General features: G+C 40.5%; 5 protein-coding genes across 7 annotated transcripts; 4 read left to right on the forward strand and 1 right to left on the reverse strand.

Annotated features, from left to right (window-relative positions):
* Positions 1-4,012: 4,012 nt before the first annotated feature.
* On the reverse strand, positions 4,013-7,521 carry stpg1 (sperm-tail PG-rich repeat containing 1; the record flags this gene model as incomplete). Its single annotated transcript, XM_081376027.1, has 8 exons — positions 4,013-4,086; positions 4,216-4,406; positions 5,292-5,460; positions 5,858-5,969; positions 6,702-6,881; positions 7,099-7,197; positions 7,295-7,401; positions 7,491-7,521. The coding sequence occupies 8 exons, from the start codon at positions 7,519-7,521 to the stop codon at positions 4,013-4,015; spliced, it is 963 nt and encodes a 320-aa protein (XP_081232153.1).
* Positions 7,522-9,256: 1,735 nt separating this feature from the next.
* meaf6 (MYST/Esa1-associated factor 6) lies at positions 9,257-16,215 on the forward strand. Of its 2 annotated transcripts, none has more exons than XM_081376682.1 (7): positions 9,257-9,789; positions 10,385-10,500; positions 10,590-10,677; positions 10,781-10,826; positions 12,950-13,139; positions 14,318-14,351; positions 15,819-16,215. In XM_081376682.1, the coding sequence occupies exons 1-7, from the start codon at positions 9,700-9,702 to the stop codon at positions 15,831-15,833; spliced, it is 579 nt and encodes a 192-aa protein (XP_081232808.1). In that variant the 5' UTR covers positions 9,257-9,699; the 3' UTR covers positions 15,834-16,215. The 2 variants fall into 2 exon arrangements, 1 of the variants encoding a protein (XP_081232808.1); XR_014030941.1 differs by having other exon boundaries at positions 9,598-9,789; positions 13,559-14,351.
* Positions 16,216-24,102: 7,887 nt separating this feature from the next.
* Positions 24,103-109,122, forward strand: LOC308697118 (E3 ubiquitin-protein ligase TRIM39-like). Its single transcript, XM_081376226.1, has 7 exons — positions 24,103-24,286; positions 38,327-38,898; positions 38,980-39,069; positions 102,316-102,474; positions 102,566-102,704; positions 106,995-107,021; positions 107,207-109,122. Exons 2-7 carry the CDS (start codon positions 38,329-38,331, stop codon positions 107,752-107,754), a joined length of 1,533 nt encoding a protein of 510 aa, XP_081232352.1. The 5' UTR covers positions 24,103-24,286; positions 38,327-38,328; the 3' UTR covers positions 107,755-109,122.
* LOC308697119 (uncharacterized protein) lies at positions 64,185-74,120 on the forward strand. Of its 2 annotated transcripts, XM_081376227.1 has the most exons (7): positions 64,185-64,370; positions 65,121-65,154; positions 67,133-67,185; positions 69,608-69,751; positions 70,351-70,395; positions 70,660-70,719; positions 73,253-74,120. In XM_081376227.1, the coding sequence occupies exons 1-7, from the start codon at positions 64,335-64,337 to the stop codon at positions 73,316-73,318; spliced, it is 438 nt and encodes a 145-aa protein (XP_081232353.1). In that variant the 5' UTR covers positions 64,185-64,334; the 3' UTR covers positions 73,319-74,120. The 2 variants fall into 2 exon arrangements, with proteins under 2 accessions (XP_081232353.1, XP_081232354.1); XM_081376228.1 differs by lacking the exon at positions 69,608-69,751 and having other exon boundaries at positions 64,288-64,370.
* Positions 109,123-124,332: 15,210 nt separating the features above from the next.
* On the forward strand, positions 124,333-135,288 carry LOC308696806 (chromatin modification-related protein MEAF6-like; the record flags this gene model as incomplete). The annotated part of the gene is made up of 6 exons (XM_081375705.1): positions 124,333-124,346; positions 132,205-132,292; positions 132,396-132,441; positions 133,517-133,706; positions 134,882-134,915; positions 135,149-135,288. 6 exons carry the CDS (start codon positions 124,333-124,335, stop codon positions 135,161-135,163), a joined length of 387 nt encoding a protein of 128 aa, XP_081231831.1. The 3' UTR covers positions 135,164-135,288.
* Positions 135,289-139,651: the final 4,363 nt, after the last annotated feature.

The following is a 139,651-nucleotide window of genomic DNA, read 5'->3' on the forward strand; positions in this document are numbered from 1 at the left end:
TTACAAATGTGATTCATCTTAAATCAGGGTTTAATTATGAGAGTAGATACTGATGGGTTTTATATATATGTGCAGTGATTTGTAAAGATTTCACATCAAAATTTTCTTCTAATGTGGTCAGCTAATAAACCTAAAAGAGAGGCAGAACTACAGGTAAAAGAGGTTAGACAAAATCTGAGGTATTTTGTTATCTACTCAACAACTAACATGCACAATAAATGCATCATCCAGGTATTTGAAGTACACTTCTAATTTTTTTGAATTTTCATTGTGAACACACTACTCACACTATTTTAGTCTACAAAATGGCATAGTGTATGTGAATTGGGATGCATCTGGAGTATAATGGAGTTTTTGGATGTGCTTTTGAAGAAGCCTAAGCCTGTTGCCGTCTCCTTTAAAACACCTTCACAGATCTTCAATCTAATGCCTTTTGCATTGTTCTCAGAAGTGGCCGTCTGTCATCTACATGGGCGGATGAAAGTCTACACAGGCCCCTAGGCTCAGGGGGTTCTAGATTCTTCAACATTTTGAAGAATGTTGGTAAACAGACAGTTGACTTATGGAAGTCAATGGCTATCTTCTTTTGTGTTCAACAGAAGAAAGAAATTAATACAGGTTTGGAACAACATGAGGGTTAGTAAATGACGAAAGAATTAAACACTTTGGGTGAACCATCCCTTTAAGATGAAAATCGAGCAGTTAAAAAAATTATTTGCCAAATGCCAAATTTGAACGTACAGAAAAGTGAGTAACGACGTATATCTTGGGCTATTGTTCATACAAAATTAGATCCATCCATCTTCTTCCGCTTACCCGGGGCCGGGTCGCGGGGGCAGCAGTCTAAGCAGAGATGCCCAGATTTCCTTCTCCCTAGACACTTCCTCCAGCTCTTCCGGGGGGACACCGAGGCGTTCCCAGGCCAGCCGGGAGACATAGTCCCTCCAGTGTGTCTTAGGTCTTCCCCGGGGTCTCCTCCCGGTGGGATGTGCCCGCAACACCTTCCCGGGAAGGCGTCCAGGAGGCATCCGGAACAGATGCCCGAGCCACCTCAGCTGACCCCTCTCGATGTGGAGGAGCAGCGGCTCTACTCTGAGCTCCTCCCGAGTGACCGAGCTTCTCACCCTATCTCTAAGGGATCGCCCAGCCACCCTGCGGAGAAAGCTCATTTCGGCCGCCTGTATCCGGGATCTTGTCCTTTCGCTCATGACCCAAAGCTCATGAACATAGGTGAGAGTAGGAACGTAGATTGACCGGCAATCACCACGACAGACCGGTACATCGACCGCATAATTGCAGAAGCTGCACTGATCCGCCTGTCAATCTCCCGTTCCATCCTTCCCTCACTCGTGAACAAAACCCCAAGATACTTAAACTCCTCCACTTGAGGCAGGAACTCTCCACCAACCTCAAGTGGGCAAGCCACCCTTTTCCGACTGAGAACCATGGCCTCGGATTTGGAGGCGCTGATTCTCATCCCAGCCGCTTCACACTCTTCACACGCTGAAGGTCGTGGTCTGATGGGGCCAGCACGACAACATCATCCACAAAGAGCAGAGATGAAATCGTGTGGTCCCCAAACCTGACACCCTCCGGCCCCTGGCTGTGCCTAGAAATTCTGTCCATAAAAATTATGAACAGAACCGGCGACAACGGGCAGCCCTGCCAGAGTCCAACATGCACCGGGAACAAATCTGACTTATTGCCGGCAAAGTTAGATGGACTACTTTAATGGTAATTTTTTGGAAAACTGGTGACATTCCACTTTCATTGTGTGCAATCATCTTTTTATGTTCAACACACAAAAACCTATAGGTTCATCATAAGGATGAGCAGATTATAAGTAGATGTATTTAAATGTGAATTATTGTATTAAGGAAACCTCATTACAGCTGATCCCTCCTCACATGTGATGTAAGACGACCTTTTAGAATATGTTGGTCAATAGCATGCTCATCTCAAAAACATCTCATCACATTATCAGCTAAGATCAGTTTATGAAATCTGTATGATATGCAGATAATAAAGAGAAGCTGTATCGGACAATGGTGAGGTCAGCATTTGAACATATTCACAGCTGCTGACGGGGGTGGTCCGAACAGCTGCGGGGTTTGAGATATCACCAACAGGCGACACACGGGATGGGTGGACAACATTCTGCATTTCTGCACTCTTATTACTCCAAATATTTCAACAGCTAGATCTAGTATGAATGAAGCGAAGTTCTATAAAAGCAAATTCTTATTTAAAGGCTTTCAAATGGGATAATATCTGGGGCCTGTAGCATAAACTGCTAAGACTAGTCTTACAAGTTAGTCATCGCATTTTTTCTAAGACTGCTCATTAAGTCAGTTGCATAAAAACGTAGATTGGTCTAATTTAATACTAAAACGTAAGACTGATTTCCCCTTGACTAACCACTAGTTGGTCATACTAGTCCATAAGACACAGTCTTAACATAATAGCTATGTTTATGCAACTGGCCCGTTACTCATGGTATTGTTAAAGACTGAAAGCATGTAAAACCAGTAACCCTAAGAATTAAAATTCAGTGAGAAACTTGTTCTGCATCTTACATTAAGGGAGGGACTGGAGTCAGACTTGAGGGTGGCTCTACTGAAGAGCATCACACTCAACATCACTCAGGACACATTAGCAACCGCATAGCAATGAACTGGCAACCACCTTTAACAAATATGTACAGGGAAAAACCACACAATTTCAAATTTCAGAAATGAAATATCTAAATACAGCCCTAAATGTGTAACTAAATAAATAATGTAAATTCAACACAGTTAAAAAGACCTCAATACTCTGTAGATCTTATTTTAAAGCTTACAAAATGGAAGATTTATAGTATATGTATTCATAATTATCATTAAAGGAAACATTAGCATATAGACTACCATTAGATTTTTTTTTTTTTTTTTTTAGAAATTAATGCTTTTATTCCGCAAGGACACATTAAAATTGATAAAAGTTACAGTAAAGACATTTATAATGTTACAAAAAAATTCTGTTTCAAATAAATGGTATTCTTTTGAACTTTCTATTCATCAAAGAAAAAATTATCTCGGTTTTCACAAAAATATTAAGCAGCTTTTAACATTGATAAAAATAAGAAATCATCATATTAGAATGATTTCTGAAGGATCATGTGACACTGAAGACTGGAGTAATGATGCTGAAAATTCAGGTTTGATCACAGAAATAAATTACATTTTACAATTTATTAACTTAGAAAACACTTCTTTTAAATTGTAATAATATTTCACAATATTACTGTTTTTACTGTATTTTTTTTTTAAATAATTGCAGCCTTGGTGAGCAGACGAGACCTTTCAAAAACATTGAAGGTCTTAGTGTATATTAGCATGTTGTCAATAATACATAGCAAAATCATAATCAAATAATCTTATAAATTGTGACATCATAATCTAAAAAAGGTATCAAACAGAAAATAAACAGCCCTGATGAATCATTTTATGCATCATGTTGACCTTGCGCAGAGGTCATTCCCTGAAGCGACAGAGGACATTTCCAAGTCATGAGCGTCTGAAATCCCCTCATAGATTTTGGCATTGTTCAGATGAGCACAGACCTCCACACCCTCCTCTAGTCCCACAACAGCTGCTCATTACACCACTGACCCAGGATCAGCTGAAGCACATCCCTCATATTCATGGTCACCGTCCAGCAGGTCCAGGATCAGCTGCTGAGGGATCAAGGGTTTGGAGCTCAGCTGTTCAGACGTGAGTCAGACCGAGAGAGCAGATCTGCGCTTCTGAGAATGCTTTGATTCGTTCAGATCACTCGAGACATGTCTGCTAGAAGTTCAAAAGCTACTAGACACGGTTTTATTAAAGTCATACACATTTAGAAAAGTCCTTAACCTGACATAGTAAAAATTTGATTTGATAATTCACAATAAGATAAAAGAAGAAATAATAATCTTACTGTGGCTGACATTTTATGAAATAAGAGTACATAAATACTTCTTTACTAAGGCTGTTTAAGCAGGAATCCATATTTTTGCAGGATTATACAAGAACGATGGCTTTGAAAGGACTGTGGGTTCATAGAAACCTGGGAGGAGGAAATTTAGGATATTCAGTACACCGTTCCATGATCAAAATTGTAAACTCTTTAGCTAACTCCAGCTAAATGAAGTAAAAGCCTAATTTTTCAATGAAGCAGAGATGATGTAAGTGTTACCTGGACCAGGTATGTCCTGTACTTTGTCCTCCTGTATCCACCTGCTTGTCCCAGACAGGAAGGCGGCGCTGGACACAAGGTGTTTGGCTGGAGGATTGTTGTTCACTATGTCATAGTGTCCCGGGCCGGGGAAGGGTGGGTCTTTGGCGGGTATCAGAGGTGGCGCTGATAATCCTAAGTAGAATCTCCTTCTGCACAGCGATAACACTTTGATCATTTTATGTGACTAACATAAAACGGCTTAATACAGTGTGAAGAATGAGACATCTGAGATATCATGATTATTTTTTTACGGCTTTTGAAAACTAGTTAATGATAAAAGCAGCTGTGTTATGTCTGATATTTTCAAAAGTAGCTGTGTATTCTGATGAAATTCTTTGCAAGCAATATTTAAACGGCCAAAAAGTAATTCTTTTATAGTAGACGTTCCACCAGTGCATTATTGCTCTTAAAGGGATAGTTCACCCAAATATGAAAATTCTCTCATCATTTACTCATACTCAAGTTGTTCCAAACCTGTATGAATTTCTTTCTTCTGTTGAACACAAAAAAAGATATTTTGAAGATTATCAGTCTCTAAACAGTTGATGGACCCCATTGAATTCTGTAGTTTGGGGAAAAAAATACTATGGAAGTCAATGAGGCCCATCAACCATTTGGTTACTGACATCTTTCAACATTTCCGGTAACACTTTATTTTAGGTTTCAATTCTCACTATTAACTAGTTGCTAATTAGCATGTATGATACTAGGATATTGATTGTTTATTAGTATTTATAAAGCACATATTAATGCCTTATTCTGCATGACCTTATTCTACATCCCAATTCCTAAACTTAAACTCTACAAAAACTACCGTACTAACTATTAAGCAGTAAATTAGGAGTTTATTGAGGCAAAAGTCATAGTTAATAGTGGATATGTGTTCCCCATACTAAAGTGTTAGCAAATATCTTGGAACAAATGAGGGTGAGTAAATGATGACAGGATTTACATTTTTAGAGGAACTGTCCCTTTAAGAGCATGAAATAAAATGTATTTGATTGGTTTAAGTCCAGTTGTGACTGAACACGTACGGCAGAACGGTTCTCTTCACGGGTTCTGGTGGTTGATATGGGTTGTAGGTCCCGGGACCGGGGATGTTGTTTCTCACTGGCGGCTGGATCCGGGCGGTGGTGGATTTAAAACAGGAGACAGGAACTAGAGGAGTCTTCTGGACCAAAGCATCACTCACTTTATAGTGGCCTTCAGAACAAGGATAGAGATAGAAAGATTCATAATCTGTCATATCTTTTCTCGTTTGATAGTTTTAAACATGAACATATGAATAAATAGATTAATAGCATTACAATATTTGATTGTGAGCGGGGCATATCTTTTCTTTTCCAATGAATGCTATACCTCATTTGACTTCTGAATTTAAAATACAACCCATAATTCCAACTGTACAGTGGCTGTAATTACATGCAAAAGAACATTCACACCCTTGAAAAGCTGACAACACTCATCAATATTCACATGCTTTCAAATATAATGATGTTTTTAATTACTGTAAATTGATGAAGTGTTGACAATTTTAGCATTTTGGATTGCGCCTCTAACTTAATTATTCTAAAACTGGTCAAATATGTGAGTTACTCACAGGGAGAAGGTCCTTTAAAGTTGTCCATTAAAGTAACACTGCGTCTGGTTTTGGAGCGAAATGCACATTGAGCCGAAACGGTTGAATCTCTGTTCACGACATCATAAGACACCTGACAGAAAATTAAATAAATCATACATTTCAATTCAAAATTTAGAAACAATAATATTTTAAATAATTTCATATTTTTATTTAGCAAGCATTAAATTGATCAAAAGTCACTGCAAAGACATTTAAAAAGTTACAAAAGATTCTATTCCAAATAAATGCAGTTCTTTTGAACTTTCTAGTCATTAAAGAATCCTGAAAAAAAATGCATCATGGTTTCCACAAAAATATGAATCAGCACAACTGTTTTTAACATTGATAATAATAATAATAATAATAATAAATGTTTCCTGAGCAGTAAATCAGCATATTAGAATGATTTCTGAAGGATCATGTGACACCCCATACACAAAAGAAATATATTTGAAATATATTTTCAGGATATATTTTGGAATATATGCAATGATTTGAAATTGACCCAATAAATATATTTCATACTTATATTTCATATATTTTTGTTATATTTCAGATTATATTTCAATGTATTTTTTTCTGTAAGTGTCAAAAATATATGTGGCATATTTTCCAAATACATTGAAATATATTCTGAAATATAACAAAAATATATGAAATATAAGTATGAAATATATTTATTGGGCCAATTTCAAATATTTGCATATATTCCAAAATATATCCTGAAAATATATTTCAAATATATTTATTTTGTGTATGGGACTGAAGACTGGAGTACTTGCTAAAGTCATATTTACTGTAATCAATGATACTACATATGTACATCATATTGATTTGGTGCAGGACTTTCACTCTTTTGCTTTTCCCTCTTTACTGCAAGAGGCAGACGGAACGTTCTGGATTCTCCTCTGTTAAAATCGTGCTTGTAAAGAAGAGACGCCTGGAGGTTATAAGCATCAGGTCCTGGGTGTAACTTCGGAAAGCTACGGGGCACACGACCAGCCTTGAGATGCAAAAACAGTCGTTATATTTATATAATATTTCAGTGAGCTGCAAGGAATGAACCTATTTAACAATATAAAATGCCTAATGTCTAAAAATGAAAGTATGTTTTGAATTTTTAAGATTTAAGACCTTACATAATGATAAAACAGACATCACATGCATTGATTAATGTAAGATAAAGCAGTAATTAAAGTGTCTGATGATCAGGGTCTCACTTTTGACGCAAAGCTGCCCGTTCCTCTTTTAGAGAATGAAGGACTGCATTCCTCAGCACCTGCGTGTGAAACATATGAACCAGGACCTGGGTTCTCATTCTGAAATGATAGACAGACAGACAGACATATAGACAAACTGACAGACAGACTGATTTTTTATTGAATGTGGGCGAGTTGGATTACTTATGAAACTCACCAGGTGATCCTGAAACCTCTTTGTCTGTGAGGAAAAGCCTTTCTTCTCTTCATTACTTATGATGACTGTCTGGTACTTGGTAGGAATTGATGAAGCACATCCCTGACCTACTATAGAAAAAGATACATGACTGTGAATAAGAATAAATACAGTAAAATAAAAACTCTTTAGCAGTCACTAGAGGTAAATCACTCACATTCATTCAGTCCTTTGTGTAGTTTACCCATGCCTTCCTTTCCCTAATCATGCAGTTATCTATGTGTAGAGGGAGAAAGAAAAAGATAAACAGAAGAAAAGTCTTTATTTAATAATGACCAGTCAGTTTAAATATCGAGAGAAAAGCCTGAGCTCGTGTTTTCATGCTGTTGTAGCTGAACTCGCTCAAGAGTTTCGGTCGGATTTACTCTTTGTTGCCATGGCAACATGTAAACGTGACGGGTTCAGGAAAATAGTTTGGCAAACGCATTACAAAAAAAAAATATATATTTTAAATGATTTATAAAATTCTACAATTTTACGACCCATTGAGTTTAAAAGGATATTGAAATTAATTAAATATTTTATTAATAGTTTTCCTTCCTTTCGTTCCATTCATTGTCCTCCCTAAAATCTTACCCCAAACCCAAAGGCATGCTTTTACATTAGTAAACGCAAGGCTAGTTGCTTTTATAACAAATACTCTGGCGCCGCTTGGTGGCTACTGGATACATTTGTGTGTAAAATGACCGGAAAGTAAAAAAAGCGGGAGAAAGCGCGAGATCTTGTTGTGCGGGGCGAGCTCCATGTTATTTAGCTGAAGGCATAGAAATGTCATATTGGCTAGAAAGAAAAAGAACGCAAACGTAAAACATCATGAAGGCGTGGCTTATCCGTTAGTGTCCGTGTTTAATTGGCCAAAGAGCATACGTCACATGGAAACAACTACTTATGTAATCTCAAATCTGATAAATGTTATATTTCTTAAACATTGATTGACACAAATGGGCATGGGCTTCAATTGTATACACCGTCAGAATATTATTATTATATTTCCCTGGCATAAAAACTGATCGTACCCAAACCGAAAGGCCTAAAGAACTTAAATTTAGAGGGATGACAACCGAAAACAAATGTCTTCGAAAACTGCTATTTTTAAAAAAAAAAATAATGAAGAAAATCCTGGAGGATCCCGTTACAGGTGTGGAGCATAGAGGTTTCGAGGAATAAATGCTCATTTTTTGTCTTTTTGAAAACCCAAACAAATCTTTAGAATCTACTATTAACTTTCTTATTCTTGTGGCAAAGTTTTATTTTCACAAACAAAGTTTTCTTAATAAAATTCCTACTTTTAAAGATTTCTTATGTAAAGTAGAATATTTAATCAAATCAATAAGTGACAATAGAAAATGTACTTCTTTTTTGAAGAAATAGCTAAATGAATAAATGTAAATGTAATATCTGTTTGCTGTTTCTTTTTTCTCTCTCTCTTTGTTTCGTTCTTTTAATTTTTTTCCTATGATTGTGCAAGAATGATTTTACTTGTTTAATTTGTACATTGTTGGAAATGTTCTAGATTTATAAGATATTCGTGTTTGCACAGTTGTAATCATAGACAGTAAAAGAAATGGACACAGCGACCCCATTGGAGACAAGTGAAGCCCATTTTTAGCGATTTCTTAGCACTTCCTTTCCTGACGCGCAGACTCAAACCGAGCAAAGCGTTACACGGACCACGTGAGCAACCCGTCTGTCTTCTAGTAGCTGTGCCAAGAGAAATCTGAATCATTCCCTTCCGAAACTTGCAGAGACGGAGAGTGTGAGTAGGAATTGTCCATGAGCTTGGAGCAGATTCAACTTTTGCTAGGTATTCTGATTAATTATATTGTCATTTTGCCTCTACGTCCCCCCGATTGCCCGCGAGCTTCTCATCCTGTCCATACGGTAATCTCTCTAATGTGCGACAAAGAGTCGCTTGGTTATGACGCAATCGTTAGCCTACTTTTACAAAAACTGCTTCTACGGGGCCATAACGTAAGCTACAAGGTAATGGAGCATTTTATACATTGTCGTGTTTCTTTAGAAATAAAAAATGGACAAATGGAGTCTTCAAACGCCTCAGATGTAAAGTTATTCGCTGTCAAAGTGACGCCAAAATGAATGGAAGTCAATGGGATTGCTAACGCAAGTGAAGTTCCGCTCAAGATGGCGGCACCCGGCCGACTTCAACTTCCGGTCGACTTCCTTCCCGCTTGGTTGTAATTTATCTTTCTCGAATAAAAAAATAAAATAAATACTCCATTTTATTCGATTCGAATTCTCCTGTGGAGGGGAGCGAGCGTCCCCTGTCGGACTGGAGGACATGTGAAGTACTGCAGTCGAAGGATCCGCATCAGCTCTTCTCGGTCATTGAGCAGTTCAGTTCCATCATGGCGATGCACGCCAAAGCGACTCCACCGCAGATCCCCGATACCCGCCGCGAGCTTTCCGAGCTGGTCAAGAGAAAGCAAGAGCTTGCGGTAATTATACACGTTTCTAAATATCCAAAAGTCCAAAAACCATCTTGACCCGGCACTAAATAATGCGTATATTGACTGGAATACCCGTATCTGTGATAAGCATGCTAACGCGAGACTGAAATAGACTTGTACATATACATTATTTAAAATTAATGCATGTGTGTTTGTATTTAATAATCGGATAGTCTTATATAATCATATTTGTACTACATATATCAAAATGACTCTTCCAAGAACTGCTGTATATCTTGTATATTTATGTTAACATGCTAACTGTGTTAGCCGCTTTTGTTATGGCGCCTCCTGATGCACAACATACAGCAGATATACAACATTAAAGACATCATGCCACTTATGCATAGCTTGAGGTTTACTTTGAACAGTTTCAAAAATGAGTGAAGATTGTAGAACTGCACAGTGAAATTAATATTATTACGATGTGATCATATGTAGGCCATGTATGATTGACAGCTGCAGCTACAATTATTTTTAACGGGAATTTTGCTTGACTTCGTTTTTAGTTTTATGTTTAAATGAACAGTATGTACAGAGTATATATATACACTTTACATATTTTGCATGTATTTTTCCTCAGGAGACTCTGGTGAATCTGGAAAGACAGATTTATGCATTTGAAGGCAGTTACCTGGAGGACACTCAGATGTACGGGAACATCATTCGAGGATGGGACCGATATCTGACCAATCAAAAGTGAGTGTAAAGTGACATCATGTGGTTTAATGATGTATAATATAAATCTTAAAGTCATCCAGGTCAGCATCAGCTTTCTTCTGCTTTAGGAATTCCAACAGCAAGACTGATCGGAGAAACAGGAAGTTCAAGGAAGCGGAACGTCTTTTCAGCAAGTCCTCTGTCACATCAGTGGCGGTCAGTATTTTAGAAATATATAAGAAGAAATAATAACAAAGATATTAAACAATAATTAAGAAAATTATCTAAATTCATTATTTTTGTGTGAATTGTCTTACAGGCTGTTTGTGCTCTTGGAGGGATTCCTGATCATATGAATGAAAAACGTGAGTAGAATCTCAAACTTCTTGTGTTTGCAAGAAATTTCAGTTAATCATGAATCTTCATTTATTGTTAAATGGATTGTGCTTTAAAACCTAGTGAGCTGCCTGTGTAGAGATTACCCTCCCTAACAGGCTCATCATCTACCTATGCAGCATTTTTGAGTATCGTCAAACGAACATTCAGAATGTGCATGTGAAGTCCAGAAATGCTGTCTAGGTTGGCAGCTCACAAAGTTAAAAGTTGTGTTGGACTTGAAGTGGCACTGTGAAGACTGATCGGTGTCTGGCATCCAAGTATCACAAGAGCAGACGGCTCTGTGGTTTCCAATCGCTCTCGCAGTGCTTTGATGTCATACACTGATCGGTCTTCACAGCGCCACTTCAAGTCCAACACAACTTGTACTTTTTGAACACAAAACTTTTTTCACTCCATTACTCCGACCTGCAGCTATCTCTGTCTCGTTTTATGTCGAACACACCTAAAGGTACACATTGGAACTTTTGGTTAAAAAAAAAAACAAATCTGCATGCGTTTTGCTGAAGAACATTGTTTTGGTTGTGCTTCGGCTCTGTGTGACTGTGCGGATGAATATGGATATTCTACTGCTCATAAAACATTCACTACTAGTCTTAAAGGAGATCTCCGGTCAATTTTAACATTAAGCTAATTTTTTTGTAAATTTGGAGTGCTGTCAGTACAGAGAACAACGACAAAAATCGGTGTTGCCTACACCGAGTTATTCTATTTTTAAAATTTGCACCCTGTTGACTTCAATGGGGCAAGTACTAAACCTGCTTTTAGCCTCTTAACATCCTTGATGTGTCGATTAGTCGATTGCCGAGTTCACGCGCGTGATTATAGGTAACTAAACCTATGCGCGTGAACTCGGCAATCGACTACTTTGGACTTCAACCGAAAACAGGATGTAAAAACAGGTATTTGCGCTGGCTTAAATAACATCATTTTTATACATATCTTTCACATCTACTGCAGTCAGATGTACACGCGTTCACTCCGAAGGAATCACTCACATGACCTGTGCACTTGTAATGACACATCAAGGATGTTAAGAGGCTAAAAGCAGGTTTAGTACTTGCCCCATTGAAGTCAACAGGGTGCAAATTTTAAAAAGAGGATAACACGGTGTAGGCAACACCGATTTTTGTCGTTGTTCTCTGTACTGACAGCACTCCAAATGTACAAAAAAATGAGCTCAATGTTAAAATTGACCGGAGTTCTCCTTTAAGAGATATAACCAGTTTAGAAGGAAAGGATCTCAAGCTGACGAGCTGAAGACGTTACTGTATCTTTACCCATTAATAGACACGGTACTTCCTTGAAAATAAATTCTAGCACAGCGCTACAACAACCATAATGAAATGACCTTTCACAATAGATAATGCTTTACAATCAACTCTGTTAGAGAACTGCATATGACAATTTATCTGTTCAATAAAATACCTCACTCACCTGTTGCGTAAGTAAAACACCATCTCCATCGCCTTTACAACATTTTAAATCAGTTCTCGCCATCTCCGAAAAGCCAAGCCGATGTTGATTCTTGTTATTACGAGATCTGTCATGTTCTCTTTTTGCCAGCAGATTCTCAGATGTTTGAGATTTAGCTGCTTCATGTCAACCTTTCTCGCTCGTTGTGATGTGTCTAAGAAAGCAATAAACTGTACTACAGCACAAGTCTGGTGTTCAGAGAAGAGAAGAGAAGAGAAGAGGAAAATAGAGGCCTTAGAGATTTTCTAAACAAATATTTAAAAAAATGTGGTGATGGTGAAGCCGAAGCAACTTTTTTCTATTTACGGATATGACGAGACACGCAATTTGCCCACGCTAAAAAAAACATCCCTTCAGGTCTAAAATATAAACACTTACAACATGCGTAGGGTAGGACAGAAACACTTTTTGGAAGAAGGATTGATGATGAAGGATGATGTATTGAGAAAAACAAGTTACATAGTGTACCTTTAAGAGAAACCAATTTTTAAGAGAAACCCTATGCCAATTTGACGATTGTTTTGCAAGTTACTTTGATTGTGTACAAGGGTACTTAGTGGCCTGATGTGTTAATCACTTTATGTTTATAAACTTTCCTTTTCCTCTGCTCCTATAGGCGAGCCAGGCAGCGGGACAGAGAGCGACACTTCCCCGGACCTCCAGAACCAGGAAAACGAACCCAGCCAGGAAGACACAGAGGAGGCAGACGGAGCCCTACAGGACCTGAAACCCCAGAAAGCCGCTTCGTCTTCCTCTGGAAGCCACCACAACAGCCACAAGAAACGCAAGAACAAGAACAGACACAGGTACCCGATCTCCAGCATGCCCTTGGGGTCCAGGATATAAGATGGTTATTTATTTATGACCTCATTCCAGCTGATCCAGTGCTAATTCAGAACAGGCTGTGAAATATTTGATGTAATGTCCTGTGGACTCCTCTGAGTGGATGGGGGATCAGTCATAAATTGACGTATTCATAGATGATTATGATTGCCATGCCTCTTTTCCAAACGGGAGGAGTTACTTCAGTTTCATTTTTGTTCTTTCCTTTCTGTTCTTTTATTTTTGTTCTTTACTCTCTTATGGATTTGGCCTAAAGACTCTTACTCTGTCCTAATGTTTTTCTAATGCTGTTTTGTCCAGTTCAGACCTACTGTATAAGAGGATGGTTTGATTAAAGAATGAAACACTCTAATGAAACCGTTTGAATCTGTGTTTGTATTAGATGGACAGAAGGAAGATTGGGAAGCTAGTTTTCAACATCTCACTGAGATATTTTATGGAAATTTACTATGGATTGGAGGGTTTGATATTAACTGGGGTCTAATATATTAACTATTTTCAGACCCTTTCAAATTTGTCTTTATTGTTGTACAAAATCCATTTGCTGATATAATCCTATCATTAAGCCACAAAAATGATCGTGAATCTTGATTTTGTTAAGTGTGGTTTGCTTTGGAGCAGATGAAGTTTGCATCCAGGATCGTTTCCCATTAAATAAGATGAGCACTAGTTAGGGTCTGATATTCACTGATGCCCTATAGAGGATGCTTTAGTGTCTACATATAAACCCAAGTTTTGACACCCTATCTAGTCCACTGTGGGATTGATGTGCTGGTCGTGTAGTGCACTAACCTCTGATGCTCTCTTCCTTCCTAACGCTGCCCCCTTCAGCCCCTCTGGCATGTTTGATTATGACTTTGAGTAAGTCTCAATTTTACTTCCTGTTTCTCAGTCGCGTGTCTTCTGTCCGTTAGCTGCGTAGGGCCGTCCACGTCGCGTGGATGAATGCTGTGATGCTTGCTTCTGTCTCATCATTCGCAGATGTTGCTGCAGTTTTGTTTTGGTTTTGCATTTATTTTTCAGCTGCATGCTTGTGGAGTTCATAGACATGTTGGGGTTTTTAGTTAGTTGCATGCAGGGTTTTAAACGGGTTCAATGGTTTATCTGACCATGATGGAGTTCATTTGTTTTCCCTTTACAGATTTGACATGAAGATGAACAAGAAACCCAGAGCGGTAAGTTCAAATGTACTTCTCTCGTACACATGTAAATAACTTAAAGGTGCCGTAGAATGGATTATTTTATTATTTTATAATGTTTCCTGGGGTGCCCTTATAATGTTAGTATGTTTATTAGATCAAAATTTGTTATAATTTAGAAATAAAAGGCATATTTCCTAGCCTGATTTCATACCCTGATCTGGACACTCTGTTTGAAGGGGCGTGTCTGCTGTGAGACTTCAGTGTAAACGCCCACTGCTGTGATTGGCTGACATGCTTGCATATGAAATATCTGGCATTACATGTAGAGCTATCTGGAAAACATTTACTATTACAGCGATTATACGTTTTTACTATTACAGCTATCGGGATTAACGAATCATAAGTTTTTTAAGTATTTAGATCTATTCCAGCATTGAGCAGATGACAGCCTGTCGATCGCGTGAATGAAGATCTTATCACTGCAACGCGATTTACTGATGCATAAACAGTGTTGAACGACTTTGAGAGAAAGATTATCTGTCTGGACTTGAACAATTACACATCAGAAATTCACATAACCCACTGGTTCTCCAGAGGCTCGGATGAAGGAGCTAAAAAAATATTTTTGTGTTCATTTGTAGTTACATCCAAACACTGAGCAACTGCCATGCTTCGTTCGCTCGTCTGCAAGCCAAGATGTCTCTCGAGGAAAAAACAATATCGCGCTGGATCTAGATAACAGTGTAAATTATCGTTAATAAAATCACTACTTACCGCTTGCGGGAATATAACGTTAGTTGAAATTGCCCCCTTCGTCCGTTTGAGACGCCGAGAGATATTGATATTGTTCCAGGTTAGAAAAACAGTCCGCGGTGAAATGGGCAGAGCAACTAACAACTTCGAATTAAACTGTAGCGGTATCCGATTATAGATTGTAGATAGATCTGCCATTTTCTCTATGATCCTCGCTTGTTTCTTCACCTGCAGAACTTCCGATGATTCGGCTGTGCAGTTTCGCCTGGCACTGAGCATGGGCTGGCTTATGCAAATTTTTAGAGGCGTACATATTAATGATCCCAACTGTTGCGTCACAGTTGGTGTTATGTGGAGATTCGCCTGTTTTTCAGGGGTGTTTTTCAAAAACGAGATTTAAATAAGAAAGAGAAAACTATGGTGTTTGAGACTCACTGTATGTCATGTCCATGTACTGAACTCTTGTTATTTAACTATGCCAAGATAAATTCAATTTCACATTCTAGGGCACCTTTAAAATATTTTGCTGTTAAATATAATGTTATATAAACTAAAGTTTGAATGTGCCAGATCTACAGACCAATCAGTGATGACAGTATTTGCATATTCTGATATTTTCCCACTGCTTAATATATTGAGAAATCTTTTGTTAATAAAATAATGTAAATTTGAATTGTAGGAGCTTTCACACATATTAGCTCATCTTTTTCTCCAGAGTGTAATAGTGTGATTTGTGTGATTCTGCAGGATTACTCGGCCTAACGGATCCCCTCAGTCTCACACACAGACATTCACACAAACCTCTTCAGTCAATCCTGATTCTCTCCGGACCAGAGCGTCTGGATCTTCTCCTGCTTTTCTCCACTTGTGTTTGCTTCTTCCCTGACCGTAGTGAAGCTCTCATGTGATTTGTAGTCTGTTATTGCATGATATATATTGCAAACCTGAGGTTCCAGAACTGCTCATAATGCTGGAATTTTTTTATTTATTACGTTACATAGATGATGCATCAGTGGATCCAGACCGTTGCCTCTTGCTTTTGGATATCCATCAAACTTGTGTAGCTACTGTAAAAAATTGGTTCTGTCATTATTTTTTGTTTTTGTTTTTTTACCATCTTGTTTTGAATAAAACTGAGACAGTGTGTTGTTTGGTGGCCAGTTCTTGAATTTAAAACTGGACTGTGTAAGCATCTTGATAAATGTTATTAAAACCATTTATACTAGTTGTTCAAACACTGAGATAAATCGTTATGTTGAGAAACTCGTTTACTGCTGCTTTCTTTTGTTTGAGACATTATAAACCTTTTAATTTGGATTTTGTAAAATCATAGCAGTGTTTCTCACAGCAGATCGCCTAAACCCTGCCTCTACGAGAGCGACAGACCGTCCCATAAAATATCAGATGTAAGAGCAACACGTGAGACACGGCGTGTAAACATGGAGACTGACTTGAGTTAAGTTTTATTTAAGAAAGGTTTCATTTTTCGTTTTATTAATAAATGAATTGGCATATCCGACTTTAATTTCAGACTTTTGAAAGTTTATTATTTTTTACCTTATTTAATTATTTAAGCCACAAGGAAACAGCACGTCGAAAACGCGTGCAAAACAACAAATCTGCGGCAACATTTACGTTGAGCAGTAGGCTATTTGTCCTGGAAACTCTTCAGATATCACCAAACAATCAAGCTTTTGTAAGTCTGCTATTTTTCTTCTTCATGACCTGACAGAAACATCAGTCTCAATTCAAGGGTGATTCTAAGACTATGTGCACTTTTTATGTAGGCTACTTTGGTCATATTTTTAAAAATACATATAATTTTGGACAAAATCCTCTTTCTTTTTTAAAGGGGTCATATAATGGTACATGCCTTTTTACAAGTTGATTGTACTGAAATGTGTGTTGGCAGTGCCTGCACACAACCATCATAAAATAGTAAAAATCCATCCAGTGTTTTTTTTTTTTAATCTCATTATATGTTTGGGTTTGACCCTATCTGAAATCAAGCCGTTCGATTTTGTGACGTCACAAAATCGACGCCCCTCCCACGATTGTGATTGACAGCACTGCGTTTCAACACATACCCGCCCTTGCTCGTGAGCGAGCTGTCTGTCATCATAGTGCATTGATATGCTGGTGAAGAATGGCATCTGTCTAAGCGATTGTGGCGCTCTGTTCTTGGGTGTAATAAGGAACACAGTCATTTTGATGGAATATTCCCAAAGCATTGACCCGGGGGTTCCCTCGCGGGGATTCCCCACGATCAACGTCCATGCTTTCATGTTTGCTCGAATCATTTCACACCAGACAGCTTTACAAACGAGGGCCAGTAAAGCTGGTTCTCTTACGAGAGGTCTCTCGTACTGCGTAAGATATCTTACGCTAGGCGAAAATCCTTTTTCCGTGAGATATTGAAGCCAAAAATTATCCTTAATTTTTCAATAATGCAAAACGCGTTGCGGCAGCATACAGACATAGGCGAGGCAGCTCGCGCGCCTATTGGCTGTTCTGCGGCAACTGCAGCAGCCTATCAAGCGATGCCTGGCATGACGCTAGACCCAATGAGGGTGCTTCGCGCCCGCTGCGTCACATCCCGCCGAAACGGGAGTGGTCTAGGCCTATAAATACCGCTCGCAGGCAGCTATTATGTGATTTTTCATCCTTCAAGCGAAGTACACGCATCGCTGGAGCTGGAGAGAAGCCGTGCCGTTGAGAGAGAGCACCTTCAGCGGGACGAGTCACTGAAGTTGCTGGCCGCGCCACCTTCATTGCCATCCTGCTGCGCTTTCCGGCGCCTATATCCTTTTCGATCTCTGTATTGTGTGTGTGTGTTGCTGCCGCGACACACATCCTAAAAGAGCAGCGTCTTTTTAAAGATCCCTTCCTGCAGCTCGTGCAGAGCCACACTCAGCGACGGGGACCGCCATGTGATATGCGTTTCCTGCCTGGGTGAGGAACATGCAGCTCTCGCGCTCGCTGACGGTGGCTGCCCTCACTGCGAGCTACTGCCCATGGCGACTCTGAGGACTCGCCTGGCCTTCTTCGCCGCGACTGCTCCCCCGCCCACCGCGGTGTCGCGCCGTAAAAAGCGCCGTGCCAAGCGGGTCCCGGAGCCTTCCCCCAGCCGCCAAAGCTCGCCGGTTCGCCTGCCTGCTTCACCGGTTTCGTCAGCCTCTCTTCCTGACGGACAGCGGCCGCTGTCTGCTGCCGCTTCCGTCGACATTGCTGACGAGGAAGCCCTGCTGGGAGAAGAGGATTCCTGCTCTATCCTGGCGTCAGGCAGTGAGGATTGGGCGAGCTCTGAGGATCTCACGCCCCCTGCCCACACTTCGTCAGGCAAGAGAGCGTCCATTGAGACGGAGCTCATGCGAGTGCTCGCACAGGCTGCGGTGAGCCTTGGCCTCGAGTGGTCTTCGCCCCAGCAGCCCACTCACAACCGGCTGGATGGCTTTTTCCTGCCTGGGGAGCGCGCTTCGCCTGCTTCCAAACCAGCGCCCTTTCTTCCTGAGCTGCACAAAGAAGTCGCTACGTCCTGCTTTCCCGCTTTCTCCCGCCAGCCTCTTCGGATCCTCCGTGAAGGACTTTGCGGAGAGATTCGCCGAGGTACAGAAAGCGTCACAGGCTATGAAGCACTTCCTCCCGAAGCGCTCCAGCTCTGCAGCAGGCCGTGCGAAACCGTCTGCACAGAGCTCACAGCCCCAGCCACCGCCCACTGCCGCCTCTTCGCAGCGCTGCCAGGCCCGAGGCGCGAGACCGCGCTCCCGCTCATCCACCAAACTTCCACCAAAGCTATTCGCTTCTCCAGTTCCAGCAAGTGTGACTGGTCCAGTGTTTTCTGCAGCCAACAAGCCGGTTCTGTCGCCCGCTTGCCTGCACACAAAAGCTGTTTTTATGGCTACCCAGATAAATCCCCAAGGGAGTGTATTTTCTGGTGTCCCGTCTTACAGCCTGTCACACAGGGCTCGCGCACATAAAATCGACTCAGATCGATTGCGCATCAAACGTGGTAAATGTGCCCACTACCCAGTGCCCACACACACTACGTTATGCATGTCTCACGGTTTCTGTAAAAACGAAACCAACAGGCATTCGCTTCACTCAAGCGAAAAATGCTTTCGGTGTGATAAATGTGCCCGCTATCCCGCGCCCACATCCACACACAGACATGACAGTTCCTACGGGACTCGCCCAGCCCTCCCCCTCTCAGTTGACCGCCGCAGAGTCGTCGAGCGCGGGCAATCTGCCCGCCGTTATCAGCGCGCCCCCTGCCTCAAATGTCACGAGCGCGACGCTTGTGTTACAGCACACCGAAGCCTCTCCATCACTGAGCGAACGGAGCACACTTCGTATTCAACCCCTAGCTATTCATGCAGATGCATGGGCAAAGCTGCCCAGGGTTTCGAAGTGGGTTCTGAAGTGGGTTCGAAGTGGGTTCAGTACTTCCTGGTACTGAAAAAAGACGGGGGTCTCAGACCCATACTAGATCTAAGGCAACTGAACAAAGTGCTTGTGAAGCGACAGTTCAGGATTCTCACGACCAGAAAAATCCTCGCTCAGATTCGCCGAGGAGACTGGTTCGTGTCAATAGATCTGAAGGACGCGTATTTTCAAATACAAATAGCGTCACGTCACAGGCGATTTTTGAGATTCGCCTTCGAGGGCCAGGCATATCAGTACACAGTCCTGCCGTTCGGTTTATCCCTGGCACCCCGTACATTTACGAAGTGCATGGACGCGGCACTCGCACCCCTCAGAATGAAGGGCGTGCGAGTACTGGACTATTTGGACGATTGGCTAATTCTAGCGCAATCTCGCTCAGTGCTCATAGAGCACACGACCATTTTACTCGAACACTTTGAGAATTTAGGTCTCAGAGTCAATTGGGCGAAGAGCTCTCTGTCCCCCAGTCGGACGATATCTTTCCTGGGCACAGAGTTGAACTCGCTGTCTATGATAGCGCAACTATCACCACAGCGCGCGGTGGACATTCAGCGCGCAGCGAACTCTTCCCGCTGCGGCGCATCTGTCCCGCTCAAGAAATTTCAGAAGATGCTGGGTCTCATGGCCTCAGCATCCTCAGTGCTCCAGCTGGGCCTGCTCCGCATGCGCCCACTGCAGTTCTGGCTGAAAGCGCGAGTCCCACGCTGAGTGTGGACATCCGGTTTGCTTCGTCTCAAGGTCAATCAGAAGTGCGTTGCAGCTCTGAAACTTTGGAAAGCGGACGACTGGTACCGATCAGGTGTAAGCCTGGGGACTTCCTCGAGGGTGAGGGTGGTGTCAATGGACGCATCCACCTCGGGATGGGGAGCGCTGCTCGAGGGCAGACCGTTCTTCGGCCAGTGGTCAGAACGGGAGAAGCTCCTGCACATAAACTGCCTCGAAATGCTGGCAGTAGACAACGCGCTGACGCGTTTTTGTTCCCAAATAAAAGGACGCCACGTCCTGGTCCGCTCGGACAACATGTCTGTGGTGTCCTACATAAATCGCCAGGGCGGCCTCAGGTCCAAGAACCTGCACAGGCTAGCGGAACGCCTCCTGGTGTGGGCTCAGTGCAACCTGCGCTCGCTGAGAGCAGTGCACATGCCAGGACTCCTAAACATAGGACTAGACAGAATGTCCAGGAACAATATTCAGGCAGGCGAATGGTCTCGACACCCACAGACAGTCCAACTGCTGTGGAGGAAATTTGGCAGAGCGGAAGTAGACCTGTTCGCGTCTCAAGAAAACGCTCACTGCCCGGAGTTTTTCTCCAAGAGCAGGGACGCGCTGGCTCATGTATGGCCCCGCCGCCCGCTCTATGCTTTTCCCCCCGTCTCTCTCCTGCCTCAGGTGATAGAGCGGATCAAGGAAGAAGGATGCTTGGTACTGCTCATGGCGCCGCTCTGGAAGAACCAACCTTGGTTCCCAGCTGTGATGCAGCTAGCGAGCACTGTCCCATGGCCAGTGCCAGTGAGGAGAGACCTCCTCTCTCAGGCTACGGCTCGATCTGGCATCCTCACCTGGAATTGTGGTCCCTTCATGTCTGGGCCATCAACGGGTACATGTTGAGCTCCCTAAGGGAGTGATAAACACGATCACGCAGGCTAGAGCTCCGTCTACGAGACGTCTCTACTCCTCGAAATGGTCAGTGTTTTCGGGCTGGTGCACAGCCCGTGGCGTGTCACCCACAGACTGTGGAGTGACGGAGGTGCCTTCCTTCCAACAAGAGCTGTTAGATAAGGGTAGAACCCCTTCCACGCTCAAAGTTTATGTGGCGGCTATAGCAGCGTTCTCAAGAACAACGCTTGGTCAGTCGATAGGAAGGAACGATTTAGTCATCCGCTTCCTTAGAGGGGCTAAGAGACTGAATCCTCCCAGACCTCCCTCAGTCCCTGTATGGGACCTTTCTACGGTACTGGAAACCATGAAAGGTGGCCCATTCGAGCCTTTGCAGACGATTGATCTGAAACATCTGTCTTTCAAGACCGTGTTTCTGCTGGCTCTCGCTTCAGTGGAGCACATAGGGGACTTACACGCGCACTCAGTGAGCGCGACATGCATGGAATTTGGGCCGAATTACTCAAGGGTTATACTCAAACCTAAGCACGGTTATGTTCCAAAATCCCTCAACACATCGTTTAGAGCGCAGGTCATTTCCCTGTCAGCCCTACCGGTTCCTGATGAGGAAAGAGACGCGAGCCTCCTTTGCCCAGTCAGGGCGTTGCGAGCTTATGTGTCTCGCTCGTCTGCTTTCAGGCAGACAGAGCAGCTCTTTGTTTCGTTCAGTGGGTGCTCTAAAGGACTCGCCGCGTCAAAACAGAGCCTATCCAGATGGATAGTTGATGCTATTGCGCTAGCATACGCTTCTAAGGGCATGCAGTGCCCGTTGGGTGTCAGAGCGCACTCCACGAGAGGCATGGCCTCTTTGTGGGCCTGGTCGAGTGGGATTGCCTTGCAAGATATTTGTATGGCGGTGGGCTGGGCCTCCCCGTCTACATTTATAAGGTTTAAATGTAGAGGTTCCCGTCCTGCAGGCCAGGCTGCTGTCGTTCTAGTTAACCAGTATTGTCTGTCCTGATGCTATCAGCTCAGAATGCTGTGTCTGCTGAGCGCAGCTCAATGATCGACAGTGTAAAATAATAGCACAAGATGTGTTTGGGCAAACTGTGTAAGACCCACACTTCTCCATCAGTTCAGGCCGTACCCCGCCCTGTCTGTATGATGTAATTAGCGTCTAAGCGACGCTGCTATGTGTGGAAGAGTGCGGTTTCGCCCCTCCCTCTTCCCGGACTCCCTGTGAGTTTCCTGGGTGATTGTGCACTATATGAGCACCGGGCTTTCGCCCTTGGGTCTATGGTGTCAGATCCCTGCATGCACGATGTCTTGCATTGGGTCCCCTAGCGTAAGATATCTTACGCAGTACGAGAGACCTCTCCTATGGGAACGTACTCGGTTACTAACGTAACCTCGGTTCTCTCTAGAAGAGGGAACGAGTACTGCGTATCTTGCCGTGCATGCACACGCTCTGGTTGCTTCTGTGATGAAAAACCAGATAATAGCTGCCTGCGAGCGGTATTCATAGGCCTAGACCACGCCTGTTTCGGCGGGATGTGACGCAGCGGGCGCGAAGCACCCTCATTGGGTCTGGCGTCATGCCAGGCCTCGCTCGATAGGCTGCTGCAGTTGCCGCAGAACAGCCAATAGGCGCGCGAGCTGCCTCGCCTATGTCTGTATGCTGCCGCAACGCGTTTTGCATTATTGAAAAATTAAGGATAATTTTTGGCTTCAATATCTCGCGGAAAAAGGATTTTGCCCTAGCGTAAGATATCGTACGCAGTACTCGTTCCCTCTTCTAGAGAGAACCGAGGTTACGTTAGTAACCGAGTACGTTTTGCTAAGAAGCTATTCCTGAAAAAAGGATCGGTACCAACTATTCGTGTTCCTGCTGCACCTCCAGAAGAACTGAAGTGAGTGTAACGTTTTATTAACCTTTATATTCATATTTATATTAATCTTTGCATATCGCTTGCTGCACGTTTCACGATGAATGCGGCTGTTTACACTCAAGGGTACATTACGGCATGTTTTCTATGTACGACGTTCTCATTATAATTCATAATCCCACGTTTATAATGAACAATGCGTTATGGTTATTGTGGTGTTAGAAACAGTGTACGCACAGAACAGAGGGGCGGGGTGAGCAAAGCTCATTATCATTTAAAGAGACATCATTTTTGGCCAGGTAAAATGAGTGTTTTCTTACAATACTAATGAGAATTTTTGATTAAAGTATATTACAAACATTTAATTTAGACCCTAAAGAATCATATTAGCTTGTACAAAAATGGCATTATATGACCCCTTTAAACTAACAATAAAACCTCCTTAAAAAATTTTCACTACCTTTCTATTATGATTCTTTCATAGGTTAGATTTTTGCGAATTTTTTGAAGGAAAGATCAAAAGTATAAACAATGCAGATTTATTTTTTACAGCCATTTTTTATCATATTTATCAGTGGTGCCATCAATTTTGACCACCACTGTATGTATCCACAATTTACGAGATCATGCTTTACTTAATATAAAAATTCAAGTTATTTATTTTCTAATAAGCTCTTGCTCAAACCAAAATTAAATTTCAGAGTGTGACAGGTGTACAGTTCACCATTTGGTCCTTAGGGCAGTTAATTTATCTCATTGACAAAATGTATAATTATTGTACATTGTGGAAAAACTGATAAAACTAGTTACAAAAATTATCTTAGACAATTCTTGATTGGCATAAGTTATTCTGTTTAAATAACAGCTGTATATAGAGATGTGGTGGAAATGACATTTGTTCATTGCAGGTCGGAAAAAATTTAAAATTTCTCTTGTAATCTAAGTTTGTCCTCTTACAGACCTTAAAACTAGACAAATTATTTAAACTTATGAGACTGTGTTACGTGACTTTTGAACAAGTTTTTTTTATTCAATTTCACAAGCCTAAAAGTGCCCCTAGTTGAAGAAACGCCCATAAATACATGAACCAAACACACCGAATACAGGGACAAATGTAAGTGTGAGAATACACTCAGAGCTCTGACATCACTGTAGTTCAGAGAGATTCAGAGAAAGTGGAACTAACTTTATCAACAACAATATGGACTCCTGAAACGATCAACTTCTTTAAACAACAGAATATTTATTGATCCGTTCAAAGAGTCTTGTGGACACATCTGATCCTCACAGGTAAGAGATAGAAATATAAGAGAGATTGTGCTGAACAGGTTTCTAATGGAAGTGAACTAGTTTATTAGGTTTATGTCAAACAAAAGGACCAGGGTCCGTCTGCATGAACTGTTAATCAAAAGTTTTTTTTAAGACAGTTCAAAACTTTAAGTCAGTTACATGAAAAAGTAGATTGGCCTAATTTGATTCCGAAAAGTAAGACCGGTAACCCCTAAATAACTGCGATTATTTAGTTCTTCAGACAGTCTTAACATAATAGTTGTTTATGCAACTTCCCTGAGGGTTTAATTGTCAAATACTCACTCAACTACTTTAGTTGTTCACTGCACTGATATGGTAGCTATCAGAATTGTATTTAAATATGTCATTTGATTGGTTGTGACGCAAAGTTTGGGCTTTCTTTAATTTTGTCACACGACATAAAGACTTAAGAAACAGGAAGCATATGAAGAGTTCAGATGCAAAAGCCATTAAGTGCCATCTGAAATTTTCTTCTAGAACGATAATTTTTATCAAGCTCGTATATTTAAGTTCAATAATTTCACTTAAATGGCAATGCAAAGTACCTATTAATTGTCATTTAAGTGAAATTCCTTAACTTAAATATACAAGCTTTATAAAAATGATCATTCTAGAAGAAAATTTCAGATGGCACTTAAAGGCTTTTGCATCTGAACTCTTCATATATTACCCTTACACAGACACTATCAGAAAACCTGCTGAACCAGAAAAAAAGCTACAAAGTTTTGTGCACAAATGTGTCAAGCCTTCTGAAGAGTGAAGAAAGTATGACTGAATGCAGACACACTTGACAAGATGAAATAATACTTACATCAGTTTATTTTGTGGGAAGACATTTTGTCGGAAAATATTTTTAGAAGAAGTTTATGTTAATATTGTTTCTATTTAATATAAACAGCAGATGTTCAGTTTTTTATGAATACACTAACTGTTTTGAAAGGAACTTTTCTCCTACAAAAATGTTTACTGGTATCAAAATTGTATTAAAACTATTTAAATTTTAAAACTATTTAATTATTTGAAATACACTGCAGCTGAAATAGCACATTTACTTAAATTAAAATTAAATGTCTCTTGGCCATACAAAATACAGACCCTTTCCAAAAAATTAGAATATCATGGAAAAGTTTATTTCCATAATTCCATTCAAAACGTTAAACTTCCATAGATTAGATTCAGGACCCACAACTTAAACGATTTCAAGCATTTAGTTGTTTATTTGTACATAATTTGGGCTACCAGCTCATAAAACCCACGAAAACAGGATTTAAATAAATTAGAATATTACATGAAATCACACAGTAATTACACAGTGATACCATGGTCATTGAACCAGGTTTTGGTTCTTTTGGCAGTGTGGGCAGGTGCAAATCCTGCTGGAAAATGAAGTCAGAATCTCCATAAAGCTTGTCTGCTGAAGGAAGCATGAAGTGCTCTGAAAATGTCCTGGTAGACGGCTGCGTTGACTCTTGTTGTGGAAATAATTCTATTCGAAAAGTTAGGAGGAAGGAGACAAGTGGAAACCTTTGAAAAGTCAAAGTATCAAAAAGTTTATTTCTTGCAAGAAATTTGGCATTCACATACAGAGAGCATCTGATATGAGAAGGCAAAGGGTCAGTTCCCTTGCCAAGGTTATATACCCTTAACACACCCTGAATAGGCTGCATCTGTCTCAAAAGATCGCCTTGTTTACCTTAAAAGGAAAACGTCTTTGTTCAAGATCTCTTGTCTAACATAAATTCTATCTAGACAGAACAAAACCATGCCTGCTACAGGTTCCTGTTTTTAGCTGCTGCTCAAATTCACACATTTTGCCTATCTTTAGTTCGATCAAAGCTGCGCAGTGCGCACATATTTTTTCACACTTGAAGTACACAAAAAGTCACTTGGAGTACACATTGTCTCTTTGTTACTTAGTCTTCTATAACCCAGAACATTTTGTTCCTGCAAGCTTATCTTAACTTATGCATTTCTAAAAGCTTGGTTACATATCTTTAATAATGTGCTTTAGCTTATATGATTATATTTCTTTAAATGCTTATGAGTAAAAAATAAATGTTCAATCGTTAATACAAGTTGTACACACCTAAAAGTAAAAGAACACATCTAAAAGTAAAAGAACACATCTAAAAGTAAAAGAACACATCTAAATGTAAAATTTCCATTACATTCCACCCCATGTTCATTCAAAGAACATACACACAATTTGACATTTACTTCTCCATAATCAGAGTAATTTACAACAGGTAAATTTTTCCCATGGTTATTTCATTTCATTTCATTTCTCGTTCTCGTATTCCTCATCCTCAGGCACTGTAACCTCAACTTCATCCTCTGGTGCCCTACGTATCATTGTTATGTATTCCCCTGCAGTCATTCTAACCATCGTGGTAGACACTGCCTTAGCAGTGATTGTAGAAATACAATTCATAAAACATGGAATCATCTAAATCAAAATCAAACATGCTATTGGCATAACTGTACTTATCACCCATTTCGTCCACCCCTGCAGGCCTGAAAACCACTCATCTAGTGAAGATGACATTTCTCCTGGAGTGGCTACGGCCACTTTCATGTGTTCTATTATGTCTGTTACATTTTGATAGATGTCAGGCAAATTGAAACAACAAGAAGTCCCTAGCATTTTGCACACGCCCCCTCGTTTTGACGTAATAATGTCTAAGAGGAGACGGTTTTGTATAACAGCTTCTCTAATTCCTTTAAGTTCAGTGTTCAGTTTCCCTAACGCATCTTCAGTCTCATTTGCTAAGCATAATACCTGCCAGGCTAAGCCATTTATTTTTAGCAAGCTAGCAGCAGTGCCTCCCCCGATAAGGAAAGACCACCCTGTCATGGATATCCTGCTCGTCCAAGGGTCCCAAAGTTTGGTACCTTGAAACATCAGAGGTATTTTTTCATCAGCTAAACTTCTTTTTGGTCTCATAGACGTTTGCTTATGTTGTTCATTTTCTTTATTGAAATAAACTTCCGTTCCTACATCTAAAAGTCCTGGATAACAGCACCCCATCCATTTCTTAGGAAGGGTGTGGAAAGCGATTTGCCCGCAGACCCATACTGTTCCAGCCGTTGTTTCTCTGAGATCATCGTCGTCACCTGGACACGTAATAAATGTACCATCCGATGTTATACATTTGTTATTAGTCATGGTTATCGTAGTTTTACAGTGGGATGTACCAGTCTTTATTGCCCCTCGTTGGATCTCTAATTTACATAAACACACGTCGCCTAATTGTGGTTTTACTGCCCATTCATTGTCAAAAACTCAAGTATTGTGTTCTGATGGGTTCTTACACGTGACCCCCTTTGGAGACGTTGATTTGATTTCTTCAGAGTTTTTTTTCATTCAGTAATTTCCACATAGCACAAGGAATTAATCCTAATAATTCTCCTAAATTAGCCGATCTCAATGGATGGACCCTCCAGGTCCTGTCCATTCGCAGACACCACCAACATGATTGGTTAATAGCCAAAGCTTGTCGTTGAAGTAAACTTAACATGCATGCTCTGTTGCCCTCACATTGTATTCTGCTATGCGTAATAGTTGTGTCTTCATGATGCAAATTAAACTGTTTTTCTAATTCAGCGTCCTCTTCTTCAGGTATGCTAGTATGAGTTATTAGTTCAGACAGACTATGGGTTTTCGGTGGCGGATCTACCATTGTAATTTCTATTGGAACATAAGTGTCAGTACCTGTGGTCCACCAAGCACAGAAAAATTTTCCTCCCCACTGAGTTGTGCCATCATCTCCTGTTGACAAAGTGACTTTCAGTTTGGTTTTAAAATTTTCAGTGATTTCTTCAAATTTCATAAGATCTGACATCATCCTATTGTTATGACCATCAGGTGAGGTGTACCCCGCCTTGGTTAATAGACCCTCACTGATTACATCCTGATTACCTCCATACACATCTTGCCATCTACATGGATCCTTACAAAAATACATGGCTTTACCCCATTGTTCAAACGGTCTGGATTATACCCAGGTCCTGCTGCTGAAATAGGATCACATATTATAATTATCTTACTCCCTTTTCTCTTTGTCATTTTCACCTCTATGCTACCATCCTGTGCTAGGCCTATGGCCAGGTTAGTTAAGAGGATAAGACTTAGTAACATATTGCCACACAGTGCAACCTCGCCAGGCAAGAAAATGTTCTTGTGAAAATGATATAAGTCCTGTTTCTCTATGTATTGTTGGTCTCAGGGCAGGTCTGGTAGATATTATTAGACAGTTCACTGCAATGCCCATGCTGTCAAAACACCACAAAGTTCTTGACACAGTACAGATTACTTCTAGAATTGCTGAATCGTCCTCTACTATTGATTCATCCTCTCTCCAATGATGATGGTTTTCGAATTGGTAACCTACAGGATGACACGCGGCTCTGGTTAATCTGACCCCTGTTTGGTACTCGTTAGCTGTGTATGGGATTCTTCTTCCGTTGCAGCTACCGCAGGAGCTGGCACTTTTCAACAGTGTGTCCCATGGATCCACGGAGCCCTCTCCTCGACTTTCACCGCAGTGTGAGTTGTCAGCAAAACCTGAAATGGCCCCTGCCACCTCTTTGCTCTCCAGTGTTTCCACCTCAGATCCTTTATCAGCACGAAATCTCCTTGCCTGATGCTGTGCAGGGCTGTCTCAGCTGGCTCTGGAGCTGCTGCCTGGACCTGTTTTGAGATATCACAGAACACCTTATCCAGTTCAACACAATATTGCCACATGTCATGTTCACAAAGCATGGTGTCAGGCAGTGGTCTAGGATTTTGTGGTTCCCAGCCCATGTGAGGTGGACGAGCAAACAGAATCTCGAATGGTGAGAGTTGTGCTCGCCCCCTCTTCCTCATTCTCATATAAATCAATGCAATGGGCAGGGCCTTTGGCCATGAAAGCCCTGTTTCATCACAAATTTTACCAGTTTGTTTTTCAGAACTTGGTACTGTCTCTCTACCGCTCCTGCTGATTCCGGATGATAGGAGCAAAAGTGCTTCCAGGGAGTACCCAGGAATGCTTCAACTGCTGAAATTGCACTGTTTACAAAATGTGAGCCATTGTCACTTGATAATTTTACTAATTCCCCATCGTGGGACAATTTCTTGTAGGAGTAATTTTGCCACCCCTTGTGCATCTGCTTTTGCCGTTGGCATGGCTTCAACCCATCCTGAAAAAATATCTACAGCAACTATGCAGTATTTCTTTTTGTCTGATTGTGTCAATTCAATATAATCAAGCATTACATGTGAGAATGGTCTTGGCGGCCTGGGATGCCCCGCCTGTCTCATTGCCTGACCCCTGCCAACATTGTTAGTTCCGCAAATTAGACATCTGCTGCAAAAATCTGCTGCCACTGTGTAAAAACCTTTGGTAAACCAGTTATTTTGCATAATAGTAAACATTGTCTCGTTTTGGAAGTGTGATCCATTCCATGCGTCAGTTTTACACACACCCTGCCTCTCTCCAGTTTTGCTTGTCATCAGCAGAGGCATGCTGCTGCATCGCTTCTATGTCACCTAGTTCCTCATTCAGCCGTGCTGCTGTGGTTATCTGAACAGGAAGCAGAGCCACAGCCTTTGCAGCTAAATCTGCTGATCTGTTTCCTTTGGAAACGTTATCACTACCTGAAGTATGAGCCTGGCACTTGCAAACTGCCACTTCCTTTGGCAAAGCATCCAACAATTGACTCACAACTAGGTGATGCAATATCGGCTTGCCATCTGCTTTCAGAAACTTTCGATGTCTCCATAACGTCTTGAGTCAGTGTAAATTGTAACACGTTGGCCACTTGCCAATTTGCATGCTGCAGTCAGAGCAACCAATTCAGCAGCTTGTGCAGAAAAATGTGACGGCAGTGGTTGTTGTTCCAGAACCTCAGTTAATGAAACTACTGCATATCCAGCACTGTTTTTGCCAAGGTCATCCCTGCTGGAAGACCCATCCACATAAAGAATCATGTAACTGTTATGTAAGGCCTCGTCTGTCAAGTCTGGTCTTGGACTACATATCTGTTCCAAGTCTGAAACACAACAGTGGGATTTAAAACATTACAACGTTTAACAGTAACGTTAGGCATTTCTAACAGCACAAAGTTATATCTCAGCCACCGGGCTGTAGGTAAATGAGAAGTCTTTTGTTTTAATAAAATCATTTACACAGCATGTGGAACGAGCAGTGTTAGATCACTGAAACCTACGAAATCTCTAGAGGCTACCACAGCTTTTTCAGCTGCGGCCACAGCTCTTAGACAAGCAGGAAGTCCTCTCGATACCAGTGTTGATCAAGTTTCTTGGAAAAAGTAATTAGTTACTGATTACTGATTACTTCTCCAAGAAAGTAATCCAGTTACTTTACTAGTTACTTTTCAAAAACATGATGTACGAAATGAATACGCTATAAAGCAATAGACCTTTCTGCTTAATTCTATTCTTTCTGCATATTCCATCATCTAAAATTGAATCAAATGAAACATTCTTTTTTAAAACTTGTTTTATTAGTTTCAGTATTTTAACTTTATGCACATTGCATCAATGACTCACTCATTAAGATGGTCGCCTGCCGCCTCCTACTGGCAGTTTATAAATATTATTTATATGCACAAATAATATTTCTTATTTGTATATTCAAAAAATATTTAAAATAATCTCATTACATTATTTAATGCAGTTTATTTGATTGGTAACAGCCCTTTAGCATCTTATTATTCTATTGTAATTTATTGATCAAATTTAAGAATTATAAATGAAAGATGAAGCAAACGATTAGGGAAAAATGCCCTTTAAAAGGTTAAAATATCATAAATATGTCGATTTATATATGTTAAAGCTGACTGAACTGATGAGAATACTGATTCGTAATAAATTATATTTACAACACACACACACAAAAATCAATTTTTTTTCCTGTTCTAACAAATGTTTTTACTCGGACAAGTGAATGACCGACCGAAGGATAAATGAAAAGGCTTAAATGTTGAGCCCTGGTATATATTTTTTTATTATTATTCATTTATTTACCCAGAAACCTGTCTTTAGGAAGCCATAAGTGGCAAGAATAACTTTGTGAAACCTTTGGGGATGGTGGACAGGGTTTACATTAAGACAGGAGTTTGCCTTAATCTAGTTGATCATGCATTTCTTTTCTTTTATTCCACAGCTGATGTGTGCAGTTTTTTATTGCTTGCATTAAAATAATTTTCTCTTGTTTTGTTTTTTAAATGCAGTCTTTTTCTTATGCCATTCATGCTTATCAGCTCCATGCAATCTTAAGCTTTTCTTGGTTCAGCTGCACACAGTCTGAAAAGGTTTTTTTGGCAGTTTCCTCAAATAAAAGACCCATTCTAAGAGCTGTTGACTTTTCTACCTTGGGAAAGAACGTTAAACGATCAACTTAAAAAGGCATGACAAATCATGACATAAAGACATGACATAATCACTCACAACGTACCAATGCATTATCCCTCATGAACAAATAACGTCTGATGTTTGCACGTTCATACAGTTTACCATTACAACATCGTTCATGAATAAACATTACGTCTGAACACGGACAAACGGTGCGTGTTGACGCGTCAAAATTCGCGCGTTTCGTTTAAAGACTTTTGAACGCGATCGCTTGCCATAGTGTTTACCACTGACTTCGCGTCGCTCATGTCATTGTCGCTCACGAGTCACGGCTCATGTCGCGAGACAGTCTCGCAGTATAACGCAGTAACGCACCCTGCTTACGGGGAAGTAACAGTAATCTAATTACTGTTTTTGCAATTGTAATCCCTTACTTTACTCGTTACTTGAAAAAAGTAATCGGATTACAGTAACGCGTTACTTCTAACGCGTTACTGCCCATCAGTGCTCGCTACTGCGTCTAACTTTGTTGAAAAATATGCCACTGGTCTCAATCTGCCCCCATATTCCTGTAACAGGACAGAAGACATGTAACCATCTTTCTCAGCTACTGTCTGTGTAAAAGACTTATCCAGATTTGGTATGCCAAGCGTAGGCGAACTCAGCAATGCCTGTTTCATTTCACCAAAAGCACTCTCTGCCTCTGTGGTCAATGTCAGTTTGTCAGAGGCTGCCATTTCCTGACCATAAATTAATGCTAACAGAGGCCCTTCCTTTTCGCTGTAGCTAGGAATGAAGGTTCTGCAATACGAGGTCATTCCTAAAAATGACATTGCATTTGCTTTTTTGTGATCGGTTTAGGAATGTTTTGTATGGCAGTGACTCTTTTGTCAGATAATGACTTCCCATTTGCTGTTAACACGTGAACTAAAAAGGTAACTTTGGTTTGATTTATGGCTACCTTACTCGGGTTGACCTTGTGGTCTCGCTCTGCCAAGTAAGTTAACAATGTGATGGTAGCCTGCTTACAGATCTTTTCGTTTGGACAGCAAAGTAACAAGTCATCAACATACTGTAACAGAGCCACGCCAGGCAGAAGTACCAAATATTCTAAACTGCGTTTCAAAGCTTTGTTAAATATTGTTGGACTCTCACAGTACCCCTGGCATAAACGTGTGAAGGTGTACGCTTTACCATTGAAATTAAATCAAACCAAAATTGTGAGTCAGGGTGTGCTGGAACGCTGAAGAACGCATTTGAAATGTCAACAAGCGTGTAACACTTGGTGTCAGCTGGAATCTGCGTTAGAATCGTATAAGGATTCGGAACGTTTGGAGTTCTCGCTTGAACTGCGTCATTAACTGCTTTCAAGTCCTGAACAAATCTATATTCAGTGGCTTGATTCGCGTCCCTTATTTTCTTTACCGGAAAAATAGGTGTATGGACAGGTGAGTCCGGACATTCAACAATGACCCCTTTTTCCAACAAAGAATTAAACACTGGAGTAATGCCATCAATCGCTTTCTTTTTCAATGGATACTGCATTTTCTTTGGTCTATAGTCAGATTTACACTGTAAAAAAATTTGCTGTAGTTTTGCAGATGTTTGCCAGTAACTTACTGTAGATTTAAATTTATGTTATTTACTGGCAACAGTTTGTTCAAAGTTAAATGAACATTAAACATTAACAAGTCTTTGTCTTTAAAGAATAAAATTATAAAATAACAATCTAATGCAAAGCATTCTGGGACCCAGAAATCTTCATCAACCTTTTTCTGTTTTTTTCCTTCAGATTTTGGTTCCCAGAATGCTTTGCATCAGGATGTTATATTAGTTTTATTCTGTAAAGATAAAGACTTGTTAATGTTTAATGTTCATTTAATTTTGAACAAATTGTTGCCAGTAAATAACATCAATTTAAATCTACAGTAAGTTACTGGCAAGTAGCTGCCAGTAATACTGTAATTTCTACAGATTATTCTAACAGTGTAGGCTTAATTCGAATCGGCTCACAATCTGCAATCAGACCAATATCATATTTATCTTTAGCCCATAGACAACTCGGAACTCCCTCCAGCCCTTCTGGGATGACTGGGAGGTGCGATAAGGTCAGACTGCCAAAATTAATTTCCCCTTCCAACACTGTGACTGCTCTCAAACCTCTCAATGTTTTATGACACGGTTGTTTGAACCATCCGGTACTTTCACTTTGGCAGATCAGTCTTTTTTGATCTATTATGACCCAGTTGGTCAGTTCATGGCACTTGGCCATGAAGGGACCTGCATCACGCCATTCAGCCTTCACTGGTTTGGCCAGTGATATATGAGGCTGTGCATTTTCCACGTCATAAAACATTGCCTGTTTGTCAGTCAATTTCAAATTCAAAACACACCAGTGGTTTGTCCAATAAAGAAAATCTGTCTTTACATTTTCCACATCAACATTAAACCAACGCTGCGCATATTCATCATCAGGATCCGTGCTGACATGTGAAGTACAGTGCAAATCTGTGTCATTCATAAATTCAGAGGATGGCAACACTCTGTCATGAGCCTTTGTGGTCAGACATGTGTTAGAAACTTGCCATTCATATACAAACAAAGGGGTTTCCCCTGTAGCTGCATGCAGCATCCTCATGTCAGCAAAAAGCCCTTGAGTAGTACAGTGAACAGAAACACCCAGCTTACAAAGTAAATCTCTACCCATCAGATTAACTGGACATGTCTGAGTAATCAAAAAACAATGCTCAAATTTTTTCTCATCAATTGAACACTCAAGCGGCGTTGAGAATGGTTCTATGACCACATGACCAGTTGCACTTCTGGAAAAAGTTGTCTTTCCAGAAAGTGAAATGGGTTTTGTCAATTATGTTTCTTTAATTATGGAGTTAGTAGCTCCAGTATCCAGCAAAAATAGTAATGTCTTGTCAAGAACGTTTACCTCTATCAAAGGTAAAGAATTATGAGCCTTATAGAAAACATTAGCAAGCACTTCTTCATTGCAGAGAGCAGAGTCAGAAACGAAAGGAAAATGATACTTATCTGATGGAGAGACAGGAAACCCGTTGCTTGCACCCCCCTCCTCTCAATCTGCCTGTTCTGTTTTGTAGGCTGCTTGTGGGCAAGTGTCACGCCAATGTCCTTTCTGTCCACATATGAAACAAGTGTCTCGATCTGGACGTTGTTGATTTTGTGAAAAATGTCGACCTCTTCCACGACCACGTCCCCTGCCTCTTCCTCCACCACCTCTTTGGTTTTGTTGGTAGTGGTTTGGTTTGGGGTTGTTATTTTCGCTCATGTGCAGCGCTATCAGAGCTAGAGAAAGATCTTTGTCTTGCTTGGTGGTTTTGGCTGTTTTTTGCGTCTTGACGATTCCCTCATAATGTCTCGCATGTCGTCTGATTTCTGCTGTGGAGGCCAGTTGCCATCCGACACAGCTCCTTTCAATTGCTTTAGAAATTTCTTTGTCCAGTCCATCCATGAACAAAGAAATAGTCGTCATAAGAATCAGACCCCATAGGTTCCGCATTCTGATCCACTGGCAGTTGTCTCTTATCCATACCACCATGTCGATCAAAGCACTCTTTCAGGCGTAGGAAATACGCTTCCGTAGTTTCATCTTTTCCTTGAGTACACTGACGAACTTTGTGAATGTCCATCGTGCGTGGAAATGTCGTCTTCAAAGCTGTGATTATATCGGCGACTTTCTTTGTGTAGACGTTGTTGGTCTGATCGTCGTAGTTGGCGTGTTTCAGACGGGAATCTTCTGGCCAGTGGTCTGACAGTTTAGCCATTTGCACTGGTCCATATTTCAACACCATTAGTCTCCACAGTTCACTAAGAGTCGGTCTGAATTCTCTGCAGAAAACATCCAAATCAGCACCCAGTTTTGCCCCACCTGTTTCGGTGTTTGGCAGGTGTTCAGAAGCTGGTTTCAGGTCCTCTTGGGTCCATGGCCGCATTACCAGAACTGCTCCCTCTGGTCCGGCTACTTCGAACATCGGTGCCTGCAAATTTTGGAGACTTTCGTCGTCATCATCGCTTTCTCTCTTTATCTCTGTTTCTGAATCATCAGTCTGGTAGCGTTGGTTTCACAGGGTCGGTCGCCGCCCCTTTTGTCGTCCGCCCGTAACCCTGGTCGAATCTTGGTTAAGTTTTCTTTTCGCATGTCCTCGTGAGTGCAAAGTTAAGTTTTCCATGTTTGTGCTTAGCAGTTCTTCTAGGTCTTTGCTGCATCTCTGCCTCCTCCCTTCTTTATATGGTGCCCCAGAGCGTGTTGACGATGCGTCCTCCACCGTCATTTTCACGTATTGACCGGAAAAGGGAGAAGAACAGTCAGCAATGTCAGAACAGTGACAGTTCTGACTGTTGTGACATTCAGACTGTTCTGACTGTTCTGACTGTTGTGACATTCAGACTGTTCTGACTGTTGTGACATTCAGACTGTTCTGACTGTTGTGACACAAAATGACTGTTCTGACATTGCTGACTGTTCTTCTCCCATTTTCGGTCAATACGTGAAAATGATGGTAGAGGACGGGGCATCCTCCACCGTCATTTTCACATATTGACCGAAAAAGGGAGAAGAACAGTCAGCAATGTCAGAACAGTCATTTTTAAGATTCTGTAATGCTTTCTTTGATGCATCCTGTCTTTCTTTATCAGAGTATAATGGTGCGATTGCCCGACAGACTTTGTTGTCTGCGTGTTGCCTCTTCTAACCATTTTACTATGATTTCACCACATTTATTGTAATGTTCTTGTAATGTCTTTTTTCTTGACAATATGAGTCACCCAATTCACTTTGGTTTGAGTCAAATGTGACACACTTAAACACCCGTTAAACCCATATTGGCTTATTAAAAACGGCACAAAAGCAGGATGCCAAGTTCCCATTATTCTATCCATGGCTCTATACGAGCCCTTAGAGAAATCAACCTCTTCCTCGTCTCTTTTTGAATTTTCGTTACCCTTTGATTTTACTCAACAGTATTTATATTTGCGTATTTAATTTCTTTCCCCCGCGTGGTCACCACGCACTATATTCACTGTGTTAATTCTTCCCCCAGCGTGGCCACCACGCAACTGCCTATATTCGTCATTATAGGACTTTCAAAATGCCTGCATCCGTCGATGTAGGTCTTTTCCAAACAAGTGCCTCTGTAATTTTTGAAAATTACTATCAGGCTTATTTCAAACAAGCTCCTCGTCTGGTGTTTGGGAAATTACTATCAGGCTTATTCTCAAACTCTGTTTGGAAATTACTTTCAGGCTTATTCCAAATAATCCTGACCCTTTTAGGAAAAATATTTAATACGCAAATAATTTTCTTATTTACTACGTAAATAATTTTCTCTCACCGTCTTTTGATGACCTTGTGAGTTCAATTCTAGGAGTGCGTTCACCTCGGTCGTCGTGATGAATAGAACAATTCTCTCTCCTTAAGATTGAGGATATTGAGCCGCAGAGTATGGTCTCTCGGGATGATCAGTCAATTGTTCCCCTCAGTCACGCCGATCGTCGGTTTACTGCATCCCATCCTCGTCGCCATTTGTTGTGGAAATAATTCTATTCGAAAAGTTAGGAGGAAGGAGACAAGTGGAAACCTTTGAAAAGTCAAAGTATCAAAAAGTTTATTTCTTGCAAGAAATTTGGCATTCACATACAGAGAGCATCTGATATGAAAAGGCAAAGGGTCAGTTCCCTTGCCAAGGTTATATACCCTTAACACACCCTGAATAGGCTGCATCTGTCTCAAAAGATCGCCTTGTTTACCTTAAAAGGAAAACGTCTTTGTTCAAGATCTCTTGTCTAACATAAATTCTATCTAGACAGAACAAAACCATGCCTGCTACAGGTTCCTGTTTTTAGCTGCTGTTCAAATTCACACATTTTGCCTATCTTTAGTTCGATCAAAGCTGCGCAGTGCGCACATATTTTTCACACTTGAAGTACACAAAAAGTCACTTGGAGTACACATTGTCTCTTTGTTACTTAGTGTTCTATAACCCAGAACATTTTGTTCCTGCAAGCTTATCTTAACTTATGCATTTCTAAAAGCTTGGTTACATATCTTTAATAATGTGCTTTAGCTTATATGATTATATTTCTTTAAATGCTTATGAGTAAAAAATAAATGTTCAATCGTTAATACAAGTTGTACACACCTAGTAAAAGAACACATCTAAAAGTAAAAGAACACATTTAATAAAGCACAGTGGACCAACACCAGCCGATGACATGGCTCCCCAAACCAACACAGACTGTGGAAACTTCACACTGAACTTCAAGCATCTTGGATTGTGTGCCTCTCCATTCTTCCTCCAGACTCTGGGACCTTGGTTTCCAAATGAGATGCAACATTTGCTCTCATCAGAAAAGAGAACTTTGTTCCACTGTGCTTTATTAAATCCAGAGTCAACGCAGCCATCTACCAGGACATTTTCAGAGAATGGCAGAATCTTTCCCACCATCAACAAAAAAACAAGAAAGGAAAGGGAGTCTACATCAGTCAATAACCCACTCAAATCTATCTTATATTTTATCTTGAAAATAGCCTCGCATTGGTTAGAATTAAACTCTGTGGATTCTGGACATTCTCTCAACAATATTTTGACTTTACACTTGTGCAGGTGATTTATCTTCTTCATTTCTCTCTCCAGTGATGTCTTCCTTCAGCAGTTCACTGACTGAGGAGCTTCAGTGCTCTTTATGTCTGGATGTGTTCACTGATCCAGTCAGCACTCCATGTGGACACAACTTCTGCAAGACCTGTCTGAATAAGTGCTGGGACAACAGTCAGACCTGCAACTGTCCATACTGTAAAGAAACATTCAAGCACAGACCTGATCTCAAGATTAACACCACACTCCAAAAGACAGTAGATCACTATAAAAAGAAAAGTCCAGAGAAAAAAGCTGAAGTTCTGAAAAAAGCTGAAGTTCTGAAAAAAGCTGAAGTTCTGTGTGACGTCTGTGAGGAAAGAAAGCTGAAAGCCCTGAAGTCGTGTCTGGTGTGTCAGATCTCTTACTGTGAAACTCACCTGGATCGTCATTTGAGAGTGGCAGGTTTAAAGAAACACAAACTGATCAATCCTGTGAGTAATCTGGAGGACTATATATGTCAGAAACATGAGAGACCTCTGGAGCTGTTCTGTAGAGATGATCAGACTATCGTGTGTGTGTCCTGCACTGACGGAGATCACAAGAACCACAACACTGTTTCTTTAGAAGAAGTGAGTATGACGTACTTAAAATTGTCATTATTACTCACCCTCATCATGTCATTCCATCAATCCAATTTTCTCTGTTCATAGACTCAGTTGATAATTCAAGACACACAGCAGATGATCCAGGACAGATTCAAGAAGATTCAAGACATCAAACACTCAGCAGAAGTCAGAAAAGTGAGTGATTGTGGTTGCTTGCTTGCTGGACACATGAATTTAGACATAATTGTAAGCCCGTCTATTGGTCCAATGGGGGTTTCCAATAATACAGGGAAGGTTTCTCTGCGCATTTTTTTTTTTTTCCTTTTCGCAACACAACAAGATTAAATGCAATATATTTTCTCACATGTAATAACTCATTTCTTCTGACTCCATAAATGAAAAAGATTTTAATTATACCTGTGCATAATTAAAGTGAACGAATATTTGATTAAACTTCTTTTAAACTCTGATTATATTTTACCCGCTTAGATCAGGAAACTATACCGCTTGGAGTTCCTTACCAGGTCTCCGGCACAATTTGGTCAGTCCCGATGATCAAAAACAGAGGTAATTGGCTAAATATCTGGGATTTACCATATTCCAAGGCGCACAATCGAGGATATATTCATCTAGCCCCCTTGGATGCCTCTCAGGAACTTAATTCAATCGTTTACTTTAGTTGATTTTTTTTACCACCATTTGTCACGTTAACTAAAGAAAACTAAGGGAGAGGACTCAAGTGCAGAAAGAATGATTTATTAAATAAAAGAAACAAAATGAAACAAAAACCCACAAGGGGGAAAACATGATATCAAACTGTAATATAAATCCCTTCGTGTATGTGTGAGAAGGAAGGAGACCGAGGTCGGCTGGCTGAGACTCGTGGGTATTTTATTTAACTCAATTCGAACATAACAATTGCGCCACATGCGCTTTCAAAAACTCAACACACTTTCCAGGATCAAACAGCTCTGTAATCTCTGTCCACGATCAGCTCACTGCTCTGTCCGGTTCCCACAAGTCCTCAGCCCTCTCTCCTCGATGACTGTGAGAGCCTTCCTTATATGCGGTCTCCCCACGCCAATTACTGCGATGAGACACAGGTGTAAGTCATTTTGCACTTGACCCACTTACCGCCGCTCCTCTCCCCGCTCTCTCTCTCGTCTTAGACCTTGCTGAACCACGCCCCCTTGCCACATACCCCCACCGCCCGACTCAGGCCGGGGAGCCATCCGGCCTGCAGCCTTCCTCCCCCTCCTCCTGGAGAGGAAGTCGGCCACAGCCATCCGTACACCCGGCCTGTGGATCACCTGGAACTTAAAAGGCTGTAAAGCGAGATACCAACGAGTGATCCGCGCGTTGGTATCCTTCATGCGGTGGAGCCACTGCAGGGGAGCGTGGTCCGAACAGAGGGTGAATTCCCGTCCCAGGAGGTAGTAGCGAAGGGTGAGAACCGCCCACCTGATGGCCAAACATTCTTTCTCGATGGTGCTGTACTTAGTCTCTCTCTTCGAGAGCTTACGACTAATGTACAGCACCGGGCGATCCTCCCCCTCCACCTCCTGGGATAGTACAGCACCCAGCCCCCGGTCCGACGCGTCAGTCTGCAACAAAAAAGGGAGAGAAAAGTTAGGAGAGTGTAAGAGCGGCCCGCCACACAGAGCAGCCTTAACCTTGGTAAAAACCTGTTGGCACTGCACTGTCCACTGGACCGTATCTGGCACTTCCTTTTTAGTGAGGTCAGTCAGCGGGCTGGTGAGGTCCGAATAACCAGGAATAAACCTTCTATAATATCCCGCCAGCCCCAGGAACTGCCTCACCTCCTTTTTGGTCTTAGGCCTCGGACAGGTTGCAATTGCTGCGGTCTTATCAATTTGAGGACGCACCTGCCCATGACCTAAGTGGAAACCCAGATACTTTACTTCCAACCGCCCAACTGCACACTTCTTCGGGTTGGCCGTTAGCCCCGCCCGTCTCAGCGCCCCAAGAACGGCCCTCACATGCTCCATATGCCGCTGCCAATCATTACTGTAGATGATAATATCATCCAAGTAAGCAGCGGCATATGCAGTGTGGGGCCGCAGAACCTTATCCATAAGGTGCTGAAACGTGGCCGGTGCCCCAACAGCCCGAAAGGAAGCGTCACAAATTGGTGTAATCCAAACGGCGTGGTGAAAGCCGTCTTTTCTTTGGACATGGGAGATAAGGGGATCTGCCAATATCCTTTCGTTAAGTCCAATGTCGAGTAAAAACGAGCCGAGCCTAACCGATCAAGCAACTCGTCAATCCGCGGCATTGGATATGCGTCGAATTTCGACACTGCGTTCACCCTGCGATAGTCTACACAAAACCGCACGGAGCCGTCCGTTTTAGGAACTAAGACTATCGGGCTCGCCCAATCACTGTAAGACTCCTCGATTACTCCCAACTCCAGCATTGCCTCTAATTCGGTCTGAACCACTTTTTTTTTGTGTTCAGGCAACCTGTATGGCCAGCCGTGAATTACCACCCCCGGCTCTGTCTCAATGTGGTGCTGAATCAGATTAGTACGACTGGGCAGGGGCGAAAACACATCTGCAAACTCAGATTGTAACTTCGTAATGTCAGTGAGCTGCGAGGGCGAGAGGTGATCCCCTCCCGGGGCCAGAGCGAGAGATTTCCCTTTGATGATCGCCTCTGGCCCGAGATCTTCCTCTCCACTCACTGCCGTCGCAAGCAACACTGACTCCTCCTCACTCCATTTTTTAAGGAGATTGAGGTGATAGATTTGTCGTGAATCGCCTCTGTCCGTTCATATTACCTCATAATTTGAGATCCCCTATTCGCTGTGTGACCTCAAAGGGTCCTTGCCACTTCGCTAATAATTTAGAGCTAGAAGTTGGTAGTAACACGAGCACTTTATCTCCCTGTGTAAATTCTCGAAGCTTAGTTCCCCTGTTATACAGCCGGCTTTGTCTGTCTTGAGCCTGGAGCAAATTCTCCATAGAGAGCTGCCCCAGTGTATGGAGTTTTGCTCTCAGGTCCACGACATACTGAATTTCATTTTTGCTATCCGAGCGTCCGTCCTCCCAAGTTTCTTTCAGGACGTCTAAAACCCCACGAGGCTGACGTCCGTAAAGAAGCTCAAATGGGGAAAACCCCGTGGAGGCTTGCGGGACCTCGCGCACAGCAAATAAGAGGGGTTCTAGCCATTTCTCCCAATTTTTCGCGTCCTCTTGTACGAATTTACGAATCATTTTCTTCAACGTGCGATTAAACCGTTCGACCAGCCCGACCGTTTGTGGGTGATAGACACTGGTTCGTACAGATTTAATGCCCAATAATTCGTACAATTCGCTTAACGTTCGAGACATAAACGCGGTGCCCTGATCCGTGAGAATCTCTTTCGGGATTCCCACGTGGGAGATTAACCGAAACCACTGCTTCGGGATATCGCGTTGCGTAGTCAACTATGACCAACGCAAAGCGATGTCCCCGTGCGGATCGTTCTAATGGCCCGATGAGGTCCATACCAATTCTCTCGAAGGGGACCTGCATAAGAGGTAAAGGGCGCAAAGGTGCTTTTGGGGCGGCCGGTGGGTTCACCAACTGACATTCACGACACGACGCGCACCATCTGCGTACGTTCTCGTGAATGCCCGGCCAAAAGAATCGGGTCATTAGACGATTTAATGTGGAAGTCATCCCCAAATGCCCAGCCATCGGATTACAATGCGCCGTCTGGAAAAGCATTTCCCGACGGCTCCGTGGTACTAACAATTGGGTTGTATCGTCCTTTGTCTGAGTGTCTTGGGTCACTCGATACAACCTGTCCTTAATTATGGCAAAATAAGGATAGGAGAGCACGCGATCAGGTTGGAGGGGCTGCCCATCGATGGAACGGACCTGTTCAAACGCATGTTTGAGCGTCTCATCTTGCGACTGTTCCAGAGGAAAGTCATCGCGGTTGGAGAGATTTACCCTCACCATCCCGCTTGAATCCTCTGAAACAGACCCGCTAGGTCCAGGCACAGCCTCTCCCACCTGAGTGCTTGCTCCCCTTCCCCACCCTCTCTTTTTCCCAGAGACATCCGCTGTCAAAGACCCCAATAATTGTTCAAAAGCTGGCCAATTTGTCCCCAAAATTAACGGATGCCGGAGGCGCGGACTAACTGCCACCTCCACACAATGATTTTGTCCCCTAAATTTAATAGTGATGGCTCTTAACGGGTATTCCACTATATCCCCGTGCACACACCTCACCTTAACCATGCGGCCCGTATCCAATGCCCCGGATTGTATCAGGCTTTGATGGATAGAGGTCTGGTTACAACCAGAATCCACCAATGCCTGATAGGTACCCCCCTTAATACTCACAGGTATCTGGTACAACCCGGCTTGATCAGGGGCGGTCTGTCTGACCGGCCCAGGTTTTCCCGCCGCCCTAGTGGCAGAAAGTGGGTCCAGTGATTGGCGTGGGGAGAGTGCAGCAGCCCCATCGAGTCCCTCCTGGGACCCCGGCCCTCTGACAGGGCCTCGCGGCCCGGCTGGACCCTTGGCTCCAGCCCTCCATCGCGGGGATGCCCTTGGTGGCCCACTGAAACGGGTCCTGGGGAAAGGAACAGGTTTAGGGGAAGGGGTAGAGAGAGGAACAGGGGGAGAGAGAGAGAGAGAGATAGATGGCAGGGGTTCGCCGACCCCGGAGCACGCCGCCATCTGGTCCTCCGCCAGTTGGATGGCCAGATCCAGCGACGCCGGTCGGTGGCACTGGACCCACTGGGCAGTTCTCTTCGGCAGACGGGAAATAAACTGCTCCAGCACCACCTTGTTGATGATGTCGTCGGCGTCGCTTCCTCCGGCCAACAGCCATTTGCGGCACGAGTCCCGGAGCTGCTGCGCCAGGACAAAGGGTCGGCCGGCTTCCGCCAGTTCCAGTGAACGGAAGCGCTGTCGGTGTTGTTCAGGGTTGAGGCCGACCCTTTGGAGAATAGCTCGTCGTAAATCGGCATACACCAGGAGGTTCTGGACGGGCAGTTGTTGAGCAGCCTTCTGGGCTTCCCCCGACAGTAGTGGAATTAGGCGCACCGGCCAGCTGGTCTGTGGCCACTCACATGTCTCGGCCGTTCGTTCAAATAAATCCATGAAGGCCTCGGGATCATCAGCCAGTCCCATCTTGTTCAGAGGCATGTGAGCTGCTGCGGTGGCCGCGTTCCCGATGTCACTGGCGGAGATTGCATTTCGGCGGCGGCGTTCTCCTTCCTCCCGGGTTTCGGCACCAGTGTAATATAAATCCCTTCGTGTATGTGTGAGAAGGAAGGAGACCGAGGTCGGCTGGCTGAGACTCGTGGGTATTTTATTTAACTCAATTCGAACATAACAATCGCGCCACATGCGCTTTCAAAAACTCAACACACTTTCCAGGATCAAACAGCTCTGTAATCTCTGTCCACGATCAGCTCACTGCTCTGTCCGGTTCCCACGAGTCCTCAGCCCTCTCTCCTCGATGACTGTGAGAGCCTTCCTTATATGCGGTCTCCCCACGCCAATTACTGCAACGAGACACAGGTGTAAGTCATTTTGCACTTGACCCACTTACCGCCGCTCCTCTCCCAACTCTCTCTCTCGTCGCAGACCTCGCTGAACCACGCCCTCCTTGCCACACAAACAAAACAACAACTTCAAAAACAACACATACCGGGGTTTCACAGGAAAGCGGGAGACGTAAACAAGACAACGATCCGACACAGACTGCAAACACAACGGAACTTATAAAAGGGACAAATCAGGCAGGTAATGAGGGAACAAAAGGAGGGGCAAATGAAACCAATAATTGGATAACAAGGAGGGTTGGGATATAGACAGAGACAGGAACACAAAACACCACATGTGCTACACAAGACAGGACAGGCATGTGACACCATTTAAAGACGTTAGTCGATCAACTTTACCTTTCTTAACCCTCAGAGGTCGGCAATCACGCCGGCGTGATCTGCTCGCTTTTTTCCTTATGAGTTGAATTGAGACCTGAAATACTCTTTTGACTTTGATTTTACAAAACAAGTTTCATACATCAACCGATTCTGTTAAATGTGTATTATTTTTGTGTATACTCACAATAAAAACAAAGTGTTGTGCTTTTTGCCAAATAAAGAAAAATAAACACGAGGCGAGTTCTGCCTTCTCTCTGCCAATGTAGTCCATTCTGAAACACGTCCGAAAATGAAAAATTACTCAGCGAATACTCAGTCAATCAGGCATACAGACACACAGGCATGAAGCTTGAATTCTCTTCTTTTAAATGAAGTAATTTATATAAAAAACAAATATTCTCATCTTTTGAAATCTGTATTAAAAGAGAGCGATTTCAGTCGAGCTAATTACAGCTGATTCAGATCTAATGTGACTCCGCCCACGGAGAGCGCGCGTCATTCAAACGCAAATGGCTGAGGCAATCCGCGCAATCCTGTGAACGCCCCCATATAAGTTTATTCAGATCATTACTTGTTTACACCGTCTTGCAGCGCTGTGAGGAATAATAATAAATATAGCTGCTAGCAGCGATTACGGGCCCAAGCCGATGGCACCGCAACCCCGGTGCCTTTACCTAAATATATACACATGGCTATAATGAACAGGCTGCGATGTCAAGATTGCAATGCTGGAATGTGTGTGTGTGTGTGTGTGTGTGTGTGTGTGTGTGTGTGTGTGTGTGTGTGTGTGTGCATGTGTGTTCATGTTTTTCTATCCCGGTGGGGACTTCAGCCTGAATGCACACAGACTCATGGGGACTCGTGTCACAGTGGGGACCTAAATAGAGGTCCCCATGGGTAAACAAGCTTAGAAATCATACACAATGAGTCTTTTTGGAAATGTAAAAATGCAGAAAGTTTTCTGTAATGGGTAGGTTTAGGGGTAGGGTTAGTGTGAGAAGATAGAATATACAGTTTGTAAAGTATAAAAACCATTAAGTCTATGGAGAGTCCCCACAAAGATAGTAAACCCTGTGTGTGTGTGTGTGTGGACATGTTTTTCTACACCAGTGGGGACTTAAACCTGAATGCACACAGACTCATGGGGACTCGTGTCACTGTGGGGACCTAAATTGAGGTCCCCATGGGTACAAAAGCTTATAAATCATACAGAATTAGTTTTTTTGAAAATGTAAAAATGCAGAATGTCTCCTGTGATGGGTAGGTTTAGGGATAGGGTTAGTGTAAGGGGATAGAATATACAGTTTGTACAGTATAAAAACCATTACGTCTATGGAGAGTCCTCACAAAGATAGTGCACCAGACATGTGTGTGTGTGTGTGTGTGTGTGTGTGTGTGTGTGTGTGTGTGTGTGTGTGTGTGTGGCGTGGGCGCGATGGAACAGTGGACACATAAAAACATACGTCATTATACAGGACCACATTCAAACTGCAAAGTGTTAACTTATATTTGTGTACTGTCGCAATAAGACACAACCTTGTGCTTTTGTAAAATAATTTCAAGCAATCCACCCCCCGAAAGGCGCTAATTTTAAAATTAAACTAAAATGCTCATGGCTGCACGGGCATTCATGGTGCGCATCCACAACAAGGAACGAGCAGAACAAAGTGGACGTTTTTCAGTTTATTCCTACTTCCATAGGAATTCATTTGAAACACCCGCTCAACCGCTCACCCTGTGGTCTGTGTGAGTCCTAATGCCCCAGTGTAGTGACGGGGACACTATACTGCCAAAAGAGCACCGTCCTTCGGATTAGACGTTAAACCGAGGTCCTGACTCTCTGTGGTCATTAAAAATTCCAGAATGTCCTTCGAAAAAGAGTAGGGGTGTAACCCCGGCATCCTGGCCAAATTTGCCCCTTGGCCTCTATCCATCATGGCCTCCTAATCATCCCCATGTACTGATATACTGATTGGCTTCATCACTGTCTCCTCTCCACCAGTAAGCTGGTGTGTGGTGGGCGTTCTGGCGCAATATGGCTGCCGTCGCATCATCCAAGTGGATGCTGCACATTGGTGGTGGTTGAGGAGATTCCCCCCATCTATGTAAAGCGCTTTGAGGTCTCAGAAAAAGCGCTATATAAATGTAACAAATTATTATTATTATTATCAACCACTATCAATGTCAGTGCGGACGAAAATATTTTACTTTCGTTTTTAAGTTTGCGATTCAAAAGCCCCCAGCGGTGTCACACGTCGATTAACCGGTGGTAAAATATTCTCACCGTCACATACCTAGTATATTTTTATGTAAATACAATAGGCCTACCTGATTTTGAACACAAGATGGCAGTATAGCCCTATGAATGACTTGACTTTTATGAGACTAAATAGTACAATTACTATTTTTAAACTTATAAATAATTATTAAATAAAAAAAAAAAGAATAAAATGAGTTTGGTTGTGATATTTGTATACTTTTATAGAAATAAATGGTGTATAATTACATTTTTAGAAGATGAGGCTTTTAGTGTTTAATTTTTGTACATTACTTCAGTCCCTCACTATAGCAAAACCATTTGAGATGTTTAATATCCGTTCACAATTTAGCATCTTTAATGTATTTTCATCATTTTGAAAAAGTTTGGTGTGAAAAAAATAAGCCAGTTTGGAAGAGTAGCTAAAAACTCAGAGTCTGAAATATCCCAAAAATCCACATTCAAACCAAAATATCTGACTTTCTTTTGCTCTGAGCTAATGACTGTTAATTAGAAAGTTGTCCGGCTCGGTGAGACCAATATATCTACTCATGTTTGTAACTGTTGGTAAAACTAACCCCCCCACTTTTGTCAAAAGCATGTTGAAAGTGACACACTTCCTGCTGCCAGTTGGTGGCGCTATAACTTTGACTCACAATAGTTACATCCATCTGATCGGCCTCTTATCACAAACACACTGCTGAAGTTTCATCAAGATCAATTAATGTATGCAGAAGTTATAACACTTTGTGTCTCTCTTTTCTCGCCATAAATTCATTTCCTCGCCACGGCCAAACCGTTCAAGATATCAAAGATCCGTCCGCAATTTAGCATCCTCAATGCCTTGACTTCACGCTGACCGAGTTTGGAGGCGAATCGATGTATTTCCTAGGAGGAGTACATTAAATTCCACAGCAATCGTTTCCAAACAACCCTAAATAGCCGACTTCCTGTTGGGCTGGCGTAAAACTTAGAGCACGAAAGTTGTTCGGCCCGATGAGATCTATATGTGTACCGAGTTTCATATTAATTCATGCAAGCGTGTTTGATATATGGACCAAGTTTTAGAACCCCGTTCAAGGGGGCGCTGTTTAGCCCCCCAGCCATGCCCGGGTACCAGCTTCAGCCCGGCCCTGATGGCCGTGGGTTCTGACCTGTGTGCAAAGTTTCAAGAGTTTTTGAGCATGTTAAGGACCCCAAAAGCCCCTGAAACCTTGATTAACAATATAAAAGCAATAGTCAAATCCCCCCCTCCCCTCACACACACACAGACACAGAGAGAGGGAGAGAAAATTCTTCAGAAAATCCACATTCAAACCAAAATATCTCTCTTCCTGTTGGTCGGAGATGGTTCATGTAAATTAGAAAGTTGTCCGTCTTGATGAGAACAATACACCTACCAAGTTTTGTGATTCTAGGAAAAACTAAGCCCCCATTTTTGACTAAAGGTGGCGCTACTGAGCCATTCCACCACGCCCGTTTCTGAAACTTTGCACATGTCTACGGGCAAATAAATGTGATGTGTCTGTCGAGTTTCATCCAATTTCAAGTATGTTAAGAGTCTCAAAAGCATCAAAAAATAATATTAAAGTTTGATGCGTTGCCACGGCAACAGTATCTAAGATATCAATAATCCTTTCACAGGTTTACATCTGCCGTGTGTCTACATTGTACACATAAAGTTTGAAGCAAATCGGGTAAAAATAAGACACTGATTTCAAAGCATTTTGAAAGTGATGTACTTCCTGCTGCCTGTTGGTGGCGCTATAACTTTGACTCACAATAGTCACATCCATGTGACCGGCCTCTTACAACGAACACACTGCTGAAGTTTAATCAAGATCAGTTAATGTATGCAGAAGTTATAACACACTTCCTGTTTCATTTTTTCGCCATAAATTTGTTTCCTCGCCACGGCCAAACCATTCGAGATATCAAAAATCCGTCCGCAATTTAGCATCCTCAATGTCTTGACTTCATGCACACCGAGTTTGGAGGCGAATCGATGAATTCCCTAGGAGGAGTACATTAAATTCCACAGCATGCGTTTCCAAACAACGCTAAATAGCCAACTTCCTGTTTGGCTGGCGTAAAACTTAGAGCACGAAAGTTGTTCGGCCCGATGAGATCTATATGTGTACCGAGTTTCATATTATTACATGCAAGCGTGTTTGATTTATGGACACGTGTTTGGATCCCGTTCCAGGGGGCGCTGTCGAGCCCCCCTGCCACACCCGGGTACCAGCTTCAGTCCGGCCCTGATGGCCGCGGGTTCTGACGTGTGTGCAAAATTTCAAGAGTTTTCGAGCATGTTAAGGGCCCCAAAAGTGCCCGAAAGGTTGACAAAATAATAATAATAATAATAAATATAGCTGCGAGCAGCGATTACGGGCCCAAGCCGGTGGCACCGCAACCCCGGTGCCTTTAGTTACCTATATATATATATATATATATATATATACATATACATACATAAACACACATACATATATATATATATATATATTATTGTTCAAAAGTTTGGGGTCAGTAAGATTTTTAATGTTTTTAGGAGAAGTCTCTTCTGCTCACCAAGGCTGCATTTATTGATTAAAAATACAAACAAAAACAGTAATATTGTGAAATATTATTCCAATTTAAAACAGCTGTTTTCAATTTTTAAATATTTTACATAGTAATTCATTTCTGTGATCAAAGTTGAGTTTTCAGCATCATTACTCCAGTCTTCAGTGTCACATGATCCTTCAGAAATCATACTAATATGATGATTGATGCTCAATAAATATTCATTATTATTTTCAATGTTGAAAACAGTTGTGTACAGATTTTTTTTTTCAAAATGCTTTGATGAATGTTAGTTCAAAAGAACAGCATATATTTCAAATATATAAATTTTTAACATTATAAATGTCTTTACTGTAACTGTTGATCAGTTTAACTCATCCTTCATAAATAAAAGTACTGATTTATTTTATTTATTTACCCCAAAAATAAAATTTTAATTATTACTAACCCAAAACTTTTGAGCGGTAGTGTTTAACGTTACAAAAGCTTTAGATTTCAGATAAATGCTGTTCTTTTGAACTTTCTATTCATCAAAGACTGTACACAACTGTTTTCGACATTTAAAATAATAATGAATGTTTCTTGAGTATCAATCATCATGTTAGAATAATTTCTGAAGGATCATGTGACAGTGACGACTGGAGTAATGATGCTGAAAACTCAGCTTTGATCACAGGAATAAATAACAGTTTAAAATATATTAAAATAGAAAGCAGCTGTTTTAAATTGGAATAATATTTTACAATATTACTGTTTTTGTTTGTATTTTTAATCAAATATATGCAGCCTTGGTGAGCAGAAGAAACTTCTCTGTTATGTGCGCGCCACAGACTGCACGCACGTCCGCTTAGAGTTCCGCCTTTTGCCTTCCGTCAATATTACGTTATTAGAAAAATATTTTTTTAGAGAATCGATTTTTTGACATTTGTGAATCGATTCAGAATCGTCCACGTCCGCATCGCGATGCATCTAAGAATAATTTTTTTCTCCCACCCCTAGATTTCATACAAATAAACAGTTACAATTAAGTCACTTACATTTTAGATGCAATGTTGACTGTTTTTGTTCTGTTTCAGCAGCGAAAATAGTTAAACAAAGATCACGGCAGAACCATCACTTATCACGTGTTTTCTCATAACTGAACGATTCAGCATTTTTAACGAATCGGTTGACTCAAAGATTGAATGATCAATCCATAAACATCTGTCTTAATCATGATCGACTCATTCGAACGAATCGTTTGAACGAATGAATCAATGACTCGCTTATTAAGATGGATGCCTGGCGACACCTAATGGCGGTTTAGTGTTGTTTATTCTTTTCCCACATGTGTGTGATTTGTGTGTGCAACATTATCATTATTTTTCTTTCACTATTATATTAGCGATTTAAAAGCACCCACTCGTGTCACACGTCGATTAACCGGTGGGAAAATATCCTCAGACACATACCTAATAAATGTATATTTAAATACAATATTGGCCTACCTGGTAAAAAGTTTTATATACTATTTTGATGTCCTTTTGGACACAAGAGGGCAGTATAGCCCTATGTTTGCTTTTTTGTTGAACCAAATAGCACTAAATAGCCTGTTTTAACTTTTTCATTCTTCTTGAATTGCAAAAACAGAATAAAATGGGTTTAGTTCGATATTTGTATACTTTTATATAGAAATAAATGGTATATAATTACATTTTTAGAAGATTTTTAGTGTTTCCTTTTTGGACATTACTTTAATACCTCGCCATAGCAAAACCGTTTAAGATATTTATTATCCATTCACAATTTAGCATATTTAATGTAGTTTCATCATGTTGAAAAAGTTTGGTACGAATAAAATAAATAGTTTAAGAGGAGTGGCTAAAAATTCAGAGGCTGATTTAGCAAAAAAAATCACATTCAGACCAAAATAGCTGACTTCCTGATGGCCAGAGCTATTGAATGTAAATTAGAAAGTTGTCCGGCTTGATGAGAACAATATACAAACTGTTTTTTCTTTACTGTAGTTAAAACTAACCCCCCCACTTTTGTCAAAAGCATGTTGAAAGTGACACACTTCCTGCTGCCAGTTGGTGGCGCTATAACTTTGACTCACAATAGCTACATCCATCTGATCGGCCTCTTACCACGAACACACTGCTGAAGTTTCATCAAGATCAGTTAATGTATGCAGAAGTTATTCCACTTCGTGTTTCTCTTTTCTCGCCATAAATTCGATTCCTCGCCACAGCCAAACCGTTCGAGATATCAAAAATCCGTTCGCAATTTAGCATCCTCAATGTCTTGACTTCATGCTGACTGAGTTTGGAGGTGATTGAATGAATTCTCTAGGAGGAGTACATCACATTCCACAGCAAGCGTTTTCCAAACAACCCATAATAGCCGACTTCCTGTTGGGCTGGCGTGAAACTTGACAGAGGGAAAGTTGTTCGACCCCATGAAATCTATATGTGTACCGAGTTTCATATTAATTCATGCAAGCGTGTTTGATATATGGACCAAGTTTTCAGACCCTGTTCAAGAGGGCGCTGTTGAGCCCCCCTGCCACGCCCGTTTCTGAAACTTTTCACATGTCTACTGGCTAATAAGTGTTATGTGTCTGTCGAGTTTCATCCAATTTCAAGCATGTTAAGAGTCTCAAACGCATCCGAAAAGAATATTAAAATTTGATGCGTTGCCACGGCAACAGTATCTAAGATATCAATAATCCTTTCACAGGTCTACATCTGCCGTGTGTTTACATTATACACATAAAGTTTGAAGCAAATCGTGTAAAATTAAGAGGGTGACTTCAAAGCATTTTGAAAGTGACACACTTCCTGCTGCCAGTTGGTGGCGCTATAACTTTGACTCACAGTAGTCACATCCTTGTGATCGGCCTCTTACAACAAACACACTGCGAAAGTTTCATCAAGATCAGTTAATGTATGCAGAAGTTATAACACACTTCCTGTGTCCCATTAATCGCCATAAATTCGTTTCCTCGCCACGGCCAAACCGTTCGAGATATCAAAAATCCGTTCGCAATTTAGCATCCTCAATGTCTTGACTTCATGCACACCTAGTTTGGTGGCGATCGGATGAATTCCCTAGGAGGAGTATTTCACATTCCATTGTATGCGTTTTCCAAACAACGTATAATAACCGACTTCCTGTTGGGCTGGTGTAAAACTTAGAGCACGAAAGTTGTTCGGCCCGATGAGATCTATATGTGTACTGAGTTTCATATTATTACATGCAAGCGTGTCTGATTTATGGACCAAGTTTTCGGACCCCGTTCAAGGGGGCGCTGTTGAGCCCCCTTGCCACGCCCGGGTACCAGCTTCAGCCCGGCCCTGATGGCCGCGGGTTCTGACCTGTGTGCAAAATTTCAAGAGTTTTCGAGCATGTTAAGGCCCCCAAAAGTGCCCGAGAAGTAGAAAAAAAATAATAATAAATATAGCTGCGAGCAGCGATTACGGGCCCAAGCCGGTGGCACCGCAACCCCGGTGCCTTTAGTTACCTAAAGGCACCGGGGTGGCGGTACCGCCGGCTTTGGCCCTTCATCACTGCTCGCAGCTATATTTATATATATATATATAAAAGACCAAAAATATTACTTGACTTACCTTATTCTGATTTTATGATACACTCAAAATATTCCACAACAAATCCTTTAAATTTAATGTAAAAATAAAAATGAAAGAAAGCAGTGTTGGGCTCACGTAACCCTCTTGTTTCAACATTTGCGATGTATTTGGATGCTAAACTATTCTTTATTATAGGCTTTGTTCTTCACTCATGTTCCAATATCGATGGAAAAAATCATCCTCTTCACAAGCGCAAAAATGTGCTTGGAAACATCACAGTGGAGCGGTGCTTACTGTGAATGTATGAATTGTACTACTGACTATTTAGAGCAGTGTAATTTTTATATGTTAGGTTGACTATTTTATTATTATATTTTATGAAGGCTATAATGAACAGGCTGCGATGTCAAGATTACAATGCTGTAATGTGTGTGTGTGTGTGTGTGTGTGTGTGTGTGTGTGTGTGTGTGTGTGTGTGTGTGTGTGTGTGTGTGTGTGTGTGTTCATGTTTTTCTATCCCGGTGGGGACTTCAACCTGAATGCACACCGACTCATGGGGACTCGTGTCACAGTAGGGACCTAAATAGAGGTCCCCATGGGGAAACAAGCTTATAAATCATACAGAATGAGTTTTTTTGGAAATGTAAAAATGCAGAAAGTTTTCTGGGATAGGTAGGTTTAGGGCTAGGGTTAGTGTGAGGAGATAGAATATACAGTTTGTACAGTATAAAACCATTAAGTCTATGGAGAGTCCCAACAAAGATAGTAAACCGTGTGTGTGTGTGTGTGTGGCGTGGGTGCGATTGAAAAAAAAAAACATACTCCGTCATTATACAGGACGACATTCAAACTGCAAAGTGTTAACTTATATTTGTGTACAGTTGCAATAAAACACAACATTGTGCTTTTGTAAAATAATTTCAAGCAATCCTCCCCCCAAAAGGTGCTAATTTTAAAATTAAACTAAAATGCTCATATTAGCTATTTAAAACGGTGCACATCCACGGTGAGGAACGAGCAGAACAGAGTGAACGTTTTTCAGTTAATTCCTACTTCTATAGGAATTCATTTGAAACGCTCGCTCAACCACTATCAATGTCAGTGCGGACGAACATATTTTACTTTCGTTTTTAAGTTTGCGATTCAAAAGCCCCCAGCGGTGTCACACGTCAATTAACCGGTGGTAAAATATTCTCACCGTCACATACCTAGTATATTTTTATGTAGATACAATAGGCCTACCTGATTTTGAACACAAGAGGGCAGTATAGCCCTATGTATGACTTGACTTTTATGGGACTAAATAGTACAATTACTATTTTTAAACTTATAATTATTAAATTGAAAAAAAAAAACAGAATAAAATGGGTTTAGTTGTGATATTTGTATACTTTTATATAGAAATAAATGGTATATAATTACATTTTTAGAAAATTTGAGGCTTTTAGTTTTTCCTTTTTGGACATTACTTCAATCCCTCGCCATAGCAAAACCGTTTGAGATATTTATTATCCGTTCTCAATTTAGCATATTTAATGTATTTTCATCATGTTGAAAAAGTTTGGTGGGAATAAAATAAATAGTTTAAGAGGAGTGGCTAAAAATTCAGAGGCTGATTTTGCAAAAAAAAAAATCCACATTCAGACCAAAATATCTGACTTCCTTTTGCTCTGAGCTAATGAATGTAAATTAGAAAGTTGTCCGGCTTGATGAGAACAATATAAAACCTTTTTTTTTTTTTACTGTATTTAAAACTAACCCCCCCACTTTTGTCAAAAGCATGTTGAAAGTGACACACTTCCTGCTGCCAGTTGGTGGCGCTATAACTTTGACTCACAATAGTTACATCCATCTGATCGGCCTCTTACCATGAACAAACTGCTGAAGTTTCATCAAGATCAGTTAATGTATGCAGAAGTTATTTCACTTCGTGTTTCTCTTTTCTCGCCATAAATTTCGATTCCTCGCCACGGCCAAACCGTTCAAGATATCAAAAATCCGTCCGCAATTTAGCATCCTCAATGTCTTTACTTCATGCTGACTGAGTTTGGAGGTGATTGAATGAATTCTCTAGGAGGAGTACATCACATTCCACAGCAAGCGTTTTCCAAACAACCCATAATAGCCGACTTCCTGTTGGGCTGGCGTGAAACTTGACAGAGGGAAAGTTGTTCGGCCCCATGAAATCTATATGTGTACCGAGTTTCATATTAATTCATGCAAGCGTGTTTGATATATGGACCAAGTTTTCAGACCCTGTTCAAGAGGGCGCTGTTGAGCCCCCCTGCCACGCCCGTTTCTGAAACTTTTCACATGTCTACTGGCTAATAAGTGTTATGTGTCTGTCGAGTTTCATCCAATTTCAAGCATGTTAAGAGTCTCAAACGCATCCGAAAAGAATATTAAAATTTGATGCGTTGCCACGGCAACAGTATCTAAGATGTCAATAATCCTTTCACAGGTCTACATCTGCCGTGTGTTTACATTATACACATAAAGTTTGAAGCAAATCGGGTAAAATTAAGAGGGTGACTTCAAAGCATTTTGAAAGTGACACACTTCCTGCTGCCAGTTGGTGGCGCTATAACTTTGACTCACAATAGTCACATCCTTGTGATCGGCCTCTTACAACAAACACACTGCGAAAGTTTCATCAAGATCAGTTAATGTATGCAGAAGTTATAACACACTTCCTGTGTCCCATTATTCGCCATAAATTCGTTTCCTCGCCACAGCCAAACCGTTCGAGATATCAAAAATCCGTCCGCAATTTAGCATCCTCAATGTCTTGACTTCATGCACACCGAGTTTGGTTGTGATTGGACGAATATTCTAGGAGGAGTATTTCAAATTCCAGAGGATGCGTTTTTCAAACAACCCATAATAGTTGACTTCCTGTTGGGCTGGTGTAAAACTTAGAGCACGAAAGTTGTTCGGCCCGATGAGATCTATATGTGTACTGAGTTTCATATTATTATATGCAAGCGTGTTTGATTTATAGACCAAGTTTTCGGACACCATTCCAGGGGGCGCTGCCGAGCCCCCGTGCCACGCCCGGGTACCAGCTTCAGTCCGGCCCTGATGGCCGCAGGTTCTGATGTGTGTGCAAAATTTCAAGAGTTTTTGAGCATGTTAAGGGCCTCAAAAGTGCCCGAAAGGTTGACAAAATAATAATAATAAATATAGCTGCGAGCAGCGATTACGGGCCCAAGCCGGTGGCACCGCAACCCCGGTGCCTTTAGTTACCTAAAGGCACCGGGGTGGCGGTACCGCCGGCTTTGGCCCTCCATCGCTGCTCGCAGCTATATTTATATATATATATATATATATATATATATATATATACATACATACATACACACACATACATATATATATATATATATATATATATATATATATATACATATATATATATATATATATATATATATATATATATATATATATATATATATATTATTGTTCAAAAGTTTGGGGTCAGTAAGATTTTTAATGTTTTTAGGAGAAGTCTCTTCTGCTCACCAAGGCTGCATTTATTGATTAAAAATACAAACAAAAACAGTAATATTGTGAAATATTATTCCAATTTAAAACAGCTGTTTTCAATTTTAAAATATTTTACATAGTAATTCATTTCTGTGATCAAAGTTGAGTTTTCAGCATCATTACTCCAGTCTTCAGTGTCACATGATGATCCTTCAGAAATCATACTAATATGATGATTGATGCTCAATAAATATTCATTATTATTTTCAATGTTGAAAACAGTTGATACAGATTTTTTTTTTAAAATGCTTTGATGAATGTAAAGTTCAAAAGAACAGCATATATTTCAAATATATATATTTTTAACATTATAAATGTCTTTACTGTAACTGTTGATCAGTTTAACTCATCCTTCATAAATAAAAGTACTGATTTATTTTATTTCTTTCCCCCAAAAATAAAATTTTAATTATTACTAACCACAAACTTTTGAGCGGTAGTGTTTAACGTTACAAAAGCTTTAGATTTCAGATAAATGCTGTTCTTTTGAACTTTCTATTCATCAAAGACTGTACACAACTGTTTTCGACATTTAAAATAATAATGAATGTTTCTTGAGTATCAATCATCATATTAGAATAATTTCTGAAGGATCATGTGACAGTGACGACTGGAGTAATGATGCTGAAAACTCAGCTTTGATCACAGGAATAAATAACAGTTTAAAATATATTAAAATAGAAAGCAGCTGTTTTAAATTGGAATACTATTTTACAATATTACTGTTTTTGTTTGTATTTTTAATCAAATAAATGCAGCCTTGGTGAGCAGAAGAAACTTCTCTGTTATGTGCGCGCCACAGACTGCACGCACGTCCGCTTAGAGTTCCGCCTTTTGCCTTCCGTCAATATTACGTTATTAGAAAAATATTTTTTTAGGGAATCGATTTTTTGACATTTGTGAATCGATTCAGAATCGTCCACGTCCGCATCGCGATGCATCTAAGAATACATTTTTTCTCCCACCCCTAGATTTCATACAACAGGTTAATAAACAGTTACAATTAAGTCACTTACATTTTAGATGCAATGTTGACTGTTTTTGTTCTGTTTCAGCAGCGAAAATAGTTAAACAAAGATCACGGCAGAACCATCACGCATCACGTGTTTTCTCATAACTGAACGATTCAGCATTTTTAACGAATCGGTTGACTCAAAGATTGAATGATCAATCCATAAACATCTGTCTTAATCATGATCGACTCATTCGAACGAATCGTTTGAACGAATGAATCAATGACTCGCTTATTAAGATGGATGCCTGGCGACACCTAATGGCGGTTTAGTGTTGTTTAAAAGCATCATTCTTTCCTACATGTGTGTGATTTGTGTGTGCAACATTATCATTATTTTTCTTTCACTATTATATTAGCGATTTAAAAGCACCCACTCGTGTCACACGTCGATTAACCGGTGGGAAAATATCCTCAGACACATACCTAATAAATGTATATTTAAATACAATATTGGCCTAGCTGGTAAAAAGTTTTATATACTATTTTGATGTCCTTTTGGACACAAGAGGGCAGTATAGCCCTATGTTTGCTTTTTTGTTGAACCAAATAGCACTAAATAGCCTGTTTTTAACTTTTTCATTCTTCTTGAATTGCAAAAACAGAATAAAATGGGTTTAGTTGTGATATTTGTATACTTTTATATAGAAATAAATGGTATATAATTACATTTTTAGAAGATTTTTACTTTAATCCCTCGCCATAGCAAAACCGTTTGAGATATTTATTATCCATTCACAATTTAGCATATTTAATGTAGTTTCATCATGTTGAAAAAGTTTGGTAGGCTACGAATAAAATAAATAGTTTAAGAGGAGTGGCTAAAAATTCAGAGGCTGATTTTGCAAAAAAATTCACATTCAGACCAAAATATCTGACTTCCTGATGGCCAGAGCTATTGAATGTAAATTAGAAAGTTGTCCGGCTTGATGAGAACAATATAGAAACTATTTTTTCTTTACTGTAGTTAAAAGTAACCCCCCCACTTTTGTCAAAAGCATGTTGAAAGTGACACACTTCCTGCTGCCAGTTGGTGGCGCTATTACTTTGACTCACAATAGCTACATCCATCTGATCGGCCTCTTACCACGAACACACTGCTGAAGTTTCATCAAGATCAGTTAATGTATGCAGAAGTTATTCCACTTCCGTGTTTCTCTTTTCTCGCCATAAATTCGATTCCTCGCCACAGCCAAACCGTTCGAGATATCAAAAATCCGTCCGCAATTTAGCATCCTCAAAGTCTTGACTACATGCACACCGAGTTTGAAGGGGACACAGTGAATTTTCTAGGAGGAGTATTTCACATTCCACAGCAAGCGTTTTCCAAACAACCCATAATAGCCGACTTCCTGTTGGGCTGGCGTAAAACTTGACCGGGGTAAAGTTGTTCGGCCCGATGAGATCTATATGTGTACCGAGTTTCATATTAATTCATGCGAGCGTGTTTGATATATGGATCAAGTTTTAGAACCCCGTTCAAGGGGGCGCTGTTGAGCCCCCCAGCCACGCCCGGGTACCAGCTTCAGCCCGGCCCTGATGTCCGTGGGTTCTGACCTGTGTGCAAAGTTTCAAGAGTTTTTGAGCACATTAAGGACCCCAAAAGCCCCAGAAACCTTGAAAAACAATTGAAAAAGTAAAATCTCACTCAACTGACAAATCACCCCCACCCCTCACACACTCAGAGACAGAGAGAGAGAGAAAATTCTCCAAAAAAATCACATTCAAACCAAAATATCTGACTTTCTGTTGCTTTGAGCTATTAAGTGTAAATTAGAAAGTTGTCCGGCTCGATGAGAACAATATACATACCGATTTTGGTGATTCTAGGCAAAACTAAGGCCCCATTTTTGACTAAAGGTGGCGCTACTGAGCCATTCCACCACGCCCGTTTTTGAAACTTTGCACATGTCTACAGGCTAATAAGTGTGATGTGTCTGTTGAGTTTCATGCAATTTCAAGTATGTTAAGAGTCTCAAAAGCATCAAAAAAGAATAATAAAGTTTGATGCGTTGCCATGGCAACAGTATCTAAGATATCAATAATCCTTTCACAGGTCTACATCTGCCGTGTGTCTACATTATACACATAAAGTTTGAAGCAAATCGGGTAAAAATAAGAGAGTGATTTCAAAGCATTTTGAAAGTGACACACTTCCTGCTGCCAGTTGGTGGCGCTATAACTTTGACTCACAATAGTCACATCCTTGTGATCGGCCTCTTACAACGAACACACTGCTGAAGTTTCATCAAGATCAGTTAATGTATGCAGAAGTTATAACACACTTCCTGTGTCCCATTATTCGCCATAAATTCGTTTCCTCGCCACGGCCAAACCGTTCGAGATATCAAAAATCCGTTCGCAATTTAGCATCCTCAATGTCTTGACTTCATTCACACCTAGTTTGGTGGCGATCGGATGAATTCCCTAGGAGGAGTATTTCACATTCCATTGTATGCATTTTCCAAACAACGTATAATAACCGACTTCCTGTTGGGCTGGTGTAAAACTTAGAGCACGAAAGTTGTTCGGCCCGATGAGATCTATATGTGTACTGAGTTTCATATTATTACATACAAGCGTGTTTGATTTATGGACCAATTTTTCTGACATAATTCCAGGGGGCGCTGTCGAGCCCCCGTGCCACGCCCGGGTACCAGCTTCAGTCCGGCCCTGATGGCCGCAGGTTCTGACGTGTGTGCAAAATTTCAAGAGTTTTTGAGCATGTTAAGGGCCCCAAAAGTGCCCGAGAAGTAGAAAAAAAAAATAATAATAATAATAAATATAGCTGCGAGCAGCGATTACGGGCCCAAGCCGATGGCACCGCAACCCCGGTGCCTTTACCTAAAGGCACCGGGGTGGCGGTACCGCCGGCTTTGGCCCTTCATCGCTGCTCGCAGCTATATTTATATATATGGTAAAATGGTAAATGGTAAATGGACTGCATTTATATAGCGCTTTCACAGACCCAATGGCCACCAAAGCGCTTTACAATATTGCCTCACATTCACCCATTCACTCACTCATTCATACACCGACGGCGGTGTCAGCCATGCAAGGCGATCCAGCTCGTCGGGAGCAGCTGGGGTTAGGTGTCTTGCTCAAGGACACCTCGACACTTGGTCAGGTAGAACCGGGGATTGAACCACCAACCTTCCGGTTTGTAGACAATCTACATGAACCACTGAGCCACTGCCGCCCATATATATATATATATACATACACATGGCTATAATGAACAGGCTGCGATGTCAAGATTGCAATGCTGGAATGTGTGTGTGTGTGTGTGTGTGTGTGTGTGTGTGTGTGTGTGTGTGTGTGTTCTTGTTCTTCTATCCCGGTGGGGACTTCAACCTGAATGCACACAGACTCGTGGGGACTCGTGTCACCGTGGGGACCTAAATTGAGGTCCCCACCGGCAAAGCCCCCTAGGCACCTCCCAGACAGTGTCTAGACCCGCCCCATGCAGTTTTTTCTGAAGTCCTCATGAGGACCGTTTTCAAGACAAAAATCTGTGTGAGTGTGTATCTATGCGCCCCTGGTGGTCACACAGAGTATTGCTGTCCCCACGAGTCACATTGTTCTTGAAAAGTGTGTCACTCTCTAGCGCCCTATTGGGGGTATTGGTCAATAATGAAATTAAAGTATTTAATAATAGTAATAGTAAGATATGAGTTAATAGGGTATATATATATATATTTATACTGGATATTAGTATACTATTTAGTTATTTATATTACTTTATAAAATAAACATAATTAAATAAATTTACTGTTGATACACTAGAATGAAGATTCTGGATAGACTGAGCCACAAACTAAATATTATTTTTTTAATTTAGCAAATTCTTCAAATGATTAGAATACAACAGATCTCTTAAAAATGCCATTCATGTAATTAATCAGGGATCTACAGTATCTATATTCATATACTCATTATTGATGACAATAGGAAAGAAATCAAATGAGGTTTGCCAACTCCAGGGTTTCAGTCTCGCCTCTCCGTGGACTGTTGTATTGGGGGGGGGGGGGGATTATATACTAAATCTAAATCAATTAATTAAATTAATTAATAATTAATTAATTAATTAATTAATTAATTAATTAATTAATTAATTAATTAGTTAAAAACACTCCAAAGTGATTTTGTTAATGTAATTATAATACATTATTATATCATTACTATAATATGTAATTATCATTTAATTCTAAACTAATTAAATCATGATCAGTAAATGATAATAGTTTTTCCACTCTGGGATACCCTTCTGACAGAGCCTTTCTGCATACATTACACAGAATCAAAGAGGAGCATATATATATTAATAAATGAACAGGCCCTGACAATATACAATCTTTGTTTCTAAAATTGGCAGCTGCTGTTATTTCTAATCTTCTGGCTTTTTTAATTAAGTATATCACAAATGGGATTCAACATATTTTGGTCTGTTTTTGTAATTCCTTTGCACAAATGGTGTGATATTTGATACACACATTCTCTGTGCTCTCTCAAAAGCCTTAAAAGTGAACTACTAACACACTATTTATAAAAATGTTTCATGCCTTTATTATCTGGTAAATGCTAGCCGCTAGGCTAACAGAGCAGCACATGACACCCTTATCATACCTCATATCTCACAGTATATCAGTAGTCTTCAACACCCTGTGCCTTACCTCTCCCTAACCCTAACCCTAGCAGCACATTACACCCTCATCATACCTCATATCTCACAGTTTATATAGTCTTCAACCCCGTGTGCCTTACTAGATGCTGTGAGCTAGCAGAGAGAGACTGACACTGCTTTAGCAGAACTCTCAGCAGAAGAGTGCTCAGTGTGAGAGAACGGGCCAGACACAGCTCTTCTCATGAAGCTAACGGAAGTGAACAGCACAGCGTGAGAGATAAACAGATGTAGAAATAATCTACTGATCCAGCATCCAGATGTGCTGCTGTAAAGCAGAAGAGGGGCAATGATGGCTAGCTAAGAACATGGCTAATGCCCCTGTGCTGCTGAGGTAAGCATGTGCCAGCGTCTGCGCTCCCGTTCCCAGTGTCACAGCAGGAGCAGCCACAGGCCACAGTGGAGGACTGACCATCACCAGTCCTGTTAGCAGAGCAGATAATAGAGCCAGCAGGGCATGAAGCAGAGGTGCTGTCAGCATCTGGATGTGGTGGACCAGTACCCTGACCCTAACCTGACCCGACCCCACCCTAACCCTAATGCTGTCAGCATCTGGATGTGGTGGACCAGTACCTCTCCCTGACCTTAACCCTAACCCTAACCCTAGCTGCACATTGACCTCTGGGTCCAGATGTTGGTGAGAGCAGGTGCTAAATCATTATGGCTAATCTGACCAGGTGAACTCAGATCCTGGACATGATGAGCACTGTGTCATAATCACTAGTCTAACACACACCAGTGTATGGATGTATGCAGTACACATGCAAACGTAAATGTCTACAACACACTCTTATTTCTGTTTAAGTTAGGTGTTACTCTAAGTAGTTTCATGTCATTGTGGGAGAATCTGCTCCAGTGCTGAGCCGGAAGGGTTCCCAGTGTGGAGAAACTGCTTCAGCGTTTGTTGAATTATTTTTACTATGTGTTATTCTTACCATAAATGAAATCACGTGATAGTGTTTTTAACTTGAATTGACAGTTAATTTATGTAGTTTGCAAATAAAGTCTTTCTCCATTCTCCTCTACCTGGCGAACTGCTGTTTAGGTGAGCGCATTTACATGTACATTTATTAATTTAGCAGACGCTTTTATCCAGAGCGACTAATGAGGAATACAACAAGCAGTGTGTCTGGAGAGAAAGCAGTAGCAGGAGAAGTGCTAGCAATACATGGTGTCAGTCATTATCTTGAACAGCAAGGAGAGCACTTTCTGTGAAGATGTTTGTTGTTATTTTAACAGTAGTGAGGAGGAGAATGCAGTTAAAGAGTTTCAGAATCAGTATACACAGTTTCTAAAGGACGTTATCGTGTGCGGAGGCCTCGTATCCATAATAAGCCTCACTGCTTTCAAACCTATTTTATTTATTTGATCTCCTCTCAGAGGGTAAAAATAATATCTGTTCTGGTGAGTACAAGGTCTACTAATATTTTTTTTATTTTTTTTTATTTTTATGAATGTCAATCTTTTTGTGAGTTGTTTTAAAAGTTCCAAATTGGTTCCATTCATTAATGTGTTTTTTTTAAATATCACATTTAATATGTATTTTAACATCTACATTCTGAAATTTTATTTGTACTTAAAAAAAAACATATCTGAATTTGAGCAGAAAATGTATTTCTTTTATAACATAATATATCCTATACACTATATTATCAGAGCATATGTGCATACATCATTTTTTAAAATAATACAAAAACTGCACAAGAATTTTTTTTTTCGCGGGTAATAAACATAGCTATATATATAGTGCGCCGAGTGAATGTCAGTAATGGCGGACCCAGATCACACAGAACCTGAGGTTCGAGTCCCCACCGCGACCGTCCCCTCCCCCACTCTCCCGGGTCTCCCCCCCCCCCCCGCGTCTCACACCTGCGACACTCAGATGCTCGAGAGGCAGGGATGAGACGGACACGGCGAGATGGAGACGAGAGGAGACGAGACATCCGACGAAAAAGTAAGTTTTTGACTTTTTGTACAAGGTTCTCAAAATAATATGGTGCTGTTTATTTAACTTATTGTTTGCACATATATCGTAACGTAAATGTCACGTCATTTTATTTTCCATAGCGCTTTTCACATTAATCATAATCTCAAAGCAGCTTTGCATAAAGTATAGATTAATCTACCAAAATGAAAATAATGATAGTCTAACAATAATATATTAATTAGGGCTTTAGATTCCTAAGAGTCTTAAGCTCATGTTTTAAGGCCACAGTTAGGATTGCATAGGTGACTGCATTTTTAGCGGTAATCCGCTTTTAAACTTCGCCTAATTTAATATGTTGTTGTCTTTGTTACTTCTGAAAGACATATTTTGCGTCCCTGTTACTTCACCTAGATGTTTAGCTCACTTTTGGTAACATTAATCTAAGATGGCCAGGAGTTGCATCTTTTGCGGCCTACACGTGCAGCCATGAGGAGTCTGAGGCCAGGCCTGAGATTCATGCGTTTTATCACTATAAACACTAATAATGGGTTTCAAAAAAGCAAGAGGGAAGTTAAATTCAGAACAATTTTTTCTACTTCTGTAATGCAGTTTTCAAGATCAGACAATAAATGGCATTTATTTTCAGTATTGTATTGGCTTATGTTACAGTGTCAATTACTTTAATACATTGCCAAATTTTATCATTGCAGTTTTAAATACAGTGTAATGTGATGTTTGACCATGATGTCTGACTGTCTATGACACATGTGCTTGCAGACTAACGTTACGAATGGCAGCTCTGGATGCACAGGTGAGATAATGCAACGCATTCTCACTCTAGGGCGTCAGTTGCTTTTGACGTCGCGTCTACATCGAACGCACATGGCATCCTAGGGCGTCATATACTGACGCGCCTTCTGGCCCATATATATCTGCGTCTCATATTGACGCTAAAGGGTGCCATGTGCGTTCGATATAGAGGCGATGTCAAAAGCGTCAGTATATGACGCCTTGGGCATTCTCATCCTAGGGCGTCATATACTGACGCGCCTTCTGGCCCATATCTATCTGCGTCTCATACTGACGCTAAAGGGTGCCATGTGCGTTCGATATAGAGGCGATGTCAAAAGCGTCAGTATATGACGCCTTGGGCATTCTCATCCTAGGGCGTCATATACTGACGCGCCTTCTGGCCCATATCTATCTGCGTCTCATATTGACGCTAAAGGGTGCCATGTGCGTTCGATATAGAGGCGATGTCAAAAGCGTCAGTATATGACGCCTTGGGCATTCTAATCCTAGGGCGTCATATACTGACGCTTTTGACATCGCCTCTATATCGAACGCACATAGTAGGTTACAAAACACATTTTACTCATTTGTGGTACGCTATGTCAAATTGTAGTGCGTCATTTATTACTTAAAATAGCCTAATTCTTAAAGCTTATATATGTAGCTTAATGAGCCAGAGTAACCAAGGTTTTTAAAAGCACAATCTTGGAGAAAAAGAAATATCCAACATAGCCCCCCATGCGCCCTCCTTTCATTCTCTTGCAACACCATGCCAAGTTCATGGATGTGCATGAAATTCAATTTTTTAATCTGCTATCTTTTGTTTAGGTAAATAATGTTTTAATTAATAACCGGTCAGTTTAAATAGAAGTTTAGAGGCCACTACATTATCACAAAGTAATTAAGGGATGATTGTAGTAATTAATATAATCTAAGGTTGATTTTTGTAAACTTACATTTTTTTTTGTTATAACTTGATCTGTACATTTTCTTTACGGTTTGATAAAAAAATAAAACAGATCATCTGTTAGAAATTAAAGTCAAGTAGGTGATTATATCTGCTTATTTTAGTGAAAAAGTTCATTTAAAAAAACATTTCAGTATTTTTACTTTTTTGTTAAACATTTGAGACGCTTTCAAAGGACAGAAGATTTGGTATTGTGGCATTAAACGAGATAAATATGTCTAGCCATATGATCATGTTATTGTGAAACCAAGTGTACTTTTCTTCATGTTCAATATAAAGATAAAAAAATACCTCGCTGATATCTAAAAAATGTATTTTACATGCATTCATCGTTGGTGAAAATGAATTTCTAATGGCTAAATAAATTTGGCCAATTATCCCTAAACTTGACATGTTAGTAATGTCCAGTTACTGAACCACTGATATAATTAACTTCGTGCTGAGGAAATACAACATGTTGTCCTGTGTACTGTCAATTTCAGCCGATACGATAGTTAAGTTTTTGTTGTAATTTTTTATCATTGTATGAAATTAAAAGTCACAGTTCACATTAAATTTGTGGTAAATACAGGTTTTGCTAAATTGGTGTCATTGATATCAGCCTTATTTTGATATACTTATTTTAAATGTATTAGTTTGTTATTCGATACTGATGATTCTCTTGTTTAAGCCTAATCCTATAGACCTTATGTAGCTCGTTGTCTTTTGTCTTCCGGTCTGTATTTTCACAGCGATCTTGTCTATTTATGAATGAACGGCTCGTTTTAAAATCTTCCCGTTCTACTGACATTTGTTAAGACATCTTCGTTAACTTTACATTAAGAAAATCCACTTCAAAAGCTAATTACTCCTGGAGAGCGAATGCCAGAGAGATATACAGAGCGTCCGCAAAAACGGAAGTTCAAAGACAATATTCTAAAGATGCAGCGCGCTTGTTTCTCTGGTGCATAAGGGCTATAGTAGGAGGAAGTAAAATGGAAAAATATTTTAAATAACAATACTTTTTTTGTCTTTGTGATTTACATTGCAGTGAATGATGTGACAGATGATGTGACAGATGATGTGACAGAAGAGAAAACAAAGGTAGGCTATATCCACAGATAAACATATATATATCTGCCATCTGAAATTTTCTTATAGAATGATCATTTTTATCAAGCTTGTATATTTAAGTTCTGTAATTTCACTTAAATTACAATTAATAGGTAATCTTCATTGTCATTTAAGTGAAATTATTGAATTTAAATATACAAGCTTGATAAAAATGATCATTCTAGAAGAATCTGCCATCTGCCATCAGGGTTATATAAATAAAACTGTTGGTTGAGGTAAGGGACAAAACAGTTTTAGAAGTTAGTTTTTAGTTTTTATTATTTAATACTACATTATTATAAATTGATATATTTCTAGATTAAGGTCTCAGCTAATGACCCATATAAGGGAACAGGTTTTTCTGAAAATGAAATAACTTCGTTAGACGCATTAAAAAGCATGCTATTTTAATTTGATTCATCCAACAGCAGTGTAAAGTATGTTATAATGTAATTATTGTGTTCAGTAAAGGAGCTGACTGACTAACTGATTGACAAGACAACAAATTTATCAACTAACTAACTATATAGTTGGCAACCAACTGAACCTATACCGGACAAACACAATTGTGACGCTGGATCACAAAACCAGTCTTAAGTTGCACGGGTATATTTGTGGCAATAGCCAACAATACACTGTATGGGTCAAAATTATCGATTTTTCTTATGCGAAAAATCATTAGGATATTAAGTAAAGATTATGATCCATGAAGATATTTTGTAAATTTCCTACCTCAAATATATGGTTAATGAGGATAGGAGCAGGCTTCACTCAATTTTTGATAATACACTTTTTAGAGTGCTGGCCTAAAAATATAATACATAAGAATAGGACAGAGGCCGCACTATGCATAAACGTTGTGCAACGAATAAAAAACGTTTATGCATAGTGCGGCCTCTGTCCTATTCTTATCTACCTCAAATATATAAAACATTTATTTTTGTGAGTGGATGCAGCACAATCGCCAATAGAAATGGACAACTTTAAAGGCGATTTTCTCAATATTCAGATTTTTCTGGACCCTCAGATTCCAGATTTTCAAATAGTTGTATCTCAGCCAAATATTGTCCTGTCCTGGCAAACCATACATCAATGGAAAGATTATGTATTCAGATTTTTGTGGTTTTGTGGTCCAGGGTCACAATTGTGTTACAGGACACTGTATCCATAACTAAGACATTTCTAATTTGAGAAATTCTATTTTAATTCTATTTTATCCTTTTATTTTGCTGCTCTTTATGAGTTGTTCCGTGGAATATAGGGGATCCCCTGTGGCTCACATGGTAGAGTGTTTGCTGTCAACTAGGGCTGTCAATCTTCCTCTATAATGCTATTCGAATTCCATTCCTTATTTTATTCAATATTCGAATAATATTCGAATATTAAATGCTCAAATGTATCCTATTATTAATATTTACGACATTACACAGTCTTATGGATCGCCAATGCGTGATGTTGATCGGTCTCATATCTTCACAGATAAACCGTGTCAGTTTGTCTGTTATTGCCTTTTATTACATGGCTTGGTTGAATTCTAATGTAGAATGCTGTCAAAGAGTATAGAAGTACTTCTATACTCTTTGATGCGGTCTGTTATTTCTTGATAACAGACCGCTGCGAGTGCGAAGTATAACACGCATTGCCATGAAAAACAGCGTTGCTATGGACGCGGAACGGTCTATGTTCTTTAGCGGAAGCAGTACAATCGTTTTTAAATCAATAAACTCCTTTTTAAATCAATATTTTGTGTCAAATTGTTTATTTATTTTGTATAGCCATGTAATAAGTTCAGCCTGTCGGGGTTGTTATTCGCTATAACAACCGCCTCGCTATAATCCCTTAACGTGCGGACAGCTCGTAACCGTGATGAGGAGAGAGGTAGAAAAGAATAATTCTTGCCTGTTTTAGCGGCGGTTCCTCGGACAGATCGCCTAGCTTGTCAGGGTGTAACGTTGTCAGTTTTTCCATTAAGGGTTTGAAATCCAAACACCTTCAACACATCGCTTCTCAAATTGTCAGGAGTGGTGATCTCCGTTTTCGTGCATACATTGCTCTCCGCGATTTTTGACAGTATTGTTATGATACTGCGTGCGTGGATAACGTGCACAATTGTGTTACGATTCAAAAACGTTATTGTTCATCTGACGAAACAAAAGCATTTCATTTTCACATGCGCACAAGAAAGGCAAGATTGCATTTTTTTTTTTAATGTACAAAAGCAATATTCGAATAGGAACTTCAGCATTCGAATAGTATTGATTTTTTAAATATTCGAATTATATTCGAATTTCGGAATTCGTTCCAACAGCCCTACTGTCAACAATAAATCCTTATTTGAAGGTTCAGTTCTGGAGGTAGCATAAATGGCAAAAGAAAAGCTTCCAAAAACCTTTTTTGTTTGTTTGTTTTGTAGGTTCAAAGCTGTCACTTGGGTCACCTCCAGAAACTTAGAGCACATCACAATGCTTGTGAATACCGATACATGAAGGCGCACACAAAAACTGTAAATGATGAACGGGAGAAGACCATGTTTTTATATCAGAGCATGAAAACAAAGGTTAGTTGTATTAAATGCTTTCGTTTATATACCTTCGGTTGCTAGGTCATTCTTATGTTCGTAAAACAAGTGAACGTTGGGGCATTTTTCAACATCATAACATTGAGCTTGCCGTTTTCAGTCAGCAGGCCCTTCTAGTCAGCAGTTGGCCCACACATTGGTAATTTGTTGGCATGCAGTAGAGGGCCTGGGTTAGATTTGAGCCCAGGTCACAGTGCTCAGTCTGTACCCTAGACAGTGAGCCACAGGGTTCCCCAAAATAAAGCCACAGATCCGCCCATTGCAAGGCCTCTTCAGAAGCCTCATGAATGTTCTTGATAGCTCTTCTTCCCTTTAAAACCGAGAAGTTTTAGAGTCTGCTGAACTAATTTCCCAGCAAAGCTCTGACATCCAACTTCAACTGGCTCGCACAGAGATCTCCCGCCATTGCTCCAACACATTGAGACGAGCTCTTCATATTTTGCTGTATTATCCTGTCAATCCTGTCTTTAGAGCACAGTTAGTTAGAATATTACTGGAAGAACAGTTTGAGTGTGCTTACTGATATTTAGGATTGCTTGTTTAATATTCTTTTACTAAGAGAGCTATTATTTGTCCAGACAAATCAGTGGAGTCCACTAATGAAGTTGAACAACCATCCAAAGGTAATACGATTTAAATTAAACAGGAGGATTATGAAGACTTCTGATATTGTTTTCCTTTTAAAGAACCAGTACTTTATGATTTGCATGGTTTCACTTGCTTTTATTTTTTTTCATATCATTTCATATCAAAATAAACCCCAATATATTTGGTAAATTAGATGTATGGCACAATTACTGGTATCCATTTAGTCAGCATTTTGTGCCATTACTGTATATTATCTGTATTTAAAGTCTCCTCTGTTGTACTCATATGTTTTATAACAGGCAAGGATAAAGAACTGCAGCCAATTGGCAAGCACTTGGACAAACCACACACAACAAAGGGTAAGCTGTTTTTCAAATGTCTTATGAAATGTCACACTTTCCATTTTTTTGTGAAAGTCAGAATTAAGTCATTTTAATTGGAATCTACAAAGAGACCCATTTATATTGACAACAGGGTTCCCTTAAAGGGTTAGTTCACCTAAAAATGAAAGAATTCTGTCATTAATTACTCCCCATAATGTTGTTCCAAACCCGTAAGACATTTGTTCATCTTTGAAACACAAATGAAGTTATTTTTGACGCAATCTAAGAGGATTCTGATCCATTCATATGCAACAATGCCATTGCAACTTTCAAGGCCCAGAAAGTTAATAAAGACATTATTAAAATATGTGCACAAAAGGTTTTCTCATCGCTTCATAACTTGGACTATTTAACAATGTCTTTACTTCCTTTCTGGGCCTTGAAAGTTGTAGTGACGTTGCTGCCTATGTAAGGACCGAATCCTCTCGTATTTCATCAAAAATATCTTCATTTGTGTTTTGCAGATAAACTAGGGTCTAACAGGTTTGGAACGACATGAGGGAGAGTAATTAATGACAGAAGTTTCATTTTTGGGTGAACTAACCCTTTAAATTTAATGTGGAGGTCAAATTTGGTGAAAAGTGGAAAACGTCTTTGTTTCAGTGATCTGTGCTGATGGAGCTTTGTAACAGCAGCATGGCAGATCCAAAGTGGAGGAAGTGCTTATTTTACTGGCTACTTCTCTCCATACAGCGACTGTGTACGGACCATTTCTTAATCTACAAGTGTTGTATTGGACAGAACTGTCTGAGAATTCAGGCTCGCGACTAGATACCCTTACGGAATGAAAATATATTTCCAATATTTATGATCAATATATTATGATAAGTATATGGTGTAAATATACTTATTGGAGAAATGTATTCACAATATATTTACACTGTAAAATGTCATTAGTTGAGTGTACTTCGAAAACGTGGAAAACATTTATGGATTTGCTTAAATTTCAAGGGCGTTTTAATCAAATTTGAAAGTTTCTAATAGAATGACATACAAAAGAGTGTCGGGACAATGACTGTGAATTTATTTGTATTTATTCACTGAACTTTACTGAATAAATACAAAAAAACATCAACTTAACATAGAAGTTAATAGAAATCACTTCAATAGATTTCTACATTTTAAATAAAGCAACATGCAGCATATTCTCAATGTTTCTTGTTCTTCTGCTGATGTTATAATGTTATAAAGTCGAGAGCCCAACTAAAATCAAACACTGATCACAATCTGGTGACTAATATTATGTTATTTTCAATAAATCATCAACATCTAAATCTCAATCTAAATCTAAATGTTAATTCTCAGTAAGAACTTGTGTAGACGTCTGACAGAAATAAAGTCAGTCTGGTTAGTAATAAGTGAAGTTGGTAATGCTGTTTGTGGAGCTGTTTAACCCTCCTCTGCTGAGATCTTCACAGACCTGTTAGTGTTTAATGTTCTGTTGGGGTTTAAAGGGTTTGTGCTGAAGAACAGAGCCTGTGCTTCAGTCCAGCAGAAGATCAAGAAACATTGAGAATATGCTACATGTTGCTTTATCTAAATTGTATTGGAGTTATTCTTTTTTAAATGCATATATTCAGTGAAGTTTCAGACATGCACAAAGTATTTACAGTTTAATAAATAGAAATAAATACAAAGTCTATCATTGTCCCAACACCCTTAAGTCTTTGTACTAGTAACTTACAACTTTGATTAAAACACCCCCTTAAGAAATGTAAGGAAATCTTGTTCCTCGTGTTTTTGAAGTACACTCAATTAATGACATTTTACAGTGTAAATATATTTTAAATATATATTTTTCATAAATGAAAAGTGGCAATTCCTTGTGTATTATTCAATATATTGTATTTCATATATTTTTCAGTATATTTACACCATATAATAAATTGATCATAAATATGTAATTATATTTTCATTTCCAAGCAAAATCCTTATAATTGTGTTTTTTTTAGATCTGTTGCCGTTGGTCACCGTGGGCCAATATAATTTAAGCTTGGGTAAACCCCTCCCATTATGTGCAGCTTTAATTAGGTCCTATATCGTAAATGTTTCATTTCTAAAGGCTTAAACATGTAAAGAAAAGAAAAGGGAAAGGTCCTACAAATTTACTTCTTCAATTTCCCAAGCAGTCATTTATGGTTATGACCAATAAAACCTAAATATTTTGTCATGTTTGGCTTGGTCCATTTTCAGCCCAGATCCAATACACATCTTAGATAGTGACTAAATTACCAGCGATATTTTTGTCAAAATAGTCCTTATTAATACAGTATCACTGTTTATATTGTTACTAGGTATCATGCTTGCAAACATGTGCCAGAATTTACAGATTTTCAACCATGCGAACTAGATTTTAGCAAAAAAGTATGTATAAAACTGTGAGACAATGAGAGAAAAACTGAATACCATGTATTTATTTGATGTTATTCACGTTCATGTCGTGTGGGTTAACAATTACTTTTATCCCAATCACAATTACTAATAGCCTATTTATTTTTCTTTTATTCAGTATCTACACAAAACCCACGGAGAAAGTGGTCTAAAGAAGAGATCCAGGCTGTGGAAAAAACTCTGATGGACTACATCCACTCTGGGAAGGTTCCTGGTAAAGCCCAGTGCATGGACTGCATTGAAAGGTCACCAGCGGCACTTCGGGGGAGAAGTTGGGAGGGGGTGAAATTTTATGTTAAGAATCGTATTGATGCCTTAAAGCGAAAAATGTAGAAGAAAAGGAAGATGTTTGTTGAAGGCAACAAGATGTTCAAAATGTGTTTCAAAACACAAGTTAAATAAATGTTCAAGAGCATTAAGAAATTGTAGATTCTTATTTTTGTTGTAATTACCCAAATTTCCAAACTTTTCTTGGGGAGGTTTATGGGGGGTTGTACATCAAATGTCTTCTACTCAAAAGAATTCAGTGTGGTCCAAAACTGTGGCACGTTTGCATACATTTTTTTAAAAAAAAACTAAATATTGCGAATTATTCCACAACGCATTAATACACATCGCACTCATTGGGTTTCATAGGTTTCTGTGCGTGAAATATTTTTAGGATGACGAATAAGAAAAAACACAAATAGCAAATAGCAATATATCTTGCAACCCTGTTGAATGCCAGCATGTGCTCTTGTTTTAATTCAGAGTTGATTCCAGTATGCACAAATAATTATTCAGCAAACACAATGATACCCGTGAACATTTCCTGCTTGCCATACAACATGACTGTCTTATTTATCCAAATGTAAACCTTTTCAGATTCTCAGTTGAAGAATAATAGATTCCTGTTAAACAGGAAGTGAGGTGAGGCTGTTGTCACTGTTTACATCCATACAAATGCTCTATTCAAATACAAGAGTTTATGGGAATTTGTAAATTGTAAAATAAAGTAAAAATCCATAAAAATATAAATATAGACAATTCTCCCTTTTAAACAACTCTTTAATGATGATGTAAACTTAATATTTATTGTTTATCTGGTACAAGTTTAAATTTGTATTAAAATTAGATAACCAAAAGCTAACTCATAATAGCGCCCCTCGTTGGTGGTTTGGGGTAAGACACAATAGGCAGGTCCCCACCGGAATAGAAAAACCAGACAAATATTCACCTTTTTAAAATTAAGAATTTCTGAAAAAAAAGTTGATTTTTGGGATTCAAAAATTCCCCCAGACACTTCTGACTAAAAATTATGGCTTTATTGTATTTAGAAATTGGTGTCCCCACGTGTCACCTTCTAGTCAGGAGTCCCCACGACGTAGCAAAAACAAGTATGTGTGTGTGTGTGTGTGTGTGTGTGTGTGTTTTTCTATCCCGGTGGGGACTTCAACCTGAATGCACACAGACTCATGGGGACTCGTGTCACAGTGGGGACCTAAATAGAGGTCCCCATGGGTAAACAAGCTTAGAAATCATACACAATGAGTCTTTTTGGAAATGTAAAAATGCAGAAGGTTTTCTGTAATGGGTAGGTTTAGGGGTAGGGTTAGTGTGAGGAGATAGAATATACAGTTTGTAAAGTATAAAAACCATTAAGTCTATGGAGAGTCCCCACAAAGATAGTAAACCGTGTGTGTGTGTGTGTGTGTGGCGTGGGCGCGATGGAACAGTGGACACATAAAAACATACGTCATTATACAGGAGCACATTCAAACTGCAAAGTGTTAACTTATATTTGTGTACTGTCGCAATAAGACACAACATTGTGCTTTTGTAAAATAATTTCAAGCAATCCACCCCCCGAAAGGCGCTAATTTTAAAATTAAACTAAAATGCTCATGGCTGCACGGGCATTCATGGTGCGCATCCACGACAAGGAACGAGCAGAACAAAGTGGACGTTTTTCAGTTTATTCCTACTTCCATAGGAATTCATTTGAAACGCCCGCTCAACCGCTCACCCTGTGGTCTGTGTGAGTCCTAATGCCCCAGTGTAGTGCCGGGGACACTATACTGCCAAAAGAGCACCGTCCTTCGGATTAGACGTTAAACCGAGGTCCTGACTCTCTGTGGTCATTAAAAATTCCAGGATGTCCTTCGAAAAAGAGTTGGGGTGTAACCCCGGCATCCTGGCCAAATTTGCCCCTTGGCCTCTATCCATCATGGCCTCCTAATCATCCCCATGTACTGATATACTGATTGGCTTCATCACTGTCTCCTCTCCACCAGTAAGCTGGTGTGTGGTGGGCGTTCTGGCACAATATGGCTGCCGTCGCATCATCCAAGTGGATGCTGCACATTGGTGGTGGTTGAGGAGATTCCCCCCATCTATGTAAAGCGCTTTGAGGTCTCAGAAAAAGCGCTATATAAATGTAACAAATTATTATTATTATTATCAACCACTATCAATGTCAGTGCGGACGAAAATATTGTACTTTCGTTTTTAAGTTTGCGATTCAAAAGCCCCCAGCGGTGTCACACGTCGATTAACCGGTGGTAAAATATTCTCACCGTCACATACCTAGTATATTTTTATGTAAATACAATAGGCCTACCTGATTTTGAACACAAGAGGGCAGTATAGCCCTATGAATGACTTGACTTTTATGAGACTAAATGGTACAATTACTATTTTTAAACTTATAAATAATTATTAAATTAAAAAAAAGAATAAAATGAGTTTGGTTGTGATATTTGTATACTTTTATAGAAATAAATGGTGTATAATTACATTTTTAGAAGATGAGGCTTTTAGTGTTTATTTTTTGTACATTACTTCAGTCCCTCACTATAGCAAAACCATTTGAGATGTTTAATATCCGTTCACAATTTAGCATCTTTAATGTATTTTCATTATTTTGAAAAAGTTTGGTGTGAAAAAAATAAGCCAGTTTGGAAGAGTAGCTAAAAACTCAGAGTCTGAAATATCCCAAAAATCCACATTCAAACCAAAAATATCTGACTTTCTTTTGCTCTGAGCTAATGACTGTTAATTAGAAAGTTGTCCGGCTCGGTGAGACCAATATATATACTCATGTTTGTAACTGTTGGTAAAACTAACCCCCCCACTTTTGTCAAAAGCATGTTGAAAGTGACACACTTCCTGCTGCCAGTTGGTGGCGCTATAACTTTGACTCACAATAGTTACATCCATCTGATCGGCCTCTTATCACAAACACACTGCTGAAGTTTCATCAAGATCAGTTAATGTATGCAGAAGTTATAACACTTCGTGTCTCTCTTTTCTCGCCATAAATTCATTTCCTCGCCACGGCCAAACCGTTCAAGATATCAAAAATCCGTCCGCAATTTAGCATCCTCAATGCCTTGACTTCACGCTGACCGAGTTTGGAGGCGAATCGATGTATTTCCTAGGAGGAGTACATTAAATTCCACAGCAAGCGTTTCCAAACAACCCTAAATAGCCGACTTCCTGTTGGGCTGGCGTAAAACTTAGAGCACGAAAGTTGTTCGGCCCAATGAGATCTATATGTGTACCGAGTTTCAAATTAATTCATGCAAGTGTGTTTGATATATGGACCAAGTTTTAGAACCCCGTTCAAGGGGGCGCTGTCGAGCCCCCCTGCCACGCCCGGCTACCAGATTCAGCCCCGCCCTGATGGCCGCGGGTTCTGACCTGTGTGCAAAGTTTCAAGAGTTTTCAAGCACGTTTAGGGACCCAAAAGCCCCAGAAACCTTGAAAAACAAATGAAAAAGTAAAATCTCACTCAACTGACAAATCACCCCCACCCCTCACACACTCAGAGACAGAGAGAGAGAGAAAATGCTCCAAAAAAATCACATTCAAACCAAAATATCTGACTTTCTGTTGCTTTGAGCTATTAAGTGTAAATTAGAAATTTGTCCGGCTCGATGAGAACAATATATATACCGATTTTGGTGATTCTAGGTAAAACTAAGGCCCCATTTTTGACTAAAGGTGGCGCTACTGAGCCATTCCACCACGCCCGTTTTTGAAACTTTGCACATGTCTACAGGCTAATAAGTGTGATGTGTCTGTTGAGTTTCATGCAATTTCAAGTATGTTAAGAGTCTCAAAAGCATCAAAAAAGAATAATAAAGTTTGATGCGTTGCCATGGCAACAGTATCTAAGATATCAATAATCCTTTCACAGGTCTACATCTGCCGTGTGTCTACATTATACACATAAAGTTTGAAGCAAATCGGGTAAAAATAAGAGAGTGATTTCAAAGCATTTTGAAAGTGACACACTTCCTGCTGCCAGTTGGTGGCGCTATAACTTTGACTCACAATAGTCACATCCTTGTGTTCGGCCTCTTACAACGAACACACTGCTGAAGTTTCATCAAGATCAGTTAATGTATGCAGAAGTTATAACACACTTCCTGTGTCCCATTATTCGCCATAAATTCGTTTCCTCGCCACGGCCAAACCGTTCGAGATATCAAAAATCCGTCCGCAATTTATCATCCTCAATGTCTTGACTTCATGCACACCGAGTTTGGAGGCGAATGGATGAATTTCCTAGGAGGAGTATTTCACATTCCATTGTATGCATTTTCCAAACAACGTATAATAACCGACTTCCTGTTGGGCTGGTGTAAAACTTAGAGCACGAAAGTTGTTCGGCCCGATGAGATCTATATGTGTACTGAGTTTCATATTATTACATGCAAGCGTGTTTGATTTATGGACCAATTTTTCCGACATAATTCCAGGGGGCGCTGTCGAGCCCCCGTGCCACGCCCGGGTACCAGCTTCAGTCCGGCCCTGATGGCCGCGGGTTCTGACCCGTGTGCAAAGTTCCAAGAGTTTTTGAGCATGTTAAGGGCCCCAAAAGTGCCCGAGAAGTAGAAAAAAATAATAATAATAATAATAACAAATAATCCTACCGAAAACAATAGGGCCTTCGCCCTTTCAGGGCTTGGGCCCTAATAATAAACAATAATCCTACCGAAAACAATAGGGCCTTCGCCCTTTCAGGGCTTGGGCCCTAATAATAATAATAATAAATAATCCTACCGGAAACAATAGGGCTCTTCGCCCTTTCAGGGCTTGGGCCCTAATAATAAAAATAATCCTACCGGAAACAATAGGGCTCTTCGCCCTTTCAGGGCTTGGGCCCTAAATATAGCTGCGAGCAGCGATTACGGGCCCAAGCCGGTGGCACCGCAACCCCGGTGCCTTTAGTTACCTAAAGGCACCGGGGTGGCGGTACCGCCGGCTTTGGCCCTCCATCGCTGCTCGCAGCTATATTTATATATATATATATATATATATATATATATATATATATATATACATACATACATACATACACACACATACAAATATATATATATATATATATATACATATATATATATATATATATATATATATATATATATATATATATATATATATATTATTGTTCAAAAGTTTGGGGTCAGTAAGATTTTTAATGTTTTTAGGAGAAGTCTCTTCTGCTCACCAAGGCTGCATTTATTGATTAAAAATACAAACAAAAACAGTAATATTGTGAAATATTATTCCAATTTAAAACAGCTGTTTTCAATTTTTAAATATTTTACATAGTAATTCATTTCTGTGATCAAAGTTGAGTTTTCAGCATCATTACTCCAGTCTTCAGTGTCACATGATCCTTCAGAAATCATACTAATATGATGATTGATGCTCAATAAATATTCATTATTATTTTCAATGTTGAAAACAGTTGTGTACAGATTTTTTTTTTTTCAAAATGCTTTGATGAATGTAAAATTCAAAAGAACAGCATATATTTCAAATATATATATTTTTAACATTATAAATGTCTTTACTGTAACTGTTGATCAGTTTAACTCATCCTTCATAAATAAAAGTACTGATTTATTTTATTTATTTCCCCAAAAAATAAAATTTTAATTATTACAAACCCAAAACTTTTGAGCGGTAGTGTTTAACGTTACAAAAGCTTTAGATTTCAGATAAATGCTGTTCTTTTGAACTTTCTATTCATCAAAGACTGTACACAACTGTTTTCGACATTTAAAATAATAATGAATGTTTCTTGAGTATCAATCATCATATTAGAATAATTTCTGAAGGATCATGTGACAGTGACGACTGGAGTAATGATGCTGAAAACTCAGCTTTGATCACAGGAATAAATAATAGTTTAAAATATATTAAAATAGAAAGCAGCTGTTTTAAATTGGAATAATATTTTAAAATATTACTGTTTTTGTTTGTATTTTTAATCAAATAAATGCAGCCTTGGTGAGCAGAAGAAACTTCTCTGTTATGTGCGCGCCACAGACTGCACGCACGTCCGCTTAGAGTTCCGCCTTTTGCCTTCCGTCAATATTACGTTATTAGAAAAATATTTTTTTAGAGAATCGATTTTTTGACATTTGTGAATCGATTCAGAATCGTCCACGTTCGCATCGCGATGCATCTAAGAATAAATTTTTTCTCCCACCCCTAGATTTCATACAACAGGTTAATAAACAGTTACAATTAAGTCACTTACATTTTAGATGCAATGTTGACTGTTTTTGTTCTGTTTCAGCAGCGAAAATAGTTAAACAAAGATCACGGCAGAACCATCACGCATCACGTGTTTTCTCATAACTGAACGATTCAGCATTTTTAACGAATCGGTTGACTCAAAGATTGAATGATCAATCCATAAACATCTGTCTTAATCTTGATCGACTCATTCGAACAAATCATTTGAACGAATGAATCAATGACTCGCTTATTAAGATGGATGCCTGACGACACCTAATGGCGGTTTAGTGTTGTTTAAAAGCATCATTCTTTCCCACATGTGTGTGATTTGTGTGTGCAACATTATCATTATTTTTCTTACACTATTATATTAGCGATTTAAAAGCACCCACTCGTGTCACACGTCGATTAACCGGTGGGAAAATATCCTCAGACACATACGTAATAAATGTATATTTAAATACAATATTGGCCTACCTGGTAAAAAGTTTTATATACTATTTTGATGTCCTTTTGGACACAAGAGGGCAGTATAGCCCTATGTTTGCTTTTTTGTTGAACCAAATAGCACTAAATAGCCTGTTTTAACTTTTTCATTCTTCTTGAATTGCAAAAACAGAATAAAATTGGTTTAGTTGTGATATTTGTATTCTTTTATATAGAAATAAATGGTATATAATTACATTTTTAGAAGATTTTTAGTGTTTCCTTTTTGGACATTACTTTAATCCCTCGCCATAGCAAAACCGTTTGAGATATTTATTATCCATTCACAATTTAGCATATTTAATGTAGTTTCATCATGTTGAAAAAGTTTGGTACGAATAAAATAAATAGTTTAAGAGGAGTGGCTAAAAATTCAGAGGCTGATTTTGCAAAAAAATTCACATTCAGACCAAAATATCTGACTTCCTGATGGCCAGAGCTATTGAATGTAAATTAGAAAGTTGTCCGGCTTGATGAGAACAATATACAAACTGTTTTTTCTTTACTGTAGTTAAAACTAACCCCCCCACTTTTGTCAAAAGCATGTTGAAAGTGACACACTTCCTGCTGCCAGTTGGTGGCGCTATAACTTTGACTCACAATAGCTACATCCATCTGATCGGCCTCTTACCACGAACACACTGCTGAAGTTTCATCAAGATCAGTTAATGTATGCAGAAGTTATTCCACTTCCGTGTTTCTCTTTTCTCGCCATAAATTCGATTCCTCGCCACAGCCAAACCGTTCGAGATATCAAAAATCCGTCCGCAATTTAGCATCCTCAAAGTCTTGACTACATGCACACCGAGTTTGAAGGGGACACGGTGAATTTTCTAGGAGGAGTATTTCACATTCCACAGCAAGCGTTTTCCAAACAACCCATAATAGCCGACTTCCTGTTGGGCTGGCGTAAAACTTGACCGGGGTAAAGTTGTTCGGCCCGATGAGATCTATATGTGTACCGAGTTTCATATTAATTCATGCGAGCGTGTTTGATATATGGATCAAGTTTTAGAACCCCGTTTAAGGGGGCGCTGTTGAGCCCCCCAGCCACGCCCGGGTACCAGCTTCAGCCCGGCCCTGATGGCCGTGGGTTCTGACCTGTGTGCAAAGTTTCAAGAGTTTTTGAGCACGTTAAGGACCCCAAAAGCCCCTGAAACCTTGATTAACAATATAAAAGCAATAGTCAAATCCCCCCTCCCCTCACACACACACAGACACAGAGAGAGGGAGAGAAAATTCTTCAGAAAATCCACATTCAAACCAAAATATCTCTCTTCCTGTTGGTCGGAGATGGTTCATGTAAATTAGAAAGTTGTCCGTCTTGATGAGAACAATACACATACCAAGTTTTGTGATTCTAGGAAAAACTAAGCCCCCATTTTTGACTAAAGGTGGCGCTACTGAGCCATTCCACCACGCCCGTTTCTGAAACTTTGCACATGTCTACGGGCTAATAAATGTGATGTGTCTGTTGAGTTTCATGCAATTTCAAGTATGTTAAGAGTCTCAAAAGCATCAAAAAATAATATTAAAGTTTGATGCGTTGCCACGGCAACAGTATCTAAGATATCAATAATCCTTTCACAGGTTTACATCTGCCGTGTGTCTACATTGTACACATAAAGTTTGAAGCAAATCGGGTAAAAATAAGACACTGATTTCAAAGCATTTTGAAAGTGATGTACTTCCTGCTGCCTGTTGGTGGCGCTATAACTTTGACTCACAATAGTCACATCCATGTGATCGGCCTCTTACAACGAACACACTGCTGAAGTTTCATCAAGATCAGTTAATGTATGCAGAAGTTATAACACACTTCCTGTTTCATTTTTTCGCCATAAATTTGTTTCCTCGCCACGGCCAAACCGTTCGAGATATCAGAAATCCGTCCGCAATTTAGCATCCTCAATGTCTTGACTTCATGCACACCGAGTTTGGAGGCGAATCGATGAATTCCCTAGGAGGAGTACATTAAATTCCGCAGCATGCGTTTCCAAACAACGCTAAATAGCCAACTTCCTGTTTGGCTGGCGTAAAACTTAGAGCACGAAAGTTGTTCGGCCCAATGAGATCTATATGTGTTCTGAGTTTCATATTATTACATGCAAGCGTGTTTGATTTATGGACACGTGTTTGGATCCCGTTCCAGGGGGCGCTGTCGAGCCCCCCTGCCACGCCCGGGTACCAGATTCAGTCCGGCCCTGATGGCCGCGGGTTCTGACGTGTGTGCAAAATTTCAAGAGTTTTCGAGCATGTTAAGGGCCCCAAAAGTGCCCGAAAGGTTGACAAAATAATAATAATAATAATAATAATAATAATAATAATAATAAATATAGCTGCGAGCAGCGATTGCGGGCCCAAGCCGGTGGCACCGCCACCCTGGTGCCTTTAGTTACACTAAAGCCACCGGGGTGGCGGTGTCACCGGCTTGAGCCCTCCATCGCTGCTCGCAGCTATATTTATATATATATATATATATATATATATATATATATATATATATATATATATATATATATATATATATATATATATAATAAATAAATGTAACAAAAAAATATATATATACATTATATATCTGTAACAATAAATAAATAAATATATATACATATATATGTATATATATATATATATATATATATATATATATATATATATATATATATATATGGCGAGGCGAGGAACGGGCAGAGAAGAGCGAACGTTTTTGGACATTCATCATATTGCATTGGTTTTCATTTCTTGTCCTCAAACCGAGCACTAATCTGTTTATTTTTAAGTCACACATTCTTCATTGATTAAAAAAGACAATCAAATGTATTTTTTAATGGTAGTATTATTTTATACAGAAATAAATTATTTATAATTCAGATAAGAATAAAGTTAGTGTTAATTAAAATTGTAAGGAAAACAAATATATTGATCTAAAATCTACTATCATTTGCTGCAAATATGTTGACTATTTATAATTATTATTATATTTTATTACGGCTGTAATGAACCGGCTGCGATGTCAAGATTGCAATGCTGGAATGCACTGTGTGTGTGTGTGTGTGTGTGTGTGTGTGTGTGTGTGTGTGTGTGTGTGTGTGTGTGTGTGTGTGAGGCGTGGGCACGATCGAACAGTGGAAACATAAAAACATAGGCTACTCCGTCGGTTTGTTCATACAGGACATCATTTAAACTGCAATGTGTTTACTTATATTTATGTACACTCGCAATAAAACACAACATTGTGCTTTTGTAAAAAAAACATTCAAGCAATCCCACCCCCGAAATGGCGCTATTTTTTAAATGAAACTAAAATGCTCACGGCTGCACGGGCAATAACGCACCTACGGCGAGGAACGAGCAGAACAGAGTGAATGTTTTTTAGTTCATTCCTACTGGACGTCCGTATTTCACTTTCGCTTTTAAAGGGATACTCCACTTTAAAATGAAAATTTTGTCATCATATACTCACCCTCATGTTGTTTTAATCCTTTATGAATTTCTTTCTTCTGCTGAACAGAAACGAAGATATTTAGAAGAATGTCAGTAACCAGACAGTTTCTGATCCCATTGACTTCCATAGTAGGAAAAAAATGTATACTATGGAAGTCAATGAGACCAGAAACTGTCTGGTTACTGACATTCTTCTAAATATCTTCCTTTCTGTTCAGCAGAAGAAAGAAATTAATAAAGGATTGAAACAACATGAGGGTGAGTATATGATGACAGAATTTTCCATTTAAAGTGGAGTATCCCTTTAAGTTAGCGATTTAAAAGCCCCCGCCGCGGTGTCACACATCAATTAACCAGTGGGAAAAAATTCTCAGTCACATCGCTATTATATTTATATATAAATACAATATACAATGGGCCTACCTGATTTTGAACACAAGAGGGCAGTATAGCCCTATGTATGACGTTTTTTTTTTTACTAAATAGCGCATTCTGGCTGATTTTAAACTTGTACATAATTCTTGAATTGAAAAAACTGAATAAACCCAAAACTAGTTCTGTTTCGGTTTAGTTCTGATATTTGTATAATTTTATATAAAAATAAATGGTGTATAATTAAATATTTTAAAGATATGAGATGTTTTCTGATTCCTTTTATGACATTATTTTAATCCCTCGCCATATCAAAACCGTTTGAGATATTCAATATCCGTTCACAATTTAGCATCTTTAATGTATTTTCATCATGTTGAAAAAGTTTGGTGTGAATAAAATAAACCACTTAGCAGGAGTGGGTAAAAATGCAGAGGCTGAATTTGCAAATAAATCCACATTCAAACCAAAATATCTGACTTCCTGTTGGTCAGAGCTAATAACTGTAAATTAGAAAGTTGTCCGGCTCGATGAGACCAATATATGTACTGATTTTTGTAATTGTGGGTAAAACTAACCCCCCCACTTTTGTCAAAAACATTTTGAAAATGACACACTTCCTGCTGCCAGTTGGTGGCGCTATAACTTTGACTCACAATAGTCACATCCATCTGATCGGCCTCTTACCACGAACACACTGCTGAAGTTTCATCAAGATCAGTTAATGTGTGCAGAAGTTATAACACTTTGTGTTTCTCTTTTCTCGCCATAAATTCATGTCCTCGCCACGGCCAAACCGTTTGAGATATCAAAAATCCGTCCGCAATTTAGCATCCTCAATGTCTTGACTTCATGCACACCGAATTTGGTGGCGATTTAATTAATTCTCTAGGAGAAGTGTTTCAAATTCCACAGCAAGCGTTCTCCAAACAACCCATAATTGCCGACTTCCTGTTGGGCTGGCGTAAAACTTAGAGCACGAAAGTTGTTCGGCCCGATGAGATCTATATGTGTACCGAGTTTCATATCATTACATGCAAGTGTGTTTGATTTATGGACAAGTGTTCGGATCCCGTTCCAGGGGGCGCTGTTGAGCCCCCCTGCCACGCCCGGGTACCAGCTTCAGCCCGGCCCTGATGGCCGCGGTTTCTGACCTGTGTGCAAAGTTTCAAGAGTTTTCGAGCACGTTAAAGGCCCCAAAAGCCCCTGAAACCTTGAAAAACAGGAATTTTAAACAAATCTCACTCAAAAGACAAATCCCCCCACCCCTCACACACACAGAGACGCAGAGGCAGAGAGAGAGAGGGAGAGAATTCTTCAAAAAATCACATTCAAACCAAAATATCTCACTTCCTGTTGTTCACAGCTTATGACTATAAATTAGAAAGTTGTCCGGCTTGATGAGAACAATATACATAACGATTTTTGTGACTCTACTTAAAACTAAGCCCCCATTTTTGACTAAAGGTGGCGCTACTGAGCCCCTCACCACGCCCGTTTCTGAAACTTTGCACATGTCTACTGGCTAATAAATGTGATGTGTCTGTCGAGTTTCATCCAATTTCAAGTATGTTAAGAGTCTCAAAAGCATCTGAAAAGAATATTAAAGTTTGATGCGTTGCCACGGCAACAGTATTTAAGATATCAATAAACCTTTCACAGGTCTACATCTGCTGTGTGTCTACATTATACACATAAAGTTTGAAGCAAATCGGGTAAAAATAAGAGGGTGATTTCAAAGCATTTTGAAAGTGACACACTTTCTGCTGCCAGTTGGTGGCGCTATAACTTTCACTCACAATAGTCACATCCATGTGATCGGCATCTTACATCGAACACACTGCGGAAGTTTCATCAAGATCAGTCAATGTATGCAGAAGTTATAACACACTTCCTGTTTCTCTTTTCTCGCCATAAATTTGTTTCCTCGCCACGGCCAAACCGTTCGAGATATCAAAAATCCCCTGGCAATTTTTCATCCTCAATGTCTTGACTTCATGCACACCGAGTTTGGTGGTTATCGGGTGAATTCTCTAGGAGGAGTATTTCAAATTCCAGAGGATGCATTTTTCAAACAACCCATAATAGCTGACTTCCTGTTGGGCGGAGCTAATAACATAGAGTGTGGAAGTTGTTCGGCCCGATGAGATCTATATGTGTACCGAGTTTCATATTATTTCATATAAGCGTGTTTGATATATGGACCAAGTTTTCGGACCCCGTTCCAGGGGGCGCTGTTGAGCCCCCCTGCCACGCCCGGGTACCAGCTTCAGCCCGGCTCTGATGGCCGCGGATTCTGACCCGTGTGCAAAGTTTCAAGAGTTTTTGAGCATGTTAAGGGCCCCAAAAGTGCCCGAGAAGTAGGAAAAAATAATAATAATAAATATAGCTGCGAGCAGCGATTACGGGCCCAAGCCGGTGGCACCGCAACCCCGATGCCTTTAGTTACCTAAAGGCACCGGGGTGGCGGTGCCGCCGGCTTTGGCCCTTCATCGCTGCTCGCAGCTATATTTATATATATATATATATATATATATATATATAATCTTGAATGTATTTTTTATCATGTTGAAAAAGTTTGGTGTGAATAAAATAAACCACTTAGGAGGAGTAACTAAAAACTCAGAGTCTGACATATCCAAAAAATCCACATTCAAACCAAAATATCTGACTTCCTGTTGCTCGGAGCTAATGACTGTAAATTAGAAAGTTGTCCGGCTCGATGAGACCAATATGCGTACTGATTTTTGTAACTGTGGGTAAAAGTAACCCCCCCACTTTTGATAAAAGCATTTTGAAAGTGACACACTTCCTGCTACCAGTTGGTGGCGCTATAACTTTGACTCACAATAGTTACATCCATCTGACCGGCCTCTTACCATGAACACACTGCTGAAGTTTCATCAAGATCAGTTAATGTATGCAGAAGTTATAACACTTCGTGTTTCTCTTTTCTCGCCATAAATTTGTTTCCTTGCCACGGCCAAACCGTTCGAGATATCAAAAATCCGTCCGCAATTTAGCATCCTCAATGTCTTGACTTCATGCACACCGAGTTTGGTGGCGATTGGATGAATTCTCTAGGAGGAGTAGTTCACATTCCACAGCAAGCGTTTTCCAAACAACCCATAATAGCTGACTTCCTGTTGGGCGGAGCTAATAACTTAGACTGCGGAAGTTGTTCGGCCCGATGAGATCTATATGTGTACCGAGTTTCATATTAATTCATGCAAGTGTGTTTGACATATGGACCAAGTTTTCAGACCGTGTTCAAGGGGGCGCTGTTGAGCCCCCTGCCACGCCCGGGTACCAGCTTCAGCCCGGCACTGATGGCCGTGGGTTCTGACCTGTGTGTAAAGTTTCAAGAGTTTTTGAGCACGTTAAGGACCCCAAAAGCCCCTGAAACCTTGATTAACAATATAAAAGCAATAGTCAAATCCCCCCCTCCCCTCACACACACAGAGACACAGAGAGAGGGAGAGAAAATTCTTCAGAAAATCCACATTCAAACCAAAATATCTCTTTTCCTGTTGGTCAGAGATCGTTAATGTAAATTAGAAAGTTGTCCGTCTTGATGAGAACAATACACATACCAAGTTTTGTTGCTGTTGATAAAACTAACCCCCCCCATTTATGACTAAAGGTGGCGCTACTGAGCCCCTCACCACGCCCGTTTCTGAAACTTTGCACAAGTCTACGGGCTAATAAGTGTGATGTGTCTGTCGAGTTTCATTCAATTTCAAGTATGTTAAGAGTCTCAAAAGCATCAAAAAACAATATTAAAGTTTGATGCGTTGCCACGACAACAGTATTAAAGATATCAAAAATCCTTTCACAGGTCTACATCTGCCGTGTGTTTACATTATACACATAAAGTTTGAAGCAAATCGGGTAAAAATAAGAGGGTGATTTCAAAGCATTTTGAAAGTGACACACTTCCTGCTGCCAGTTGGTGGCGCTATAACTTTGACTCACAATAGTCACATCCTTGTGTTCGGCCTCTTACAACGAACACACTGCTGAAGTTTCATCAAGATCAGATAATGTATGCTGAAGTTATAACACACTTCCTGTGTCCCTTATTCGCCATAAATTCGTTTCCTTGCCACGGCCAAACCGTTTGAGATATCAAAAATCCGTCCGCAATTTAGCATCCTCAATGTCTTGACTTCATGCACACCGAGTTTGGTGGGGATGGGATGAATTTTCTAGGAGGAGTAGTTCACATTCCACAGCAAGCGTTTTCCAAACAACCCATAATAGCCGACTTCCTGTTGGGCTGGCGTGAAACTTGACAGAGGGAAAGTTGTTCGGCCCGATGAGATCTATATGTGTACCGAGTTTCATATTAATTCATGCAAGCGTGTTTGATATATGGACCAAGTTTTCAGACCCCGTTCAAGGGGGCGCTGTTGAGCCCCCCTGCCACGCCCGTTTCTGAAACTTTTCACATGTCTACTGGCTAATAAATGTGATGTATCTGTCGAGTTTCATCCAATTTCAAGCATGCTAAGAGTCTCAAACGCATCCGAAAAGAATATTAAAGTTTGATGCGTTGCCACGGCAACAGTATCTAAGATATCAATAATTCTTTCACAGGTCTACATCTGCTGTGTGTCTACATTATACACATAAAGTTTGAAGCAAATCGGGTAAAATTAAGAGGGTGAATTCAAAGAATTTTGAAAGTGACACACTTCCTGCTGCCAGTTGGTGGCGCTATAACTTTGACTCACAATAGTCACATCCATGTGATCGGCCTCTTACAACAAACACACTGCTGAAGTTTCATCAAGATCAGTTAATGTATGCAGAAGTTATAACACACTTCCTGTGTCCCATTATTCGCCATAAATTTGTTTCCTCGCCACGGCCAAACCGTTTGAGATATCAAAAATCCGTTCGCAAGAATTCATCCTCAATGTCTTGACTTTATTCTCACCGAGTTTGGTGGCGATCGGATGAAATCCCTAGGAGGAGTATTTCACATTCCATTGTATGCGTTTTCCAAACAACGTATAATAACCGACTTCCTGTTGGGCTTTTGTAAAACTTAGAGCACGAAAGTTGTTCGGCCCGATGAGATCTATATGTGTACTGAGTTTCATATTATTACATGCAAGCGTGTTTGATTTATGGACCAAGTTTTCGGACCCCATTCCAGGGGGCGCTGTCGAGCCCCCCTGCCACGCCCCGGTACCAGCTTCAGCCCGGCCCTGATGGCCGCGGGTTCTGACGTGTGTGCAAAATTTCAAGAGTTTTTGAGCATGTTAAGGGCCCCAAAAGTGGCAAAAAGGCAAAAAAAAAAATAATGAAGAAAAAAAAAAAAAATATATATATATATATATAAATATAGCTGCGAGCAGCGATTACGGGCCCAAGCCGGTGGCACCGCAACCCCGATGCCTTTAGTTACCTAAAGGCACCGGGGTGGCGGTGCCGCCGGCTTTGGCCCTTCATCGCTGCTCGCAGCTATATTTATATATATATATATATATATATATATAATCTTGAATGTATTTTTTATCATGTTGAAAAAGTTTGGTGTGAATAAAATAAACCACTTAGGAGGAGTAACTAAAAACTCAGAGTCTGACATATCCAAAAAATCCACATTCAAACCAAAATATCTGACTTCCTGTTGCTCGGAGCTAATGACTGTAAATTAGAAAGTTGTCCGGCTCGATGAGACCAATATGCGTACTGATTTTTGTAACTGTGGGTAAAAGTAACCCCCCCACTTTTGATAAAAGCATTTTGAAAGTGACACACTTCCTGCTACCAGTTGGTGGCGCTATAACTTTGACTCACAATAGTTACATCCATCTGACCGGCCTCTTACCATGAACACACTGCTGAAGTTTCATCAAGATCAGTTAATGTATGCAGAAGTTATAACACTTCGTGTTTCTCTTTTCTCGCCATAAATTTGTTTCCTCGCCACGGCCAAACCGTTCGAGATATCAAAAATCCGTCCGCAATTTAGCATCCTCAATGTCTTGACTTCATGCACACCGAGTTTGGTGGCGATTGGATGAATTCTCTAGGAGGAGTAGTTCACATTCCACAGCAAGCGTTTTCCAAACAACCCATAATAGCTGACTTCCTGTTGGGCGGAGCTAATAACTTAGACTGCGGAAGTTGTTCGGCCCGATGAGATCTATATGTGTACCGAGTTTCATATTAATTCATGCAAGTGTGTTTGACATATGGACCAAGTTTTCAGACCGTGTTCAAGGGGGCGCTGTTGAGCCCCCTGCCACGCCCGGGTACCAGCTTCAGCCCGGCACTGATGGCCGTGGGTTCTGACCTGTGTGTAAAGTTTCAAGAGTTTTTGAGCACGTTAAGGACCCCAAAAGCCCCTGAAACCTTGATTAACAATATAAAAGCAATAGTCAAATCCCCCCCTCCCCTCACACACACAGAGACACAGAGAGAGGGAGAGAAAATTCTTCAGAAAATCCACATTCAAACCAAAATATCTCTTTTCCTGTTGGTCAGAGATCGTTAATGTAAATTAGAAAGTTGTCCGTCTTGATGAGAACAATACACATACCAAGTTTTGTTGCTGTTGATAAAACTAACCCCCCCCCATTTATGACTAAAGGTGGCGCTACTGAGCCCCTCACCACGCCCGTTTCTGAAACTTTGCACAAGTCTACGGGCTAATAAGTGTGATGTGTCTGTCGAGTTTCATTCAATTTCAAGTATGTTAAGAGTCTCAAAAGCATCAAAAAACAATATTAAAGTTTGATGCGTTGCCACGACAACAGTATTAAAGATATCAAAAATCCTTTCACAGGTCTACATCTGCCGTGTGTTTACATTATACACATAAAGTTTGAAGCAAATCGGGTAAAAATAAGAGGGTGATTTCAAAGCATTTTGAAAGTGACACACTTCCTGCTGCCAGTTGGTGGCGCTATAACTTTGACTCACAATAGTCACATCCTTGTGTTCGGCCTCTTACAACGAACACACTGCTGAAGTTTCATCAAGATCAGATAATGTATGCTGAAGTTATAACACACTTCCTGTGTCCCTTATTCGCCATAAATTCGTTTCCTTGCCACGGCCAAACCGTTTGAGATATCAAAAATCCGTCCGCAATTTAGCATCCTCAATGTCTTGACTTCATGCACACCGAGTTTGGTGGGGATGGGATGAATTTTCTAGGAGGAGTAGTTCACATTCCACAGCAAGCGTTTTCCAAACAACCCATAATAGCCGACTTCCTGTTGGGCTGGCGTGAAACTTGACAGAGGGAAAGTTGTTCGGCCCGATGAGATCTATATGTGTACCGAGTTTCATATTAATTCATGCAAGCGTGTTTGATATATGGACCAAGTTTTCAGACCCCGTTCAAGGGGGCGCTGTTGAGCCCCCCTGCCACGCCCGTTTCTGAAACTTTTCACATGTCTACTGGCTAATAAATGTGATGTATCTGTCGAGTTTCATCCAATTTCAAGCATGCTAAGAGTCTCAAACGCATCCGAAAAGAATATTAAAGTTTGATGCGTTGCCACGGCAACAGTATCTAAGATATCAATAATTCTTTCACAGGTCTACATCTGCCGTGTGTCTACATTATACACATAAAGTTTGAAGCAAATCGGGTAAAATTAAGAGGGTGAATTCAAAGAATTTTGAAAGTGACACACTTCCTGCTGCAAGTTGGTGGCGCTATAACTTTGACTCACAATAGTCAAATCCATGTGATCGGCCTCTTACAACAAACACACTGCTGAAGTTTCATCAAGATCAGTTAATGTATGCAGAAGTTATAACACACTTCCTGTGTCCCATTATTCGCCATAAATTTGTTTCCTCGCCACGGCCAAACCGTTTGAGATATCAAAAATCCGTTCGCAAGAATTCATCCTCAATGTCTTGACTTTATTCTCACCGAGTTTGGTGGCGATCGGATGAAATCCCTAGGAGGAGTATTTCACATTCCATTGTATGCGTTTTCCAAACAACGTATAATAACCGACTTCCTGTTGGGCTTTTGTAAAACTTAGAGCACGAAAGTTGTTCGGCCCGATGAGATCTATATGTGTACTGAGTTTCATATTATTACATGCAAGCGTGTTTGATTTATGGACCAAGTTTTCGGACCCCATTCCAGGGGGCGCTGTCGAGCCCCCCTGCCACGCCCCGGTACCAGCTTCAGCCCGGCCCTGATGGCCGCGGGTTCTGACGTGTGTGCAAAATTTCAAGAGTTTTTGAGCATGTTAAGGGCCCCAAAAGTGGCAAAAAGGCAAAAAAAAAAATAATGAAGAAAAAAAAAAAATAATCCTTACGAAAACAATAGGGCCTCCGCCCTTTCAGGGCTTGGGCCCTAATAATCCTTACGAAAACAATAGGGCCTCCGCCCTTTCAGGGCTTGGGCCCTAATAATAACAAATAATCCTACCGAAAACAATAGGGCCTTCGCCCTTTCAGGGCTTGGGCCCTAATAATAATAATCCTACCGAAAACAATAGGGCCTTCGCCCTTTCAGGGCTTGGGCCCTAATAATGGAAAATGTCCCTCAGAAGTGCGGGTATATCGAGGAGCGAGCTGAGAAATACTAGTAAGTTTTTTCCTTCTCACGTGAATTTCTTCACGTGGGTTTCTGTTTATGAATGAATGAACGGCAGAGATGCGCGCTGTTTACCACAGCTGGCAAAGACAGTTTAAATTTAAATCGCTTGTGTGAATGAATGATGATGTTTCAGCAAACTGTATTGCTGAGATGAGTAAAAATCGACTGAAATATGCTGAAATAAAATGTAGGCTATTTGTATAAGCAACGTATTAAACTGCAAATTAACAATATGCCCTAATATTTCATGAAAACAACGTTACAGTCAGGCGAAATATGAAAGTAATGAATACATAGATAAAATGTAGGCCTATAATAATTTTTTTTTTACAAAGAAATATTTTTACACTTAAAATATTGTTGAAATTGTAATTATTGTTGTAATTGTAACCTTTTTAATAAAATAGCAAAACATATTTACAAGATAGATGTAAGCAAAATCTTAAATGGTCAATATAAGTCTTCTTCTAAATATATATTTTGTCCTTGCATTGTGGCTTAGTCAGTGTCACACCTGAATGAATGGCTAATTATGCAGAGTCATTATGCAGAGTGGGTGGGACATTGTATTCTAAGGTGTAAACCACTCCTTGTTCACGCCCCCCTCACATATTGGCTTTCCAAGCAAAACCTGTTTTACATCAATTTAAATCAATGTATGGTTTTATGTGAACGATAAAGCAAGACTATTTTCACATAATTTTGAAGAAAAAACTCTAGGCGAGGACATCCATTAGTCAAAAGTCTTATTGACACATATTTACTATGTGTTTTGTGGCCTTATTTCAGAAATTTTAGTTTTTAGTTTTTTCAATAACCATGCATAAACATTATTCTCTCAAAAATGAAAACATGTACATACACGTGGCTCACATATTATGGTAGCCCTGTTTTTGCTTTATAGAGTGAATTTACACATTTGCCATTAATATGTTTATAAGCAACTAAAAAAAGCACAAATGTCAGGGCATGTCAGAAAATCTCAAGGGCCCCAAAAACAGCCCAGACCCCAGAGGGTTAAAAATGGCTTTGTTTGGCCAAGCTCGTGGCTTGTCCCACGTACACTTATCTAAAGTAACATTAAATTAGAACAGAGGTCATCAGACGCATCCAGATCTAGATTGATCAACCACCACCTGCTGATTCTAGACGGAAAAACTCGTCTCCTCCATCCAAGCACACTTGTTCTCTGATATCAGTTATTAGTCGTTACTAATCTCTGATGCAACCTTGTGGAAATATACGAATCCGTTAATCTATTTGGGAAAAACAAGTCTCAGAGTCGTTCAGAATAAAATCAAACGCTTACAATTTATTGACCAGGTAATGAAGCAATAATTCAAAATCCAATTCATAAGAATAAAATCATCAGTTAAGCATAACAATTCCGAAATAGAGGAATTTGTAGAAATTATTATACCTGGCAACAAAAATTACACAGCGGTTGTGTGGGAAGTCAACCTACAGACTCCCCGAACTTTTCTGCAGCTTTTTCTTATATACCCAGATAATTCAATATTCTTACCAAATGGTGGTGTCTGTCATTATAATTAGATTTTTCACAGATCAGAATTTGTACTTGAATGGGTTCTTGTTTTACATACAGGAGGTATAGTCTGAATGGAGGATCTGGGGTAGGGACACACCTTTTAGAGACATATCACTTTTCTCATATTATTTTATAACTTCTTTTAGCTTTTCATTATGGTTGGGAGAATGAGACCATTTTACCAGGCGCACTGAGACACTTTAAATGATATCAAACATGCATAGTTACTTCTTGTACATACTTAACATTGCATAGATTTTCAGTGTATTTTGGTGAGGAGGAGGAGGGGGATGAAGGGGAGATACTGTGTGTGAAGTGTGAACTGCACTGTGTGCTGCATCTTGGAAGTTTCTGTTACATATGCAGGAAATAGTTCAAGTGTTAATTCTCAGGAGGGCCTTTTGTTTCATCGAGGGGTCGATCAGACATACTGGCACCAGCCTTACATAATTAATGTCTGTACTCTGTAATATGAACTGTGCATCATGCCCACAATACAGCTAATAATGTGTTGATTGTCCTGGTTGATCAGAGAAACACAGAGAAGGAGAAAGCCGTTCGTGTGGAGCTCTTCACTGATCTCATCCGCTCCATTGAGAGATGTCTTACAGAAAAAACACATGAATTTCACATGTTATCACATGTTTTCCACATGTGATTACATGTGACCTCATGTGATCACATGTGTTCTCATGTGAACAACATGTCACCACATGTGAACAACGTTTCACCACATGTGAACAACATGTCACCACATGTGAACAACGTTTCACCACATGAGAACAACGTGTCACCACATGTGAACATAATGGAGCATGTGGCACATGTGGAAAACACATGTTCATTTTTAAAATGTGAATCATCCCAGCTAACAATGACCTGGCGGTCCACCAGCGTTTTTTGGGCGGCACAAAGTCAGCGGTTTGACACGGTCGGACCTCCGGCGGCACACCATCGGCAACCCGACCAATCTGAAAATCCCGTCGGTCTGCCAGCGTTTTTTGGGTGGCACGCCACCAGCGGTTTTCCGCGGCTGGGCACCCGTCGGCACACCAGTGGCAAGCCGATAGTCGGTCCATGTGTTTCTGAGCGCTTACAGGACATCTTTAATTTATAAATGTAGGATATATTTGTTTTAATTTATTTTTAGCGCAATTTTCCACCGGACAAAATTGCGATTGTTAACTCATGATTTCTGTTCTGTCTGTGCGCACCAATCTTGCACTTCTATCTACTCCTCAACCAGACCACCTAGAGACTTCGGGTTTTCGGCATTATGTTAAGGAAGGTCTAATCTCGGGAACGCACAAAAAAAATCCAGGAAAAGATTTTGGATTTCCTGGAAATTCCAGAAAAAAATCATTTTTTTGCAAATTTCTCGGCAACCATAATAGCTATCGAGTTGAAACAAATTGCAATCGATAGCTTCTAAAATTTAAAATAATATTAGAAAAAAAGAATTGATCAAAAATCTTTCCTTTATGCTTCAAAAATTAATTCAAACTTTATATGAAGGGAAATAAGAAAAATATTGCCTTTTCACCTATAAAACTATTGTTGTATATTTGGAGAAATATCAGACATCCCAAGTCTCCCGGAAGTTCCGGGAGTCTCCCGCATATTGATAGCGGCTCCCTGATACCCGCAAATGAGTTAAAATCTCCCGGAATCTAGAGCGAGCGAGCCAGAGCGCGCGTGCACAGCAGAGAGGGAGAGGGAGCGAGAGACCTTGCGTGTGTGCGTGTGTGCGCACGTAAGATAGAGAGCATCTGATTGGCCTGTTTCGGTAAATCAACCAATCAATTGTCAGTGTGGGCGGGTTTTATCGCTTCTCCCGAACCGAATTTATCAGTTCAGTGTATCTAGAAACAGGAGCGCCATGGCAACGGGAGAGTGCCACAAAAAAACATGCAAAAACGAAAGTATAAGATACATTTTACGGCAGACTACATGAAAGTGTACCCCTGTCTTATAAGAGTAAAACATAATGATAGTCTTGCACGCTGTAAAGTTTGTAACAGTGACTTCAGCATTGCCCATGGTGGGTTAAATGATTGTAAAAGACATGTTGAGGTGAGTTCAACAAGTTTCATTAAATTCATGTGCATATTAGCCTATTCCTTAGACCTGTTTAAAGCTGCAATGGAATATAAATAAAAGCAGTTTACATGAATAGTATAAGCAGCTTATAAATAGTAAAAGTAATCTACAAATTGTAACATTATGAACAAATAAATGCATAGGCCTATAGCCTATAGAAATTTTGTATTATGCTTTAATATATTTTTTTTTGGGGGGGGGGGGGGGGGGGGTACCTCCCTGAAATGAACTTTTGCAGGTTGGGATGTCTGAAATATTGATTAATTATCATATATTACTAAAATATTTCGCCAATACAGAATACAATTCCTATTCATTTTCCACTGAATTATACCATCTGAATAGCTCAAACAGCGCACTCTCCCCTACCTGATTTGCTTCAGATCTGACCTCTGAGAAATATGATTCGGCTGCACGGCTGTCAATCATCACACGTGATTCAACGTACACTTCCTGATTCTGGACAGCCTTGATAAACAAAGCGAAAGTGACATTTCTTCACCGAAACTAGTTCTAATAAATGCACGATTTAATTATGTGTGTTTTGGGTGTTATTTTCGTGCGATTTGGTGTATTTTTATATTTTCTCTTTCATTTACTATCTCTTAGTTTTTGTGATCCCATGACGTGAGAAAATTGCGCTAAAACACTTACTGAGTTTTTATTACTTGTTTACATTTAAAAAGAATCCGAAAGCACAGAATAAAAAAAAAATGGTGAAACTGACCTAATAGCTGTAGCAATATCAAAAGCAAAGTGTTGGTGGTATAAAAAATACTGCCTATGAGCATTTTTAGCACGCGTTCAAATGAAATATGGGGCTTGAGTGTTCGTAAAAACAACAATAAAAAAATGTGGAATTATAAAAAAGCCACAATTGTCCCACTAATACTATCACGTGCAGTAGTGGTAATTTGCACCTATGAATGGGTCATAGAACTTCAAAATGAGTTTTAAATTCATGATTGAATAATGAGATTTTTATTCAAGTAAGGTTCTTATTCTAGATGTTTATGTTTGTAAATGCTGTGTGACTTTGACGCGTTTTAATGTGCGTGCGCGTGAACACTCGAGCCGCCTTCAAGTTCAAACACTGGAGCGGAGATGAGTTGCCATGGAAACGGCACGGGACCGCACTAACGTTACTGCAACTGTCAGCAAAACTCCGTCTCTCGCTGTTGTTTTCACTGCTTTCAGGTGAGTTTAGCCTCTAAAATCACACACATAATACACACAACTGTTCTTGACACTTATCTTACTTGTAATTGACACGCTTCTGTTGAATATTTACTTTATAGAAATGGTTTAGTGTCTTCGAAAAAATCCGTTAGCATCTCAACCGTTTTCAGAAGAGGTAAGTTAAGCTAACAGTTAACTTTATAGCTTGAGCTTTTGAGCGTTTATGAAAGTTTGGGCCTTTAATCACATATTATGTGTAGATGAGAGGTTTTGATAGTTTTGTAAAGATTTTGCTTGGACGTGAGCTAATTTATTTAACGTAAACGTACTGTTAATCGGTGACGTCATTTACATGGAGTGCTTAAAAATTGCTGAAACAAATAGGCCTATTGATAAAAATTGTTCTGTGATTTCAGCAGCAACACAAATAATCCCTCTACAACAGAGGAAAGCTCCAAAATGTCAACATTTCTGAAGAAAGCTGCTGCCAGAGAAGTGGGAAACACAGGTGAGGTGAGAAAGCTCATTAAATAACAGAAGGAAAATTGGTTGCAACTCCGGTTTCATCACAAATTTAAGGAAACAGGCCTAACTAATATAGTTATGTTAAATTATTTTATAAGCGTCAAATTATTATTATTATTTTGTGATCAATTGTACTTTTATTTTTTGTGATCAATTGTACTTTTATTTCTCCATCAGGGTGTGGCCAAAGTGATGCTCTGTCGTCATTGCAAGTTTTCTGACAAAAAGCCAGTCAATTCTCCTACACTACAGCAATATCTACTAAAACACTGGCACGTGACCAGAACACTTCACTGCATTTACATACATTCAAAACCAAAGGTGCGTTAAAGACTCATCTGGCAAGATTTCACTCTGAAAAAAAAAAAAGCAAGAGAGTTTTCTACATTCAGTTGTTCAGTTTGTGAGTTCAGTGACATCTGTGAGGAAAAGACATAGTTTAGCCATCTAAAGCAACATGAGACTGTAACATGCCCTTTTGCAAACTGTACATTTGAAACAAATATATTATCAACTTTTAAAACGCACAAAAATCGCAAACATAGTAGACAAACTCCACAGGATTTAAAAGGATCTGTTTTAATGCATTGCGAACAATTTGTAACTGAAGAGGGGAGTATTTGGCAAAAGTGTATTTTTCATACATATGTCACCAAATAGGCAGTACATGGTGAGAGAAAACAAAATTCACAATTCATTAGTTGTCTCTATCTGAGCAACAGATAACAGATATATTTTCATAATTACAAGATTCTAGAAAGTTCTTCAGCACTTCAAGTAGCTTTATCTATTTTCTTTCTCTTGTATACCTCTCCTCTTTCTACACTGATAGAGAGACTACAAAAATGATGTAAAGGAGCTTGTGGAGAGGCTGAAAAACCAAGGAAAAGGAGATAAGGCGTTTGCGAAAATTAAACTTTCAAATGCAAGAGGGCAAGCATTTCAGTTTTACAGTTCCACCTGTACTGCATTTTGCAAAAAAAAAAAAAATTCTCCTTGTGAGTTTTGTGATCAAAATTAATAAGAAGGGTAATTTCAAGAAATGTGCACCCAAAAATTCACCCTCAAGTTGTTACAAACCTGTATGAGTTTCTTTCTTCTGTTAAACAAAAAAGAGGTTTGGAAAAGCTTGAGGGTGAGTAAGTGATGACAAAATTTTGATGTTTGGGTGAACAATTTTAATTTGATCATTCATACATGTATCGCCTTTTGCTTTGTTTCACACTGACCACTCACTGACATAAACATCTTTATCCTCATGGAAATAATATACAACTTTAATTAAAGGTACACTATGGCTGCGTTTACACTCGTGTCTCACCTCCCTCAGTGCTACCGCGACAAAGCACGTACGCGACAAATGACGTCAGAAAAGTGTCAGTACATTATAATCGGTTATGTCTATTACTATACCGATACCGAATCGCCCTCGTTTGCATCGCGATGCATCGTTGAAACGATTCATTTCGACACCCCTAATGTCACGTTGTCACTTCACTGTACAATCGTTGACGCTTTAAATGCCGTTTCAGTATTTTATATTTTGTTCCTGGAGTTCATAAAGTTTGTGAGGTGTTTTGCGCTAAAAATGTCCAATGTTTGTAAATGTGATCATTTTCTAATCTCACCTCTTAAATGTGTAAATATCAAGAATATTTTGATTATCCATTTCATGACTCCTTTAGCACACAAAAATGTTCTTTTTCACGTCTCCAATTTAAAAAGTCTCCAATTTTTCATTACTCTAATGAAAATAATACTTTTGCACTTTTTGATGAATCATTGACATCTTTTTTACACAGTATAGATTATTGGATTATTTAGGCCCTCTTTGGCATTTCAAACTTTTTTTTTAAATTTCAATGTTATCAATCTCATTTCTTACAGACCATGTCAAAAAGACACATCGGAGGCACTGAGATCAAGGTCTGCATGGCACAAAAGTTAAAAGATCTGAGGAGACGAGCAGAAAGGTAATCTTCAGATGATCCAACATCAGTCTATTCCTCAGTCTATTTTGTGATCTATTCACAAATTGTCAATAGTGCTTTTTATAAAAAAGACCCATCACTCTTATACAGTTGTTTAAGCCAAGATGAAAACGATATTGCTGTTCGCCAGCATTTTTTGTTTCCATAGCATATTCACAAAACATTTAATGACTGACTAATAACAATACAATTACAAATTATTAATAATAATAATAATAATAATAATAATAATAATAATAACATCACTAAAAATAAATAGGCTTAATAGCTAACGGTCTTTAGATCCGAACACAGCAAACAAGTCATCTGTGAAAATCAAAAGCAGCTTCAAAAACCACCTTAAAAGAAAATGTATATCATGAAATCAAAATGGACCCTATTTACTTTGTTAGCGCACATTACTTTGTCTTGAGGTGAACAATTAATCCGTTTAAGTTAATACACAGAAAACAAATTGTTTGTCGTGGTAATCATTAATCAAAATCTGAAAATTTGCTTTCGCCCTGGAATGGCGTCCCTTCTCTGATGACGTCTGTTTGACGAGTTGGGTTTGAACATCCTTAACCCTCCCTTCCAACTGTTAGCCTGCTATGAGCAGAGATGGAGAGGAGGAGCGCTAAAGCAAAAACCCTGCCCTCTGTTCAATATTCTGTTTCATTTGGAAATGCGTCACAACACTGAAATAAAGTCGGTTGCAACTTCCGATTCACGCAGACTTTTATGAAGAGACAGATGCCAAAAGTTAGGACCATTTTGCTTTCACTTTTAGGGAATAAGAGCACGTTTACATCCATGTTCTTAATGCGATTATGAACTCATTATGAACTTATTGAACCAACTCATTAAGATCTTCAGAAATGCTTGATAATTGGGCACAGGATTGGGTATTGCTAAGATACCGATGACACTAACTCCATTTTAATGTTTTTATCCAAAGGAAACTTTAAAGACCTTATATACGTTGTTTTTTTTTTTATTGCTCTTTTATAGCATTTCAACTTACATGCCAAGGAACCTTGGCTGGCATGCCGTTAAAACACCAACCAACCTACAAAGATACTAATAAATGTGTAATCCTTAGAACCTTCTAGAGGGCATGCTGTAGGATCTGCTTGTTTATATATTTGGCTACAGCCAATATACATAGACCAGTCATCACTTGGCATTAGCAGATACAATCCTGAAATCCAGAAAGAAAAGAAAGAAAATTTTAGTTTATCAGGATAGACTGATAGTGTTTGCACTGCCCTAATCTTTGATTGTTTTTCTATCCCAAAACAGGATGCCTGCTGAAGGAGACAGAGGACTGAGACAACACACATTCACAAACACACAACACACACACGCCCTTATACATCATCGTTTTAGAGGCTTTTTTTTATGTATAATTTTAATTTGGTTTTGCTTTGTTTTAAACATTAAATTTGTATTGCATATTTTGAAATGAAATAAAAGCTCAATTTGAATTATTTGTTTTAATGTTCGGAAACATGGCTATAGGCCCTACAAAAGAACATGGTAGGCCTACTGTTTTCTGTGGTATATTGCTTAATGATTTTACATGGGTTTCACATGAAGTTGCAGGTTTACAAGGGGTGTAGGTTTAACATAGATTGTTGATGGGTTTCAAATGTTATTCCACGGGTCTCGCATGGGAATTTTACGTTTCACATGTGATTATAGGTTTCACATGTGATCTCATAGGTTTCACATGTGATCTCATGGATTTCACATGTGATTATAGGTTTCACATGTGATCTCATAGGTTTCACATGTGATCTCATGGGTTTCACATGTGATTATAGGTTTCACATGTGATCTCATGGGTTTCACATGTGATTATAGGTTTCACATGTGATCTCATGGGTTTCACATGTGATCTCATGGGTTTCACATGTGATCTCATGGGTTTCACATGTGATTATAGGTTTCACATGTGATCTCATGGGTTTCACATGTGATCTCATGGGTTTCACATGTGATCTCATGGGTTTCACATGTGATCTCATGGGTTTCACATGTGATTATAGGTTTCACATGTGATTATAGGTTTCACATGGAAATTTTACGTTTCACATGTGATCACATGGGTTTCACATGGGTTTCACATGTGATCACATGGGTTTCACATGTGTTTCACATGTAATCACATGTGTAAATGTTCCAAAAGCACACATTTCCCATGTGCAAAACACATGTTTCACATGTGATCCACATATTTCACATGTGCAAATCACGTTTTTACATGTTAAATTTCACATGTGCAAAATCACATGTGCAAAACACATGTGATCCACATATTTCACATGTGCAAATCACGTTTTACATGTTAAATTTCACATGTGCAAAATCACACGTGCATGTGGTCACATGTGACCACATGAGTTTTTGCACATGTGAAGTTCATGTGTTTTTTATGTCAGACTGAACTGCTGGAGATGATGGAGGAGCAGCAGAAAGCAGCAGAGAAACAGGAGGAAGAGCTCATTGAAGAGCTGGAGCAGGAGATCACTGAGCTAAAGATGAGAAACACTGAGCTGGAGCAGCTCTCACACACTGAAGATCACCTCCACCTCCTACAGGTCAGTCAACATCTCTCTGATCAATGATAATGCAGTATATGACACCATAACACTCCCCATGCTGAAGGATTTCTCCTCTCTCCTGCTGTAGATTTACTCATCCCCGTGCAGCTCTAGAAACACCAGGAACTGGTCTGAGATCAGTGTGAAGACTGATGAGAGTCTGGAGACTCTGTGGAGAGCTCTGACTAAACTGCAGGACTCTCTACAGGAGAAACTCGCGCTAACTGGTACAGCAATATCAAATACACCGTACAGATACATATATTTATCATCTTTTAATATCAGTAATGAAGAATGAGTCTGTTAAAGCTGAAATAAGAGAAGTGTGTGATCATGTGTTTGTGTCTCATTATCATCACAGTCAGGGCTTGACATTAACACCTGCCAAATGCGGGTGGATTTTGCTCGTGGCGGGTAACACAGTCACTCCAACTAGCCACTTAGGCGGGTTGAATAGTAGTCTTTTCAAAAGGCATCTGAAATAAGCCATATTGCAGTGTGACATTGTTGCCTTGCGCGCTAGTGACCGACAACACAGAAATGAAGAGACAGCTAGCTGCACTGAGTTACGTTGTGTCAGTGTTGCCAACTTAGCGACTTATCAGACCCCTTTAGCGACATTTTTTAAAAAAAGCGACTAGCGTCAAATCTAGCGACTTTTGGGACAAACCTCAGTAACCTTCAAATGTTGCCAATATACTGTCCTGCGAGCGCGAAGTCTTGCTTTCTCCCCGCCGTCACTCTCTTTAGCTGCGTCTACCTTGTTCAGTGAATGAGAGGAGCAGCAGCACGTTCATCTGTTGAGCGCACGGCTGCTGACAGACATGACTGAGTAGGCTAGTGTTTTTCCACGGACTTATCACTTATCTGCTTTTCTTTTGTTTTATATTTAAAGAATTTGGTTTAATTCTTGTGCTTATTACTTGTAATACGCACTATCACAGAGCTTTAGTTCATCCGGTTCCCGAACTCTCTCAATTCAGATCATTTTCCCCAGGCCTATAAAATATTTTGTCATTCACTATATAATAGCTACTCATTCTTGTCAGACAAAAAAAAGATAGGAGATGAGAACAGCTTTATTTGACATTCGGCTATTATATTAAATACAGTATGTGGAACATTAATTTAGAGAGAAAACACATTAGGCAGGCACAGTGGGTTTACATTTAAAAGGGTTGTAAATCTAGTTCATGTAAGCAAGCCATAGTCAACTTTTATCAGGTAATTTCACAACAACAAAAATGTGGCTAGTAAAAATGCTGTGTGGCTAGTAACTTTGGAAAACCACTAGCCACATTGGCTAGTGAGCAAAAAAGTTAATGTCAAGCCCTGATCACAGTAGAGAGCAGGTCATATTCATCTCAAATTTCAGGAAACATGCAGTTAATTCATCTTGTACTAGAAGCTTCATCACTGTAACCAGAACCTTGAGGCTTTAGTAAATCTGTGAAAACTTTTAGATGAGAAACAACAGAAAGAAACATTCATTTTCTGCCATTTTCTTTTGGTCTTTTCAGCTGTTTCATCTAAATGTTTTGATTATGTGTCTAAAATCATGAATTTAAGATGCAAATTTGTTCTTTTTTATTGGAATATTTCTGACCTGTAGTTCAAACAGCTTTACAGTGCTGGGCTTTCATTTTAATTTTCTTAAAGATTATTTTTTATAGTTTTGTCTTTGCTGAATAACCACAACACTAATACACTCCAAAACTGAGATGGATAACATTTATGGAAGTAAAATAATCTCAAATGTTTTTGAAACAAAAAGCCTGTTGAATTGCACTACTTGAAAAATAATAGGCATTGCATTAACCATGCTTGCATTTTAATGCATTGTATTTTTAGGGCTTGCATTTTTATGGGCTGAAATTCAACATGGTTGAATATTTAAGCTGTGAATATTTCAATTAAAAACATTTCAAACACATTTTCATTATTAAAAATTCCATAATCCATATTCACCTTTCATATTTCACTTCCAAAATATTCAAACTGTTTAAAAATACAACCAATAATATTCAACAGGCAATTTTCGGTCCATTTTATTTCGCTTCCACAAATTCGCTTCCACAAATTCAGTGGTTCAAATTCGACAGTAAATTCAACGGAACTGCAGGAAAAGCAATAGATTATCGAGCATACTATCCATCTGCTGTTAGTCAATCCCACCAGCAGGTGGTGCAAAAGCGCGTGTTGTTGACGAAGACCAGCAACAGTTAGAGCAAGCCATTCATTCATAAAATGAAAATGATTACCCGTATCAGTATATATATGCGGAAAAGATGATAAAGACACAAAAGCTGTGTTTATGTTTCATTCAATAACTTCATTGTTACATTTTGTAGCCTACATATAGTTTCCCTCAATACCTCACACTCAAGGATTCCCCTTCCGTCGGGGCAAAACGCTATGGACTAATACAGTGATATGAAAGACCAAACTCACACCTTTATGGGGATGTAGGCTGTAGGCTACTATGGACTAAGAATATGAACGTAACGCGCAAAGTTTCATGCAGAGCGTTTCGTGATATACTGGCATAAAATCAACACTTGATCATTAACACTTTCTTTTCTCTTCTCTCTCTCTCTCCACACACACACACACACACACACACACACATATGTGTGTGTGTGTGTGTGTGTGTGTGTGTGTGTGTGTGTGTGTGTGTGTGTGGAGAGAGAGAGAGAGAGAGAGAGAGAGTAGTACGTTGCATTAGCTTAAACTGGGAAGAGTCATAGTACTTGCATATTGTTGTCCTCCTATTGTTAATTTAACTGTAAATCGCTTTGGATAAAAGCGTCTGCTAAATAAATGACTAAATGTAGCCTAAATGTAAAATTGGCTTGACATTTGGACATTCGCACATTTAGGGACCGTCTCAAAAGTTGCATACAACATTGGCATGTACGTTTCTAACTTCAATAGCAAACTTTAATTTATTTGAATAAATATCAAAAATCCAAAGGGTGCGCATTATGGCTGGCACCACATGAACACTTTACAGTTGGTTTTATGACTGTAAGTCGTTCTATTCAAATGCTATTGAAGTTAGAAACGTGTAAGTCGTTCTATTCAAATGCTATTGAAGTTAGAAACGTGTATACCAAAGTAGTATACACTTTAGAGACGGTCCCTAAATGTGCGAATGTCCAACGTCAAGCCAACTTTATGCCAGTCTATCACTGGGAAATGCTCAGCCTGGGCCGGCTCTAGCCCTTTGGTTGCCCTAGGCAAGATTGAGTTTTTTAAGAAAATAAGAAATAAAAAAATTGATAAGTGTCAAGCCTTTATTTGTTATAATTTTGATGATTATGGCTTACAGCTTATGAAAACCCCAAATTCAAAATCACAGAAAATTAGAATTGATATGAATTGATATGTCATAAGCTGTAAGCCATAAGCATTAAACTTTGTGCGTTATTCTGAGTCCATCTGCTTGCCTGCGAGTTTGGTATTTTATATCACAATTAGTCCATTAAGCTACGTTAAGCGTTGTATATGTCCAGCTGGGGAATCCTGACGTTTTGAGGGAAACCCTAATAGCTTGCATGCAGCACATCGCCACAATATAAAGTTAAGGCAACTAAACAACCAAGAGAAATATACGTCAACCTCAAAAATGTAACATTGGATCTGCGTATCCGCATCGGGGAATAACATTATAATCTTGTTCACGGTAGAGAAAGATGATTGTAGGCTACACAGGGAAAGTAACCGTGAAGACACTGAATTTAACATACAACCGCCGTCATAATAATCACAAATACACTTACATTGCTGTTAAATGAGTTTAATGAATGAATGGCTTGCTCTAACAGTTGCTGGTCTTCGTCAACAACACGCGCTTTTGCACCACCTGCTGGTGGGATTGACTAACAGCAGATGGATTGTATGCTCGATAATCTATTGCTTTTCCTGCAGTTCCGTTGAATTTACTGTCGAATTTGAACCACTGAATTTGTGGAAGCGAATTTGTGGAAGCGAAATAAAATGGACCGAAAATTGCCTGTTGAATATTATAGGTTGTATTTTTAAACAGTTTGAATATTTTGGAAGTGAAATATGAAAGGTGAATATGGATTATTGAATTTTTAATAATGAAAATGTGTTTGAAATGTTTTTAATTGAAATATTCACAGCTTAAATATTCAACCATGTTGAATTTCAGCCCATAAAAATGCAAGCCCTAAAAATACAATGCATTAAAATGCAAGCATGGTTAATGCAATGCCTATTATTTTTCAAGTAGTGCAATTCAACAGGCTTTTTGTTTCAAAAACATTTGAGATTATTTTACTTCCATAAACATTAGGCATAACAATATCTAAAATAATAATTTCATGAAATGTTTCACAAAACATCCCCAAAGATGTTCTAAAAAGGAGGAATATTTCGAGCTCAAACACAATAGGAGTTCAGGGATTCTCTAAATATCAGCAGAGAAACATTGATCAGATAAAACATGATGTTGTACACAATTCGTTCAATTTTTTCATGTGTCTCTACAGAACTGAAGTGTATACAGCAGTATGCAGGTACAGTGTGCTGTCTGCACTACACTAGATTACATTCAGATACTCACAGCTTCATCACTGACCGACAGTATGATTAAACACTGATTAGCCTACATATTATAAATGTTATTATCATCGTCACAAAGTGTCAGTAATCACTAATATCTGTATTTAATTGTTGTGATTTATATTGTCTGTTTTCTCAGTGGATGTGACTCTGGATCCTGATACAGCTAATCCATATCTCATCCTGTCTGATGATGGAAAACAAGTGAGACAAGGAGACATTATACAGAAACTCCCAGACAACCCACAGAGATTTGATAGAAGTTTAAATGTCCTGGGAAAGGAGGGATTCTCCTCAGGGAGATTTTATTTTGAGGTGCAGGTGAAGGGAAAGACTAAATGGGATTTAGGAGTGGTCAGAGAATCCATTAACAGGAAGGGACAGATCACAGTGACTCCCAATAATGGACACTGGATTGTGTATCTGAGGAATGAGAATGAATATAAAGCCTGTGGTGATTCTCGTGTCTCTCTGTGTGTGAGAGTGAAGCCGCAGCGGGTCGGTGTGTTTGTGGATTATGAGGGGGGTCTGGTCTCCTTTTATGATGTGGAGTCCAGCTCTCATATCTACTCTTTCACTGATCAGTATTTCTTTGGGAAACTCTATCCATTGTTTGGCCCGGGCCTTAATGATGGAGGTATAAACTCAACTCCACTGATCATCACACCTGTCAAACACAATAAATGAATTTACAACCCTAATAATAAATACTCAATGAAACTTACGGATATAATTAAAAATCTAAACATGCTTTTCTATTTTTTCATCATTAATTTTTCCTTGTTAAAATCAATAATTTCTAGCTATAATTGCAAATAAAGCAATTACAGACCAATGTAAACACACATCAGATAGATTCATTTAAATGTTTTTTTTTTTTACTGATACAGTTGAGTACATTTTTAAATGAAATATAGGACCTTTAAAATATCTGATGGCGCTGATATGAAGCAGAGATACAAATATAAAACCTTATAAAAGAGTATCTTATAAAATGAAACCTTATAAAAATATTTTCCTTCTCTTCATACATACTTATACTATCTATCTATCTATCTATCTATCTATCTATCTATCTATCTATCTATCTATAGAGATAGATATAGCTATTTATGTTTCATGTATTTTGATCTGTATGCAAATTGAGCACAGCTTATGTTTTACAGTAGATAGTGAAAATATAAAATTATAGAAAGCTAGTCACATATTCTGTCCTGAGAGAAAGAGTTGAAAACTTTATCTCTTTAAAGTAAACCAGTCACAGTAAAGAAACTTGGTTTCTTTTGGAAAAAAGGTTTGGAGCGAGTAAATCATGAATCTTCATTTTTTGTTTGAACTATCCCTTTAAGATTCTCTGTGCTACAGCATTACTGTAGATAATGTTCACTAGGTGGCGCTATATAGTTTCAAATCATAAAATACAGATAATATAATGAGGTTCACACAGTCATGGAAAACCTGGAAATATCATGTTATTTAAAAAAAAATCATTTCAATTTAATTTGTTTAGTGTTTAGTTGTTTAGTTTGTGAGTGCTATGTCTGGTAAAAAGATTTTGATTGTGTATCTTTAGTACTGATTATGATTAATAATGATGCCTGCATACTCAATAATAGATGATATTGGATCCACATTTTAATGCACTGTTTGTGTATTGAGTGTGTGTTGCAGTATTTAACACATGATGGATCGAGTGATTGTTTAGTTCTGATGGTTTTAACAGAGACGGCAGGACAAATGTTCTGTCCACTGAGGTTTAGGACACAAGATGAAACCAAAGACCCCAGAGAACGGCTTTAATGGACCCGGAGTCTCTCCTGGGACAAAGACACAATTTTCATATTTCCATAAACAGAGTCGACTGCATCTAATGGAAGAGTCATGAGAATTTCTGAAACCAATGGTTACAGGTTATATTTATAAAGGGGTTTGAAAAGATTTTTTCTGCTTTGTGATGTTTTTATTCCTCTTATTTTTGTTTCTGGAACTTTTTATGTAAAGTAGGTCTATTTGTACTTACAATGTATCTGATAATCATTAATAAAATGTCAAACCAAGCTGCATTATCAGCATTAAACCTCATTATCACAGAGACACATACCTTAACTTTTAAATAACTCAGTGTCTCCATCAGTCCATCTTTTCCACTGGATGTGTGTGGAAAGTCTGCAGTGAGAAACCTGTAATTCTTAAAACAAGCAACATTATCTGCCAATGCGGTATGAAAAATAATCTTGTTTCTGTCTGAATTCAGATTATTTTTCTTACTCCACTGGTAGATAATGTTGCTTTTTTTTTAAACAACAAAACAATTAATTTTGATTTATATCCCCAGAAAACAAGACATAATATCTTATCAGATGTCTTATCTTTTATTTGTTTTTAAAGTGAAAACATAATTTGACTTAACCTGAAATGATATTTGAAAGGTGTTGTTTTATGTAACAAATATTTTATGAAAGGAAACGACAGCAGGATCAGTTTTACTGAAGCCATTCATAATTAAAAATACATCAAACATTTAAAAACAAAGTTAAAAGTATTCTTTTGAAAGCAACACAAATAGGAAGCCATCTGTTAAATCATTATTAATATGTGAATATTTCTTGTGAGAATTATTAAAAATGAATGGATAAAACACCAATGCATGTGCATTAAAATAGTGCACTGTAAAATTCACTGTTTACAAACAACATTTTCTGTCCAGATTCTAAACCATCATTACATGATTCAATCCTGTCTCGCTGAACACACACCTCACATATTAACACTCAGTGTGTGTTTTGTACAGATGTAAGTTTCATTGAGGAATGTTGCTGTTGGAGGGAATTTAAAGGCCTGATGTTAATGCAAACACATGGAAAATTACTCAAACGTAAAATCAAAACTATGAGTCACTTAAGCACGAAACACGTTCGGTTCAAATGATTTGAGTTTATCATTTAAACTATAAAATGCATTTACCCAATCAAATGTGTCGTTCTAGATTAGAGATTTTTAACATACAGATTTGGGAGAATGTAACACCTAAACTTTAAATGTATAAATGATGTCAAACGTTTCATAAATGTGTGTCTATCACACAGCGCTCTGTTCTTCAGCACATCTACAGAAGCAGTTTTGAATTATTTGGCATTGCAGTTTTTGCAGAGAATCTTTGTCCCGTCAGGGAAGAATCCAGCGTCGACCAGAGACACCGAACACTCAGAACACTTAAAACACGACTGATGCCACTGACGATCCTCAAACGACACGTACTTCCCTTCTCCAAAACCTGACAAACACATTAAGAGGAGTTTCATTGTAAAAAAGGCCCCCTTGTGGCCACTAAGCATCACACACTTTACTGTGACTCTCTCTCTCCTACTGGAAGACGCCTTGCTTCACCTGGATTCTTAGCCAATCACAAGTTGACTCAGGATCGCTGCACGTGGGTAGCATTCTGTCAGAGACTTTTGCCGGTAGTGTACGCTAACCGTACGGACTTACAACCTGCCTTGATACAACTGCTTTATTCTGTGTGCGTCTTTACAAAACCACACATCAATATACATATTCAATCATGCAGTTGTAAATTCAATAAATACTTCCAATGAAGAAATCTTGCGTGATTCTGACCGATCACCCGCTGTGAGCTCTACCTAACGATCCACAAACTATCTTAATCAAAGAAGCCAGTCCTCTTCTGTACAAAGTGGTCCTTCGAGCCGGATCCAGAGCCTGCAGCGGAGCAAGATGTCTACCACCTCGGATAAAGAGTCTAGTGCACGATCCAGGAGGCAGCGGTCCCTCCCTAACTACTTGCAAGATTATGACTTGTCTGATCTCCCGACCAGATCTCAAACCAAGAAGTCTTCTGAGTCACAGTCCAGAGAGCGACTAGACGAAGAGGACCACAGCAGACCTGATTCACGCTCTACATCCCCAGAAAGTCAGCTGCATCACAGCCCAGCGCGATGGTCAGTCACTGATAAATGGGAATCTTCTGCAGATGAGTGGAGAAGGGAGTGCCAAATACTTGAGCGTGAAAGGGAAGATCTCCTAGCAGCAACGGAGGAATTAAAAATACAGAACGAGCAGCTCAGAGCCAAAGTGGAGCCCAGCAGTTCCCATCCAGAGCCACGTACTGTAACTGCCAGAGATAGACTTTACCGAGAAGGGCTGGATTATGGAGGTGCTTCAACCCAGTACAAATCAGTCTACTTCCGGGACAGGGAGACACCACCACAACGGTCCTTTGACAGGCATCATGACTACAGCAGAGAGACAAAGGACTACAGGGAATCAACCAGATATGATTCTCCCGAGCCAGTACGCACCAAGCACCAGGCCCCACGACGAAGCTATGAGTCCAGGGAAGGACGCTACAGTTCTCATTATAACTATGAGCAGTCCAGCCACCGCCGCTCACCTGAGCGCCACGCCAGCTACAGAGACTCTTGTTATTCCTCCAGAGAATACAGAGAACCATCACGCAGAGGTGACTACTCTCCTGCACGCCGCCGCAGTAACTCTCCAGACCAACGTGAGAGACGTAGTCCCCCTTCACCTCGGTACGAGCCCAGACGCCGACGCTCAGTGACTCCCCCTGGTGGAGAGGAAAGAACATACAGAGGGCCCACTCCTACAATCCCGAACTTCAGCCGTCCTAACCCAAGAGACTTTGCGAGACTCCGTATTGCCCTAGATAATCTCCTTCCTAGAGATGCCACTGAACGTTTCAAGTTCCAGATATTAGTGGATCATCTGAAGCTGGAGGAAGCATTGCTGGTGGCAGATTCTTACAGCAATTCTGATTACCCCTTCACTGACACTATGGCAGCTTTAAACCAGCAGTACGGGCAGCCACACCAACTCGCCCTTCAGCGTATTGCTGAACTGATGGACGGCCCCAACATTCAGAGTGGAGACATCAAGTCATTCAGGTTGTTCGCCCTGAACGTCAGATCCCTGGTGAGGATGTTGGAGCAGCTCGGTTTAAAGGGGAAAGTTGAGCTGGACTGTGGTTCTCATGTCACCCGTCTACTGGGCAAGCTACCGCACGACCTGAGGTCCAGTTTCAGGCGCTACATCCACCCGCTCCGCATTCCTATCCCCACTCTTCTGGACCTAGCAGATTGGTTGGAATACGAGCTCCAGATCCAAGAGGATATAGCACAATATCGCTTGAGAAAGGACACTGGATCTAAGCCCAAAGACTCGAAGAGTACTGTCAAGTCGTCACCTAAGGCCTCAGTCCTCATGCTGGGAGCTAGGGAGCCGGCCAAATCTACTCCTCCAACCAGTCTAGATGCAAAGAAGTTCTGCCCATTCTGTGAGAACTACAAGCACACTTTGAATAGTTGCGCAAATTTCAAACTGCTTAGCGCCACCCAGAAACGTAACTGGATTCAGGACAACAACCGATGTTGGCGATGCGGCAGAGAACACCGATCAGCTGAATGTGATCTAAAGATGTGCTGTAAAACATGTAACAGCAGACACCTGCTTGCTTTGCATGATGTCAGCGAGAGAAGTTTAGCCAAGGCTGACAAAGCTGAGAGAAAGCCTGACCAGGAGAAGTCCAGTGAGTGCAAACCTTTGTCCATACCAAGTGCAGACCAAGTGCTATACATTGGCAAGCCACCGCAGGGCCATCGTGTGCTTCTCAAGGTCAGCAAAGTTATCCTCCGCCATGGTGACCAAACTCTAGAGACATACGCTGTGCTAGACGATGGCTCCGAACGCACCCTGCTCCTCCAACCGGCTGTCCAACAACTGGGACTTGAAGGCCAGCCCGAGGATTTGCCCCTGCGAACAGTCAGACAGGAGCTGCAGACGCTTCACGGGGCGGCTGTCTCATTTAGCATCTCTACAGCCTGTTCTCCAGCCATGGTATACAACATCCAAGGAGCCTTTACTGCACCCAAGCTCGGGCTAGGCCAGCACACTTATCCCTTCAAAGCACTGCAGAGCAAATACAGATATTTAAAGAAGCTTTCTATCCCTTCATTCAAGGACATTGTCCCGCTACTGCTCATTGGCTCAGACCACCCCCACTTGGTGACTCCAGTTGAGCCAGTCATCTTTGGTCCCCCTGGTGCACCGGTTGCTGTCCGCACCCGTCTCGGATGGACGCTGCAAGGTCCGACCTACAATCTAAAGCAGTACCTGATCGAACAACGCTGTCTTTTCACCACCTTCGGGGCACCTCCAGCTGACATCTACCAGCACATCGAGAGACTGTGGCAGCTGGACGTCCTCCCATGGCGCAGCGAAAAGGCCAGTACGAGGTCACGGCAGGACAAGGAGGCCCTTGAATGTTTGGATAAACAGACAGTGCGAGTAGATGTTGATGGTGTCCACCGCTATGCTACTCCTCTCCTCCGCGTGAAGAACTTTCCTCAGCTCTGTGCACCAAAGGAGGCAGTACTTCCTCAGCTCCGGAATACGGAAAGGCGGCTGGTGAAGAACCCTGAGACGGCCCAAGTCTACAATGCAGAGATCCAGAGACTTGAACAGGCTGGCTATGTGGCGAAACTACCCCCTGGCGCAGAGAACACCTCAAGCAGCTGGTACATCCCTCACCATCTTGTCGAACACAATGGCAAGCACAGAGTGGTTTTTAATTGCTCTTTCCATTACAACGCCACTGACTTGAACAAACTCCTGCTCCCTGGTCCAACCCTTGGTCCACCTCTCCTTTCAGTGCTCTTGCGATTCAGAGAACATTGTGTGGCCTTCAGCAGTGACATACGGGGGATGTTTCACCAGGTCAGGCTCCTTCCAGAGGATGAGCCTCTCCTCCGCTTCCTCTGGAGGGAGCTCAAGCGTGATGAACAACCCACAGTCTACCAGTGGAAGGTGCTTCCCTTCGGCACTACCTGTAGCCCCTGCTGTGCTACATATGCCTTACAGAAGCACATCACCGACCACACTCAGCCAGCTGATGCAGTGAGAGACTCTGTGTTAAGACATTTTTACGTGGATAACTGTCTTCAAAGCGTGCCTACAGTTGAAGATGCCAAGCCCATCATCGAGAAGCTGCAGACTCTCCTTGCCGAGGGAGGCTTTGAGCTACGCCAGTGGGCCAGTACCCATCCAGACACCATTCGTCACCTCCCTGCTGAGGCGAGATCGGTTAGTGCTGAAAAGTGGATCGCCCAAGGTCACCCAGGTCAAGAAGAATCAGCCCTGGGCCTGCAGTGGGACTGTCGAGAGGACACCCTGTCCTTCAAGAGTCGAGAGGCTGTAGCCACTGAAGAAGTTGTTACTATGCGCTCCATCTACAAAGTGGTGGCAAGCCAATATGACCCCCTTGGCTTTCTAGTACCTTACACCACCAGGGCCAAAGTTGTCATCCAACACCTGTGGGACAAAAAGCGTGACTGGGACGACCCTGCTCTGCCAGATCACCTGCTAGCCGCATGGAGAGAGTGGGAGGACGAGTTACCTCACCTACAGAGCATAGCACTTCCGAGGTGTTACACTGGCCATGAGTTAGACTCTCCCACCTGTGAGCGTGAGATCCACGTGTTCTGTGATGCCTCAGAGCAAGCCTATGGCTCTGTGGCATACCTCCGAACCGAGAATCCTCATGGAGTCATCCAAGTAGCTTTCGTCACTGCAAGATCCAGAGTTGCTCCAAAAAAGCAACAGTCAATCCCACGCCTGGAGTTATGCGCTGCTCTGACCGGAGCACAAATGGCTCGGATCCTCAAATCTGAACTCACACTGCCCATCCAGCGGGTGGTGCTCTGGTCGGACTCCACTACTGTGCTCAAGTGGCTGCAGTCGGAGTCATGCCGATTCAAAGTGTTTGTTGGCACACGTGTGGCAGAGATCCAAGATCTCACCGATGGCGACACATGGCGGTACGTGGACTCTGCACAGAACCCTGCCGACGACATAACACGTGGCAAACCCCTCGACACATTGACACCAGATAGCCGCTGGGGTCGAGGCCCGACCTTCTTGTGGTGTGACCCAGACAAATGGCCACAAAGTCCTCAGATTCAGACAGAGGCAGATCAGGGTGAAGAGCTCAAGAAACCTCCGTTCTGCGGCCTCACTTCTACCACGCCAAGTCATCTCCCTGACACTAAGCAGTTCTCTTCCTTCAAAGACCTCCTGACCGCCACAACTAAGACTCTACATGGGGCGGCCCCAGGCAACGTCACAGCCTACAGGCAAGCCCAGTTGGCTCTGCTACAACAGGTCCAACAAGACAGTTTTCCTGTTGACTATGCCCAGCTGCAGTCAGGGAAACCAGTCGCCAAGAGCAGCAGACTTCTCAAACTGGCACCAGAGTTCGACCACAGTGACAAGCTCATCCGTGTTGGCGGACGTCTGCGCCATAGTAACCAGTTGGAACCGGATACTGTTCACCCGGTAGTGCTGGATGCCAAACATCCAGTCACGCAGCTGCTCATCCAAGAGTATGATTACCGTCTGCACCATCCAGGCCCAGAGAGGGTCTTCTCAGAGATGCGCCGCAAGTATTGGCTACCAGGAGGGCGAGAGGCTATCCGCCGCTTTCAGCGCAAGTGCCAAGAGTGTCAGAAATGGCGCGGAAAGCCACAAATCCCTAAAATGGCAGACCTGCCTCCATCCAGAGTCCGACTTTTCAAGCCAGCATTTTACTCAACAGGAGTAGACTGCTTCGGGCCATACTCTGTAGCGATTGGAAGGAGGAGTGAAAAGCGCTGGGGAATAATCTTTAAATGCATGACCACCCGAGCTGTGCATATCGATCTGCTCTCCAGTTTGAATACAGACTCATTCCTCATGGCCCTGAGACGGTTCATTGCCCGCAGAGGAAAACCGTTCGAGCTGATCTCAGACCAGGGGACTAACTTCAGAGGTGGCGATCGAGAGCTCCGGGAAGCATTCGCCGACCTGGCTCCAGACATCAAAGCTCAACTCGCCTCTCAGCAGATCGACTGGAAGTTTAATCCACCTAATTCCCCCCACTTTGGCGGCTGCTGGGAGCGCGAGATACGCTCAGTAAAACAAGCCCTGCAAGTAACCCTTGGAGCCCAGCTTGTGACAGATGAGGTACTGAGAACCCTACTAGTTGAGATTGAAGGGATTCTCAACTCCAAACCATTAGGCTACACATCTGCAGACATCGCCGACCCTGATCCAATAACTCCCAACTCACTGCTCATTGGGCGGCCAGATGCCTCTCTCCCGCAGGTGGTGTATCCTGACTCCCAGCTCCTGAGCAGTAGGCGTTGGCGCCATAGCCAGCTGTTAGCAGACCACTTCTGGAAGCATTTTATCCGTTTCTATCTGCCCAGCCTCCAGGCCCGACAGAAGTGGAATGCTGAAAACCCAGACCTGCACATTGGGAAGACAGTCCTCATCATTGACCCGCAGCTCCCTCGCTCACTGTGGCCAGTGGGTACAGTGACCAGCGTCTCCCCCGGCCTTGATGGTAAAGTACGATCTGCTGAAGTGAATGTAAGAGACCGGGCATACACCCGCCCTGTGGCTCGACTCATCCAGCTTCCAGAGTTGTCAGACTAACCACTACCGGACAAGTGGGCGCCTTTTCTTCTTCTGCAGATTCCCTTCAGTAATCTGGGGGCGGCTGTAAAAAAGGCCCCCTTGTGGCCACTAAGCATCACACACTTTACTGTGACTCTCTCTCTCCTACTGGAAGACGCCTTGCTTCACCTGGATTCTTAGCCAATCACAAGTTGACTCAGGATCGCTGCACGTGGGTAGCATTCTGTCAGAGACTTTTGCCGGTAGTGTACGCTAACCGTACGGACTTACAACCTGCCTTGATACAACTGCTTTATTCTGTGTGTGTCTTTACAAAACCACACATCAATATACATAATCTTTTTATTCATTCACACCAATCAGTTTCTATGGGCCATACATCTGAATGGGCCATTCATCTGTATGGGCCATTTGGCACACACCTTTGCAGACACAGACAGAGTGGATTACATCTGATACACAGTCACTATGTAAATTAATCTGATGACTGAAAATACAAAATCTTTCAACTCTTAAAAATAAAGTTTCCAAAGGGGGTTTTCACAGTGAAAAAAATAACTTTTGCCAAAGAACATTTCAGTGAACAATTCTGAAGGCAAGACACATAAATAGGGTAAAATTTTAACAATAATAAATATCACCATACTTCCTGTGTTGATGGAATACATTAATAATTCCAAACATTTTTGTACATTTTTGAAAATATTATGTTTAAACATGCAAATGAGGCATTTTCTAATTAACTATGCACTCACTTGCATAAACTCCAAAACAAAAATCTGAATATTAGATGAAATCAGGCTCAAATCTCTTGTTTCATTTTGTTGACATATTAGAAGTTTGGTATATGTAATTGCCACTGAACTGGAGAAAAAAATCATTTTAAGAAAGCAGCCTTTGAAGAAATGAATTGTAATTGAAATCTAGAGAATATATAGATAAAGTATAAAGTAAACACTTAAAATTGTATTTTGGATGTTTTCTTTCCACTAGTCTGAAACAACACGTTATGAAAAGACAAATAGGCCAAAATCTCAAAATTGAGCAGGGCATGAAAAAACAATGTTTTTTCTTCATGTGAAGAATATTTTAATAGGCTTTTTCCACTTTAAAGAACCTTTTGTCCAATGGAAAGTTTTCATGGATGTTAAAGGTTCTTCATGGAATCATTATCCTTTATTTTTAAGAGTGCTAATTTTCCTCTCACCTGTTTGCAGGCAGGCAGGGCCGGATTAACATAAAGGCTAGGTGGGGCTGAAGACCCAGGGCCCGCGGGATTAGGGGGCCCGTGATTGGCTGGAGGAAATGAGATTGTCAAATCATATGTGGTTGATTTGTGTATAATAAAATAACAAGAAGTTATTGGAAAATCTGCCTGAATTAATTCACCACCCAATCAAATTAACTCTACAATTTGTGCCATGACATTGGGAAACGCCTCTTTTCGTTATGCTTTCATGTTGAACATGGGTATAAATCGCTCGCTGACGCTGGAGTTCAAAAATGATGAAAAAAAAAAAAGTGATAGTGGTGCACAAAAAATGAAAAACAAACTCGAAAGGCAGAAAAGGGATGCAAAAATTCCTAAACTAACTAACTACTTTGGATCACTTAATCCGTGCCCATGGAAGACCCCGAGTATGGAAGCAGATTAGTCTCAAATATAATTCACACAAAAAACATGATTCACAAATGCGTAGACAATTTCACATGCATGAAACCGTACTCGGTTACTAATGTAACCTCGGTTCTCTCTAGAAGAGGGAACGAGTATTGCGTAAGTAGCTTACGCATCGGGAAAGTCTTCTTTCTTCGAGATCTGAAGCCAAAAAATTATCCTTAATTTTGTATTCATTGTCAACGCAGTGCAGCAGCCGACAGACCTAGGCAGGCTAAATAAGCGTGCTCATTGGCTGCTCGGCTGCAACTGCTTAAGCCTATCGGTGAGCGCTCTGAACGCGGCAACCAATGAGGGCGCTTCGCGCCCTCCACACCCTTCTAACCGTCAGAATGGGCGTGGCCAGCGTGTATATATTCAGCGCTCACAGGCTAAAATTCTGGTTTTCGCAGTCTGAAGCGCAAAAGCTCGTGGCGCGACACGGCAGGTTACGCAATACTCGTTCCCTCTTCTAGAGAGAACCGAGGTTACATTAGTAACCGAGTACGTTCTCTTACGAGAGGTTCTCTCGTATTGCGTAAGTAGCTTACGCATCGGGAACCCTTTGTCAACGCCGTGTGCGCCGAGCATCCAGCCCATGAATCCCAGGGGAACCGGGGAAAACACTCTGCTGGGAAATGTGGCCGGTCGGAGAGACGGGCCAGCGCAGTACATGCACTTCATGCAGCATATGAAATAGAGCGGCGCGGCCGGTCTATAAACATAACAGTACAAACAGTAGGGCCGGCGGAGCGAGCCCATACAGTACATAAGCACTCATAAGGGTAGGAGAAAACGACATAGTCTCACATGAAGAGAAAAATTCCCGCGCGGCAGAGAATAATGCGGGCGGCCAGCAGCGCGGGCCAGCACCGATAACAGCGCGTAACGGGAAATAGGAAACAGAACGGATCAGCCGGTCTGAGTCAAACACTTCACCCTGAGTAGTTACCAGAATAGCGCCAGCATATGAACGTAGTCTGCACACGGGAGCTGGGCAGAGCATACATGTCACTTATACTGACAATATTTTTGCCTGTAGGGCAGGAACTTCCAGGTTATAAAACCTCACGAATGTTGACGGGGAGGCCCAGCTCGCCGCCATACAAATGTCGTGGATAGAAATTCCGCTGGACCAGGCCCACGACGAGGCCATGCCTCTAGTGGAATGGGCTCTGATGCCCAGAGGGCACTGCAGGTGTTTGGAGGCATAAGCTGCTGCTATCGCGTCCACTATCCACCTGGACAAGCTCTGCTTCGAGGCGGCAAGACCTTTGGTGCGTCCGCCGAAGGAAACAAAGAGCTGCTTTGAACGCCTGAAAGCGGCGGAGCGAGTGATGTAAACTCTCAGCGCCCGGACAGGGCATAGGAGGTTATCACTGTCCCCACTATCGGATGCTGGCAGAGCCGAGAGGGAAATAACTTGTGCCCTAAACAGGGTTCCAATCGCTTTGGGGATGTAACCGTGCCTCGGTCTGAGAATGACTTTCGAGTCATTCGGCCCGAACTCGAGACATGCAGGGCTAACAGATAGCGCGTGCAAATCACCCACTCGTTTGACTGAAGACAGAGCTATCAGAAAAACGGTTTTAAGCGACAGATACTTTAGATCCGCGGATTCAAGCGGTTCAAAGGGAAAAGCCTTTAGGGCCGCCAGGACCAAGGACAGATCCCACGAGGGAACCGAGGGGGGCCGCGGGGGATTCATCCGTCTAGCTCCTCTGAGGAAGCGGATAATGAGCTCATTCCTTCCCATTTCCCGGCCGCGCGTCGTCTCAGCGAACGCTGTAATAGCGGCTACATATACTTTGAGCGTGGAAGGGGATCTGCCCTTTTCCAACAGCTCTTGTAAGAAGGAGAGCACCCGCGGGACCCCGCATGCGCGCGGATCCAGGTTTTGAGTAGCGCACCATTTAGAAAACACCGACCATTTAGACGCATAGAGCCGTCTCGTGGAGGGGGCTCTCGACTGTGTGATCGTGTTCACGACCCCTTCTGACAGGTCAACGGGTATCCGTTGATCACCCATGCATGCAGCGACCAGCGCTCTGGATGGGGATGCCAGATCGATCCAGCGGCTTGGGAGAGGAGATCCTTTCTCACCGGGATCGGCCACGGGGGTGAGTGCGACAGCCTCACTAGCTCTGGGTACCAAGTTTGGTTTTCCCATCGCGGGGCTATAAGCAGCACTGAGTGGTGCGTTTCTCTGATCCTCGAAATGACCTGTGGCAACAGGGAGATCGGAGGAAAAGCATACAGCGGGAGGCTGGGCCATGTCTGGGACAGCGCGTCCTCGCTCTTCAAATTAAAACTTCAGGCATTGAGCATTGTCTTTCGACGCAAAGAGGTCGATTTCCGCTCTGCCGAATAGGCGCCAGAGAAACTGGACTGTCTGGAGGTGCAGAGACCATTCTCCCGGGGGAATGTTGTCCCTGGACAGTCTGTCTGGACCGACATTCAGGTGGCCCGGTACGTGCGCGGCTTTCAGCGAGCGCAGCGAGCGGTAAGCCCACACGAGAAGGCGTTCTGTCAGCCTGCACAGATTCCTGGATCTGACACCGCCCTGTCGGTTCACATAGGATACCACGGACATGTTGTCCGAGCGGACTAGCACATGGTGATCCCGTATGAATGGGAGGAAGCGCCTGAGCGCGTTCTCGACCGCTATCATCTCCAAACAGTTTATGTGGAGGCATTTTTCCCGGTCTGACCATAGGCCAAAAGCCGGTTTGCCCTCGAACAGAGCGCCCCAGCCTGAGGTGGAAGCGTCCGTCGAGATAATTTTGCGGTGTGAGATAGCTCCCATTGTCACTCCCCGCTGGTACCAGTCGGCCGCTAACCAGGGCTTTAGAGCTGAAACGCAGCTCTGAGTCACTCTGATGCGAATACCGCCGGAAGCCCATGCTCTGTGAGGCACTCGGGCATTCAGCCAGCGTTGTAGCGGGCGCATTCGTAAAAGACCCAGCCGAAGCACTGCTGCGGCTGAGGCCATACAACCCAGTAGCCTCTGAAATGTTTTGAGAGGTACGGTGCTGCCCGGCCGGAGGGACACGGCCAGGCGTCGAATGCAGCGCGCGCGCTGTGTCGACAGGTGGGCCGTGTACTGATATACCTGACCGTCGAAGGCGAATCTCAAGAATGGCCTGTGACGGGGTATTATCAGGATCTGAAAAGCATGCGTCTTTTAGATCGAGAGATATAAACCAGTCCCTCGGGCGAATTTGCGCGAGAATTTGTCTGGTTGTGAGCATTTTGAACGGTCTTCTCATAAGAGCCTCGTTCAAACGTCTCAGATCCAAAATTGGTCTGAGTGCTCCGTCCTTCTTGGGAACGAGGAAATAACGGCTGTAAAAGCCCGACTCGCTCATGGAAGGGGAAACCGGTTCCATAGCCCTTTTGCACAGAAGTGTAGCTATTTCTGCTCGAAGTAGATGTGCTACTTCCCCATTCACTCTGGTCTCGATACGCGCTTGAAAGCGCGGAGGGCGGCGAGCGAACTGCAGAGTATAGCCCTGTTTTACTGTGCTTAGCACCCGTTCTGATGCGCCTGGAATAGTTTCCCACGCTTTTGCGTGTGCAGCCAGGGGCAGAATGGCCTCCGGGCTCCGATCGCCGCGCATCGCGGGCTCGAGAGCTCGAAACGGAGGGGCGGGCGCGGCGCGCGCGCTCTTGGTGCTTAGATACGGCAGATCGCACGCAGCGATAGCTGGCCGTTTTACACACAGTGTCCCGGTGGCTTTAGACGGGGAACATAAAGTGTGAGGCGCGACGCGCGATGGCGGCGTCGGGGCGAAAATGTTCGTTAGTATGTGTGAGCGCTCGAGGGCGGGCACAGGAGTTACATTCAGGGGCGGGCGCGGCGCGCGCGCTCTTGGTGGTTAGATACGGCGGATCGCACGTAGCGATAGCTGGCCGTTTTACACACAGTGTCCCGGTGGCTTTGGACGGGGAACATATAGTGTGAGGCGCGAAAATGTATGTGTGAGCGCTCGAGGGCGGGCACAGGACTGACATTTAAAACATGACCGGTCGTGCGAGGCCGTGTGACAGAGCGGGCAGTGAGTAGGTGTGGGCACGGAGAAGTGGACACGTGACCTACTTTTAACACTAAAGCGGCTTTTGCCTGCTTCATGAGAGTGGGCTCTGTGAGAGACACGGGATGTATAGTGCTTGTGTACAGGGGTGAGCACAGAACGTGGGCACATTCACTGTACTAGAAACACATACGGCGTCAGCCGTGCAACCAGACATTATGCTCTTTTGACATTTTTCTGGGTTGCCGTGAGAACGGCGGATGCGCGCAGGCGAGCGGGTAGATACCGGCTCGTTGACTGCGGGGTAAACAGCTGCAGTAGCCGTGGCAACGGGGACTGACAGAGCGTTAAGCTTCGACGGTGGTCCAGCCGCAGGGCTGCGGGATTTAACCGTCTTTTCTTCTCTCGTGTTTAGACGCTCAAAAAATACTCGAGCACCCTGAGAAGGTGTGGTGCGAGGGGCGGGTTCGCTTTCTGTAAGTAAGAAAGACTGGCCGCGAGCTCGGAGAAGCAAGCAGCATAAATTTTATTTTCCCCGAGAGCTGGGCTCGAACGCGGGTCTCTCGCATGAAAGCGTATGATTCTGCCACTGAGCCACAGGGGAATCACATAGGCTTTAAGTTAGCGCGAGCATATAAAAAGCGACCTCATGTGTCGCGTCGGCGTTCGTTTGCAGGCGAGCGTGTGTTTAAAACAGGCTCGTTTACTGCAATAGTAATATTTCCAGTCGCCTGAACTTAAGAGGGGACTGAGAAATGTGTGAGAATTGGCGGTTGTCCAGCCGTTGCGAGACTAACACACTCTCTTCTCTTTTCGCCGGTGAGTGAGGCGCGTACGCTGAACGCTGCTCGTGACCGTCCGCTTTGTCATCCCTTGAACGGCGCAATCTGCGCGGCCCAACGAGGGAGAGAGCGGGCTTGTTTTCTGTATGTAAGAAAAACTGGCCGCGAGCTCGGAGAAGCGAACAGCATAAACTTTAACTGCCGCGAGAGCGGGGACCGAACCCCGGTCTCTAGCTTGACAGTCTAGGATTCCGCCACTGAGCCACAGGGGAGAATACATTAGTATCATGTCTTGTGACGGCGTTTGCTTGCAGGCGAGCGTGTATTTATAACAGGCTCGTATACTGCAATAGTAACAATTCCAGTCGCCTGAACTTAAGAGGGGACTGAGAAATGTGTGAGAATGGAGGTTATAGTCCAGGCCACGGCGGGACGAAAACACTCTGTTCCCCTTTCACCAGTGACGCGCGAGGACGGAGTAGCTTTCTTGTAACGTAAAGAGAGCTCAGACCGTCCGCTCCTGCCATCCCTTGTGAGCGGCGCAGTTTGCGCGGCTCGAACAGAGGGAGAGGAAACTCGCTCCGAGACCGTCCGCTCCTGCCATCCCTCGTGAGCGGCGTATTGCACGGCTCGAACAGAGGGAGAGGAAACTCGCTCCGGGACCGTCCGCTTCTGCCATCCCTCGTGAGCGGCTCAGTTTGCGCGGCTCGAACAGAGGGAGAGGAAACTCGCTCCGAGACCGTCCGCTTCTGCCATCCCTCGTGAGCGGCGTATTGCACGGCTCGAACAGAGGGAGAGGAAACTCGCTCCGAGACCGTCCGCTTCTGCCATCCCTTGTGAGCGGCGTACTGCACGGCTCGAACAGAGGGAGAGTACGGGTATCTATCACATTCTCCTCATCTCCTGACGCGGCGGCGGCGCGGGCAGAGCCGGCGGTAGAGCGGCCGGGAGGGAGAGGGCGAGAGAGAGCTCGAGGGAGAGGTTCCGGCGAGCTCCTCAGTCACAACAGTCTCCGGTGGTCGCTGCGAGCGGCGCTTCTTATTGCGCGGCCCGGCAGGGACAGGCGGAGCGACAGCTTGGTCGAAAGCTTCAAGTCGAGCCCTCAGGGTTTCATTTGAATGTGCAAATCGTCATTCACGTACGAATCGCCTTAGATATGTGTGTGTGTTTTTGAGACTTTCCTGGCAGCATAACACTCATAACACAGAGCAGTCTACTCTTTAGCCAATCAGATTTAAGCTTATCAATCGACCAATCAGTATCACGTGAGGGCGGGCCGTCATCAGCTTTCGACCAGTTCATGGCTGAGCAGAGGTAAGTGCAGTTAATCGTTCATTTCTGTGTTAACTGAAGTTAAAGAAGCTTGAGATCAGTTGAAGCAATAGTTTATGAACTATTAACTGATGTAAGCAAGTGTTGTTGTAATCAGATGTCCCATATCGTGTCAAAAATGAAGAAGAATGATGCTTGTTTTGTTGTATTTTAGCTGAAGGTATACAGACAGCTCTCACAGCTACAATCACGTTAATGATTGCAAAACAATCATCTGTGGTCAATACCAATCGAGATTGTTCTTTAAATAGTGAATATACCTATTTTAATGAGCAGCCAGTGTTTTTTGCCATTTGTGTATGATGTTAAATTATTATTAACACTTGTTTCCCTGCATTTTTCAGGATTACTCACCTTTGGTGTGACATCTGGATAGCAGTCACAAACATCTTAATTCATGTTGTTTCTTTATTCTCTTTTATACTTTTTTTTTTGTATTTATGTCTTAATTGGTAACACTTTATTAAAACGTTTCATTAGTTAACATGAACTAATAATGAACTGCACGTGAACAGCCTTTATTATTTTTTGTTAATGTTAACATTTACTAATACTTCATTAAATCTTGTTAACATTAGTAAATGCACTGTAAACTAACAATGAACAGCTGTATTTTTAACTAACGTTAACAAAGATTAACAAACACAGCAACAAATGGTTCATGGTCATGGTTATTTAATACATGAACTAATGTTAAATTAGTTATTGTACCTTATTGTAGAGTGTTACCAATATATTCAACATGCATTTCCTTATGCTGATTTGTAATGTCAAGGTTTTTAAATAAGGTTTTTTATTGTCATCTTAAGGTCTCACAGGACAATATTGTGAAGCATTAATTTTACTTTGCCTAGTAAAATAGGCAAATCTGATTTTATGCTGATAAGACAAAGGTACTTATCATAGAGAGGCAATTAATATTATGCCACTAAGATTACTCAGTAAACTCAATTCAAATACCATCACTTAATTTCCCACATCCTCTGTCTGCACCTCTTGTACTATAGGGTTTTAGTACTTTAAATATCAGAACAAAATCTTATATGTCCTAACAGAGAGATCTACTGATGACTGGACTGAACACAATTCATTTTTCAACTTTTCACTTGATGTATTGCTCTTATATTTATATACTTTAAAAGCAAAGTACACTCTGACTGGATCTCACAACTCCTGAAGAGACGTATATTTCTCTGTACTGAATGTTGTGCTTCACAGTTTAGACTGTCAGTTCATGATCTTCATATGTAACAGGAACATTAATCATGATCAAGTCATTTTATATATTTTATTCCCAAAGGATTCGGAAACTTTCTAATTAATAAAATGTGTATATCAAATTGAACTATGTCTGAATCTTTTAATTCTTACATGAACATTTAATAATGCATGCATAGCAAGGCTTTATTCCTAAAGCGTGTACATATAGTCTGCAGGAGACAAATTAATACAGTAACAATGCATCACTTTCAACCACTTGTTGAAACAACTGTCAAAATGGATGGCTTGCAACATGACTGTTTTCAAAGAATTACAGTAGAAATGGTAAGATCACAGAACTGGTTGTCTGCAACTTCATACATCATCTGTCTTGGAAATCTGAAACAATAAAACTACATAATATATCCAGATCAAAACATGTCTCCTATATATGCATGTCATTACATACATTATCATCAGTTGAATGTGTGGTGGACAGGACATGAAAATCCATCATTACTAAAAATAAATGCAGGGCTCTCAAGTCTCACGCATTGGGCGTGAGACACACGCAATTCAACCAGCTCACACGCCACACCGTGTATTTCTCACGCTGAAAAGGCAATGCCAACCAAGTTGTCCTGCGAGCTTTATATCTAACGTTGTATACGAGGCGCGAGCACACAAAGTGAAGTTTCCTGCCGCCAGCGCGTATCTCGGCCAAATTGCGTTCGTTACAAGCAAGGGTGTAGATTTGGTTTGAACATTGGGGGGGTTGAAGTTTGGGTCTGCATATTTTTCATGTGATCATGGTATAAATATTGGGGGGGTTGTAATGCATAGATTTAAATATTGGGGGGGTTATCTCCCCCCCAACCCCCCCACAAATTAAGGCAACACAGATGCGCGAACACACGGAAGTTGACGAAACATTCTCGGCCACCGTACGTTCGTTAATAGGTAACCAACAACATCGCGTGAACACACGTCGTGATGGAGAAGGTAAGTTGGAAGAAAGCTCGTCTAACATTTTTAGGCTAGTAGAACATTTAATATATAGCCCATCGTTTACATTATTATTGATGCAGTCAAAAACTCTACAACTACTTTGCAACCAGGTCAGAAGCTTTGGCTAGCTTACGTTTTCTTAAACTAAGGGAATGTTAGTGGGTATGGGAAGTCAAGTCAAGTCAAGTCAAGTTTATTTATATAGCGCTTTTCACAACACAGGTTGTATCAAAGCAGCTTCACAGTAATAAATTAGAACAATACATCAGGAATGAAGATATATTTCTTCATTTTATTTCAAATACATTTAAATTTGTTTATTTTATTTTATTTTAAATTATATATTATACTGTATTAATAGTCTTTCTAGTTGCATTAAGGCTACATGTATTAAAGCAGAGTGCTCTGGGTAATATTTTATATCCTGTCAAAACATACATTAATCATTGCCATTGCATTTGTATTTTTCAAACACAAAACACATTTCATAAGCTGGAGTGTGTTCTCTTGTACACACACACACACACACACACACACACACACACACCTTAATAATACTCTAATATGTCATTTGTTCACAATGTCCCATGCACCACACAATAAATAATTATACCATTTTGATTAGACACATTTTTGTATAACTTATTTGTAATTTTGAAATATAACATTAAAGAGTATATTTGATGTGATGAATTGCTCTGTCATTTATCAGATTTATCAATTGTTATAATTTCAATTTAGGCTGGTTAATTATGAACAATGGGTAAAATTGAGGGGCGGGGACATATGGGGGCGGGGCTCCATTAGGGCTCCTCCCCTAACCGCATGTGATCTCACTCCAAGCTTTTGGTAAAACTTGAGAGCCCTGTAAATGTTTATATTCACATGTGGAATAAACAGCAGTTAATAAACTATTGCTTCAACTGATCTCTAACTTCTAAATACAGAAATGAACGATTAACTGCACTTACCTCTGCTCAGAAGCCCTAGGCTTCTATACTTGGCTCAGCCAGAGCTCAGCCATGAACTGGTCGAAAGCTGATGACGTAACATGTAGGTAGGCCCGCCCTCACGTGATACTGATTGGTCGATTGATAAGCTTTAATCTGATTGGCTAAAGAGTACGACTGCTCTGTGTTACGAGTGTTATGCTGCCAGGAAAGTATGAGGCGCCACGTAGGATTTAAATCAAACTTCGCTTATCAATACATACATAACACACGTGCACATATACCTATAAATTACTCGCATATACATGTATACTATTGGATGTTCAAAATACATATATGAAATACACGTGCACACTAATATGAAATCCATACCAATACATATTATGTTAGTCATGAATGCATATACACTTGTGAATAACTTGCATATACATATAAACTTGACGCACGCATACACCTATAAATACTCGCATATACATATAAACTTCCATGCATATAAACATATAAACACTCGCATATACATATAAACTTCCATGCATATACACCTATAAACACTCGCACATACATATAAACTTCCATGCATATACACCTATAAACACTCGCACATACATATAAACTTCCATGCATATACACCTATAAACACTCGCATATACATATAAACTTCCATGCATATACACCTATAAACACTTGCACATACATATAAACTCGATGCGCGCATACACATCCATAAAACACTCGCGCATACATAACGTGGATGTGTGCTTTGTGTATATATGTATATGCGAGTGATTTCATATGTGTATGTGCGTGAACTTTTCAGTGCAAACGGAAGGCATTTCAGTGTAACCGGAAGGCATTTCAGTGTAAAAGGAAGGCATTTCAGTGTAACCGGAAGGCATTTCAGTGTAAAAGTCATTTGTGTCATTTTGATAGTTTGTTTTCCAATTTGAAATGAAATAAGCATAAACGAGAAAACGGCCCCTTTATTCGTTTTTTCGTTAAAAAAAAAAAAAAAAACGAAAAAAATGAGATTTCGGCTTGATTTTTCATTTTTTTAGTTCTCAGGCAAAAAACGAACAAATTACTTCAAAATTAGTTTTCCACATGTGGGCGGCCTGACACGCCCCCTTCTGCCGATTGGTCAAGCAAGTCTGAGCACGTCATCAGTTGTTGCTCGGGTCTGTTCTACAAAATAAGAGTCCTCTACTATGGCTACAGATTCTTAAACTGTACAGGGCAGGTCCTATTGGGCTTTCTTCTGTGCAACTTTACGCGTTTCACAGAAATCTTTACATCAGAGATATTAATTATTAGTCTGCCACCAGCCTGTTTTATTTAGCTGTGCGGAGTTAAATCTGTGTGGTGAAGCTGCGCTTGACAGCGCCGAGCGGGAGAGGCTCACTGACCAATGTTCAGGCAGCAGTCAGAACTTTTCTTTTAGACGCTCCGTTTTGAAACGGGATGGTGATTGCAAATACTGTAATGCGATTGCTGAGGGTGGGTACCGATGATGGTGAAATACAGTTTTACTGAAACTGTAATCATATCCGCGACCCGCGAGAATGAGACAGATGATTGACAGGACGGCGAAGGCAATTAAACTTGGTGCTAGATATAACTTCTGTTAACAAAAAAATCAATAAAAAAGTGTTTAATCTAAGTGACTTTGTCTTTGTTTTATTGTTTTTGTTGTTTTTAATCAAGTAATTGTGAACCACAAACTGAGCTTTCGTTTTAAAGGGCAATTTCCAAAATATATTTATTTGTTATAATATGGGTATTTTATAATACTGCATAAATAAAAACAAACACACGTAATATGTATGCCTATAGGCTAAACACCACAGTTTTTTGGTTTTGTTTGTGTGAACTTTTATCCCCAACCATATTTCTTTATATGGGCTCCACTCCAGGGGTCACATCAGCACCCCTACTTCCCATGGTACTCTAACTGTAATTAACAGTATGCTGACCCAGTTTATATGTAAAATCTTTGGTATATGTAATCTATAATATCTAAAAACACTTTACAGTGTGATGGAAATAAACTTTTCTTAAAGCATGTTGTATATCACCACAGAATTATTGGCACCCTTCAATCTGTGTTGTATACTGTAGTAGACAATTGTCCTGCAAAATGATGAGGTTTTTGTAAGAAAAACATTGCGAGCTGTCGAATTCTTGTTTGGAATATAAATCAACAACGTAAGAGGCTTTAGGCTTTTTTTTTTTTTTTTTTTACGAAAAAATCGAATAAAGGCCGTTTTCTCGTTTATGCTTATTTCATTTCAAATTGGAAAACAAACTATCAACTAACAAACTATGCGCGCATCGAGTTTATATGTATGTGCGAGTGTTTATAGGTGTATATGCATGGAAGTTTATATGTATATGCGAGTGTTTATAGGTGTATATGCATTGAAGTTTATATGTATGTGCGAGTGTTTATAGGTGTATATGCATTGAAGTTTATATGTATGTGCGAGTGTTTATAGGTGTATATGCATGGAAGTTTATATGTATGTGCGAGTGTTTATAGGTGTATGTGCATGGAAGTTTATATGTATGTGCGAGTGTTTATAGGTGTATATGCATGGAAGTTTATATGTATATGCGAGTATTTATAGGTGTATGCGTGCGTCAAGTTTATATGTATATGCAAGTTATTCACAAGTGTATATGCATTCATTACTAACATAATATGTATTGGTATGGATTTCATATTAGTGTGCACGTGTATTTCATATATGTATTTTGAACATCCAATAGTATACATGTATATGCGAGTAATTTATAGGTGTATATGCACGTGTGTTATGTATGTATTGATAAGCGAAGTTTGATTTAAATCCTACGTGGCGCCTCATAGGAAAGTCTCAAAAACACACACACACACACACACACACACACACACACACACACACACACACACACACACACACACATATCTAAGGCGATTCGTACGTGAATGACGATTTGCACAGTCAAATGCAAGGATACACTCCTACATTTTAAACATTCAAAGGTTTTTGTGCACAGTTGTATATCTACGAATTATGTTTTGCATTTGTGAAATGTATTTTATGAGGATATAATTTTATTTTGCGCATGTGAATGCTTTTTGTGAATATATATTTTTTTTTCACGCACATGGATTTTTTTTGTGTGTACGTGAATTAGGTTTCATGCATGTGAAATTGTCTACGCATTTGTGAATCATGTTTTTTGCGTGATTTATATTTGAGGCTAATCTGCTTCCATACTCATGTACTGCAGTGAGGTGCTACTGGGCCGCTTAGAGCCTGAGAGATCGACATCTGTTCAAACTAACTGTAGAACACTTAATCTACAGTGAGAGAGAGCAAAGCAACATGACAAAACATTTTAAAAATCACGTAAGAAACACAATGCAATGGGAGCAGGAACTCTTCCATATCTTTCTCTAGTCCAAGCAGAAGGTACTTTCTCATTTTTCACACTGCCAAAAATAATATTTTCAATATGTATTTTAACTTTTTTTTAGTTTAAATATCTAAAAGTCACTGTGAGAGAATGGCGGCCTCTACCGGAGACTTCAGAAAAATACAGCTTCTTCATTTTAAAATATAAATGTGCAACATATAAAGGTCCCCTATTATGCCCCTTTTCACAACATGTAAAATAAGTCTCTGCTGTCCCCAGAGCGTGTATGTGAAGTTTTAGCTCAAAATACCCAACAGATCATTTTTTACAGTATGTTTAAATTGTCATTTTTTGGGGCTCAGAAAAACACGCTGTTTTAGTGTGTGCCCTTTAAATGCAAATAAGCTGCTGCTGCTGGACGGCACAGGGGGCGGAGCTTCATGAGCTCGCGCTCAGTCTCTCAGGATAATTTCATCTCGCGGAATGATGATAATATCAGAAACTCTCAGTAACGGTGTTCATTTCGACCCGGAGTCGGACAATAATGCCTACAAAGTCAGAGTGCTGTATAGAGATGGAACAGGTATAGTTTAGTAGTTTAATTACGGTTAAAACGTATTTGTCATCTGCTTGTATGTATCCATTATTAATAGCCTACAAGTCTGCTGTTTCGGACCAGGTCCGAATGATGATCAAACATATACTGATGAGTTTAATAAAGTTTATTGTACATAACACAAAAGATGAAGCATCAGTTTTACTTCAGAAAATCACTGTAAGAGCTGAGTAAACACAGTAAGTTATAAGAAGTGCGCAAGTACATAAACGAATTTCGGTAGAGTTGAGGGAGCATTTTCTTTAAAAACAAAATAATTTCACCTCGTCTTCAGCGGCTGCCTCAGATTTCGGGAGTAAATAGAGAGAGCTATGTGGATTAATACATCCAGCCACACAACAACACACACAACTACAATGCTTGGGAGACATTCTTATCTATGGCTGTGAACTCGATCAGGGCGGGTCTATGTTGAAACGGCAGTGTCTGTCAACACTCGTGGGTGGGGCCTGTGCTTAGTGACGTCACTAAAACAGCATTGGGAGACACTGCTGATGATTTATGGGGATTAATAAAAAAGGAGTGAGTGGATTTTTATCACTATTGGCTGGTTGTGTACACACACTGCCAACACACATTTATGTCCAAACAGCATGCAAAAGTGAATTTTGCATAATAGGGGACCTTTAAAGTCATCCAGGTCAGCATCAGCTTTCTTCTGCTTTAGGAATTCCAACAGCAAGACTGATCGGAGGAACAGGAAGTTCAAGGAAGCGGAACGTCTTTTCAGCAAGTCCTCTGTCACATCAGTGGCAGTCAGTATTTTAGAAATGTATAATAAAAAATAATAACAAAGATTTTAAACAATAATTAAGAAAATTATTTAAATTCATCATTTTTGTGTGAATTGTCTTACAGGCTGTTTGTGCTCTTGGAGGGATTCCTGATCATATGAATGAAAAACGAGAGTAGAATCTCAAACTTTTTGTGTTTGCAAGGAATTTCAGATAATCATGAATCTGCATTTATTGTTAAATGGATTGTGCTTTAAAACCTAGTGAGCTGCCTGTGTAGAGATTACCCTCCCTCATAGGCTCATCGTCTATTAAAGCAGCATTTTTGAGTATCGTCAAACGAACATTCAGAATGTGCATGTGAAGTCCAGAATGCTGTCTAGGTTGGCAGCTCACAAAGTTAAAAGTTGTGTTGGACTTGAAGTGGCACTGTGAAGACTGATCGGTGTCTGGCATCAAAGTACCACGAGAGCAGACGGCTCTGTGGTTTCCAATCGCTCTCGCAGTGCTTTGATGTCATACACCGATCGGTCTTCACAGCGCCACTTCCAGTTGAACACAACTCTTTTCACACCATTACTCCAACCTGCAGCTATCTCAAGGATCTCAAGCTGACGAGCTGAAGACGTTATTGTAGCTTTACCCATTAATAGACACAGTACTTCCTTGAAAATAAATTCTAGCACAGCGCTACAACAACCATAATGACATAACCCTTCACAATAGATAATGCTTTACAATCAACTCTGTTAGAGAACTACATATGACAATTTATCTGTTCAATATAATACCTCACTCACCTGTTGAGTAAATAAAACACCATCTCCACATCGCCTTTACAACATTTTAAATCAGTTCTTGCCATCTCCGAAAAGCCAAGCCGATGTTGATTGTTTTATTACGAGATCTGTCATGTTCTCTTTTTGCCAGCAACTTTTTTTCTATTTACGGATATGACGAGACACGCAATAAATGCAATTTGCCAATTTGCCCACGGAAAAAAAACATTCCTTCAGTTCTAAAATATAAACACTTACAACATGTTTAGTAGGGTAAGACAAAAACACTTTTTGGAAGAAGGATTGATGTATTGAGAAAAAAAGTTACATAGTGTACCTTTAAGAGAAACAGCCAATTTGACATTGTTTTGCAAGAATTGTAAGTTACTTTGATAAAGTGTATTTAGTGGCCTGATCTGTTAATCACTTTATGTTTATAAACTTTCTTTTTCCTCTGCTTCTATAGGCGAGCCAGGCAGCGGGACAGAGAGCGACACATCCCCGGACCTCCAGAACCAGGAAAACGAACCCAGCCAGGAAGACACAGAGGAGGCAGACGGAGCCCTACAGGACCTGAAACCCCAGAAAGCCGCTTCGTCTTCCTCTGGAAGCCACCACAACAGCCACAAGAAACGCAAGAACAAGAACAGACACAGGTACCCGATCTCCAGCATGCCCTTGGGGTCCAGGATATAAGATGGTTATTTATTTATGACCTCATTCCAGCTGATCCAGTGCTAATTCAGAACAGGCTGAGAAGTATTTGATGTAATGTCCTGTGGACTCCTCTGAGTGGATGTGGGATCTGTCATAAATTGACGTATTCATAAGATTATGATTGCCACGCCTCTTTTCCAAATGAGAGGAGTTACTTCAGTTTCATTTTTGTTCTTTCCTCTCTGTTCTTTTATTTTTGTTCTTTACTCTCTTATGGATTTGGCCTAAAGACTCTTACTCTGTCCTAATGTTTTTCTAATGCTGTTTTGTCCAGTTCAGACCTACTGTATAAGAGGATGGTTTGATTAAAGAATGAAACACTCTAATGAAACCGTTTGAATCTGTGTTTGTATTAGATGGACAGAAGGAAGATTGAGGAGCTAGTTTTCAACATCTCACTGAGATGTTTTATGGAAATTTACTATGGATTGGAAGGTTTGATATTAACTGGGTCTAATATATTAACTATTTTCAGACCCTTTCAAATTTGTCTTTATTGTTGTACAAAATCCATTTGCTGATATAATCCTATCATTAAGCCACAAAAATGATGGTGAATCTTGATTTTGTTAAGTGTGGTTTGCTTTGGAGCAGATGAAGTTTGCATCCAGGATCGTTTCCTATTAAATAAGATGAGCACTAGTTAGGGTCTGATATTCACTGATGCCCTATAGAGGATGCTTTAGTGTCTACATGTAAACCCAAGTGTTGACACCCTATCTAGTCCACTGTGGGATTGATGTGCTGGTCGTGTCGTGCACTAACCTCTGATGCTCTCTTCCTTCCTAACGCTGCCCCCTTCAGCCCCTCTGGCATGTTTGATTATGACTTTGAGTAAGTCTCAATTTTACTTCCTGTTTCTCAGTCGCGTGTCTTCTGTCCGTTAGCTGCGTAGGGCCGTCCACGTCGCGTGGATGAATGCTGTGATGCTTGCTTCTGCCTCATCATTCGCAGATGTTCCTGCAGTTTTGTTCTGGTTTTGCATTTATTATTCAGCTGCATGCTTGTGGAGTTCATAGACATGTTGGGGTTTTTAGTTAGTTGCATGCAGGGTTTTAAACGGGTTCAATGATTAATCTGACCATGATGGAGTTCATTTGTTTTCTCCTCACAGATTTGACACGAAGATGAACAAGAAACCCAGAGCAGTAAGTTCAGATGTATTTCTCTCGTACACATGTAAATAACTTTTTTAATAAAAAAAAATTGCTGTTAAATGTAATGTTATAGTAAAAGTTTGAATGTGCCAGATCATGTCACTCTACCAATCAGTGATGACAGTATTTGCATATTCTGATGTTTTCAGAATAATTGTTGAAGCTTTCACACATATTACATACATTATCCAGAGTGTAATAGTGTGATTTGTGTGATTCTGCAGGATTACTCGGCCTAACGGATCCCCTCAGTCTCACTCACAGACATTCACACAAACCAAACCTCTTCAGTAAATCCTGATCCTCTCCGGTCCAGAATGTCTGGATCTTCTCCTGCATTTCTCCACTTGTGTTTGCTTTTTCCCTTACCGTAGTGAAGCTCTCATGTGAATGATAGTCTCTGTTGGATTCAGATCCTGTTATTGCATGATATATATTGCAAAATGAGGTTCCAGAGCTGCTCATAATGCTGGAATCTTTTTATTCATTACGTTACATAGAAGATGCATCAGTGGATCCAAACCTTTGCCTCTTGCTTTTGAATATCCATCACTTTTTTTGTTAAACTTGTGTAATGCTATTATAAAAAATTGGTCATGTCATTATTATTATTATTATTTTTTTACCATCTTGTTTTGAATAATACTGAGACAGTGTGTTGTTTGGTGGCCAGTTCTTGAATTAAAAACTGGACTGTGTAAGCATCTTGATGTGTAAGCATTTAAATGTTATTAAAACCATTTATACTATTTGTTCAGCACTGAGATAAATCTTTATGTCGAAGAAACTCGTTTTACTTTCTTTTGTTTGAGACATTATAAATCTTTTCATTTGGATTTTGTAAAATCATAGCAGTGTTTCTCGGAGCCTCCCATAATAATCAGATATAAGAGTGTAAAGACCACCCATTGGCCCAAAGACGGAGTCCAACGGTCTGGGTGAAGGTATAATGTGTGTATGTCTTTTCAGCGTTCCAGTGAAGTTCACTTTATTCACTTTATTTATTATTTTTATAGAATTTTAGTTTCAATATTACTTTAGCTCTACGCTTAATCTGACTCCAATTTCAAATGATAATCAAATTTAGATTGCGTTTCTTATTAGGAAATAATCATAAATACTGATTCTGATTTAATTTAGATTTTTGATTATTCTGAGTATCTTTATTTTCAATTATTATTTCATTATGGACCTGAATCTCACGCCCCGGGTTTACGTGGATCTCACGGACACAAACTTGTGTAGTTTATTTTAGCAACTTCCATACAACTTGCCAAGTCAGTGATAGACAGAAATCAAAAGGTCTTCAGATGACGTGCCTACTGCTCCGTTCATATGCGCCTTTAGTTTGACCTATCCTGGACACAGAGCTGCGGTAGCACCAGCTCATTATCTACTAAAATAATGATTTCAGAATATATCAAGATGTAACATTTATTAGTCAGGTAAAAATGTATCATGTCAATTACACAAGTAAATGATTAAAAGCCAGTTCAGAAATAATAAATACATGAAATCAGTTACTCAAAGATGACTCTAAAAGTAAGCAATGCATTCCTGACAGAGACATGCTGTGGTGTGTGTGTGTTCCAATGGGAAAACACTGAAACAGCACTGAATGGTGGTCGTTCCTGGTTACAGGTTCCCACCGACTGCTCTGTCACCTACCCTTAAATACCCAGACCAGAACAAAGGGTTATACCAATATTTTTTAGAGTTCTTTTGGGTCAAATCATGTTCCCCAGAGGGTAACAACTGGTTTCGGGGGAGAGGGGAGAATTATCAGATATCTTGAAGAGACATCACCCAAAGAGGACAACAGGATTCTCCTGTTCTCAATCTTTCCCATTATACCAATGACTGCAATGAAATTAAGACCATTTTATCAATCGTATGAGAAGGAAAAACAATAGATTCACAAGATACATCATATGTGATATATAGACAATCTCAGTGAACTTTTAGTGACTTGAGGAGGGAGAGGGGGGATGCATATAAACAAGGAGATAAGTTTGGACAAGACAATGTCCTGTGCTCTCGATCTTCTGTCCAGGGTGCGTTTTATTGCTTTATTGCAGGGTGAATTTTATCTCAGCTTTGGTTTTAGCAGGAAAATCAGTTCTTACAAGAGCAACAGATTGACTAACGATCCTTATCACAGATATCACCAAACAATCCAGCTTTTGTAAGTCTGCTATTTTTCTTCTTCAGGACCTGACAGAAACATCAGTCCCAATACAAACAGACACACATGAACCAAACACACCGAATACAGGGACAAATGTAAATGTGTGCAGTGGCGGTGTTAAACGGTTAGTTCACCCAAAAATGAAAATTCTGTCAGTAATTACTCACCCTCATGTTGTTCCAACCCCGTAAGACCTTCGTTCATCTTCGGAACACAAATTAAGATATTTTTGAATAAATCTGAGAGCTGGCTCACTGCTCCATAGGCTTCTAAAGACGTTATAACTTTCTGGCCCAGAAAATGCATTAAAGACATCGTTAATATAGTCCAAGTGACTACAGTGGCTCAATCTTAAGTTTATAAAGCGACGAGAATACTTTTTGTGCGCAAAAATAAACAAAAATAACGACTTTATTCCACTATTCATTTCCTTCTCTCTGGGCTTCGAGTTTTTTCACGTAGTGTAATAGTAGCGCGTCTGTGTTGTACGTCACACGCATCACACACATGACCAGCGTCGGCCAATAGTGAGCCTACGTGGTGACGTGCAACACAGACGCGCTACGCTTAAACACTACGTGAAAAAACTTGAGGCAAAGACACCGATAAGTATTTAGCAACGCTGCCAAAGATTACAAACTTTTTTACGGCTACTGTTGGGGACACAGACAGGAACAACAACATCCAAAGCGTAAAACATGCTGCTACAGCAGCAGCAGCTAGCTGTGAAGTGGCGCTAGGTGAGGATAACATTAACACACTCACATGGATATACGTGGATATACACACTCGTGGATTTGCTTAGAGCCAAATGCAACCTCACCTCTCCCCAGTTCGCCTCTCTTACCCCGTCTCACTCACTTAACAGTTACTATAAATACCGTTTTGGCGCTTGTAAATGTGACGTGACAGATCATCTCTACATCACTAGCTAATAGTAAATAAACACGAATGAACAATGTTGAAAGATACAGTACAACTTAACGAAATGTATTTTACATTATAGATCAATCAGTGTTTTTCAACTGTGGAAAGGGGTCAATAAAACAGCTGGAGAACAATTGTCACATAACATTTACCTCAGGAAAGCCAATTAATGACCATAATATGGGCTATAGCATGTTTGTTGGCTAGAAAATAAGGGCTATTAAGAGTATTTTGCTAAATATGTGTATTATATTACATATTTAGTATATTTTTACTTATATCATTAAATAAAGTTGTTATTATAATAAAAACACATATGTTTAATTTGAGTTATTTTTAACCTTAAATAATAATACCACCTGATAGGGCTGTTTGTATGTTTACAGGATTATATGAGTTTTTTTTTTTTCTTGAGAAAAATGAATGCCTGTCTTGTGTACCTAATATTTATCCAAATGAGTCAATATTGAATCAAATCACAAGAATTGAATTGAAATCGTGAAATTTGTGTCAAGCAATAATAAAAAACGTAGCTTACCAGAAATTGTACCATGTAAACATTTTTACATGTTTCTGTTTAGTTACTAAAATGTTTTGACATTCACAATAGGCTGATGCAAGATTTTTCAGGTCTTATCTGAAACCTTATTCTCTGTTCGGTTCCATCGTAACTATTAGTTTGTGTAGTGCTACACTTTGTGTGTTCTCTGCTTTCCATCTTCATTTTGGAGTAAAGAAGTGTTTAGTGTTGGAAGTTTTTTTTTCTCCTCTCCAACTTTTACTTCCCCATAGATTAGCTTTATCTGCCTATTCACCATTCAGTCGGTAATTTTTTTTCCGTTCTCTTTTAAAGATCGAATGGGGGGGGGGGGGCATACATACCTTCGCCTTGGGCCCCCAATTTGCTAAATCCGCCACTGTGTGAATACAAGAGGAGCTCTGACATCACTAGTTCAGAGAGAGATTCAGAGAAAGTGAAACTAACTTTATCAGCAACAATATGGATACCTGAAACGATCAACCTCTTAAACTATACAGAATATTTATTTCTGTCTTGTGGACACATCTGATCCTCACAGGTAAGAGATAGAAATATAAGAGAGATTGTGCTGAACAGGTTTCTAATGGAAATGATCTGGTTTAGTAGGTTTATGTCGAACAAAAGTTGAACAGAACCAGGGTCTGTTTGCATCAACTAGTATGTTTTTCCTTCAGGCTGTTAGAAACTTTTTGAAGTCAGTTACATGAAAACGTAGATTGGTCTAATTTGAGACCGAAAAGTAAGAACAATAACCCCTACATAACTGATTTAGTTCTTTAGACAGTCTTAACATAATAGTTGTTTATGCAACTTCCCCGAGTGTTTAATCGCCAAATACTCACTCTAGTTACTCACTCTATACTACTTTAGTTGTTTACTGCACTGAAATGGTAGCTATCAGAATTGTATTTAAATATGTCATTTGATTGGTTGTGACGCAAAGTTTGGGCTTTCTTTAATTTTGTCACACGACATAAAGACTAAAGAGACAGGAAGCATGACCCTTACACACACACACACACACACACACACACACACACACACACACACACAAAAAAAAAAAATGCTGAA

Source organism: Scardinius erythrophthalmus, assembly GCF_964197995.2.
Source record: "Scardinius erythrophthalmus genome assembly, chromosome: 10".
NCBI classification, from domain to species: domain Eukaryota; kingdom Metazoa; phylum Chordata; class Actinopteri; order Cypriniformes; family Leuciscidae; genus Scardinius; species Scardinius erythrophthalmus.

Excerpts from the sequence above, each read along its gene's own strand:
- meaf6 (XM_081376682.1), top strand. The coding sequence starts at position 9,700 with ATGGCGATGCACGCCAAAGCGACTCCACCGCAGATCCCCGATACCCGC. Across the intron at positions 9,790-10,384 it reads AGAGAAAGCAAGAGCTTGCG|GAGACTCTGGTGAATCTGGA; the intron begins GTAATTATACAC and ends ATTTTTCCTCAG. Across the intron at positions 10,678-10,780 it reads CCTCTGTCACATCAGTGGCG|GCTGTTTGTGCTCTTGGAGG; the intron begins GTCAGTATTTTA and ends ATTGTCTTACAG.
- LOC308697118 (XM_081376226.1), top strand. The coding sequence starts at position 38,329 with ATGTCTTCCTTCAGCAGTTCACTGACTGAGGAGCTTCAGTGCTCTTTA. Across the intron at positions 102,475-102,565 it reads ATCACCTCCACCTCCTACAG|ATTTACTCATCCCCGTGCAG; the intron begins GTCAGTCAACAT and ends CTCCTGCTGTAG. Across the intron at positions 102,705-106,994 it reads GGAGAAACTCGCGCTAACTG|AACTGAAGTGTATACAGCAG; the intron begins GTACAGCAATAT and ends GTGTCTCTACAG.
- LOC308697119 (XM_081376227.1), top strand. The coding sequence starts at position 64,335 with ATGGAGACGAGAGGAGACGAGACATCCGACGAAAAA. Across the intron at positions 70,396-70,659 it reads AGTTGAACAACCATCCAAAG|GCAAGGATAAAGAACTGCAG; the intron begins GTAATACGATTT and ends GTTTTATAACAG. Across the intron at positions 70,720-73,252 it reads CAAACCACACACAACAAAGG|TATCTACACAAAACCCACGG; the intron begins GTAAGCTGTTTT and ends TCTTTTATTCAG.